The sequence below is a fragment of the Rhodamnia argentea genome, chromosome 4 (assembly GCF_020921035.1).
Source record: "Rhodamnia argentea isolate NSW1041297 chromosome 4, ASM2092103v1, whole genome shotgun sequence".
NCBI classification, from domain to species: domain Eukaryota; kingdom Viridiplantae; phylum Streptophyta; class Magnoliopsida; order Myrtales; family Myrtaceae; genus Rhodamnia; species Rhodamnia argentea.
The window spans coordinates 23,111,949-23,228,951 of NC_063153.1; the positions used below are offsets into that span (position 1 = coordinate 23,111,949).

The 117,003-nt window shown below is 39.3% G+C and overlaps 7 protein-coding genes across 14 annotated transcripts; 2 read left to right on the forward strand and 5 right to left on the reverse strand.

Moving 5' to 3' along the window:
- Window positions 1-9,210: 9,210 nt before the first annotated feature.
- On the reverse strand, window positions 9,211-10,035 carry LOC115740746. The gene has a single exon (XM_030674327.2). It carries the CDS (start codon window positions 9,932-9,934, stop codon window positions 9,284-9,286), a length of 651 nt encoding a protein of 216 aa, XP_030530187.1. The 5' UTR covers window positions 9,935-10,035; the 3' UTR covers window positions 9,211-9,283.
- An 8,297-nt stretch (window positions 10,036-18,332) lies between these two features.
- LOC115740648 (cell division cycle protein 27 homolog B-like) lies at window positions 18,333-28,271 on the reverse strand. 2 transcript variants are annotated; one of them, XM_030674180.2, is made up of 16 exons: window positions 28,100-28,271; window positions 27,408-27,480; window positions 27,155-27,264; window positions 26,908-26,954; window positions 25,054-25,151; window positions 24,078-24,388; window positions 23,071-23,226; window positions 22,320-22,536; window positions 20,947-21,170; window positions 20,790-20,855; window positions 20,323-20,442; window positions 20,047-20,123; window positions 19,668-19,787; window positions 19,315-19,534; window positions 18,930-19,211; window positions 18,333-18,735 (listed from the first exon to the last, which is right to left on the reverse strand). In XM_030674180.2, the coding sequence occupies exons 1-16, from the start codon at window positions 28,202-28,204 to the stop codon at window positions 18,685-18,687; spliced, it is 2,277 nt and encodes a 758-aa protein (XP_030530040.1). In that variant the 5' UTR covers window positions 28,205-28,271; the 3' UTR covers window positions 18,333-18,684. The 2 variants fall into 2 exon arrangements, with proteins under 2 accessions (XP_030530040.1, XP_048133836.1); XM_048277879.1 differs by having other exon boundaries at window positions 27,155-27,214; window positions 28,100-28,167.
- A 2,602-nt stretch (window positions 28,272-30,873) lies between these two features.
- On the reverse strand, window positions 30,874-34,282 carry LOC115740650 (50S ribosomal protein L24). Of its 2 annotated transcripts, none has more exons than XM_030674183.2 (6): window positions 33,975-34,282; window positions 32,746-32,858; window positions 32,557-32,652; window positions 31,724-31,827; window positions 31,490-31,626; window positions 30,874-31,206 (listed from the first exon to the last, which is right to left on the reverse strand). In XM_030674183.2, exons 2-6 carry the CDS (start codon window positions 32,803-32,805, stop codon window positions 31,124-31,126), a joined length of 480 nt encoding a protein of 159 aa, XP_030530043.1. In that variant the 5' UTR covers window positions 32,806-32,858; window positions 33,975-34,282; the 3' UTR covers window positions 30,874-31,123. The 2 variants fall into 2 exon arrangements, with proteins under 2 accessions (XP_030530043.1, XP_030530042.1); XM_030674182.2 differs by having other exon boundaries at window positions 33,952-34,282.
- Window positions 34,283-42,048: 7,766 nt separating this feature from the next.
- Window positions 42,049-51,456, forward strand: LOC115740644 (dolichyl-diphosphooligosaccharide--protein glycosyltransferase subunit STT3A). Its single transcript, XM_030674175.2, has 23 exons — window positions 42,049-42,301; window positions 42,624-42,686; window positions 42,895-42,950; window positions 43,051-43,122; window positions 43,623-43,728; window positions 43,825-43,875; window positions 45,026-45,121; window positions 45,353-45,412; window positions 45,495-45,608; window positions 46,226-46,312; window positions 46,715-46,818; window positions 47,022-47,117; window positions 47,407-47,527; window positions 47,620-47,700; window positions 47,780-47,914; window positions 48,003-48,233; window positions 48,665-48,808; window positions 49,284-49,470; window positions 49,542-49,639; window positions 49,842-49,921; window positions 50,015-50,102; window positions 51,027-51,116; window positions 51,211-51,456. The coding sequence occupies exons 1-23, from the start codon at window positions 42,185-42,187 to the stop codon at window positions 51,271-51,273; spliced, it is 2,340 nt and encodes a 779-aa protein (XP_030530035.1). The 5' UTR covers window positions 42,049-42,184; the 3' UTR covers window positions 51,274-51,456.
- Window positions 51,457-52,222: 766 nt separating this feature from the next.
- LOC115740735 (pentatricopeptide repeat-containing protein At4g21065-like) lies at window positions 52,223-58,048 on the forward strand. Of its 4 annotated transcripts, none has more exons than XM_048277222.1 (3): window positions 52,223-55,279; window positions 55,352-55,489; window positions 57,574-58,048. In XM_048277222.1, exon 1 carries the CDS (start codon window positions 52,442-52,444, stop codon window positions 54,572-54,574), a length of 2,133 nt encoding a protein of 710 aa, XP_048133179.1. In that variant the 5' UTR covers window positions 52,223-52,441; the 3' UTR covers window positions 54,575-55,279; window positions 55,352-55,489; window positions 57,574-58,048. The 4 variants fall into 4 exon arrangements, with proteins under 4 accessions (XP_048133179.1, XP_030530174.1, XP_048133177.1 ...); XM_030674314.2 differs by having other exon boundaries at window positions 52,223-55,269; XM_048277220.1 differs by having other exon boundaries at window positions 52,223-55,489.
- A 15,318-nt stretch (window positions 58,049-73,366) lies between these two features.
- On the reverse strand, window positions 73,367-89,726 carry LOC115740655 (ethylene-responsive transcription factor TINY-like). 2 transcript variants are annotated; one of them, XR_007198119.1, is made up of 2 exons: window positions 88,780-89,726; window positions 73,367-73,378 (listed from the first exon to the last, which is right to left on the reverse strand). XR_007198119.1 is itself a non-coding variant. In XM_048277568.1 (1 exon), the coding sequence occupies exon 1, from the start codon at window positions 89,596-89,598 to the stop codon at window positions 88,837-88,839; it is 762 nt and encodes a 253-aa protein (XP_048133525.1). In that variant the 5' UTR covers window positions 89,599-89,726; the 3' UTR covers window positions 88,610-88,836. The 2 variants fall into 2 exon arrangements, 1 of the variants encoding a protein (XP_048133525.1); XM_048277568.1 differs by lacking the exon at window positions 73,367-73,378 and having other exon boundaries at window positions 88,610-89,726.
- A 19,962-nt stretch (window positions 89,727-109,688) lies between these two features.
- LOC115740633 lies at window positions 109,689-115,075 on the reverse strand. Of its 2 annotated transcripts, none has more exons than XM_030674157.2 (11): window positions 114,617-115,075; window positions 113,923-114,000; window positions 113,749-113,808; window positions 113,227-113,359; window positions 112,805-113,048; window positions 112,411-112,515; window positions 112,195-112,323; window positions 111,821-111,870; window positions 111,630-111,727; window positions 111,158-111,442; window positions 109,689-110,346 (listed from the first exon to the last, which is right to left on the reverse strand). In XM_030674157.2, exons 1-11 carry the CDS (start codon window positions 114,776-114,778, stop codon window positions 109,837-109,839), a joined length of 1,854 nt encoding a protein of 617 aa, XP_030530017.1. In that variant the 5' UTR covers window positions 114,779-115,075; the 3' UTR covers window positions 109,689-109,836. The 2 variants fall into 2 exon arrangements, with proteins under 2 accessions (XP_030530017.1, XP_030530018.1); XM_030674158.2 differs by having other exon boundaries at window positions 113,923-113,996; window positions 114,617-114,750.
- Window positions 115,076-117,003: the final 1,928 nt, after the last annotated feature.

Consider the following 117,003-nt stretch of genomic DNA (forward strand, 5'->3'; position numbering starts at 1 on the left):
CAATTGCCAAGGGAAATACGGTTTACCATGGATAATTGATTAGTCAGAAATGCAATTAAGATATAGCGGGAGGTGAACAAGCAGTAATATCCAAATTGAACACTAAGTTGACATTTCACATTGCATCTTACTAGAAAAGTGAACTAGTGGCGATAGAGAAGACATTTTCGTCAATTGTTTGGCACAAAAACATCGTCAACTATTTCGTATTTGCAGATTTAATGAACAATAGAGTTATTGTGCTTGAACATCTTGCCAAATTACTTTCAAATGAACTCAGAGATAACTCTCGTTTCTCCCGCAAAGTGGGTGTAACCATATTTGTGTTTATCTATTGTCACACACATGTTTTTTTGTCCTTTGCTGTAGATTATTAGTATCTATCATTTTCAAATTTGGAAGATCAAATAAATTCTTCCAAACTTCAAATGGAAAACTGGATATATGATCCTAGTCCTCTTCTAACAGCTACTTAAATTCTGAAATTCTTATTTTTTTTTTCTTGGAAAGAACATCCGGAAGATCTCAAATTGTACTGATTATGTAAAATAGCCGAATAATATCAGGGGAAAGTTGTAGAACCAGTCTAGAGAAATATTTTGTCAACCCACAAGTCAAAAATTTCAAATCATCTAATTGGACAAAATGTCGAAAAATGATATTAATGGGCTTAAGTATACTACAAGTGCTAAAATTTTTGTACGGCGCTCAATTGAGTTCCAAAACTTTTAAAACAATTACTTAAGTATCAATTTTTTTTGAAAAACTATCACTTCATTGCCAAAACTTTCAAAACGATCACTTTAGTACCAAATTTTTTGAAAACGCTCACTCCAATGTCAATTCCGGTGAGCCACGTCAACTCAAATTTTAATAAAAATAAGCCACGTCGGATTTCCAACGAGCCACGTCGGCTTAAATCGGAGTTGGAAACAAATGGTTGTCGATAATAAAAATATTTTTTATTGACTAATTATTTCAAGCAATATATGCGATCTTTTTCATCAAAATATTTTCCACATCACTCAAATGAAGCCAAAGTGGATCAAAAGGGGTTAACAGAAAACCAATACCTAATAAATGAGTCATAAAAGTATAACTAAATGACCCACTTATGTACTGCCACTACGGTATTAAAGGCACGTTCGATTTCTAAGCCCCATGGGCCGTGGGTGTCCTACTGACAGGCTTTAATTGCAGTTTTAGTTTAAAAAAAATAAGAGTTTGAATGCCACTTGTATTTGATCAAAAAAAAAATACCACTTGTAAATAATCCATTGAACATGACATGTATAGGAACCACTAAAGATACTAAAGAAACAAAAATAACAATGACTAATTCATCGGCTAATATATTTCCAAAAAATCGAAAACTAAGTGATAAAGATTGTGTGAAATTCTGGAATGCATTTGATGATTCTCTATCGCGTTTTCTTCGCTTTCCCCCACCTGTTGTTCCAAATCGTTGATTAATTTGTATGACCATGAAGGAACTTTTGCATTGAAGATGAACGGGTCCGAGGCAATTTTTTTTTTTTTTTTGGGCCCGAGGCATTTTCTCTACCCCTTCTTGACTGTTCCTCCAAAGGCATCAAATATCATTCAACATGTTCCTACTTTTTCAGTCGTAATTTTTTTTTCCCTTTTACGGTAAAAGCTCAGAAATTTTTTTCTCTATTTTAGAAAATAAAAAGTAGACGTTTGTGGAGCGTTATTTGACGAGTGAGATGCATAAAATAGGATATTATCCGAAGAAGAATAACAAATGAGTACTTGAAGTGATTTTTTATTTCTCTTTCTTTTAATTTTCGCTAGCTTTGCATGAATACCGGACACCTCAGATCTTTCATGTATGTATGTATGTATGTATGTATGTATGTATGTATAGACACACACAACAGTACATAAGTTCAACTTTAATCTTATAACATTATTATACAATTTTCAGAACATTTGAATCTTTGAAATTTAAAAATGAAGGCAAAAGCATTCTAATGGAACGGAAAAAATGAAAAACGAATAGAAAATAAAAAAATTATTCGTCAATCATTAGTGACAACCTAGTAAATGCAAATGTACCAAGTTGCCATTGTAATAAAAAAGAAAAAGAAAAAGAAAGGCCATTTAATTTCGACAAAAGACCCACACCCAAATTCCATAGCCTTGGGTATGTTAATTTAAGATAAAATTCTGGCCACCTAACATGACATGAAAACCTTAAAGTAGATTGAATGGATGGGTATGAATTTTCATAGGAATGGATGGGTATGATTAATATGGATGTATTTTGGAAATATACATCAATTGAGTATGAGTTGGGACCAGTACGGGCCGCAAAAATTATATTGGATATAAATAGATCGATATAGGTTGAATGGGTCAATTTGGGTCAAACCATTTCCGACCCGATCCGCCCATTTAACGGGCATAGCGTGTGTAAGGATAATGTAGGTATTCTTCTTGTAAGACCCTAGCATCCTGGATCTGTTTAACCCTAATAAATGTAGAAATGAGAACCTACAACAGCCCAATTAGCCAATTGGGCTTTACGGGGCCTTGACATTGGAGATAACTTGAGCCATAAATCTGCATAATGCTCATGCCGAAACTCTACATACATACCTCGCTTGGGCCTGATGTTTCATTCACAGGCTTCTTCTGTTTCAGCTTAGAGAGGAAATCCCTTCTCAAAGGAACATAATCAAAATGACTTTAATGTTTCATTTGTTTCGCGAAAAATGAATGATTTGAAAAATATTTCTCTAAAAATAATTTTTTTATATCGTATAAGATAATTAGCCAATAACAAATATTTTACCGACAGTAATTTATCCCTGAACATTTTCATGCACGGTGATTTTTTTTTTCGTCCATCCATTCATGTAAGCAACATTGAGGATCATTTTTAGGAAAATATTTTTCAAATTATTCATTTTCCATGAAACAAATGGAGCCTAAGATTTCAACAACATGAAGAAGGAAAGTTGCAAAAAAGAACGTATTTTTTCTACAAAAGCTTTCATAGAACTTGGAAATTCATAAAATTTACCTAATCTCATCTACTTCTCCTAGGTAGAATCACAATTGTCATGGTTATTGATTCAATGCTCGTTTAGCACGACTATGGCCGAATTATGGTTGTAGCGTCATAGCTATGTCATGAAGCGATATGATTAGTGTGCTCGACGATACATATTTTATAAACGGAACACTTTAAGATCGAATATGATCCGCTTTCTAAGAATTATTGTAAGCACTCGATCAAACAACTTACAAAAGTGATAGCACCTCTCGTCACGGTAATAGTCTATATCAAACTATCTCTAAGAACATCCTTACTATTGAAACCATGGTCGTCCAGTGTCTTCCGACAAATATCGAAAGGAACTCTCGAGACACAAGTTTAACAATGTGCTCAAGCTCTTAAAGACACACCCTTTTTCTCCCACTTCATGCAAAGCAACAACAATATTATCCAACCCTAGGAAAACAATTTCCTCAGGAACAAAACTCCATGATTATGTCTGTCAATGCTCCAAAGAACCATGGCTTTTCCTGGGCACCACGTCACATCCACCCTTGACTTTTGAAGCCACCAGACCATCGATTTTCGCTTCAATTGCGGGTCTACTACACCACAACCCCACAACGAAAAGCATGTTCACCACTTTGCCTTTCTTTTTTTCCCCTCTTGTTACTCCTTTATTCTTGTCGGAATACTATTTTAACCATGAAACCCGACACCCATTTGTCTTAAAGCTTCACGCTTTTTGGAATCTCGGGCAGCAGCATTACGTGACTTTGATTTATTCAAAAGCGAAAGCAAGCGAGACGTATCTCCCCATAGCTTGCTAGCTTTTTTTTTTTTGCTCTTATTGTGTTTCTGCGTGTCTATCACCCTGTGGAAAGACGAAACCATGGCCTTATCCAATAGTGATTGCGATTTCTTAACCAAGTGAATGAGTATCGTTTAGATCTAATCACACTTTGCTTCGTGTAATTTACGCGCTATTGTATATAGTCTCCGATCCGTCCCGTTCGGCGTTGTTATCGGGGGACAAATAAAAGTCGAAAATCGATGTTCTTATGCTTGTTGGAAGCAAACTATTCCATAAGCAATTGAGAACTTTTTTTTTTCTCCGTGGGATAAAGTAATCATGAACCCTTCACCAATATATCTTCTAGCCCGTACTGTTTGTTTCTTAGCTACCAATTAACATGTTCAAGTGTCCATAATGTTAAAGCGCAATGACCGCAGGTGTGACCCTTTAGTTAGATTAATATAAGAAAGCAATACTGATCATCAGTAATGAAGGAAAGAATGCAAGCGACCCACACGTTTATCTCGCGATGCAAATTGCAAAGTACGCGTAATTAAACCGATACCAAGGAGCTGCGAAGTGCGACTCTCCATCATTATCGACGCATCAACTTGGTCGCTAATAATGGCCCGTGCTAGATCTAGGGTTATGAAGCGTTTGCGTCGAGAAGACCGACTCGATCGAGCATTGCCAACCCGAAAATGTCGTCTCTAGAAGCGAGACGTCACTTCATCAAAATCGGCTCAGAACAATCTTAGGAATTGTCCGTAACAAAAGAGAGGACAGAAATTTCCCAACAGGGATCGTATTCAAGAGGGGATCAATTCAATGGAGTCACGGAAGCATGAATACTCGGTTAAGTACACATCATTCGAGCTCGACCTACGCGAACGAGTCAAACGCCGGATATAGCCGATTGATGATGGCAGATTGTAAACTCCATTTCACAACTAGGGGTGAGTCCACTAGAAATTTCATGATAAAAGAAAATATTTTTCATGAAAATCATTTTCAAAGACAATGAGTCATTTTTATTTGTTTGGTGATATAGGAAAAATAATTTTCTTCTTGTCAAAAATGGAAGTTATTTTCTCTAAATTTAAGCTTGTTGTTGTCAGTCCATGAAAAACGCAATTCTGTAATTAATTAGTTTTCGATCGTTCAAATACCAGCGAAGTCTAAAAAAATAATTTTGAGAAAACAGTTTTCGTTCAATCAAACGACCCTAAAATATCTTAACCGCCCAATTATCAGACTCAAGAAAACATGATTGAATTTCGACCAATAAGAGGAGTAGCTAGGTTGAAAGAAGAGATCGAAAACCTCAATGATTGAGGTCGTGCCAGACATGAGACACGCCCCCACGGTCGGAATCAGACGGTCGGTATCGTGAGATACGCATGACACGTGTCTCTTTTGCCTGTTCTAACATTTTTTTTTTATCTTTTTTTTCTCCCTTTTTCCGTTAATTTTTCCATAGCCACAAAAATGTGGAAAAGGCGAATGTAAAATGTCAAGATAAGCATTAGCTCAAAGCTTCAATTTGCTTTAGGTAAGGGACCAGGTCGCCTTAAGTGCTTGAGAGAGACGAGACCAATCATGGAGCAACCCCATCACATCACGAGTTTTCAAACCTTTCACCTACTCTTGATTTTGAGGTCCTTTTTCTCCAAAACTCACTCATTCCTATCTCTACTCTTTCTTTTCCTTTTGATTTTTTTTTTTAAAGTTTACTCTCCATTACGAAAGAATTAGATCTAAGTGCATTTATATTGAGGTTTGGTTCATTCTCCCCGTCGACAGGAATGTACGAGGGTCTCGTCCCAACAGGGTTGTAAGGGAAGAGTACTCTTGAAACGCTGGAGAACCTTTTTTATAGTTTGAGCATGTCTTTTAATTGGGAGTTCGGGCTTGGGTCCGTTGACAACTATTGTTATATATAACCTCTTTTTGCTTTAATTGAGAGTTGTAACAGAGATATATAAAGTGTTAATTATAGTAAAATCATTTGCTAGATGTAACCCTAGTCTAAGGATGAACCAAAATGAACTTTGCATCTCGATTTATCTTTTTCATATTTACTCTCTATTTCATTATGTTTTTACGCGTGATATTAACAATTCAAACCTTTAACTTTTTGTTCTACTAAATATCCATGTTATTCATGAAGAAGTATTACAATACTAAAGCGGTATGATAAAATGGACAAAATCATATTTCATTAAAGATGATTTAACGACCCTTTCATCTAATATCTTAAGTTTCTTTGTTTTTAGAATAGTTGGCTATAATATTGCGAAATTTTACATGGTATGCCAGCAGAAGATCCTAAATGCAAATCTTTCTAACCCCTATTATCATACTATATATACCGACAATTCAACTTAGGCAAAAAGTCCAATTTACGTGCAAGGCGGAAATCATAGAATAACTAAACGTTAAACTATGCATTCATACTACAAAATAACCCGCACACTTTGACAAGAAAAAAAAAAACCCCCCCGCATTTTTTTTTTTATAAATGTGAATACACGTGAATGTGTTTTCGCACGTGTGCCAATATGGGACACGACCCGTATACGATGTGATCCTACAAAACTTTGTCTAAGCGGTTTTAAGAAGCGTCCGATGCCAACTATCATGATTCGCAATGATTGAGTTTGAGTTGTTAATGCTTGATTATTAAAAAAAAATGATTTGGTCGTGCAATTAATGTCCAAAGCAACACGATAAGCTCTCGACAGGTTTTTAAATAAATGAGACATACTTAAACACGCTTCATTATATAAATTTTTTCTTTGTTTTGTTTCGATCGGGTGGCACGGTGGTTAAGTGAGACGTACCACTTAAACGAGCAGCCTTGTTGGAGTAACAAATGACCCATGACCATGGTTACCCCACAGAACGTTCTACAATAATTTTCAAAACCTAATTTGTCTTCTAACATCATAATTTTGAGCAAAAAAAAAAAATGAAGATATGTCGCTTCATAATTGATGAGGTTAACACCACGAAAAATCCCCAATTGATACACATGTGACAAATCTAATCCCGAACTAATTTTTTTACCATCGAAAACTCCAAACGGATACACCTGTGATAAATTTACCGTCCGCCGCCTTTCGTTAAGTTTTACTATTAAATTGCTGAGTTAGATTACACGTGATAGTTGATAGGTGTACTAGTTTATGATTTTTATCCTCCGTTTATCACGAGTGTACCGATTTAAAATTTTTCTTGGTATTAATCCAATTTAACAAAAAATTAACGGATGGTAAATTTGTCGTAGACGTACTACTTTGGGATTTTTAGTGATGAAAAAATTAATTTTTGGCAAATTTGTCACACGCGCATTGATTTGAAATTTTTTATGATTAAAAAAACTAATATAGGATAAATTATTAAATGTGTATCAGTTTGGAATTTCCCGTGATATTATGTTATACATAGGGTTTGGCGAGAGTGGGAAGTACTTTTAGAATTTCAGTCGGGACCAGTCGAAAATTCTCAAAGCTTTGAGCGCGAGCTGTCTAGCGGTTCATGCTCAGAAGCCTTGTCGGATTAGTTAGCACAACTACCGCCATGTGCACGTGGTTCATTTCACCCAACACTTAACATAATTTCATTGGGATGGTATTGCCTGGATTTCAATGTGACAGGCCACCATAAATATATAAAATAAAATAAAAAAAGCAAAATAAATGTTGGGTTTCTCTTAAGAATACAGAATCCACATAGTTATATGATGGGAGAATTACCTAAAAAGTTATCAATCCGACTAATTGTAATTATTCGAATTCAATCATAAACCTCTTCTTCTTTATCAATTGAGTCTTAGAATTTTTTCGTTCGTGTCAATTTAGTCTATCATAATAATTTTGATTAGAAACTCGCGACAAGGTAGCCAAGAATCTTATGTGGCGCGATCGGCACCGACATACATAATTCATAATAATATTTTAATATTTTTTATTTTTTTATTTTTCTTTTCGTTTTTTCCTCCCTTTTTTATTCTTTCTTTAGCCGATCGCCAAGGCCAGAGGGGAGGACCGGCGAGGTCAACTTCTTCGGTAATTTTCCCATTATATAATGCACGATCAATTCCTTCAGCAGCAATGTCGCAAGTTCATCTAATGTGAACTCTGTACTTCCAACATCAGAGTATCGCCGCAGCCATCGAGATTGTCCATAACTATATCAAGGAAACACTTTCATTATGTAAGTACCGATATTATTTCGACCGAAAAGAATAAAAAAAGTGCCGCTATTCTCATTTGAATTCGCTTTTGTGCTTGCTCTCGAAATGCTGGTAAGACCCGGCATATTTTATTCCCCTTTACCTAATTAAACTCCTAGTTAATTTCTCATGCAAAACTCATTATTAAGAAAAAGAAAAAAAGAAAACCCCATACCCAAAAAGCAAAAAGGTCCCTTGCACGAAATAGATGTACAGAGCACAGAGCATCTTTCCCTGCAAACTCTGATCGAAACATTGTTCGGACCAGACCAAGATTCTCTGCTTCCTGAATTCATCCCTGGAAGTGCGGAAAACTCGTAGGATTCGGCCCGCCGGCGAACGTCGTCGTGTCGCGAGCGGCCCTCTCGCTCGTCATTAATTTTCAGTACCGCTTCGAAGTGACCTTCCAACTAGGCAGCCAAATTTCGACCGCTAGAGTTATGCACCCACTTCCCTTTCTCACCAACCGCTACATAGGCTGTGCCACATTCATAGATGTCGCGGTACCATGCTTGTCCCGTCGCTGTTCGGTGCCGAATTGTAATCGAGCTTTGTCGAATAAGTATGATACGTGGAATTTCGTTTCGCATGATCATGCCCATTTTGCCGATTGATTTTATAGGTCGAACCCGATATTTCCAGCATCGGTAGAAGGAAATAAGACTAAAATTTGAGAGGGAGAAATCCATATCTCTTTCGTTCCTTTCCTCTTTCCTTATCAACGGTAGCCATCAAGAGAGGAATTACCATAAAAAAGACGGGAAAAGACAAATCCTAGAAAGAAAAAACCAACTCCTCCTAACTTGCTGCAATTAGAGAGTTGCTAGCAGGCTCCATTTCATAGCCCAAGTATTTCATATAGGCAAGTCAGTCTTGCCACTGTCCGAAAGTATTTTTCGAGCCGATTAACGCTAAAAGTATAAAGATTGATTTACCAAACGGGTTTACGAAGAGACCGTGCGAACCGTAAGTGGACATCCAAACTGAGTCGTTTTCGACGCCCGGTAAGATCCGATCGCGTTTTCCCCTCGTAAAACCGATTTGGTAATCCGATCCCTACATGTTCTAGCATTTGTCACGTTAGGGCTTGTGAAATGCATCTGAATCATGCTCATGACCCCCGTCAACGGAAACCCGTATCGAAGGCAATTCCTCCAGATTCACGACCGCCAGGAAGAAAAAGCCCGCCATGTCGGAAAACGTCGTCGCATCCCATCATCATCGCTCAACCCCACACGCCATAATGATACGGGGACTCCACCGGGGCCATGGTTTTCTGCAGCTTCAGGTCCGTGTAGAACTTCCGGATGAACTCCTCGGCCGCCACGTCGACCTTGCCGTCGTCTCCGTCGTCGTCCTTCAGCGGGAACGGCGAGTCCGTGATCCTCAGCTGCCTCACCGCGGGGCTCTTCCCGAACCCCGGCAGCAGCATGGGCGACGCCTCCACGACGTCGGCGCTGTTTAGCATCTCGAGCACCTTCTGGACGGCGCTGATGGCCCCCGCGTCGTTGTAGCGCCCGAGGTGGCGGCGGTGGCCGTGGGTGTGGTGGTGGTGGCGGCGGTGGTGCTTGCCGCGCTTGTGGAAGAAGGAGTTGTTGGCGGGGGTGTTGCTGCAGCTGAACTCGTACTCGCGGGAAGCCAAGGAGGCGGAGACGCAGGCGACGTCGTCGTCGGAGCGGCAGGTGAAGGCCGAGTAGTGTTGGAGCATGAGGTTGCCTATGGCCTTGCCGGCGAGCTTGCCGCGCTTGAGCATGACGTGGAGGTCCATCATCAGCTTGCTCTTGGAGAACAAGCCCTTCCTCATCATGAACACCACCGCCCGTACGACGCTCCACAGCTTCTTCGCCACCTCCGGCGTCCTCGGCTCCATCTCCATTATGAGAGAGAGAGAGAGAGAGAGAGAGAGAGAGAGAGAGAGAGAGGGGTTTTTTCGTCTTTTTCTGTTTTTGTTTTTGGGGTTTAGGTTGAGGAGGAGGGAGATAGGGGAGAGCTATATAAAGGGAGAGGAAAATTATTAATCTTTTGAAATTAAATGAAATTAATACCTTATCACGCTCCACCGTGGCGCGTTGTCTTCACTCTAAAGTGAAGATAAAAGCTTCGAGATGGTGCCCTGGATTTCTCTCTTTTGGCCATGACTTGGATTTTTTTTTTTTTTTTTGGGTCGGGTCGAAGACTTGGAACTTCAAGTGTGTGTATTTTGATGCCCCTAGAAAATAATAACTTCTACGTGCAAATTTTTTTATTTATTTTTGTCGGCACTCGAAACAACTCGCCCCTCGAAGCGCATGCTAACACGCATGAAAGATCAATACATGTGCGGAGCACGTGAAGGATCAACACACATGCAAAGCACGTGAGGGGTCGGACACTCGAGCAGAACACATGAAGAGTCAACACACATGCAAAGCACGTGAGGGGTCAGACACTTGAGCAGAACACGTGAAGAGTCAACATGGGTGAGAAAGGCACGTCGAGATAGAATAAAGGAGGTTCGTGCAGAACACGTGGTGATACTGATAGGTATCATTTGAAGAAATCATTAAACCCGTTAGCAAATTGAGAGCCAACAAGAAGTAGTCCTGCCGGATTTAAGGTCTTTTCAAGGAGCGCCAAAGTATATAAAAGTTATTTCCTTGAATTCCATAGCGGGAAAGTAGTTTCAAGACGAATAAGGTTCGAACAGTCTCTAAGGACAAGTCAAGGAGTCTGTAGAATATGGAGGACATGGGCATATCCCTTACAATCGAAAGAGAGCTGGTAAGTGTCCTATCGACGATCACTGGATTTTCAAACTTACAAGCCCCAAGATGCGCAAAATATGGGTCTGATTGACACAAATGGAAATTAAAGAAAGACGCCAACATCACCAGTTATGTGGAGTCAACTAACCGCTTCCAACTAATCGCTTGAAGACTACGTCAAAAAGAATTCAAAAACACCGAGGAATGCGGCAACTATTGGCACACAAGGATTACAGCATTTACCATTCCAACCATTATAAATACCTCCAGGCATCCACAGAGAAAGCCCCCCAAACAAATCAATAAATTTCTCTCATCTTTACTCATCTTATTGCATTTACTTTCCTAACTTATAACTTTCGGATTCTCGTCGTCGAGTTAAACTCCGGTATTTATCTTTATCGCAAATACCGTGCTATTGAGTCAAACTCTTGTGCATTATCGAAATGTATTCAAGGCATTGTCGTCAAGGCAAACTCTGATAGCGTGCATTGGTTCGTTATTATTGAACGGAAATGTGCTTACCGTGCCATACCATCTACTCAAACTCTGGTTCGGTTCATGTTTGTGCACTTCCTTTCAATTTCATCTATATCGATTCCTTTGGATTTGTACTTGTAGACTCTCACCATCAAGTTAAACTTTGGTCGAGACAATATTTGTGTAATGCAATTGGATTTTGTACAAATTTCGTGCATTGATTTTTTCCGACTATCCGGAACTCTCCTGTCCAAAATCATAAGAGAACCCTCTTATCACATTTAAAAATCAAAGCGCGATTTTCGATGAAAAATATTTTGCCATGGAACAATTCCGGCGAAACAATTCTGAAATATTTTCTATGGTTCAAGGACACAGGCGCATACATATGGCATGTGGAGGCTCATGGAGTACTCCGCGTGCCCATGACCTATTAAGCCTTTGTTTATCCTATTGAGGTGATTATCCGATTCACGAGAAAAGGTATCTGGCCACTTGTTCGACTTTACTAATTACTTTGTGTAGTTAGTAACTTTTCGAGATTTACATATATTGATACCTGCATTCCTTAAATTTTTCGTTGTGTTTACTTCTTTGTTGTGCCGGGGATCACATTTTGCATTAGAAGTTTTTAACCCACATCAAATCAAGAGTTTATCCTTTTGGTTAGTAATCTTAGATATTGAAAGCAAATTATTATGAAAGTAACTCTTTCGATGCGATAAATAAGTGTTTAAACTAGAAAAAGCATCTCGTCAACGCATGTAGTTTCTTTTATAACATGACAGTAACCAGTGTGTAAAGCTACTTCATAATTGCCTTGATAAGCTTTGTATGTTATAAGTACATGTAATTAACTCAGTTCAAAGACATACATTGTTTTAATTAAAGCTGATGGCTCATATTGCACTTGCATAAATATTTATTTTCGAGCTCAATTGCGGCTTGGAATCCACTGCACATGTCAATTTGCTACTCAATCTTGTTGAAGGCCCCATAAAATAGTAACCTCCCATGCATTATGTCTAAAGCTAATTGCTACCTAATTGTCTCACTATCTCTCTGAGTTTTAACTTGCTCGAACTTTCTTAAGATGCTCGATAAACTATCTAAATTAGGTCCGAGTGAGACTCATGATACTTGCGCAATAGCACAAGGATGCTCATATACTGTCGATATTACGTCTCCTTTTCGCAAAAGCTAGGGTTCAGGATTGAATTAGCGACCGAGGCGGCACCGAGAATTTTCCGGATTCATTAATAAAAGAACGAACCCGCGGTTCTTGGGCTCTTCCAATAGAGGTCTACACATTGGATACTTATGAAGATGATTATGAAAAAAGAGAAATTGTTCTGGAGAATAGTGGAAGGCCCCTCTTTGGAAGCAATTATTACTTAAAGGGACACGGGACTGATTGAATGAGAGGTTGCTCTCACTTCGTCCTCAATGTCAAAACAAATAAATTGCCGTGCTGTAGAGGCTAGTAAAAGCAATTTGATTGGTGGGACATGACGAGGAATGGAGTTGAGTCCATGCAAGTAAAGCATCACTTTGACTAACTTTGATCTTGGAACAAGTGCTCGATAGTTAGGGGCCAAATGGTTTTGACTTAGGAAAGGTAAATTTTTTTTTTTTTTTGTAAGTGCTCCATTTGTTTCGCAAAAAATATAATTCTCATTCTTTCGGCATTTGATTCTCTTATGAAAATGAGTTAAAAGGAACAGATTTTTCTAGTCAACAAAAACTTATGCTTAAATCAAGAGAATGATTTTCGCTTTAGAAAATAAAAAATCATTTTACAAAATATGACTAATTATCAACACGTGGACTCGAAACTTTACGCTTATGTACGGAAATCCCAACGTTGTTCCCAAGTCGTGGGCATTTAGGATCGGGTCTCTAACGCTCAGGCTCGGGTTCCATCGAGGTCGAGCTCGGGACCACAAAGGCTATGCCCAAGTCCATCGAGACCGGGCCCGAGATCCCAATGCTCGCGAAGTCCGTCGAGGAGGCACCTAGGACCCAGGTGCCCTTGCCCCGATCCCTAGCACCCGAGTCGAGGTCCATGGAGGCCAGACTCAAGACTCTAGTTCCCCTACCCGATTCCGCAGCTACCAATGCGTAAGTTACCGACGCCCGAATAGTGTATGTCTATTGAGAAAAATCAAATCAGGTTTTCCATACTAAATTATAGAAAATATTTTCCAGTTCAATTTCGGGTTCCAGCTAAACATCAAAAAGAAATTATCATTATCCTAGAAAACATTTTATAGAAATGTCGTATTTACTACGAAACAAACGGAGGCAATTTCCTTTAAATTCGTCGAAGTGAGAGAAGTGCATTTTTGTTGCGAAAAATTCATTAAGACTGCAAACAATTCTATACGACAGTTTTTCGTGTATTTTAGAAGGTTTTGGATTTTCAACATTGAAATAAAGAACTTCATAAATGTTAAATGAAAAGTTAAAAAAAAAAAACAAAAAGCAAGCCGGCGGAAACCCTAATCTGGTCGTCGTTTTTCACCTCCGATCTGATTTCGGATTGGTGGCCCTTGGTGTTATCGTGTACGACCATGTGAATTGACAGAGGGTCGAAATAGGCCGAACGTCCACGATCAACCTCGAGGTGCAGATCGAAGATGGCGACACGACCTCACGAGTTCGACTCCCGTCACGACGTCAAGATGAACTCACATCCATGCACAAAACACAGCCCATGCGATCATTTGCAGCACCAAACGCTGCTCTCCCCACTCGCAAATTTGACGGCGACGATGAATCGATGCCAGCCATTTTGCGCAGGTGGTTGCGTATTAATTCAACTACCGCGCCTCCACACGTGGCCTGTAATCAGAAGATGGAAAAGTCAAGAAAGTGAACGTGTGTGGCTGCACGGGGCTTTGCCTATGTAGCGCAACACCGGTTTGCTCAAAGTTAAAACCTCGCCTGTGCCCCGTGATCTTCCGCCGTCTGGCCGCGGCCGCTGCCGCCACCGTAGCCAGCACAGCCGTCTAGATCTCTAAAAAAAAGTTAAGCTTAAGAAATTTGGAATTAACATTTTGAGTACTCTCGATTTTGACAGATTTGCTTAGCAACTCGTCCATGGTTTGTTCTAGAAATTTCACGGTTCTAAAATCCTGAAATTTTGGCAATAAAACGGATTTTGCCACGTGTCACTTTTTAAAGACATGGCAGGTCACCATTCTACGTGTAAGAAAGGAAGGGAATGTCGATGCCACAATAAATAAATAAATAAATAATAGTGAATTTACAAGCTACCCAACTTTTGCAAAGCAAGCACATAAATGATCTCAATCCCTCCAAGCTAACCAAGAGCTTTCTTCTTCAACTCACTATTGATTGAAAATGACGTGTCCATGGCTGTCGATACTATTTTTCTCCAAAATAATTCCATAGCTAGCCAACAAAATTAAAATAAAAATAAAAAAAAAAAAAGGGGGAAAGAAGAAAAGAAAATAATGGAAAAGTTGCTGAATTGCTTGTAGAATCCACCTCAAGGAACTCATCTTGAGGGGTGGATGATCCACCATTACCCTTAGCTTCCCTCTTTTCCAATACTTTTGATTTCCTCTCTCTCTCTCTCTCTCTCTCTCTCTCTCTCTTGTTTTCTCCTCAATTTTGGTGGGTCGACACTTGTGTACTAGGCTAAGTGAAAGGAGGATCCAATGTCTTGGAGCAACCCCACACCTGTCACGAGACTACTGGCCGACGATTCGGAGTCGGATAGAGTCGACCCATGGATCGTGCTTTGAGAAAAAAAAAAAGGGCAAATTCAAAATGTAAGAGACGAATTCGTAATAGTTTCTCAATTTCAATCCCAACATTTATAAGATTGATAAATCCATATTCTTAGGCGAGACTTTAGGTTATCGGCATATTATTTCCTTTAACCCCAAGTTTCTCTGGCGTCCTCTTTTGATTCTTTGTACATTCTTCGTGCTGCCCTATTTTCCATTGTACCACACGAAATGAAAAGCTGTGGTCTTATTGAATTGAGGGCTGTTTGCCTTCCTAAGGAAGGAAAATAGAAAGAAGAAGGAGGAAAAAAATCAACTGAAGTAGAATCAGTTTCATATTGAATGGCAAGAGGCTAAGATACATTATTTGAGTTGATTCAATTGATAGATCCGCTTTGCTTGGGTTTCCTTAGCAAAGCTGTCCGACATAAGAAAAGCAGACCCATCATTATTGGTAGGGGCACCACCCATGTTTGTTTTGCTTCTTTTAATGAAAAAAACAAAAACAAAAACGTGTCTAAGAAGAGGCTTGCTTTTTGGTGTTTACTTTGACAAGTTTGTGTGTGTGCGCGTGTGACATTGTTGGATGGAATCCATTGGACTTTATGCACGGTCGACCCAGCAAGGGATGCTTTCAGGATTTAGGTACGAAAAAAAAAGGGTAAGGAGAATTAGAAATACTCACTAATGAAGTAAGCGTTGATTCACAAAACATCAGATTATAACTAGGCGTTTAAGTATGATATATCTTCTCAAGTATACATCATGCATTTTGTCGTATTATTTCATTCATCGATTTCGGGGAATCGGTCTTCATATCTTGAGCATCATTCGAATAGAAATCCCAAATACTACTCCCTATTAAATTACGTATTCGTCTAATAATTTAAAATTTCAAGAACGGTCGATAAAGATCTAACTAAAATCCTGTAAAATCGATTACATTGTTATAGACTTGATTGATGAGAAAAAAAAAAGTTAGTTACTTTGTTTAGCGAAAGCTAATCCAAGACACTTTCCAACAACCCTTCGCCATTAAGAAAGACATTAATAATGTTTTTTTTTTTTTTTTACCATTTCCCCCAAACTGTAATCAAACGGATGGATCAATCATGAGGGAGAAGAAGACAGTGGTTGAACATCTCCGGAGCTTCTCCCACAAGGAAAGTGGGGAGGGGCTGAAGTCAAAGGCCACTGTAGCTTTCGTCGCCACGGAAGATATTCTTGCTTTGGAAAGTTCATCGACGAGGTAAACTAGAGGTCCTACTTCTTCTTCTTCTTCTTCGTTTTTCCAAGAGCAATGGCAAGGAAAAGTGCATTGAAAAATCTAAACGTTGTCACGAAAGCGTAATTGAATCCTAAAACTTGTCACAAAGGTACATTCGAATCTTAAAACTTTCAAAAAGTACAATCGAGTCCTAAAACTTGTTATATTAGTCCAATCAAGTCCTTGAATTTGTTTCACTTTTGAAAATTTTAAGATTTGATTGCATTTTCGTGATAAGTTTTAGGACTTCATTGCACTTTTTAAGAGTTGCATAACTTGAATGCACATTTGTAACAAGTTTTAGGACTTGATTAAACTTTTTGAAAGTTTTAGAACTCATTTACCCTTTCATGACAAGTTTTATGATCTTCAATGTACTTATCCCTACTTTGTAATATCAAGTATTTTTACTCTGATTTATGACAAATGTACTTAATAATACAGCGAAGCATGAATAAGGCATTTGACAAGTAAGTCGTATTCGGCGTCCGCTCGCAATTTTTCTGATCTTTTCTTTTGAGGATAGGATTATGTCCACAGATTTTATGAATAAAACATGCATTTTTTAGAGAACTGATCCAATGACTCTCGATAACTGAATTTGGTTCGATATTACCCTTTTCGTTAACATAGAAGTTTTTTTTTTTTTTTTGCTAGTAAAATATCTATTTGAGGGAAAGGTCAACTCCAGGAATTATTGCGCGGGACAAGCCTTCGGGAATTATTCGTGTATCAACTGCAAGATAGATCTATAGCTGCAGAAATTTCAAGAGCCAAAACGTATATTCCGCTTCAATTTGGAAATTTTCCTCTGATTATTAAGAGTTTCCCATTCAAATTAAAATGGAAATGTGGAAGAATTCCCTTAAGCACTTGTAAGGGTGATTGTATCTGCGGTTTGGGAACACATTATTATGCTAAAAGCTTTGCACTTTCTAATTTTGAAGGCCACCACCTAAATCCACTGGCAAAATTGGCCTTTCCATCGAGTTTTCAAGTTACCATCAGACGGCTTCAATGTTTACGCAAAGATCATTTCAACTCGGGAGCTTCTCATCGTTGCCACGACTCAATCGAAAACGACCCCAACGACAGCGAAGATCCAATGCATCGCTTCTCGTAATCTCGTGAACATCGATCATTCGGTTAGCTTGCCAAAATAATTTCTCGGGAGATGGACCATCAAACAATCAATGTAGATTGATATTTCCCGCCGATAATTGAGTCTTGAGACTTGCAGGCCACCAGAAACTAAAGGGAGGGAGCCCTACACATGGGATTGACCAAACGGAAGTAAATTGAGTAAATGGTAGGCGAGGGTATGAAAGGCTTAATTTCGATAGCTACTTGATAGGGCAGCTTGCAACGCTTGAAAAAGACTGAAGAAGGAGCCAATATCACTTAATCAATAGACTTTCCCATTGCTTGCAAGGCCGTGTAGTGGTAGAAACCCACCGCAACGAGCCACCAATTCGATCTTCTCAACCACCCTTTGAGGATCCTTCTTGGTGTCTTTAAAATGCCAATGAAATTATTTAACCCCTGTTTTTTTTTTTTCCCTTTTTTTTGGGGGCGATTTTCTGTTTGTAATTTATTGGTGGTCCGGCCACAGACAAGAGACGTACTCATAGACCTGTTCATTTCAAGTCATTTTTCTTGTCTCCGGAAGTCTAAAACTCTAACCTAATAATCGCCAATCGACCCCATCTTTCTTCTTGTTGTTACGTTGTGGTTTCAATTGATGCAACTCGTGCAAGCAATCAAAGATGTTTGGTGGTTCGATCGATATGTCATGTGCACAATGTGAATTCTTCTTGCGTCAAAAAAGCTACAATCAAGCCCATGATTTCAGTGCGATATTTCATTGGCTCGATTAGCCTACGCGGGGCTCTTCGTCTTCACCCAAAAAAAAAAAAAAAAAACCCTCAAATGATAGACCGGGTCAAAGCAAATACTTGCCCCCAAACATATACCACTAGCTAGTGGCCGACAGTGGCGAGAATTGACGGAGGTGCCTCCTTTAGATTTTGTATAAGGCATCGCGTCTTAAAATGAGCAGTAAAAATGGCTAGAAAAGGGTTAAAAGAGGATGAACGTAGCATCTGTTACATTATAACATGGTACAAGATGTGCATACGTGTGAGTCAGTATTACCTTTGTTTAGCCGATTCACCCCGTCAGTGATCCAGTAACCTACAAAACTGAGGTTAAGGAAGCTGCCCACCAGAAGGGGCACTCTTTGTTGATTGGATCAAGGACTAAATCAATTATGTCCGCCATCCCTTGAAATCGCAGGCAGGCCACTATCAAGGCCAAGCAATCAGAGCCGGATAATGTACATCATGCTCTCACCTGAACTTTCCAGCTTTACTTAAAACTACAAGAAATCTTCTATTTCATCTGGGATATGCAACTTTTCCATCTCAGCCTGTCAAAGGATTATAAAGATAAAGAGGGAGAAACAGAGCTGATGGTTTAGCAGGAAGAGGCAATCGCGAAAGTTATCTCAGCTAAAGGAGAAGCAAACAAAAAAGAGGCAGATGCATATCCTCATATAACAGCCAAGAATTGTAGATTATATAGCTGATTCAGCAAACAACGGAATGCAGAAAAGTTGATTACCTTAATGGTGGCAACATCAGTTGCTGATGGTTTTAAATCCAGAGCAAGGCCAAAATGTAGCATGGCCTGCGCATGCATGTTCTGTGACTTGTAAATCTTGCCCATCAGAGCATATACGCTGCTTTCCCGAGGGGCATATTCTTTGAGCTCCTCAAGGACTTCTAAGGCTTCGTCAAGCATTTCCAGGCTCATAAGTATATTAGCCTTCTGATACATGGGAAGAGGGTTCTTTCTATCAGCTAAAATAGCTCTCTCCATCATCATCAAAGCTTCCTCACTTCTCTGTCAGATGAAGGAAATGAATATTCAGACAGACGCAACTAGACAGTAGTTAATTCCTCTTCAATCCAATTAAGAAATGATTCAATGCAACTAGCGATCCGACCTTCAAGGCATGCAAAGCTATTCCAAGGTATGACATTATAACTGAAGAACATGGATTTATCTCAAAAGCCATGTGGAAGTGATGCTCCGAGAACTCAAACTTCTCTTGGCGAAGATAAACCATTCCAAGCCCATACCAGGCATTATAGTGTCTAGCATCGACTCTAAGAGCAGTCTGATAACATCTGATCCCATTTTCATAATCCTCCAAAGAAACATACCTGCAGATGCCATGCAGAGTAAACTTAAGACAACACAATCAAAATCTGAAACTTAAGCAGCAATTTTTAGAAGATTTTATCCTACATATTTAACAGATGATAAGTAAAGGGACAAGAAAAGCAAACAACATACTCATGACCACAAAGAGTATGGGCATATGCAAATTTTGAATCCTGCTGCACCGCTCGCTGGAAATTCTTCAGAGCAGTTTCATGGTCCTTCTGCAAGCTATAGCAATTACCCATGGCACACCTGCATTTTATTGAACAAATGCAGAAGTATAAGGAACAAAAGGTGCTTGTTATCGACAACCCACTCCAACCAGAAACCCAAGGAGGACTTAAAGCGTTATCCCATACAAGGCATAGGTTTAACTTACATTGTACCTGACAATTAATCAACAAAGTGAATATTAACCAGTTACAGCAACCAGCAGATCTAAGTAGTCCAGTTACAGATGCTCAAGCACAAGATTAGGTTCTGAACTAATTATTAATTAGGGCAAAGGTACCATGATTGAGGTGCAAGACGGTCCGTTGCGATCAGCTCTTGAGCTAGGTAACTTAACTTCATATCTTCCTTTAAATGCTGCAAAGAATGGAGAAACAAAATTAGCAAAGGATAAGAAAACTCAAACAGGCAAACAGCTCAATCCACCGGCATCTTAAGAAATGGAGAGTTGCAGATAGAAACCAGACTACTGTTACTTGAACTTGCAAAAGCTGGGAGACACATTTACATCTCAATCTGACATTAGACAAGAGCATCTGAACAATGGAGATCTTACATAAAGAACAGTCGAGTAAATATCCATTCCTTCTAAACTATAGGGAGATGTGCGGCGAGCGAGATTAAAGGCTTGATCAGCTTCCATATAATCGACCAACTCAAAGTATGCTTTGCCAACCTGCAATTTTGACATGCTCATTCACATAAGGTATAGTTACTGCACGTACACTAGCATTACCTAATAAAATAGACAAACATATCATGAACTTTTCCGGTTCTTTCAACAAAAGTAGCTTTAATCTTCTTTTCAAACCACTGAGCCAGCACAGACAATGGAGTGTAAATGCATTTTGAAGATCCCACCGCAATCTATAAGATTGCAGCAGAAAAGAAAGACAACAAAAATTTCTTGTTTTAGATTAACATCCTATAGTTTGTTTATTTGTCTAATTGATAGTTACATACCAAACCAATATGCTCAAAGAGACGATAACATATCAGAACGAGAATGTTCAGCAACATTACCTGCGAAAGCACCCAGCCTGTGTTGTAATGCCTGTGTGGAAGTCTAGAGTAAATATCTAGCGCATCCTGTGCAAAGGCAAACATAATCAGAAAAAGAAACATCGTAAAGAAGACGATAAGGCAGGCTTTTGCTATTACAAAGGAAATTCTGAAGTACCTGACATCTGTACATGCAGGAAAGCCTATAGGCTTCCCCAAATAATCTTAGCAGACCTAATACTTCCGCCGTGCCAGTTAAAACCTTTGCACTGGTCAGTACAGGCCCAGCAACAGGCATACTTGCTCCATCTTGATCAAAGGTTCTATTGTCCCCCGAAGGACAAGAACAATTTGCCAATGTAGGATTGAAACGAGAATCATCAGTAACCTCATTCCGTACTCCTAGAGGATGTGAATAAAGACAATTTCTAGTCATTGAGATTATTAGAACAGAACAAATGAGGACTGCCAGTAAAGTAAAAGCAGCACGATTTTGAGGTTGCATGAACCCAGGACACGTCTACCGTGGAATTGGCAACACAACCCAAAAGAGAGAGCTCTCTGCCAGACTGAAATAGGAGCAAGAACAGGAGAAAATTATACTTGTGCGCATTTATGCAAATTTTGAACAGAGAACGATATATTTCAATGCATCTTCCTTCATGCACAAAAACAACTTTAAAACAATAACACTGTACAAACACTTCATTTTGAACCACAGGCCTTGGGGCTAAATGACTGCAACACAAATAGCCAAAAGGCAGATGACTGGTGCTCGCTTCCATAAACATTTCCAAGTTGTCCAATATAAAATATAACGTTTAAATCCCCTATTAGTTCACTATGGCCTCCACAATATTAACAAAGCTAAGCAAACAAGTACTTCTACAAGTTTCCAACTCAAGGAAATGCATTTCCAAATTATAATTCTCTATGCATGTTGAGAGGCAACCATGGAATCATAGGGGCTGGATCATGTTCTGATTCTTAACTGGGTGCTTATTCATCTGTTTTCTTCACATTCAGGATGCTGCCATTAAGGGATTGGGTCGTGATCCACACTACTTCAAGTGTGACATCCAAATTTAACAACCACTATTCCATACTTCTTGACAACTTATTATAACAGTTTGAGAATATCTGTTCACAGCCCTTAAGTTGCAACTGATTCGCATAATACAAAATTTTGATACGCCTAATAAAAGAAATTCATATTGCTCTTGTTCAGATACCCTGCAAAACAAGGATCCAATAGGATTAACACTGACTTATTTCGGTTCTAACGAATTCCAAGGCTGCACAGATGAGTATGCTTCATGCTCACCATAAAAACCTTCTAAATTCAAAACAATCTTTAGACCCATGAACATGTGGACCTTCCAAGATCGTAATCGTTTACTTGATAAAACTCGAAGCAAAACCATGCCCATTCTCTTACCATCAGAGTGATAGAGCATGCCTTCTCTTATACAAAAATGATGCAGTAAGATTCTTCTAACTCATCAATTTAAGTAAAATCAGAAAATCATTACTTGATCTGAAATGTCACACCTTCATCAGAGTTCTCACTGGCCCATGAATGTCCTTTTCGGATACTCACAGCACGAAGTGCCACAGAACTCGGTTTTGAACTTCCAAGATACTTAGAGGAGTTGCTAGCACCATTTCCAGCAACTGATGTTGCAATTGTAGTTGCATTTGTCGCTGCCTCTCCAGCAAGTCTTGTACTTCGTCGTAGACCAGAATCAGAAAATAATCTTCCCGATATCTGAAACAGACGTGAATTATGAGAATAATTTTTAATTGGTCTTTGTTAGTCCGGCCAGATATATTGAGCTCAATATCGAGAGTGAAAGGGGCATGAATGCCCTGTAACAACAAAAAACCATCAACTCGCTATTTTATCAGCGTAATGAATTCATGCAAATAACTCAAAAGCAAAATTGACACTAGAGAACAGACTAAAACCCTCCCAAACACAATAACATTAGTCTTCTAGATGCCTTCAACTAAGAAAAGTGGTTGCTGAATAAGTGAGAACCCTCTTTATCAGCCTACTTCTTTTCTTTTGTGGGTGGGAAAATTCTCAGCCTATTTATTCTGCCAACGACTCCAGAACATCTAAGGCCCACCTCACATGCCTAGATTTTCCTGTTAAGCCCAAGAACTGATCGTGTAGGCACTCAAGCTAATATAACATCTAACAACTGTTTGAACTTGGGTTATGACTCCCAGATAAAAACTGACACTGCAATTTTCATATTGACCAGCCATTTAATTAGAAAGAATAAAAATTTATAACCTTTCGCAATTTTCCTTCATCTACAAACTTTCTTCGAGGAGCTTGAATTGTTGAGTTTACGGTTGACCTTGGGGAGCTGTCAGCACCAAGTGTGCTCAAGTTTGGTCCATTTGGCTGCAAATTCCTACATGGTGGTGGGGGTGCAGCACCTGACAACTGCAGAGATTTTAAAAACAGAAACATCCAGATGTTCTCTAATTTAAAAAATATAATATGTTAAAAGCCAAAAATTGGATGAGACATAGTTATATAAGCTTACATTTATTCCAATAAGGCACTCAACATGAGAAAAGAAGATGCTGTTCCAGTCTTAAAAAAATGGAGAGAAACATGGTTAACAATTTAGGCTGATTAGTCATCACATTCTTTCAACAGCTTCTAACAGAAGGGCATGCAATACACCATAGCCTCTTGTTGGTCGGAGGGAGGATGGTGAAGCAAAGCAAGAATTGTAATCTCATTAAGTTTAAAAAGTTCCAAAAAATTACTTCGACTTTCTATAGTCAAATGTACCCAACTTTTTTCCCAATTTAAAAATGACTCCCGCGTGTAGAGAAATAACTTCCAAAAGCAAGGATGACACAAGGAGGGTTTGTGGCTCCTATATGTGGAACACAAATGGGAATCTCATAAATATTGCAGTACGATGGGGGTAGGCTTCCTTTGCTCATTTAATTGCAAAAAACGTCATTTCTTTTCTTCCACCAAAATTGATATCAACAATGCGATATGATTGAGTCATAGTTAACACAATAAGTAACATGGCTGAAACAAAGTATCAATTAAATATATTTTCTAACAGAAAATATTAGCAATTAGAGATATAACGTGAAAGTATCATATAGTTTGCATTGAAACACAATAAGTAACATGGCTCAAAATATTTGTCTCATGTTGAACTCGTATTCTCCAGTCATTTAAAAAATTCCCACCCCTAGCCATGGCAGATAACAAAGAATATGGAAGTATTAATGTCACCCATTCGGACCAAATTAAACAGTACTTACCTGTGTAGCAACTGGGGAAGGAGTATTATACAGAGACAACTGAGATGATCCACCATTTAGAGGCTGACCAGAACCTCGGGAAGAAGCAGTAGTTCCATGGTAGCTTCCAGCAACATCTCTCGCATTATTGCCTAGCATTTGTTTCAGTTGCCTTGGGCTCACATCATCCATTGACCTCCTGGCAGAATTTAAGTTCTGATCCTCACTTGACATGTCTGAATTTTGAGGGGAAAACCCATTGGGCAGGTATTGCTTATGAATACAAACAGCAGCTGCCTCACCGAAAACTGCAGCTGCTTCTTCAGCAGAACCTAAAAAAAGTCATAGAAAGATGATGAATGGGACTCCTATGTGGAGGAAATCTTGTACATGACCACCCAATGACAAGGTCAATATTCATGAAGCAGTGGGAACCCAATGTGGCGACATTTCTGTAAGATTCAAGTAGCATTTATTAGATAAATGCCACTGTGGAAGAAACGCAATAACCTCAAACTATGTAGACAAATACTTCAAGAAACTCAATCCCACTTTAAGCATCACAAATTAGGAGAAAAAAAAAATTAGGCACTTCTTTGCATAAACATTTCAATATGTGTTTAAAATTGTAACATAATTAACACAGAATTTCAAATGTATGCTTGTCATTGCATCATACTACAATTGCAGTGGAAAAAAAAAATGAAAAACCTCAGAAGCTGGGAATAGTCAGAAAAAAGTTACTGCTCTGCGCACGGAACATTCCATATTTTATTCACTGGACAGCACTCAGATGACATTTGCTGAATAAGTCGACTTGTGCTTGAGAAGCGTAGAGCAGGTCAATTTAATTCAAATCGTTTTCTACTACTTCCAAGTCCATCTACTAAGCACTTCAAATAAATAACATCAAACAAGTAAATTAATTGAAATATGCCCAATTATCATCACCGATCTCAGAGTCATACAAGAGAATAAGGATATCTTGAATACACACCTAAAGCACAGAGCTCCTCATATGCAGCCCACAATAATGGATCTGCCGACAAAGCTTGCTTGAAGTGATGGATGGCACCTCTCTTTCTATCTGTATATCTATGAGAAGCAAACATAGAAAAGTAAGGAACTTCATGCTTATGCAAAAACAGATTAACTGGCAAGAAAACCATATTCTTTCATGATACTTTAGTCAGGCAAAGATTACGCCTCATCTAGACTTGTAAAGCCAAGAATGAAAAATTTAATCTTGAACCACTTCCATGCTAATGAAACATGGTTAACCTGGAAAAAAGCACCAGATCTATACTTGGTGTCACAGAAAAAAATTCTAACAGAAACATGAAATAAGGGAAAGAGAGCTTTCATGACCTTAATGGATGGCCAAACTCAGGTGGATATCACTCAAAACTAATCCGCAATCACATTGCGAAGCAGCTATCCATCAAAGAATACAACGATGACTAGTATAAGCTCAATGACAACGCAACTAGCATGGCCTATCTCTGCTTGGACATGGGGTCAATGATTTAGCACTCCAATTTGCTAGTGTACTATGAACCAAGACGTGCTTCAGATCGTGAGAAAACTAGTGCATTATGTTTCATCTAATTGCACAGACCATAGATCATGTAACTGACCCAGCATTCGCTAATTGATTATGCTGACCACAGATCATGTAACAAACTAGCAATAGCTAAGACTTATAGCCCCCTATCATGAAACTATGTAAGCTACATCTAGACATACAGAAGTTGGGCTTTGCCATGCTACAAGAAGTGTGAAGAATTAAGAGATTGCAGCATAAATGGTGAATGGAAGAGATAAAACATCAGGCTAGATTGTTCAGGGGTAAAGCTTTTCCTTCCACCACTAGCTTATTTGCGATAGTACTTTCACATTTCTAGTTAAAAATGTGCATGCCTACTTCCTTTTTGTTTTGAATGAGAGAGTATATCCTCCTACCTTTTCTTCCTTACAGCAAAGCTCTAGTTACTATCTCACTTTCTTCCTAAACAGATGCCTACAGCTTACTGCCCTCTGTTTTGGCCAAATACATTTTACTGCCCTTGAAAAGGCAAAGTTTTGATGCAGTTCTTTTTTCCCTCCTCCTTTCAAAAGAAAATGAAAAATACCATATGAAAATAATGATGAAAGAATAGCAGCCTAGCCTTATACTAAAACCTTGCTTCATCCTAAAAAAAAGCCTACAACTATGAGTAACAAAAGGGAGAGTTATTCACAACTTTCAAGAATGAAGAAGACCGTGTGAATCATTTATTGTCGCATGTAATTGAACCAGACTGATCTAGACTGTAGTTTTTCAATCTTTTAAGGGGGAGAGAGAGGACGATGGGGTTGCAACGTGAAATTTGTGCTTGGAGAGGTGCCATTAATTCTCCTGTCGGAAGGAAGGAAGTTACTAAGATGACTCCTCTACTTGTCTGTTCGCACATTGGAAAAAAAGAAACGCGATGATATTTCAAGGAGTTAAACTTTTATGGTTTTCTTTTAAGAACAATTAGTTATATAATTGTCATCTTTAGTATATTGTGGAAGTTTGATTTCACGCTTCTAGTTTGTTGAAAATGTTAAAAACAAACTTTGGATCATAACATTTGAATTTGGGTGGCTCCCCCTCTAAAGTCGTTCCGTTGGTACCTCTTTAATAGAGTTTTCTTTTATCTCTTTCTCAAACTATTTTTCCTTCTTTCACCTCTGTCCACATTTATGATGTGACATAGCATCTATATCACCAACTACAAGAAAGAGCAAACATTTTAATTACTCCCGATATATAATACATACAAGAAGGATGCTATCAGGATGATTCTGCACGAAGTGCAATAACAACCTGTAGATAAGGCCAAGAAGGTAGTGACCAGCAGCACCGTTTGGAACCTGCTCGCAGCACAGAACAGCAATTAGCAAATGACCTCTACCATCTAAGCAAGCCATAAGCAAAACGAGTTCTGTCAAACAACATGAGGTTAGAGTGATATAAACCACTAGCAATGAAATTTAAAGCATTTCACCCTGTGTTTTACTACTATAAAATAAATTGAGACCACTGGCTTCATTTGCATAGGCAGATCACATACCTCTGCCCCGGGCTCATTAGCAGAGCATAATGCTGACTCAGCCTCTTTGAGCAGATCCATCTGAAAACACGATATTGCAAACAAGTAGCGTGATTGAGGCATTTGTGTCCCTTCACGTAAAGAATACTCCGATCAATCAGGGAAACGAAGATCCAAGGAAGGGGGGGGGTGTGTGTGTGACCCCAGGACAATGAGTAATCCAGCAAAAGACAAATTATCAGTGAAACATGAAGACACAGGAGACCGTCCCTACCCTTTAGAACATGGTAAGCACAGTAAGCTTGATTGTTGTGCAGGTAGCAACCAGCTAACAATTGCAGATTTACCTGAAAGCAGCAGAGCGACCCAGAACTCAGCCTCAACATAAAAAAAAAGTGGGAGCAATATCAGATCAAAAGAAATCAGCAACCAATGCAATGCCATCTTCTAACGACAAGAGTAGGACAAAAGGAAACATGGCAAAACAGAAATTCATCATCTGAAGCTTCACAAACTGATATCTCCGACCCAAACGGCTGCTAAAGTGGAAAACCACAGAAAACAAAAGCACGAGTGAAGCGTCAAATCACCAGCGTGTCAAAAGAGAAGCTAGCTGTGCAATCGCGCCATTCACGACAGGAAAGTTCACTCCATTTGAAGCAGAAGCTCGACATCGAATTCGGAAAAAGCACAGGGGAGTCTAGGGGGTGAAATTGCACGCTGAAACTTAAAAAAATAATATAATATATGGAGCTAAAAGAAATCGCACCTAAAATCTACCTGAACAGAAAGATGAAAAGGACAACAGAATCCTCAGCGCACATTAAGCCACAGAAATCAACGCAAGATACGAAAATCGATTCGATGTTCGAGCTTTTCAGCAAACAATACAGACCGACGCGAATAGGAAGAAGAAGAAGAAGAAGAAGAAGAAGAAGAATCTGTGAAAACAAAATTCGGAAGTACCTCGGAGGGAAACTCGGCGCACAAGCGCTCGCACATGAAAATGGCGTTTCGATACATGAAGTGCCGCAGGCTGTTCTGCACAGAGTCCACCAGTATTGCTTCCATGGCTGCCTCGGTTCCCTAGAGAGAGAGAGAGAGAGAGAGAGAACGCGAGCGATGACGTTGGGGCTCCTTGTTCTAGCAGGTTCAAAATTTGCGCCGCACGTGCCATCCCCCATTTCAAACCGATTGCAGTCACGTGACATGAGATTGGTTTGGGGGGGGCCCAAACAAAGGCCCGGCATTTTTTTATCTCGGTCCGGTTCGGGCAGGCCCGAAATAGGAAGCGATTTGAAAACGAAACTGCGGAGCAATAATAGAACTCGTCTGGAACCCAAACGGTAAACATTCAATCGAACCGTTACCTGTCGCACCATGCGACAACCAACGTTGTCGGAAATTCCAACTCCGATGTAGTTGTCGCCGTAGACGCTCCCCAAGAGAAAGACAACCCTGGGAAAGCTAAGAGGGTCTAGTTCGAAGGGCATCATATCCTCCTTTGAGGAAAGGCTCCCCAAGGTGTGTTATTGGCCATAGGCAACATTCCTAGAAGCGTGAAATGGATCGACGAGGTGGAAGACATGCTCCAAGATGAGTTCTCAAGTTCCATGAATCAAGTCACGGCCGCCCTGAAGCGGCGGCCAAAGCATTACAAGTTGGAGGCGCAAGAACTCGAGACCGAGCTAATCTTGTGCAAGTGGCACTTAAGGTGGATGTGTCGAGGTCCGATGAGTTTAAAGGCGATCGGTTTGCTACGGAGGTGGACAGCTTTATTTGGAGCGTGGAGGAATACTTTGACGCCATTAACATGCAAGACGAGATAGCAAAGATAAGAAACCCCTACTTTGTTCCTAACCGATATTGCGACGCTATGGTGGCGTAGTAGGGCTAATGCGATAAAGCGAGATGCCAACCCCATCTACACTTGGTTTGAGGCATCGATAAGCTTTGCCGGCTCACACAAAAAGGAACGGTTCGGGAGTATGTCAAGGAGTTCATTGGACTTAGACTCAATGTACAGCCAAGGAGTTCATTGGACTTAGACTCAATGTACAGCTCCATATTTCCTTCCATTTGTCTTGTAAAAGGATATACTCATCATTTGTGATAAACTGTCGACTTACATTAATGTTAATATACTCTGCGCCGTTAACAGTTTCTTAAAAATGATCACTTGTGAGAACCAATTGAAATTCTAAACCCAAGGAAAAGCCTCCACAAATATCAATTCAAGTTTTAAGGGCAAGAAGTTATTCATGAAAAAAAAAAAACCGATTCTTCACATAGATTTGACTTGTTTTTCCCTCAAATCATAAGTACACATAATCTAATTTTTGATAGCACTGTCCATCTTTTCAAGAAGATTCTATTTTTCATTTCCAACTATTAAACTGATAACAATTTCATTGACTGAAAAAATGCCTATTGAATTTAGTTTTACAAAACTTCACGGGAAACGCAGTTGGATGGGTTTAGTGGAAGTGTATGAGTTTTAATGAGTTCGGTTGTTTGTGGATAAATATACATATAAAGATTAATACCATGAAAAATCATAAACTGGTATATTTGTGATAAATTTATCCTAAATTATTTTTTTAATCACCAAAAACCCTAAAATAGTACTTTTGTGACAAATTTACCCTAAACTAATTTTTTTGACGAAGAAAAACCATAAACTGGTATACTTGTAACAAATTTACCTTCCGTTAAATTGGATTAAAACCACAAAAAATCTCAAATTGATAATCTTGTGACAAACATAGGATAAAAATCTCAAACCGGTACACCCGTTAACTGTCACATGTGATCCAACTTAGCAATTTAACGGTTAGATTTAAGGAAAACTAACATATAACAAATTTGTCATAGATGTACTAGTTTGATGTAAATTTATCACAAGTATATCAATTTGAGATTTTTAGTGGTCAAAAAATAATTTAATGTAAATTTATCACGGGTATATCGGTTTGGAATTTTCCGTTGTATTAATCCTAAATATAAATGGGTCTAGGGTCTATGTGGGTTAAAACAAATCGACCCATTTGCATTCCTACCCATCCCGTTTGAAATGTAGTTTCTAAGGAGATGCGTCCAATTGGGCACGACTATTAGCAGTTCGACGGGTCGAATTAGAACAGTGCAAAACTGAGTCTTGCAATTGCCTTCAAAAGTGACCGAAGGAGAAATGTCATCTCTGGTCTAAAAGAAAGAAAGAATTACAAGAAGTTAAGAGATAAACAGAATCGTATGGTAAGGATGAACACAACGAGAGAAATGAAACCATGATTGAAAAAACGAAGAACATATATCTGACATTTCCTCGAGTGTTCATCCTCCGACCATGCCAACGTAATATGGAAATTTTATCACATTCTTGACAGTGTGTCCCATCTGATGAAACAGCCGTCAAGTGTCAAATATATGAAATGAATTAACACAGAGACATAGACTTCATCTAGAACTATGCTGAAAGCCATGGCCAGGCATAACAAGAACCTTGGCGTGCTATTTACCCTTACGTTTGAAGGGCAAGAACAAATCCATGTTGGCGCATCATATGGGTGGATTCAGACTTTAATCAATTGTGACAGCAACTCCATACAAGATTGGTCGAGGCTGAGTGCCAGATCTACTAAGGGTGGGTAACATGGTAATGGAAATTTCAGATGAACAAACAAATGAGTGCTACAAAATGAAGCTGTAGGTCAGGAATGAAGCAAATTTGGATCAGCCTATTAGGAAGAACACTGAATTAAGTATGAAACAAATGGTGTTGTTACAAGAGCACTGACATTTAGGTGCAAATAATCTGTCTGCCCAATACACTTTATTGCATCTAAAGCCAACAACACCATGTAAAAAAGAGAGTTCTAGCTTCTACCCGGCGATCTTGGCAAGCACACATGGCTACGAAGATGTGCCACAATCCCTCCGGACACATCTCAGTCCACTGCCAACCATAGACCTGAGCAAGAAACTGTCATCTTAAAGCTCTGGCATCCCCTTTCCTGTTTTGGCATCATAAGTCCTCTCCAGCACATGTTCCATCGGAGTGTCTTTTGGCCCAGCTGAAAAAAGAAGCATATATTACTGATTTGACGAAGGAAGAAACATCCAAGAAGAACAAGTTCAATAGCAAGTCATCAAAGAAATAAAGGATCCTATGAATAATTGCATTTTCACTAAGATTACTGACTTCATATCCAAGTCTCTCACTGACACATGTGGTCCAAGATCACTCACGCACTTCCATGCACAAGAACAGACAAATATGCACGCGTATAGTACATGCATTTTAAAAAAAATAGACATTGATAATAAATAGCATCTTAGTTAGCTCTAGGTAGCTACCAACAGTAGGTCTTGGCGTAGTCCGTATCTTCAAAATCTCTGGCCGAGGAATTATATTACCAGATGCACCTTGACCTCTTGACACTCTCACTTTTGTGCCATCTTCTAGATATTTAATTCCAACTTTACATGGACTCCTGTCAAAGTAAACAGCAATAAAGAGTATATTCAGTAAGTAAAGAAAATACCAGAAAACAGTGCTGACGCATCCAAAAAACCAGAAAGTATGTATACCCTGTGACTGGGTCAACAATCTGAACATTCGAGACATGAAGAGGGGCTTCCACAGTAAATATCCCACCTTCATGACCTTGGCCTTGCTTAACATGTTTTTTGACCTGCTCAAGATTTGTTAATCCTTGGACAAATAAATAATGGATGTAGATATAATAGTGCGGCTATTGATATGAGGTTTGGTTTTACAAGATAAACACTACATGTTGTGTGGATCTGCACGTCTCATAGCACCGGTATGTGTTATGCATGCTTAATATGTTTTTTTACCATAAAGAATGGATATAGATATAAAAGTGCAGCTATTGCTACAAGGTTTGGTTTTACAGGATAAATGCTACATGTTGTGTGGACCTGCACGACTCATAGCACCAGTACGTATTATGCACCCACTGACGCTAACCTATATGATCGTGGTAAAGCAATACGGACTATCATGCCGAACCACATGGACATTCCATATCGCAGACTTTGCTTCCAATGCCTTTCATGTTTTCTTCAAATCACAACCCTAAAGCATCTGTAGGTATTCATACTCCTATTAAATATAAGAAGATAACTTGGATAAGCATGGGAAGAGGATACATCCACAAAGACCCATATAGGAACCACACTTCTATTAGACCTGTAGTTTTTGCAATCAGTTAACATTTTCTTACTAAATGCCAGGATACACTGAACAAAGGTAACAACATAGTGCTTAATTGCGGCTCGCCACAATTGAAGAAGTCAAATTTATCCCATATTCACTGTCCACAGATAAGTTCAAACCATAAAAGTTAAGGAGAAGGTGGCACATATGAAAAGGAAGAACAAGGTTCGATAGCTCTCACCAGGTTCTTTCCCTCGACAATCACACGATTTTGAGAGCGGATGACACGCTTAATGACACCCTTCTCACCCTTATCCTTCCCTCTAATAATCATTACCTGCAAACAATCAGGACAAGGAAAAAAATGAGTAATTCCCACTCAAAAGTTTTAAAGGAAGAGTAAAAGTTTAACTCTTTTATTGAAGCACACATTATCTCCTCTGAGGATCTTCCAGTTGTGGATGAGCTTCTGAGCTGATTTCCAAACCATTAAGGACGAAAGAAAGTACACGAGACAATCAAATTGCCAACAAGCAAGTATCCCTGCCAACCATCATCAAGAAAAGTCATTGCGAGAAATAATAGGCAACACTGCAATTCCAACAAGGATCCACTCAAATAAATCGATCATGTACTCCATATCCTCAAAGATTCAATGGTTAGGTTCGACAATCTATAAAACATCAAATCTGCATCCTAAAGTGAATATTGTGCATGCAAAATTGGTCGGGTTCGGATTTGACTCGGATTTACCAATTTCATTTTTTACCCGAAAGCGAGGATAAGTTATTTTCTTTTTCTCTCACCTCTGTGACAGAAAGCAAAAGTTTCTATGCCCTCATTTAAGTACCTTGCTCGAGCAACACATCCACGTACAGAACAAATTACAAAATCTGGAAGCAAAGCTCATGATAAATTCCTTCAGTTGAGAGACTTGAGCTGCAATTTTTGAAGCAAATTTGAATTTTAAAGTCTGAGGTCACTAAATTCCTCTACTTAAAAGAAATTTCCAACACTTTGATCATGCTTATGGGGGAGAGAATTTCAAAAGCAGAATCATCCAGAGATGAATGACACAGAGTCACGGCCAGTCAATGGAATTTACAATCCAGAAGGTAAAAGTTCAATCATGGCACTGTTTTGAAGGAAATATTAATCAATGACACATACTAGTAAAATTGATCAAACCAATTAAAATACATCACGTATGGCGAGGAGATCAACAAAGATTAGCTAAGATCAAGACTGTCTCATGCATAGGAGCCTTCGAGCAGCAAGTGTAAATCAGATACTAGCAAACCTCGATTTCTGAGAAGGTCGATTACAAATTACACATACTCAGAATCAGTAAACATACAATCGAGATCAATCCTCATACCAGACTATAGAGGAATTCAGCAATGATAGAAGAATTAACAAGCATATTGACGTGGTTGAGGCAAATAGACAAACACGTTGGAGGCACTCGGTTGAGAAATCCAATGCAAAGATATTGAACAGATTCTTAGCCAAATCATCACAAAAGTATTGCAGCTGCCTTAGAATCATTAATACAGCGTCGGCCACGAACGATTTTCACATCAGCGATGACGAGAATTCTCAGTCTCTGGCTTCATACAGATAGCATTGACGATACCTCGAAGAAGAGTGGCAACTGACCGCGAATGGGGAGGTCGTCGGATACAATAACTTCGTGGAATGGAACGACGAAGTAAGAGAAAACGGAGCCTGTTCTGTGGCGGCAGAACCGGCAAGGGCGGAGGTTGGTGGCCGCTCAGAATGGTTACAGACCAGAACTAAACTCTCGTCCCTCTCTCTGCTTTCTTCGTATCTGCTCTCCTCAGTAGCTCTATATTCTGTGCGTATGAACCTGTGGTGGCCGACGATGGAGGATCGGCGGTGGCTACCGGTGGACTGGAGGCGACGGAGAGAGAGAGAAAATATTAGAGAAATTGCCGAGCTCTGCGCGAGTGTCGTCCCACTGGGCGTCCAGCCCTAAACCCTCGCTCGAAAATGAACGTCCGCGAGAGAGAGAGAGAGAGAGGGTGTTCACGCTTCGTGGACTGGGCTTTGTGGGTCTGGATCTGATGGGCTTCATTGTCTGGTTGGGCCGCCCTTAATGAGTTGGGACTTATGGGTATGGTGGGCCGTAGCTTAATGGGCCTGACGGAATGTACCGGAGCGATGTGGTCGGACCGGGCTGGAGAGTGTAGAGGCCGAACTTAATGGATGGGCTGGATTTATTTCTTAATATATATATATTTTTTATTTGCATGCAAATACAGGCTGAGGTTTTTTCTCTCTCTATAAGCAAATAATATCTCCATCTGGAGGATCCCAGACCAGCACAACTTATACAAATCCATGACTGCTTCAAGCACGACAAATCCTCCTTCATATGAAAGTAAACCTAATTTGTTTTACGTCCCACTTTGACAGGAATTTTTATTAAAAAGTATGTTCATGTGCCATGAGAATTTTTGTTGTCTCCCCCTTTTAGTACTCGAAGCATAGGTGGGATTGCCCGTTCTCATGGCGCCTTCTTTCTTACCATTTTACCTTCTTCTACGGGTATTTAAAAGCAAGAGTTGGAGGTTTACCCCCGCACTCGCGTGTTAGGTGTGTTGCTTCTCAATCTCTATGTCCGGTGAAAAAAGACACGATGGGTCGATTGAAACATCAACCATCTAAAGTTGGAAAAATATTTCGTCGGCAGTTATTAGAGAAAGAAACGAGTTAGGGCTTTGTTTGACGGTGACTTTTAAGAGAACGAGCGGTCCGGCGGGGGGATGTGATGGGTCTTGGACGACGATACATTGGGTTTAATCGACAAATCTATCCGGAGGTGTTATGGGTGCGGAGGAGGAAGAGTGAAATAAGATGAAGTAGAAGAAAATGAAAATGAAAATATGTAAGATGGAAAACAAGAAACGAGGTGGCAGTTCATATCAGTATGTCTACGCATTTGCTGCTTAAGTAACACACATCGTTAGCTAAAAAGCCCATGACAAGTTGCTCAATTTAGTGGAAGGATCGTATTGAGATGATTTTTGGAAGGTTCGGGGAGTAAATTGAACAAAAAAAAATCAGAACCACTAGGACAATGAGAAAACGTTCAAGAACCTCAAATACATTTTCTTTTTTTTGTCTTATTAAGGCGGCAGATGAATTTTTTGTGTTTCATGTCCGCAATTCCGATAAATAATTTGTATCTATTTGTTGCGGATTGTCTTATCGAACCATGGTTTATAATATATTAGTTCTTTATCACGTTGTCAAGGTCCATTAACAGCAAAATTTTCTATGAATTTTCAAGTCATTTTTTGCAAATCAACAAAACACTCCCCCAATCCTCTCAATTAAAGAGTCTTTCCTATTATTCTCGTGCAAAACAACCCAAAACCCCCGAGAAAATATTAGGTGCGACCGGCGGGCCGACGCATCTCCGAGTTGCACCATTCGGCGGGCGCCAAGTGGCGGCTCGGGCCCCACACGCAGAAAATTTTCAAACGCTCAAAATCTTGCTGTCTCCGTTGCTCCTATTAACACCCAACTACTCCCCCCCTTTTTTCTCTATCTCTGTCTCTTCTCTTCCCGATGATCGCTTTGTGCGCCCATCCCATTCGCGAAGTAAAATTTGCTCTTCACACTTGTCTCTCTCAAAGTCCAACCAAAGGGTACCAAGGGCGGATGAACGCCATTTTTGCCCCAATATTTTCTCCCTCTCAAGGTCCAACCACAACCCACGCACTGAGTAGATGAACACCATTGTTGCCGATGTTCGCGACGAAGCTCTTGCGATGTTGACAATGGACGAAGAGCCGACGCCGACAGCGAAGTGGAGTGGCAACGACACGGTGTGGGTTGTGGCTTCGGACCATCTCCCGAGTTCGAGTTTGCGGCGGCAATAACAACACGATTTTTGCCAACGTTCGTGAGGAAGTTCTTGCAGTGCTTTCGGCGACGAACAAAGAGCCGATGGTGAAGTGGAGCGCAATGATATGGTATGGGTTGTGGCTTCGAACTAGCTCCCAAGTTCGAGTTTGCGGCGACGATAGGGTGGCCGAGATGAAGCTTCACGGGTAGAAAGAGCAACAAGAAATAAGCTCCCAAATCCCTCATTCGTTTCGCGAAGCTTGTTACAGGTGTGGGTTGTGGCTTCGGACCAGGTTGAGCCACCAAATTCCAAGCTTTGGTGCTCACTTCCCTAATTGGGACAATACTGTTATTATATCAATAGATAACAAGGGAACCGATATCCGCCCCGATAAGGTGCACAGGTACTTGCGTCATGTAACGACATGATTTTGCTCTCTGTATATCGTCGGATTGTGGTCCTTTGACAATAAATTTATGTTGTTCTTTTTGTGCAATTTAATATACAGAGGATATTGGTCGAAATCTTGGAGGAAGCTAAGGCTACCCTTTGGAAACTTATCGATAAGGGTAAAGTGTCATACTTGCCGAAATAGATGATAGGGTTGATGTCAACACAATCTTTGATTTTTGAGGTCTTTGTTCACCAAAGTGGTGATTAGAAGTGAGTGATGAATGACAAAGCTACCGAGCCAAATCATTGCATCACTTTTCAATTTTGCTGTACTTGAATATGTTTACATAAATTAGGACATGAGAGTAAAGTAATTAGGAACTTTCGCTACTTCAAATACATAGCGAGTTCTCAACTTCTTGGCGATCGGTTGATTTTCGACAAATTAACGTCAAATCGGAGGATTGACCAATATCCCGCTCTTACCCACCCGTGTATCATACTCTCTTTGTAGTGACCCTTTGGTGGATACCAGTTTTGATATATTATGTGTTGGAACTCGAAAGGATCATCGCGAATTTTTGAGTTCCCTAGTAAGACTTTATGATGTAATACTATCTTAATTATTTAAAAGAATGATTTGTTACTTCTGTTTTGTGATTGAGAACTAAATTGTCTGTATAGCGCTCATAAGCACCAAATAGAGATGAAAAGTCACATATGAAATCTGACACACCGACAAGGCCAAAACTGTGAGTCAATTCATGCATTTCTATGTTTCTATTAGATCAAACTCATCATATGTTAGTTTGAATTTAGTAATAGGGAAACAAAAATTATTGAAGTCAATTGTTGAGCTGCTTTTAGTATTCATAGTGTCGATTTCACATAGAAGAAGAGTACTTTAGCCATTGCGGGACTTGTTGTCAAAGTGAAAAACTTCAATTTCATAATCTTATTTCTGTCTATAATTGGTTCCCTCCTTACTTAAATATGTTTCCCTCTGGACATGAAGGTTCTGAAATTTGACCAAGGAAACCGTGAGAGCATCCATTCATTGTGATTTTTGCTGCATTGAACCTAGTTTTATTGAGATTGTTGCTTTTTTTTAAAATCGTTGCAACAATTACTTTGCACATGCAAAGTTATCCAATGGCTAAATCAAAGGTAATTCATCACTCATACTATGAGAGACATATTTTTCTCTCTTAAGTAACGGATGAGATATTATTTTACTTGTAAAAGCACTATGTTAAATACTTTTCGTTCATTTCATTGCAAAATGAAACTTCCCATCTTGCACATGTAATGCGTGATTTGGAGAAAAGTTTTGAACCTGCGATAGGTATGATTTTTTCAAATGAAGTTGAAGCATATAATGATTATGTGGCTTATGCAATTGGCAAATGATTTGGAGTGAGGAAGGATAAGGTGGTTAGAAATGTTAAAGGAGAAATAATCCGACGGACGTTTATGTGTAACTATGAAGGGCGTTACGCCATCGTATCCGACAAAGAAAGGAAATATGATAGGTTTGAAGTTAGATGCGTCTGTCTTGCTCATATCAAAGTTAAGGTGGACGATGATGTGTATGAAGTTATAGAATATGTTTTTGAGCATAATCATGCACTTATACCCAAAGGGCAAAAACATCTAATAAGATGTGGAAGAATGATACTTGATAGCGATAAGGCTGTCCCGACCGATGTGGCAAAATCTGACATTAGGGGGATTTCCTCATTTAAGTTATCAACAAAGAGAGCGGGAGAAAATCAAAACTTGCGTTACATCTTGCATGATGCTCAAAATCTCTTACGCACGTAAAGATCCGATGTTATAAGTAGGGGGATCGTCAAAGTCTACTAAATCATTTTCATTGCATGCAAATGCAAAACTGGATGTTTTTCTACGCTGTTCAAGTAGATCGGGAAGGTAGGTTGACAAATATATTTTGAAGAGATAGCTTGTCAAAATTTGATTACGATTGTTTTGGTGATGTGCTGGTGTTTGATACTACGTATCGTACCAACAAATATAACATGATATATGCACATTTTATTGGGGTTAATCACCATTGAAAGAATACTCTGTTCGGCTATGCATTTTTTGTTGGATGAGATTGTTGATTCATTTATTTGGTTGTTTGAGGTATTTTTGGAGTTTATGGGTAATAAGGCTCCAAAAATCATCTTCTTCGACCAAGACCAAGCAATGGCAAAAGCTATTAGAATGGTGTTTTCGAATACGCAACACCGTTTATGCAATTGGCACATTGGAAAAAATGCCAATCAAAACATTCCACAGTTTTACCACAAGCCGGAGTTTAAGGATAGATATTTCTTTTCGCTTATGTAGAGATGCAAATCGGAGGATGAATTTGAATCTACTTAGAGTGAAATGGAAGAGAAGTGGAAAATTGAGAACAACACTTTGCTTTGGAGATTATACAATTTTAGACATAAATGGAGTTCGGGTTTTGGTCGTAATATTTTTACATGTGGTATAAGATTAAGTTAAAGGAGCAAGAGCACCAATAATGTCTTCCAACGAATGTCGACCAACACATTTACCCTTGTAGAATTTATCCACCACTATGAAGAACAATTGAAGCACATGCGAGAAATTGAAAGTCAAGATTATTATAGTTCTCGTGGGAAGCCCAATATGCATATTTTGAACAATGAAATTTTGACACATGCTGCCTCTTTGTACACTCGTACCGTATTCAAAAGGTTTAAGGAAGAAATGTTACAAAGTATCTCCGAGCAGATTTCAAGTACTACACTCGATGGTTCGGTTGAGATATATACTCTGCGATGTAAGGGGATTCAACGCGAACATGTTGTCCGATTTGATACTGCAAACTTTTTAGTTTATTGTAAATGCAAATTATTTGAATCAAATGAGTGGTTGTGTCGCCATACCTTGCGTGTGTTGATTGGAAACATATCGGTTACGGGCATTCCATCTTTCTATATTTTGAAAAGATGGACTAAGGATACCAAACAAGGGAATGTGACTAATGACTCATCTCAAATGTCAATGGGTCCATCTAAGTTGAATCAATTTTCCACGTTAATGCAAAAATCTTTTGAACCGATGAGTTTAGGAGCCTAAGATGGAAATACTATGAGCATAGTGAGGAAAGCCTTACAAAAAGGGAAGGCTGATATTTCATTATACAAGTTAAGTTTGGTTGCGACCGAGGATGCTAGTAATGATGATAACGAAGCTTCTTTGTGTGACATTACGGTATTTGACCCCCTTCAAAGGAAAGGAAAGGGAATTATTTACGGAAGGCTTAAAAGCTTAAGTGAAAAAAAAGAAAAAGAAAAAATCTAAGAAAGGAACGCCCTTAATGGGAATAGAAAGTCGAGGTGAGTGACTTATTGTTCAAGTTAATATGAGTAGTTAAAATTTTCCCTTATGCTTCTTGATATCAAATAACATATTTAATATTTTATAATGTAGAGCTAGTTGACCAAGCAACACATGATCAAACTTATTTATCTCATTATTCAACGCATTCAAATTAGATTTGCAGTGCCTTTTATCCTAGCAACATTGGTCGTCCTACAATAGATCCAAATTTTCATAATCGGGTGCGTTGCTCTTAGTCTTCCATTTGTATTTACATTTGGCTAGTTTGGTTTTTTTTTTTTTTTTTATATAGATGCAACTAACATACATGATGCCGCTGGGGATTGTGAATGGATTTTCTCCATTCACTAGTCGAGTATGTATTAGTTGAAAGCAACATAATGGATCCATAGAAGCATTTAGTTACATTCTACAAATGGAGTAATTTATTTTATGTAGATGCAATCACTATGCATCATGCCGCTAGGGATTATGAATGGATTTTTCCCATTCACTAGTCAAGTGTAATTATAAAAAACAATTTACATCCCAAAGGATGCTAGTAATTTTTTTATATTGTGTTATTTATTGGAAATAGTTTGTCGTTGATAGATGTTGGAGTAACATAACATCATCACCGATAAAAGGGACACAATTAAAAGAAGCACATACGCATGAAATTGACACCATCATTAAAAATCCACGAGCTTAGGTGAAAAATCTCATCCAAACAGAGAAACCCGGAGAGAGAGAGAGAGAGAGAGAGAGAGAGAGAGAGAGAGAGAGAGAGAGAGAGACTCGGTGAGGCGGATTTTGGGTAGAGTCTATGGTTTGTGGAAGCGTTCCCGATTTGGGTTTTTTCCTTGATCTTTCTCTCCGTCTGTGTAATTTTAACAAAGGAAATTTCACGTAACTCCAAAAACACTCCCTTCTATCTTGCCGCTCCTACAAGGAACTACACGAAAGAATCAACCTGGGATAAAAAACAAGCACAACCGGGAGATACCAACACTGTATTGCTTGTAAAAGAGAATTATCGCTAACGACCACAAAGAGGAACAAGCAAATAGTTGGGAAAATGACCATTGGAGCTACAAAACCTCGAGTACAGCTGCGGCCACAAACGAGCTCCCACGAGCTAGCTCTGATCTCGATGTGGGAAGAACAACAAATCGCGCAAACGCAAAGATCGCTCGAAATTGGCACCACAAAGCGCCTTCGGAGCCGGATCGCCGAAGATCTAAGCATCCACACACGTAATACAGAGAGAGAGGGAAAGAGAGAAGAGTAGACCTTATCGGAGTTGAGAAGAGTCTTTCTCTCTTAATGTCACTCCTTGTCGCTCCACTTCGCCGTCGGCATCGGCTCTTCATCCGTTGCTAGCAACACTACAAGAGCTTCGTCGCGAACGTTGGCAATAATGGTGTTCGTCTGCTCTGCGCGTGGGTTGTGGTTAGACCTTGAGAGGGAGAAAATATTGAGGCAAAAATGGCGTTCATTTGCCCTTGGTACCCTTTGGTTGGACTTTGAGAGAGAGAGAGAGTGAAAAGCAGATTTTACTTCGTGGATGGATGGACGGACACACAGAGCAGTCGTCGAGGAAGAGAAGAGATAGAGAAAGAGAAAAAGGGGGAAAGCAGTTGGGCATTAACGGGAGTAACGGAGACGGCAAGATTTTGAGGGTTGGAAAATTTTCTGCGCGCGGGACCCAGGCTACCATTTGGCAGCTGTTGAATGGTGCGACTCAGATATGCGTTGGCACTCAATATTTTCTCAAAACCCTAACCAATCCCCACCCAAAAAAAAAAAACCGCGAACGGCTTGACACTTTTGCCCCCCGTGCTCCTTCATTAGCCACTCGCAGCGCGCCAAGTGGCAAAGCCACGCAACGCGAGGCCAATCAGGCGCTCCTGTGGAGGGCGAAAGCTCTCGCCAACTCACCAACTTCTAGGGTTAGTTTCGTCACCGCAAGAGGAAAACTGTACAAAACGGTCAACAAATTCTGACGTGGCTAAAAGGTCAAACGAACAAAATGCAAAGTACAAATAAAGCGAAAAAAGAAAAAAAAAAATCTTTAACAGGCTACTCTCGGTCTCGGTACCTCCTTAGCGCTAGGCAGCTTTAACACAACACACAACAACTCGTCGCGAGTCGCGACCTACGAAGTCTTCTCTCTCTCTCTCTCTCTCTCTCCATAACCCTTGCAGTGCATCAGAGCTCAGCTTCCTCTAGGCCGTCAATGGCGGCCTCGGAGGCATCGACAGCGACGAGCTTCCGACACGCCTTCGGTGGCGTTCTCTCCTTCTTCATTCTCATCCTGATCGGCGTCCTCGCGTTCTCGATCCGTCTGTTCTCTGTAAGTCGCGGAGTCGTAGATCGGTTACGAGCGAATGCATTGTCGCGTTTTTCGGCTTCCATCTGTGTTTCTTGCGAAAATGACTTCGGAGCATTTATCAAGCAGTCGCCTTTCCGGTGGCCTCTGAATCGGTCGGGTTGGATGTTTTATGTCGTTGCGCTTCTTAATAGGCTGGGAGGAAGTGTTTTGTGGTTTTTCTCTCTTTTGCGTCTGCCACTGATATGACCGACGGTCGTGTAAATTTGGTCCATTTGAGATTGAGTTGGAATTGCACTTTTTGATTACTGCCGGCGGAATGATCTTTCCGACGATTGAATTGCAGGTCATCAAGTACGAGAGTGTCATTCACGAGTTTGATCCCTACTTCAACTACAGAGTTACTCAGGTGCAGTGTTGATTTAACAAGCAACGTGAATTTTCTATTAAATATGCCTTTTGCAGTCAGATATTGCAATCTCATGGGTTTGCTGGTTGACTACTTGGGAGTGCCAAACTTCAATCAAGGCTCCATCTTGTTCGCTCTTGGATTTCATTTGATAATTTGAATTACCTTGGAGAAGTGTCGAGGGTGATGGCATGTTTGTTGGTTTCAGTTTCTCACAAAAAATGGGATATATGACTTTTGGAACTGGTTTGACGACCGGACATGGTAACCTTTTACTCAAGTAGAAAACCTGCAATGCATCTTTCGCATTTCTTTTAATTTAATCTAAAAGTTGAATACTTGTGTTTCATTTCACATGATAAAGGTACCCGCTAGGACGTGTGATTGGTGGAACTGTGTACCCTGGACTAACGTTGACAGCAGGCACTCTATGGTGGTAGGTATTTGAGAATCACTGATGTATAAAGGCTTGCAGAGGACTACTGCTACTCAATTTAGTTTGTTGTTTTCATATGATTTCAAGATCTACTGATACATAGGAATACAAGATTAAATAGTCCATAATTATCTAGATCAAAGATAAAGAACAAGGCGCATAAATTCACTTCAACTCGTAGCAGGCTTTGCTTTGCTTAGTTTTGCTTCTTTCTTTGTTGTAGTTCTTCCTGAATGCATTTATTTTCTATTCTTTCACTGTTTTTCCTTTATCTATTGAAAGAAGTTCGAGAATACTGAAGGGTAAATCTTCATTTTTTATGGAAAAACTGGTACATAGAGAAAGGTTTTCTTTTAGCCTAGATATCACAGACCACAAGAGTGATTTTTGTCTTGTGATCTAGTCTTATACGTGGATATAGGATAAAGAGGAGTGTGTATGTTAAATTTAAGGTAGTCGTTGTCTTCTTCTTCTTCTAATCAAGTACTTTCTCATTTCAGGATCCTGAACTCTTTGAATATTCCTCTATCCGTGGAGACTGTGTGCGTGTTTACTGCGCCTATATTCTCTGCCTTTGCTTCATGGGCAACCTACCTTTTGACCAAGGTTTGTCTTCTAGTCTACTCCTGGTTTATTTTCGCTTTAAGTTCTTTAAAGCTAAAGTCTCCGGGACATTGATGTTGTTGCCTGTATCATCTTCAGGAAGTTAAGGGTGCTGGTGCTGGATTGACAGCTGCAGTCCTTTTAGCAATGGTAAGACAGTAGCCGAGTACTGAAAGTAATTGCTTTTTCATTACGGAACTGAACTGAAAGATAGTAAAAGAAAACTGTTAATCATGGTATAGCCTCTTCTTTGTGCAGATTTGTTGTCTCATTTCTATAAAGGGGAACTGCAGATATTGTAACTTAAAACTTTTAAAATGAGGTAACAAGTTGCTGTATTAGGGAGAATGTAAACAATATATAGGACGTCCTGACCCTTTTAGCTTTGATGCGCACTTAGAAGTTGTCACTCTGCTCAATGTGATGAATGGAGAAATCAACTCGAATTGAAGTTCATATGGTTACTACTCTCATAATTAGCACATGCCATCTACAAGCAGGAGGAGAGCTTGAGTAGTTTTACCATTCTGGGTTAGAATTTAAAGAAATTTGAGGTTTTTGGGATGAGTAGTGATAAGATTCTCTTGAACATCCTACTATAATTGATGATTATCAATCGTTGCATTTCCTCTTTCCTTTGATGGATAGGATGGGATCTTCTTTGTTTTTGAGTTTATATGTGGGACCTACCTCAACATCATTTTTTTTTAGCTTGATTAGTTCTAAAAGCTGGGTTGATGAATTGACATTTTCCTAATGGTTCTTGTTGACGGATGATGGGGAGTCTATGAAAATGATATGGAAAGGTGGATGCTTCTATTGTAATTGAGATATTGCAGCTTAAACAGAATCCCATTGAAAAAGATAGAGGAAAGATTTTGCCATTTCAGAGGACGTCTCTGCATTGGTGATTGCTAAGTGGGTCAGGGAAGCTCATAAATACAATTGTTGCTCTATTCTTGGTTCGACAATGCGCTATTTCCTTGAATTACTTTTTTCGGGTTTCTTAGTGACACTAATGAGTTTTCATTGAATGCCCATGACTTAAATCATATGTATTGCAAGCCAGTGCAATACTAACTTCAAAACCATTCAAAAGTTGGGCTGTTTAAGTACTATGGAATTGGTCCTTTGAATTGCAACAAAATCCTCAGTTACAGCTATTTGAGTACTCAGTGGGTCAGTTAAATGAATTACTTGTGCGCTACCTAGTACTGCTTCCTTCCAGGGATGATTTATTTTTTGAAATTTTCAGTTACCGTTGGATAATTGCATCAGTTGTCTGGTGTGTATATTTCAGGTTCCATCATATATTTCTCGATCTGTGGCTGGCAGCTATGACAATGAAGCAGTGGCTATATTTGCGTTAATCTTCACATTCTTTCTCTACATAAAGGTTAGATGTTGCTTCACTTATCACATTGTTGCTTCACTTATCGCATAATTATTTAGATAAGTAAATCAAGGTTAGATGTTGCTCCAGGAGCACATCCAACAATATATAACATGGTTTTAATTGTAAATCTGAAAGGAATTTCAGTGTTTTCACTTGTGGCTTAAACTTTGTTCTTTTTGTAATTAGTAGTTACTTGTTCGATTTTCTTATGCCATGTTTCTATGTTAACAGACACTTAACACTGGATCACTCTTTTATGCCACTTTGAATGCCCTCTCGTACTTCTACATGGTAGGTATTTTTTGTTTGCCACTTTCTTTTATTTGAGTTTATGTTTTCCATTTTAGGCCTCCGTAGTTGACTTTGGTTCCAGGTTTGCTCATGGGGAGGATACACCTTCATCATCAATCTCATTCCGATGCATGCGTTGCTTTGCATTGTAACTGGTCGCTATTCCTCTCGGCTGTACATTGCTTATGCTCCCCTTGTAAGTGTATACATGACTGACAGATCATATTTTACAAAATCTGCGAATAGGAATTGGGAAGTGCTAGGTTTGGAGAAAATGAGAGAGAACTCAGAGAAGCCCCAAATAGTAAATTTGTCCTTTTACCTTGAGCATGTCAGCATGCAGATGAGGAGCATCGGGATAAAGTGGCATTGGTAACTATGAACAGGGATTTAAGTTTTTGGCTCTTATGTGCGGCTTGCTTGACATTTTTCTCTTTGGAAAATGGCCAAGAACTCATTTTCTTACCAATTTGTGCTTCTTCCCCAGCAACAATCTTGTTCACTTGCCATATTGTCAATTTCACATCATATCTTCATTTTCATTTATATCAAGTTAAATAAAATATATCGCGCCCTTACTTATTTGAGCGAGTTAAAAAAATTTGAGCTGCTGATAATTTTAAATGCCTTGTGTCCAACGAGTCTACACTCTGCTGCCCCAATCTGCTTAGTGTCTTTGAAAGTTTATACAGAGGAGTTAATTGGTCAAATTTGTCATCTTGATTTGTGGCCAACTACTTTCAAGCAGTCCAGTAACATTTATCCACGATGTGACTTGACTTTTAAACTAAGCTCTTTGACTATCAAATGCAGGTTGTCTTGGGAACATTATTGGCTGCATTGGTGCCTGTTGTTGGATTTAATGCAGTCATGACATCAGAACATTTTGCATCATTTTTGGTGAGTCTTTGCCTGTACTTTTCGGTGCCTTTAGTTATGTTTATTAACCTTGTGAGTTTTGAGTCGCTGAGATTCCACTTTGATAGTGTTATGTACTTAAAACAGATAGTTTTCTAACCTGTGTAATGTATCTAATCTGAACAGTCACTATACCACACAGTTGTCCGAGTTTTGCATCATTATCTTTGGTAATATTTAAGGGTGAAGTTAACGTTCTAGCACTATAACAAGGACAAATTGTTCTCTAGATGGAATATCACGCTCATACAGAATGTTTGTGTATAAACTGGATGCAGCTAAGATTGGCTTGTGATTACCTCGACAATATTAATATGATCTGTGTACTTGTTTGGTGCTTATGCCGTTGATACAATCATCTCGTTAACAAAAGGTGATTGGCAGGTCTTTATCATCATTCATGTGGTTGCTCTTGTCTATTACATCAAAGGGATTCTCTCCCCGAAGATGTTTAAAGTTGCTGTTACCCTGGTTCTCTCTGCAGGCTTGTAAGTTCCTCTGTATTATCTGGCTGATGCTCAATTGAACAAATGTTTGATGTTACATCAAATTACTAAGGTCAAAGCTTTGATATTTCATGCCAGTTCGGTTATCATTTAGTACTGTAATTTCCTTTGATTGTATGCATTCTCCTTGAAGCCATACCATACAGAAGTTGATCTCCCTACCTTCTCTTTAACTTAATGAGCAGGATAGTGTGCTTCGCCGTGGTAGCAATACTCGTAGCACTGGTTGCTTCTAGCCCAACAAAGGGATGGAGTGGAAGAAGTCTGAGTCTACTTGATCCGTAAGTATTTAGTCTAACTACTCACGAGGTATTGGGTTCATCATTAAGATCCTTAAGGTTTTGGATTCTCTGTCTTCATTAACCTCCCTCTCTACTTGCCTGTCAAACAACTGCTACACATATATGTTTTAGTGTAAGAATTTGTGAGTTGTGGCTTAAGTTTGTATCTTTACAAACTCTTATATCATGAAAAGATGGACATGAAAAAGAGAGAGGAATAGCATTTCTGTTAGTTGCATCTTGTTCTGAAAGTTAATTTTCTCCCCGTTTGTGGCTTTCTCCTTGACAGAACTTATGCAAGCAAGTACATACCAATTATAGCCAGTGTCAGTGAACATCAGCCTCCTACATGGCCATCATATTTTATGGACATTAATGTCTTGGCTTTCTTGGTTCCAGCTGGCATTATTGTGAGCTATATTGTTCAGAGCAATTTTTCCATTGCCAGCTACATATTTTTTTCTGTAGATTGTAATTTTGTGCTTGATGCTTTTGTTTGCAGGCTTGTTTTCTGCCATTATCCGATGCAAGTTCCTTTGTTGTTCTCTATATTGTGACATCAGTATATTTTTCAGGAGTCATGGTAAGGGGAATGCTCGCAACACTTTGTGTCTTTTCTGCTGTGGTAGTTCCAGTAGTAATTCTTTTGTTTAACATCACAGGTGCGGTTAATGCTGGTCCTTGCTCCAGCAGCTTGTATCATGTCTGGGATTGCTCTCTCTGAAGCTTTTGATACTCTTACACGGTCAATCAAGTTTCAATTACCTGGAAACTCTGGTGGAAACTCTGAAGCTAACGTAAGAACTTACCTACTTCTGTATGTTTAGACACCTATGACATTTATATCGGATTATGAAAGGCTCATAATATCTCTTTGCCAATAAGGCAGGGGATGCTAGTTCTGCTAGTGCCGGTGCACTGAATGATGTAATCAAGGCTGATAAAGCTGAAGAAACTGCCAAGGAGAGACCATCAAGGAAGAGCAAGAAGAAGGAAAGGGAGCCAGTGGAAAAGCCTCAAAGAAATCCTCGAAATGAGAGAAAGCTTTTGGTTTTACCTTTTGAAGCGTCTATTGTTGGTATCATTCTACTTGTCATGCTGGGCGCCTTCTATGTGGTAATTAGACTTTCGTCTCTCATCTTTATTTTGGCCTTTTTGTTGAATCACCACCAGCTTTCAGCTTTGAAGGATGTCTATCCTTTGTCGTATGTTGTATGGAAGACATTTATTATATTCTGAGCAATTGATGTTATAAGATGTCATGTGGAAGGAGAAGGAAAATGTGTTATTACTTCAAGGAAGGTATACTCGCTGAGAAAGTCATACTATTTGAAGTCCGTCTACAAGCCATAGCCACTGCTGAGGCTGCTTCTGTGGATAGTGTGAGAGCTGTGTGAGGCGTGTGTAATAGTATTCAAGTTACAAACACAGAAGACTCGTTATCTTTTGTCATACAAATAGATCTGGTCCTTATTTCTCCTGCCTTTTCCTGTTCTCTTTCTCTGGCTTTGTAAAGGCCCTCAAGATACATGATTTTGTCATTGTAGGTCCATTGCGTCTGGGCAGCAGCTGAAGCTTATTCAGCCCCTTCAATTGTTCTGACATCTCATTCTCATGATGGATTGCATGTTTTTGATGATTTTAGAGAAGCTTATGCATGGCTAAGTCACAATACGGAGGTGGATGATAAAGTGAGTTTTTTCCTTCATACTTCATAAATTTTAGTAGTGGACACGAGGTTGTACGTTGTTCCTCTCATTTGATCTGGTGATTGTGGCCTCTCTACACCATTTTCCATGTGTTGCAGTTGCCAGAAGCTCCATTGCTCAAATTTTTTTCCTTTATTTTTACAGTCAGACAATTAGTTCTCAGAAGTATAGGATGTTCAAAGCTCTTTAAGGGGAACTGACAATTCCGTGTACAGTTGGACAAGTGACTGTTTGTTTGTTCACATATCGAATGCAATGATGAGGGTGGTTAGGACTTTGTCAGTGGAACTAGATGTTACATGAATTAGAGAAATAGCTAGTAGAATTCATAGCTTAAAACCCCCCTATCTAGGTAGAATGATAAACTCTGATGTCTAGTTCAGACTGTTGAGTAAGTGTAATATTCCCGATGTACCGATGCAGTACTTTTTAACCCAAAAGAATTTTCCTTTTGTAGGTTGCATCATGGTGGGACTACGGTTACCAAACAACTGCAATGGCAAATCGCACTGTCATAGTTGACAACAACACCTGGAATAACACGCATATCGCGACAGTTGGTACTGCCATGTCTTCTCCTGAAAAGGCAGCTTGGGAGATTTTCAACTCTTTGGACGTCAAATATGTTCTTGTTGTCTTTGGAGGTTTGTGTCCTTCTCAAATGCTTCTATTTTATCCAGAAGGGACTGTTCTGACATGGGCTCGTTCAAGTCAGGTCTTGTGGGCTATCCTAGTGATGATATCAATAAGTTCTTGTGGATGGTACGGATAGGAGGTGGCGTGTTTCCTCATATTAAAGAACCTGATTACCTAGTAAGTTTTTCCTTTTTCAGTGGAATGAGGACTCCTGGTTTCTTGCTTCTTAAAGCTCATGGAGTTTCACTACAATCCCTGGAATGGAGATTTCTCGCTGTGATGAATATTCATTGTGGCTTTCTGAACTTTCTGAACTTATCAATGTGTCATGGCATGATTTTGGGACTGATTGTATTATGGCTTCTGTTTCTGTTTAAAGAGAGATGGCCAATATCGGATCGACTCTCAGGCCACGTCAACTATGTTAAACTGTCTAATGTACAAGCTCTCATATTACAGGTCTGTTTCGGCTTTTAGACAGGATCCTTTTCAATTTTTTATTCTAAAATTGCTGTCTGAATGTTCAGTGTCTTCTCCATGTTCATACTTCAGGTTTGTTGAGACCGATGGTAAAGCTTTTGATCGAGTTAGGCGGACAGAGATTGGAAAGAAAAACTTCAAGCTCACCCATTTCGAAGAGGTTTGATTTCTTTTTCTGAGGCAGCACATAAATTTGCTAGATAATAACCCGTGCCTACAACATAACAGTAAATCTTTATATATCTGGCACTATTTAAGCAGGTCACTGAAAAGTACTGCAATGAGTAGAAAATGATGTACAGGGTTCTTGGTCAATAAATTATTTTAGAACAGACAAGCATCGTTAAGTTTGCTACTTTTTCATTGGAAAGCCTTTGATTTGAGCACCCAGGCTTTTATGTTCTATATTGCTAACTTTGCCCCAGACTTCCAATCCTTAGTTGTATGTCTGGATGGATGTAAGAAGTCATAAAGTTTTTATAATTGAGGCAATGTTTATAGCTTCCAAGTATTAACTGTAAATTCCAAGTATGGACACTTTTATCTTCAAACTAGAAGGGCAAAATGGTTTGAGAGTGGAATTTCAAGGTTTTCTTTTTAATTCTTTAAGCTGTTTACCATTGTTTGAATCTACATATTGATCATTGATTGGTTCTGGGGATGCTATTACGAAAGATTCAACTCTCTGGATGAGCATCAATCTTTCTGTTTGTCATGAGATCTGTAATATGGATGAGTTGTTTGATTGTGGTTATTCTCTGACTTCATCTTATTTTCATTTAAATCTGGGAAAAATTTCTTAATGGAGAAGAAAAATAAGAGGATTTGAATTAGTTCCTGCAATTATTGCAAGTCGAAGTCCCCAACATATTTGGGCCTCTCAAGGGGCTTCACGTCATACGTCATACCATAATTGCTCTCTCTGATGTATTCCTTTCTGTCACTATTAGTAATGTCTTAACGTGCGTGTGCTTTGTGTGTGTGTAGATGACATTCTCCCAGTAGTAAGTTTAGAGCAGTATGAGGGGTCCCAATTCCAAAAGATAAGTAGAACTATGAACTTTTGTTTGGGTCTTGGTGACAGGTGTTTACAACTCATCATTGGATGGTTCGCATATACAAACTGAAGCCTCCAAAGAACAGGCTTCGTGGTAAAGCGAAAAAATCGAAGTCGGTATGTATCACTCTTGGACCTTCCAATTAATACAAGGTATTATGCAGATATATCCCCCTAATGAGGCCTTATTCATCAACTTTGTTCTTGGCAGAAAACAAGCTCTGCGTCAAGCTCAAAGAGAAGTGGGAAAAGAACAAGAAATCCTTGGCAATAGAGGTTTTTGAGATTTTACAGGCTATGTGTTCAGGAGCTACGTGTACTTCATTGTATAATTATAGGCGAGACACCTCCAAGATAGTTATTGAGTGATTAGGTGGTCATTAACCTTGCAGAGATGCTAGTTCTCAAAGATTTTGCAGTTTTGCCTGTGAATCGATATTGAAAATGTTTGTGCTTACTGCTTCTGGCCGAGGGTATTCCGATAACTATTTGCTTCTGTTGTGTCCTGCTAAGGGCAAGAGCTTGCTCAATCTGATAGATCAGGAGTTAGCTCGATCTCGTGCCTCTTTCACAATGGAGTACCATATTGCTAACTTTTAAAACATTTCCGCGACTTATTTTGTAGCCGTTCTTCTTCAGAATGGAAGGGATCCAACTGATACTCTTCTATCACTTCCGGACTTGCTTACGCAAGTTGGACCATCAGCTGCGGTATCTTCTAGTTCAGTTCAAATGAATCACTCTGACTGACCGTTTGGTACATATACCACGAGTAAAAGGGCTGTAAGAGCTCGCTATATGTGAAACTAACTTCTACTGTCTCATAGATTGTTCTTTTGTACCTTGGGATAACTCGGTATTTAATCCTGTCGAGATAGTGTTTTCACTAGTGTTTTCACCAGTACTTTCAATTGGATAAATTGTATCTCGGTCATAGTGAATTGATGTGTCTAGTCACCGGGCGTGCGATCCCCGTTTTCCGGCTTAAACTCTAGAGGGCTTCAAGTCGGTGACATTGGTGACTCCGATGTGAGGATGTCAAAGGCGACAATACAGACCGGTTCGATTCTTATGCTCCCTAGTGCAAGTTGTGATCAAGATGATCCTAAATTTGTAGTGGCCGAGGTCTTGTGACGATGGCGATCGATGCGGCAAGGACGAATTGCAATAACAGGAACTAATTACACTCCATTTAACCACATACAACTCATGAATCAAGGTTGATATCTAGAGCAACTTTATTCGTCCCTCGTGTTGTTTTAGCGTTTCGGTTCCACAAATCTCGACTTGTCCAAAGCCCGTTTCATTATTTGCCTCGTCACGAAGTTTTGCATTCTCTTGGAACCAGGACCCAAACTGTTTATTGGAGGATTGGCTGAGAGAGATTGCTCACCATCGGTCCCGTGAAGAGCGCTCGTGTGTTAATGTCGTGATGGGCTCAGATGCATCCATACGGTAGAAAATCCCAAACCGAACCCCACCAAATGAGAGCGGCGAGACACCGGCTTCGCCAAGCCGTAGACTCGCTGTACTCTCGGGGGCATTCGACCCCTGAGCACTACACTCGTCTGGTACTCGAATGCGTTCGCGCCAACGATGTCGACCAAGCCAGGCGATTGCAATCTCATATGGAACTCCACTTCTTTCGACCTGATGACACTTACGTACACAACCGCCTCCTCCACTTGTATGCAAGGTCCGGTAATCTCGACGAGGCCCAGAAACTGTTCGACAGAATGCCCATGAGAGACGTTTTCTCGTGGAATGCTATGCTTTCGCTGCACGCTAAATGTGGGTCTGTTGGGGACATGTGGACGACCTTTGATAAGATGCCTGTTCGCGATGGTGTTTCCTATAACACGGTTATTGCGGGTTTCGCTGGAAATGGGCAGCCTCAAAAGGCTTTGCAAGTGTTTGTGAATATGCACGAAAATGGGTTTGTGCCGACTGAATATACTCACGTGAGCGCACTAAATGCATGTTCACAGTTGCAGGGTTCGAGGCTGGGAAAGCAGATTCATGGCAGGATAGTTGCTAGTAATTTCAGGGGCGGCGCGTTTGTTTGGAATGCGTTGACTGATGTGTATGCTAGATGTGGTGAAATTCATTGGGCCAGGTGGTTGTTCGATCACATGGTTGATAAGAATGTGGTTTCATGGAACACAATGATTTCTGGCTATGTGATAACTGGGATTCCGGATAAATGTGTTGATTTGTTCCATGAGATGCAGTTGACTGGTTGTAAGCCTGACCAGATTACAGTCTCCAATGTCCTCAGAGCCTACTTTCAATGTGGGCATGTCGTTGAAGCAAGGAAATTGTTCGATGAGATCAGAGAGAGGGATAGAATTTGTTGGACGACAATGATTGTTGGCTACTCCCAAAATGCCAGAGAAGAGGATGCATTGCTGCTGTTTTGTCATATGCTGTCGACAAATATGCAGCCCGATGGTTTTACCATGTCTAGTGTGGTGAGTTCCTGTGCCAAGTTAGCATTTTTATGTCTTGGTCAGGCTGTGCATGCGAAAGCTATTCTTGTGGGAGTTGATGATGATCTGCTTGTTTCCAGTGCTCTCGTTGACATGTACAGCAGCTGTGGGGTCATTGTCGATGCTCGGTTCATTTTTGATACGATGACTTCTAGGAATGTTGTCTCTTGGAATGCCATGATTGGTGGTTATGCACAAAACGGTCAAGATCTGGAGGCCTTGAGACTATATGAGGAGATGCTGCAAGGGAACATGAAACCCGATATTATCACTTTTATAGCTGTTCTTTCATCCTGTGTTCATTCCAATCTGATCGAACAGGGACAGAAGTATTTTGATTCAATCAGCAAAGTACATGGAATTACGCCAACTTTGGATCATTATGCAGGCATGGTCAGCCTCCTTGTTAGGTCAGGCCAAGGAGATAAAGCACTGAGTCTCATCGAGCAAATGCCCCATCAACCAAACAGCATGATTTGGTCCTCTATTTTGTCTTCATGTGCAACAATTGGTGATATTAAGCTTGGAAAGATAGCAGCAAGCCATTTATTTGATCTTGATCCATGCAATGCTGGACCATATATTACACTATCTAACATGTATGCAGCTAATGCCAGATGGAAAGATGTTGCATCTGTGAGATCTCTGATGAAGAACAGAAATGTCAGGAAAGTCGCAGCTTACAGCTGGATTGAGTTCGATAGTAAGGTCCACAGATTTGTGTCAGAAGATCGTTCTCATCCGGAGACAGATGAAATTTATGAAGAACTGCACAGATTGATAAAGAAACTGCAAGTGGCTGGCTTTATTCCTAATACAAAATCAGTATTCCATGATGTAGCGGACAATGAGAAGCTTGCATCTATAAGCTACCACAGTGAGAAACTTGCTCTTGCATTTGTCCTGCTCAAAAACCCTGATAGTGCAATTCCTATACGAATAATAAAGAATATTCGTGTATGCGGTGACTGCCACATGTTTATGAAATATGCATCTGAACTTACCGGCCGCCATGTAATCTTGAGAGATTATAACAGATATCATCATTTTATTGGAGGAAAGTGCTCATGCAATGATTACTGGTAGTAAGAATTGCTGATTTTCAATTTTCTCAGACTGACGTCAGATGGTAAGTTGCAGCTTTAGGTGGATGGTCTTGTTGCAGCAAGAGCCCTTCGACTTGTTGAGATGAACTGTGCCAAGAGCTAGATGCAAGATCCTTTTCATTGGGCTACCAACAATTGATCATGGGCTACCAACAATTGATCAACTCGTTGAAGGTTCAATTGATCATTTCTTTTCTCTTGGAAGCTAAAACGAGGTGTTGGGGCTCTTCAAGCAGCCAACTGATCTTCACTTGATGAGTCCATACCCACATTAATGCGTGCAAACTGATTTCAACCACACAAGGCTGCTTATGGGAATGATATGAACAGAATGTGCTAACTTCATAATTCAAAACCAAATCTTGAGCAAGAATGACAAACAAGCTTATCAATTGGGGAACCCCAAGCAATTCTTTGTTAGTTTATCACATGGTATATTTGTAGTGAGGTGATAACATCGCTTGTAGCTTTTGAGACACAAATGCAGGCACTGCTAGCTGAAGCAGCTATTTTATGTCATGGGATGGAGAGTGAGGTCACTGGCTAGGTCAACATTTCTTCACTCGGTGATTCTAGATTGTTCATGAGTTACGCTTGATGCTCATAAGCTGGGATCTCTGGATAGCATACAATCTTTCGTTGAACAATGCAGATCACGAGGAGCTAGTGACACAGGTTTGTTCTGGTAGGCAATCGAGTGTAGACTGAAAAAGGGTTACTCCTTCTCTTTCGTTGTGATGGTTTATTCCTGTCTCAGGTCCATTTCAAGCATTTAAATGATGGGGCGAGGTCCATCTTAGATGGTAGACTGGTTGGAAGAGTTGGTCTGCTGCTTAAGTGGCGTGAAGGCTGATGTGCCAGAGACCCTTGTACTGCATTATAATTCTTGGATTAGGTAAACATCCAATGAGATCAACTTCCCTGTTGGGTACATTACTATTTGCTCATCTGGGTCTGAAGTAGCTTTCTTCAAGTTCCACACTTTTTCCTATAATGGCAGGGTTCTACGTTGGAAAAAGCGTGAAATCCCGAATTCTATCGTACTTATTTTCTATCATCTTAGTTTTGAGTTTACCATTCACAGTTAATGTCATAGAAACACATTGTTCTGTGGTACTAACTAGAGTTGCTTAGAGGGCCGGGTCTGGCTGGGTTGGGCTTTGACCTAACTTAGATACCTAAGTCACCCGTTCACCATAAAGTTCAAGTGTGTTCAAAGTTCTAATTTATATAAATGAGTGCAGTGTCCTTCCTTTGATATTTCATTCCTGCAAATCTTATTGGGCAAATTCAATAATAAAGAGCTGCTCGAGATATTTTTCTTTCCATTATGAAGAAGGACCTACATATGGTGCTTATTGATTTCGAGAAGGCGTATGATAGGGTTCCAAGGAAGATTCTGTGGTGGGTTCTTGAGAAGAAAAAAGTACCTTCAAAGTATGTAGAGGCAATCAAGGATATGTATGATGGTGTTGCTACATATGTGAAGGCTTGTAATGGCACATCAAGTTATTTTCCAATTACAGTAAGCTTACACCAAGGTTTTACTTTCAGTCATTATCTTTTTGCCCTAGTTATGGATGAGCTAACAAAAGATATCCAAGATGAGGTGCCGTGGTATAAGCTATTTGCAGATGATATTGTGCTTATTGATGAGACTAGGGCCGGGATTGACGCTAAATTAGAATTATGGAGAAGCACGTTGGAGTCTAATGAATTTACATTAAGTCAAAGTAAGACCGAATACATGAAGTGTGAGTTCGACACGGCAAGAGGAGGAGATCAAGAATCCGTGAATATGCTTGTATAGGAGGTACCCAAGAAAGATGAGGTGCCGTGGTGTATGCTTGTTTAGAAGTGTGAGTTCGACACGGCAAGCTATAGAATCAGAGCAGGTTGGATGAAATGGCACGGTGCATCGGGGTTTTTGTGTGATCGTAAAATCCCTCTTGGGCTAAAAGAAATTTTTTATAGAACAGCAATAAGGCTTGCAATGCTATACGGAGCTGAATGTTGGTAAGCACAGAGACAACATGAGCATAAAATGAGAGTAGCGGAAATGAGGATGTTAACGTGGATATGTGGTCATATAAGGATGGATAAGATAAGAAATGAAGATATTCGACAAAAAGTTAGAGTAGTACCGGTGGCGGGAAAAATGAGAGAACATAGATTGAAATGATTTGGGCATATTCTTCGAAGATCCCTAGATACTCCGGTAAGAACATAAATTTGTTACCGAGAGCATGACATGAGGAAAGGAAGAGGTCGGTCGAAACTTATCTTGGAGAAAGTAGTAAAATAAGATTTAATGAAGTGGGAAATAGATTGGCGTATGGTTTGTCTTGGGACAGAGTGGAGGAAGGTTATTAGCATTGTGGAGGGGCAGAATTCCTATATTCCAGACTGTTTTTTTTAATCATTTTTTTCTATATATATTTGTATATTTTTATTTTTATATATTTATTTTTATTTTTATATGATTATTTTTTTCCCTCAATCGGTCTTGCTTTTATTTTATTTATTTTTGGGTTCATCGACCACCGATCCCAACTAGTTTGGGATAAAAGGTGATGTTGATGTTGATTTGTCTTGGAGGAGGGAAGCTAAAAGACTTACTGTGGCTGCTCAAAGTAGATATGTACATTCATAGTGGCAGTGGCAGAAGCATAATATGATGCATGTAATGCAATTCAAGCAGTTGTAATTGTGTTGTTGACTGGGCCAGGCCAATTTGAAGTCTCATTACTTGGCTATGATATCTCCGTGCCTGTACTGCATCATGAACTAGTCTCCAGCATAATGTCTTGTCGCACTAGTCAGGATATCAAGCTTGCTCTTTACTTGGGCGCAAAATTTTCTTCTCACATTGTGGGATAAGAATTTAGATTTCAACCCGTTCTTTGATGGATGTGTTAAAGTGAATCAAGTTTGCTCCAGCTCAGCTGAAACTTACACATTATGCTATTGCTTGGACAGGCTATGATGATAACTCATTTCAGTTAAGGAGGTCGGTGCAAGGACAGGGAAGAAGCAACATCATGTGGGAAGCTGATGTTGATTACAGTTCACAGCTCAAAATTTCTCGCGGTGGTTTGATATGACCCTCTCCGCTGTCTACTATTCGGACATCAGTGACAGTCTCCTAGTGAGTGTGTGATCTTGATGGAATTGCCAGTCAAATCCGAATCTCATCAAAAGCTTTGTTTTTGGCTTTCCGTGATCTGCCAGATACTTTTGCCTGTCCATAACTAGCCATGTCAATAATGTAGTTGCTTGCCTTCGCTATTGTTCTAGTTTTCTTCTCTAGTTAGTCGAGGAAAAGTTCTGAGTAATTTTCGAGATAGCCCTCCTTTTTGAGATTCCAATCCTTTCAATATCGCTATGGCTGTTGGATTAAACTTTAGTACGGGACTCCTATTTTCCTACACAAGCCATCTCCATCACCGTTGATGTGGCCTGCTATTTCTTTAGGATTCAACTCAACGATCTAAACAATGACGATAAAAAAGCGACATGTATAAAATATAAACTGCACGGCCGGTGTACCATATAGAACTCCATGGTTATTTCGTTACTTTGGATTTTGGGCTTTCGGAATCCCGAATTGGTAGGAACTTTCTCCTCTTGTTTGCAATTGGACTAAATCTAATTTCAAAATTTCCAAGCGACATCGATCCTTGTTTTGGCGGGCTTGGGTCTCAACTTATCGTGGTTTTCTTGGAAGAGTGGTGCTTTGGTAGTGTTTATTTTTCGAAAAATGAGTGATTTGGAAATCATTTTCTTAAAAATGATTGATTGATTTTTTGTTCATTCCCCGAAATGTCTAGACATAATTTGTTGTTAAACAAGAATATTTTCTGCTGACTAAATTTTTTTCAAGTGATATAATCAATAATTTGTGAAAAAATAATCTTAAATCATTCATTTTTCGTGAATAAACGGGCCTAATATCCTTATGAGTGATAAAAGAATGGCTCTAGCGTCAATCAAGCTAAATGGGCCTAGTGAAGATGGGTAACATACTAGGATTTGTAATTTGGGCTTCTTCAACAAGAATGAAATGTGATTGTTCGGTTAGAAATTAGTAGATAATCTCAATCGATTAAACTTAAACCCCAGTTCATCGATTTAGCAAGCTCGTTCTAATTTGGAAAAGGGATAATCCTAATTTCGTTTGGTTTAATTTATGTCGTTTTGGGCTTTCTACATATTTCGAAAGTTGTGTAATGTTGGAAGAAGATATGTTTTTTTTGTTGTTGCCAAATTAAGACATTTCATGTGCAACATCTCGATAGACAATCCAAAACCTTTTCTCAGTTATACTTTGCACCTTTCAATATCAAGATTTAAATTTCGAGCCCACGCTATATCTTATATTGGCTCTGAGTCTTGACGTATAAATTTTTCGAAACCTCAGGATGCAAAGAGGATGTAAGTTATATCTACTATACCATAAGGAAAAACTTTTGGAAATTCAAAGGAGCTTACAGAATAGATTGCCTCTAGGCATTCATAAGGTTTACATCTTCTAGGCTATTGATTTTTTTTTTTTTTTTGAGAAATATGCACTCAATACTTTGCTAACTTAATATTCTGTTATCAAACATTCTGGATAGGTGTTCTTGAGACATATGTTAACATAGATTGCAGAACGCAATGAAATGATCCGTATATCGAGCTAAGCCTTATCATGCAAGGCTTAGTAGGCCCATCGGTTTACGCCATTTTGATCTTTTCTAATTCGAATACTCTAACATAAGGTAAAACTTCGAATAACTCCCCAAGGGATTCAGTCAGGGATACTTGGATTTTCCGTCATCATAAGCAGAAGGTCTCGTTTTATTTTATGCCTTGAGGCTAATCCCGATCCTACATTTGCGCAGTGATGTCGATTGTCCGGTTTCGTTGGGGGTGAGGAAATCGTTTACACTTGTCGGGGGGGGACTCCCGAATTGCCAAACCGATGCCGGACATCGCTGACACCATCGAGGGAACAAGTTGATGCTTCCAATTTCGTGCCAATTTAGGCTTTAGACTTTTCCTCTTCGAAAGTGTGGAAAATTAAAGGACTAAACAAATAAAAGACGAAATAAAAATTCTGTCTTTCGGGGTCGGGCTTATGAACTCGCACGTGCGGTGGCCGCCCAAAAATGTCGGGGAAGATATTGGGCAGCAAGCGATAAGAGAGGAGCCGCAAATCCTGACGAGATCTCCTGCTCCGCACCCCACCATGTGACCGCATCACCGCCCCACTTTTCGCTGCCACCTGTGCTGTCCCTCTCCAGTCAAACTTTGACCCGCCTCAGCCTCGAGGAAAAGGAGGTCTCAACCACTGTTGTCGCCCCCTTTCGCCGATGGGACCTTGGGAGATCGGACGGTTCTCGCCCCGTGGTTGGGATCGGACGGCCCATGCTGCTTCCGCATCGAGTCGGCACTGTCGGGGAGAGGCGCATCGTGGGGCCCAGGGTTCAAAAGTATGGTATTGGAAGTCCATTTCGTATCCAGGAGGCGAATCTCCAGCCTTTTTTTTTGTTTTTTTTCCTGTTCATGTCGACCAAGGAGCAAAAACATGAAAAGAGCATTATTGTTGTTATTAGTTATATGATGAGATCTTCTAATAATTAAAAGTTAAAATCGATTATCAGAACGTGGAGGACAACGTTACATGTTAGCTAAGACAAGAAAAAAGAATTGCCGAAGACGATTGAATAATTTGTGGATTTTATTAGATGGCTGTCGATGTAGCTTGTCAATCGAAGATATGCAAAACTACTTGAGATATGTAAAATCGAGAAAAATATCCTGAATCTCCCTTCGAGGTGATATGGAAGAAGTCGAGATTGGAAAAACGCCTGGGTGGATTGCTGAAGGTATGCTGAACGGAGGAGGTGGCTTTTGTGTGTTGCCGTGGCTGCTAAGCATGCTCCACGGCAGGAGGCTATCGTTTCCGATGTGTGGTGGCCATCGGAGGAGACGGGCAATGTTGGAAGTCGGCATGAAAAAGAATTGTAGATAGGGGTGCACTCGGTGCGCTTAAAAGTTCTGCTACCAATTAAAGAAAGAAAATGCAGAAGAGAGAATTGAGTAATTTCTTCACATTCAAATATGATCATGAGCATATTTACGGGTTTTATTAGACGATCATCTAAGTAACATAGCAATTAAGGATATGCACGGTTAAAGGGAGATATAGAGATTCTTTTTAGATATTTGCACCATCGTGAAAGATATGTAAAATCAATAAAATATTATAAATATCTCCGACAACAAAATCAAGAGATTGGTTAACGGTCATTCGAAAATGGGTGGACAAATCTATAAAATTATCACCTTTCAGTCAACTGTAATTAAAAAAATGTAAAATATTTGAAATAATGTCATCCACATTCGTGGAATCTTCTTCTACTTGGTTATGATTTATGTCGGAACTTATGGATGTCATTGATCCTTTTGACAACGAAAATTTTGAAACTACACACGACAAATTATTAGTTAGATTGTGGAAAGTAATCCTACTGTGGCAGGATTTGGTGTATTCTACTTGTGAAGCACATTTACGAATTGGCATCAGGAAACCAGACAAAAAATGTTGAGAAATGATTGTGATTGTCGAGTTTAATAGCCTGTTTTGGACCATAAAAAAATAATTAAAAATCATTATGGGATCTACTCTTTTAAGAATTTGTGGTCCACGATGTGCTAACAAAGCCCAAAGAATGTTAGGGAGTATCAAAGCAATAGCGATCTTACTCTCGATCGCTATCAATCCATCGAGTTTCTGCTTATCAAAACGTTCTCAGAAAGTGCTTAACAATCGAATCGGTGTCGGTAATAGGAGTCTATGTTTTGAATCGGAGATGTCCAAATCAGGAGTAGGTGCGGTCCACCAATTACACAAGAAATTTTCTCTAGTTAAAACGAACCACACTTTTTGTCGGCCAAAAAGGGTTAATGATGCTACCTCTGTCTCGCTTCTTTATCATCTTGCCTGAGGAAAAAGGCTTTTAAATCATATTTAACACGAGCAACATTATATTATCCTTGTTCATCACAAGCTTATGTTAGAATAATTCACGTCGGAGGGAGAATTCTGGCGAAACACATACGAGGCAAGAAATCCTTTGACTACGGCCCTGATACAACTTAGCTCCTCCCGTCGACCTGTGATTAACTCCAGTGAAGTCAATATCGAAAAATCAAGTCACACAGAGGAAAAAGAGATACAAAACAAAAAAGTAAAGAAGAACATTCGATGAGGAAACTTATAGATAGCATGGTGCAAGAGCTACGTACCTGCCTTATGTCGGTACAGGAGCCATACAGCATTCACATGAATTTTTTGGTTGTTAGTATTGCTTTGTTGACTACATGATCCTCATGCTGAACCACCATCAGATCGTATTGCATCCTTGACCGTGAAATATCGATTGCATGTTGAAACCCGTGAATGTCGTGAAAGTATGATATTTTGGATTCGAGAGATCCAAGAGTTTTATAAAATGTTTTTGGTGGAAAAAAGTGTGAATGGAAGATCTCATGAAACTCAATTTCGCCAAACATACTCATTTTCGGCCGAAATTCAAGGGATAGCTGCCCAAGATCCTATCATGAAACTTCGGTGGTATTGTACATATGTGTATATTCTTCCTTTTAATGGCGAAGCACGTGCAAAGCAGCGGTCAATCACAAACAAATCCATGATGAAACGTTTCGCATCATTGTTCTATCATCTTCTTAGCTTTGTGCTTTTCCCATGTGTTGTCTCCCGTTCAATCCCCATCACACTATGTAGCGACGTTCAAAATGTTATCATGGTAATCGACGACTTGGTTTGCATTAGTTGATACATGCACGTCGACATTCTTTTTTCTTGGTGAATTTGTTTGTTTTCTGTTCGTGGTATGGGGGTCAACAGTGATCGATCGACACTCCCCTTTTCAGGTCGGGCAAAGCATCTTTCGCCATCGGCCAAATCGAAAGTTGGAAACATTTTATTCTCGAGATATGACTTTGATGCGTGTCGGGTGGAAAGGACGGCGGCTTTTCCTTTATTCGCCTCTTCATCTTTTTCAACGTAATTGAAGAACTTTTCATCGGCAATAATGAGTAAACCTAGAAATCTTCTAGATTTACATACGAATTCACTATTGAAAGTAGGGATGGAAATGCTTCCAGGATAGAATCTGGAATCGAATTTATGGGGAACCAATTCAGTTCTAGATTCCAAGGTATGTATGGTAGGTTCCAGGTTTCAAAAATTGGGAAACCTATTCTGACGGGTAGTTTTTGGGTAGGTGGAACCTGGACCTATAAGTTGAAACAATTTTTGTTTTTGTTTTGTTTTTGTACATGTCTTTGCATGATTTTGCGGTATTCCATGGCTTTCAATAATGATTGTATAATATGGAAACCCTAGTTCGAGCTTCCATTTCTAGCAATATTTATCACTGAAATTTTTACCTTGTTAATATTTCATTTTTATTCATGTGTCTAAATATGAGTTGTAGTCGGTGAATTGTAGCAATAAATTGTGATAATTAAATGTGACGATTTAATTGTTCAATTAAAAATATAGGTGGAACTTGGATAGACCCTGAAATTTATCTCGGAACCCGCAACGGGGTAGGTTCCAGATACAAGTTTGAAAAAATGAGAAACCTTTGTGGGCAAGTAGGTTCTAGATAGAACCCGAAACCGCCCACCCCTACTTGAAATATTTTTCTCTTGAGAGCATTTTGTCATCTTGTTGAGCTGAATTGCATACTTAATATTTTTACAGGGAAAAGTACCATAAAAGTCTTCAATCTATTGCATTTGTGTCAATTCAGCCATAAACATTTTCATCTTTTGTTAATTTATTCATAAATATTGTCACATTTTGCTAATTGAGTTCATATGACCAATTTTGGCAGGAACTTATTGATGTGGATGTTGACCGTTTTATACGGCACGACTGTCACCGATGTGCTCTTTTTTTTTTTTTTTTTTAAGTTTTCTTGTCTTCTTTACCTATTGTTTTTGCTTGTGGCCGACCCTAATGGGCACTCGCCCTCGTTGGCCATGGCCTGTGGCTGGTGGCTAGCGATTGGCAATTGGCACAAAAAGAAGGAAAGGAAAAACAAAGAAGAATTTGTAGCGAGGGGTGTTCATCGCCAAGGCGGGGCCGGTGGCTAGCTCTGGCCATTAGCAAAATGAGAAAGGAAAGAAAAAAAAACGGGACAGAAAAAAACTCGAAAAATTATTAAAAAATTATAAACTAATTTCAACGTCATTGCCAACCGTGCCACATAGAATCGCTGGCATGCACGTTAATGATTTACGTCCTAAATTGATTAGATAGACTTGATTGGCAAAATAAGAAAATGTTTCGGATTGAATTGGCAAAGTCAAAAGGTTTATGATTGAATTGGTACAAATACAAAACTTTTCCCGATTTTTAGAGTGCCGAAACCATAGTATCGCAATCACTATTTTCTCGGACTAATGGTGTATCAAGTAGGGATCCGTAGATACATATATGAGCAAGAAAACTATACCCTAACCTAATAGAGCATCTTTTGGCGATCGATTTGCCCACAAAAGCCTGTGCGGGTGACTTTTACTTTACTGCTTTTGATTTTCTGTCAAAATGAAAAACTTTCAAAAGCAAGGAGTTTCCGAGGTTAAGAGTAAAGTCATCCAGACAACTACCCAGAATGCAATATTAGATCCTGTCGGGAGTGTCCCACTTCCATATCAATATATATGCTTTTTTTTTGTCAGACCATAGTCAATATTTGAGGACTCTTGTTTTGTAGATTCTCTTTGTGGGCATGATCACAAGGAATCAAAGTTAGGTAAATGAAATAATTTTCATTTATTCATTTTGAAAGCGATACAAGCAATCATTTATCGAGAAATGTTTTTCAAATCTCGAGTTTTCCGTAAAACAAGCGTACTCTAAATGGCTATAACACATCCCGGCATTATTGAGTAAATAAACCTTGTCAATTTGTACGCAAAAAGAGCAGTTAAGGAAATTTGGAAAGTCACGAGATTGATTGGTCCGCGTTAAAGGTATTTTTTTTTTTTTGACTTTTCATGAAGGTCGATACCTTTGGTAGGGAGATTATCAAGATAGAATTCAAGTTCGAGCCCGTCAATACATCTAGTTGGATCCACGTTCACTTAAAAATTTAAATTCAATGAATTATAGGTCCAATTTGATATATTAACTGCTCAACACCACATCAATTCACCGATATGGAACTTCTCTATATCTTAACAAATAGCGTGAAACATTAACAATATATAGACAAAGTGCGAGTGTGAATATATCTACTAAGCATGTAAACTCATGTGGGGATCCAAATCTGCATCTCATATCATTTCGCGTGATGTCTAAAATTGGAGCACACTTGTAAATGCTAAAGATTACGGCATAGAAATCGTATAAGAACATGATCACTATAAGCCGAACTTGCTGAGTATGTCGTCATGTCTTGCCGAATAGCAATCTTACATTAACAGGGTTAAGTCATGTTGTCGCGTCGCACCACGAGGGCGTCAAGCTCGCGTCGTGTTGTGTACTGCCACTTTTATCGTTCTGTCAATTATCTGCTGCTTTTTTCGTACGATGACATAAGCAAATGACAAGGAACGGGGGGAGAAAAAGGAAAATAAATGGAGCTTTACATATGTTGGCCCTACACTCGACATTCGAAGAAATATTGAACAACGTTACTTTGGTTTTTTTGGCCGAAAACAACGTTGTACTGTATTTGTATTGGGACACTTGTAAGGTTGGAGTAGGTAATATTTAGGGAAAAAGGAAAAAGTATCAAAAAAGTCCTAAATCAATTATATTTTTATCAATTTAGTCCTAAATCTTTTTTATTGATGCCAATTGAGCTCACCTGACCAATTTGAACCGAAAATAATCGATATGATCTAGGCAAGGGCCTTCATGGTGTTGCTAGCGGCCGGTGAGGCCATTGCGGCTTTACCGGCCATGGGCAAGGTGGCTCTCGCCCAAATTTAGGATCAATACTGTAGGTTTATGATTGAATTAACACAAATGTAATAGGCTTAGAACTTTTATGATGCTTTTCTAAAAAGTTTTAAACCTTTCAATTGGACCAATTTAGTATATTCTGTTAATTTAGATTGAAAATTATTGACGGGAACGCCAACCGTCCCACATGGCATGGATGGCGTTGACGTGGATAATTTTTATATCTTTTTAAATACTTTTTCAGACTTTTTATTAATTTTATCTTTTTTTTATTTATTCTTTTCTTTTTCCATTGTGGCGGGCGAGCTCTGACGTCCCTCGTCCGGTGGCTAGTGAGCTCGCCAGAGCTCGGTGGAAAAAGAGAAGAAAAAAGAAAAAAAATTAATAAATGTTAAAATTTTGGAGAAAATTATAAAAAAAAATATTCACATTAAAGCCAACCATGCCTTTTTTATCGGATGTCTTCGAAGAGACATAAACTTATATGAAAAAACACCAGCCATGCCACGTAAGATGATTGTCATACACATCAGCGATTTTCGGCCTAAACCGGCCGGATGACACAATTGGCACCAACGTAAAAAGATTTATGACTAAATTGTTCCGATTGAAAGATTTATGATTTTTTAAAATGAATGTGAAGAAGCTCATAGAGGAAAGATGAGGAAAATTGATTTTATCTATTCAAATAAAGGAGATTAATTTTCCCATTTTTACAGGTTTTTTTTTCATTATTGAAAAATATTTTCTTTGATTATTTTATTTTTTGTGAACTAAATGCAAAAAAATCCGAAAAACTCTTTTTTGAAAGTTGTTTTGGATGAAACAAACGGAGCTTAAGTATGTCATGAGTCTACATCAGTCTTCTTTTGGGGCTATTACGGGGGTTGTTATAGAGGTTTGGTGTAGGAAAAGACTTTTAATTATGTTTTAATGCACCTAGCTCATCTCTAGATTTCTTCGAAATTGAATGATTAGATGTCTAGGGTTAGTGGATGATCTCGGGCACAGTCAACCGCTACTCTAGCGTGCTATGTATATAAATATATATACCAAACCCTAATGGTGCTTTGGAGGTGCGATTTAATTTAGTGTTGCAGTAGCCTAGCCATTGTTTATTTATACAGCGTTCTATTCTAGCACAAAAAGGTGGGAAAACAAAGAAGGAAATTAAGAGAATTCGGCTCACGTGCCCCTTTTCACAACTGCACATGCATCCTTTTACAAGAATATTATCCAAAAAGTCATAAATCTATTGTACGATAACTACTTTAGTCCTAAATTTTTTAATTTTGTCAATTTAATCCTGAACATTTTGACAGCTCGCCAATTTATCATAAATCTTTTAATTGTGCTCATTTAGTCCCAAATTTTTTAATGATTTATCAATTTAGTTCTTTCGGTCAATTTTGACCGAAAATCATTAACGTGGTGGTCTAGTCGATGTTGGTCCTAACATGGACAATTTTTTTAAAAGTTTTTTGTTAACTTTTTAGAATAATTTTTATAATTTTTTCTTTTTTTCTTTCATTTTTCCTCTAGTCGGTTGTCGGCCCTCAACAATCGCTGGCGACCAGCAAAAGGTGAGGGTAGGCGAGGTCAATGGTGGGCGAGGGTTGCCTAGCCACTAGCCTTATCCTCTAGCCGGTCCTCGGCGACTGGCCAGAGGCAGAAGAAAGGAAAAAATAAAAATAAAATTGAGTAATTGACAAACTCGTTTATCTGCGACTTTGGTGTATATCCTGGTGGTGCATTTATTCTAAACTTGATAGTAACAATAGTGGGGAAAAATAATATCTTGAGGATAGCAGTCAGCTTTGCGCATCAAAGCATCAATAACTACTGCTCTATCTTCATTTCCAATCAAGTTTCCCCAACAACTCAAACCTTATAAGGTCTGGTAAATGGATTCCAAAATCCATCTCAAAACATAAAATCCACAAATCCTACTAGAGTTGGAACGGCTCTGTAGCGTCCCAGTCCGCCACACTTTAATTATGGCTTGCTTACTAACCACGCTTTCTTCACTACTCCCAACTAACTAGCATCACCGGCATGCTCCATTGACATCACTAACAATTCATGACCGTAGCCAGGTCTTACAAGCACGTTAACCAAAGCATTACACCGACTTCATCCTTACTAGCTTGCTCATTTGAAAAAAGGTTAATCAACGGGGGTGAGCTGAAGCTCCTGCAAGTATGATCACTAGGCCGAACGACTAAACCTCCTATATAATCATAAGATTGGAGGAAAAGTCTAACATCGTCAAATTCAATCAATCAAGACATAAAGTCTCGGAATCATACCAGATTTGCAATCAACCACAGTCAAGATCGATCGGAGCTTAACACTCACAATGACGAACCATAGCAAATCCAATAGTAAGGACCAGAGATCCACTTGCCTTAGTTCCTAATTCGAAGAAAACGGAAGTAGAAACGACGAACAAATGATCTTAGGATCGCCTTGGCTACTGTGGATTGGCGCCACAAACCCTTAAGTTGACCTTTAATCCTCAAGAATCCGGCGTAATGAGGGATCGGCCGAGTAACGGCGTGTCGAGGGATTTTTAGAGAAGAATACAGGGTTATTTTGACGAATGAATGACAGAATGAACTTACGTAAGAGGTTTATATAGGGGAAACAGGAGAAACGGCGAGTCAGCACTTGAAGAGCCACGTGGTGACATGTGTTTGACGCGTATCACGTGCCAACGACACGTGGCACGGCCTTGCCACGTGTCTTGTGGTGGTGACACGTGGTCCTACATGCAACCACGTGGTGACCCGTGGCTTCCCACGTGTCCATGAGCGGCCACGTGTTGCTTCCCGCCTTCGGTTGTCCCAATTTCGCGCATATTTGATCCGATAGGATCCTAATTAAATACTTAGTATCCCTAAAAATATTATCGGGCCAATAATTACCCCTCTTAACTTGTCTAATAATCGAAACCCATTAATACTAATTCACCTTTTACTTAAGCAGGTGAAAGTTTGGGTGGGATCGAATCTTGATTAATCTCTAGGCGCTCGCATATCGTTTCTCTGCTAACATGAAAGGGTCCTTCACATCATAGTTGATATGGTTTTGTCCCTGAAGCGAATGCTTCTTTTATTGCAATTTATTGTGAGAAAATTTAACTGGCTCTCGCTATTTCCACCCTCTTGTTGGCTCCTCTCAGCCCCTATCATATTGATTTGACGATATTATCTCTTGCGGGTCCCACTCTTGATTTAAGATCATTTCTTTCCTCTTTTTTTTTTCGCTTTCTTTTGTTTCAATTTACTACACGATAAGAGTACCTGTATTCCTCTCAAACAACATTTGTTAAGGTTAAATGTGGGGCCTATTTAAAATTATTTCTCACCTTATTTTCTTCTTTTTTTGATTTTTTCCTTTTCTTCTCGATTTGGAACAAAATTGGTGTTCCCGTCTTCCAATAGAAATAGTTTATTTAGTATATAGCTAACGTACTATTATGTTAATGAGTTGATATTTCTCTTTTTTTCTTGTACTAGAAAACTATTATTAAAAAAATAACCTAACCATAAGTAAGGGGGAAAAGAAGCATTTACCAGTTTTTGTACGCATCAATTACAACATTTGTATGTGTCATTACATTGTAGTCAATGTATTTTAACTACTCAACTTTCATTTTATATGGGGAATGCATTAGTCCTGTAGCTATTATTCTTCATGTCATCATTGCAGGATGTTTTACAAGATACTTTCATCAACAAATTAAAGCTATGAAAAAATTAAGCACATAAAAAATGTAAACATCCATTATCAGACAAATCCATAAGAAAATGCTCCCTAAATGTTATTATATAGAATATTATCTTTGCCTTGATTATAGGTATAATTAGCCGTTGATAAGAAATTATGGCAATTGTAGTCACATTATAAGACAATACATTCAAACCATTTGCAAACACATACTTTTTGTCAATTCTAAATGCATGAGACTTTCATCGAACCATGCGTGAAAAGAAAATTATCCTCAAAGTACAAATGTACTGCAATAATAAGTTGCGCATGCAACTTAATAAAAGATATTGTCTATTTAGCTGCCTGGCTCCCTTAGAAAAGGCTGCTCTCTTGAAATAATATTGCACCTGATGAATCAGACAAAAAAAAATCAATTACATTAATGAGAAGTAACAAATATGTATCAAGGAATAATTTTGGGCAATTTTGTGTTTGAGTAAATTGAAACAAAAAAAAGAGAAAAAAACATAAGAAATAATCATAAATCAACAGTGGGACTCATGAGGGATAATGTAGTCATATCAATGCGATATGGGGGTGTCGGGAGCCAATAAAATGGTGGAAGTAGCGTGAGCCAACGAAAGTATACTTCACAGTCACAGTTGATGATAGTGTCATTAAGTGAAGACCTTAGTATGATATGTTCGTGTCCCTGAAGTGAATGCTTCTTTCGCCCCAACTTATTGTGAGGAAATTTAACTCTCATATCGTACTATACCCAGCTATAACTTCCAAATCAATGGTAATCGGACCGCTTGGACTTTCGTATGGTCATATTGTCCGTGCAAGGGCATTAAAGTGGTCATGAGTGCACAAACTTCCGATCATTTTGCAATCACTTGTGTGAAGCAATCATAAATACCTTGCGGACGACGATGATCACGAATAATGGTAGATGACTAACTAATTGCTTTTGGTTGCATGCTCTAACACAATAAAGAAAAAAAATAAAACATGTTTAGTACACTTAACTGGCAATCTGACCATAACCCAAGTGACACAATCCATTAATGAACTTGAAGTCTCTCTACACCCCGCCTCATTATTCGACCATTTCATGAATGGCCACCCTATTAAAAAGCTCTTGGCTAGGTTCAAGTGGAAATCGTCGGACGATGGGTATTTTCGCCACCAGGAATGTTTACAAGTCAAAATCAATCGGAAATCGACCCGAGCAAGTTAAAGTTTTAATTGAGACAGAGAACCACCCAATGAAGTTCGTCCTCAGGAACTGGGGAAAGGAAGTATTGTTACATCGAATTCAATGTGATTCCGGACCACAACATAGAACGGGGCCATGGAATCCAAGGTATCAATCTCGTAATAGGGACTACATGCGAAGCCTGTCACTAGCTGATGAGGCCCCCCTCTCTCTAATGAAATGGTTTTCGGAACAGCTGAAAGATTGAAACCATAGCGTTGACAAGTGACCCAACTGTAGAGTGCCGAGTGTGCGCACATTCATTTGTGGGACGCGAATGGGACTGGTGACCTTATGGTGGGTGTCTTTGTCTTCGATGTGTCACGATATGTACGTTGCCGGTTCCACGAGCATCGATCAAGTTAAGCACGTGCTTTACGCGAGTTTAGCGTTTCCAATTCCCCGACTCGATGTTCGCGAGTTGTGCAAGGGTTTGGGGATGTCCTTTTCGTCGTAAATGAAAAAAAGTACCAAAAAGCCCTAAACATATTGCATTGATGCCGATTTAGTCATATCGGACCAATTTTATCATAAAATTTTTGCATTTGTACCAATTGAGATCATCTGGCCAATTTTAGCGGGAAATCATTGACGTTGATGTCGATGTCGGCCGTTCTATGTAATGCAATTGGTGGTGATGTGGGCATTTTTTATAATTTTTTTTAAGAAACTAAATTTGTTGTTGTCTCTTTCTTACTTTTCTTTTTTCCTTTCATTTTGGCCGGCAATGGTCACTGGCAACAACTCTCATTGGCCACCGGCGAGAGCCGCCTTGCCTAGAGCCAACCGGGGCCACGAAGTCCTTGGGTGAGGGCCTTCGTAGCCTTGCTCGCTACGGGCAATGTTGCCCTCGCCCGGATTTGACGAAGGACTTTGCGGCCTCGCCTAGGGCCCTTGTGGCCCCACCGGCCAAAATGAAAGATAAAAAAAAGAAAGAAGGGAACAATTTAATATTCAAAATTTTTGAAAATTTTTGAAATAATGTCCATGTTAGCGCTAGCCACGCCACATAGGACGGCTAGCGTTCACGTAAGAAATTTTAGGCTAAAATTAGCCGGATAGACTCAATAAGCACAAATGTAAAATATTTAGGACTAAATTGGTCCAATTCCTCCTATTTTTTCGCTCCCCTAGGGTTTTCCTCCTTCCCAATCCGCCGCCAAGCCCCTCTTGCAGCAAATTTATAAGGGAGAGAGAGGGATCATTGTCTCTTATTGCCTCACCCTTGTCCTCTTCCTTTCCCTTTTGTTTTCCTATTTCTCCTGTCCTCAACTTCTTCTTGAAGATTTTTTCGATGATTTCGGATGATCTCTTCGACTTCTTTCTCGTGAAGAGTTTTTTCCTGCGAACTCGGAAGTTCGAAGGGTAAGCGTCTTGAAAGAATCAGATATTCTGGATTTGCTTACTCGCCTTGGCTCTGGTACTTGCTCCATATAGTCGAGTGCGGCTCCTCTCTACTGCTTCAACAGTCGAATTATCTAAAAGTGATTTTATGATCACCTGGTATCTTTTTTGCAGGTTCTCTCCCAATCGAGAGTTATATTAAAATTTAAGTGCTCTTCTATTCTAATCTAAAAATAAATCTAAAATTTACAAGGCAATTTCTGTACTCTTTCAACCTATTGGTGTTGTTATTATCTCTTTTTCAGTGATAATGTTGGGGACACCAAACCTATGTACGCACCGCCTTTTAGCAAAGTCGTATGTGGATAAGGATATCTCGGTATGTACTCACATTGGTGCGAGATTCAGTGATCGATTGCCACTTGAGCTTTGATGCTATGACAAACTTGTCTTTGTAGTGAAATGAACGAGTGTCTAGAAGTACCAAGTTGATTTATCTTTCAGATTTACTTGTTTTGTTTGATTTTCATCTTTATCTTGGAGTAATGTACCTCTCTTTCAAGTTAAATAAAAATATTGCTTCCGAAAAAAAAAATTATTCAATTGATACGTTTAGGACTGAATTGGCACTAATATAAAAGGTTTAAGATTTTTTTTTTATACTTTCCCCATTTTAAATGCATCATTGGAATAATGTTCTCATGTGGCACTACAAAATTATAGTTATAGTCGAATAGGTAAAACTAAGTTCCAATCTTCAGGCGCTGTGAATGATTAGGCCGACTGATAATTAAGATGTCTAAGACCTCGGTTGCGGATGCTCTCAGTCGAAAATTGGCACTGACAATAGCTAATATGATGGTAAAAGAATGGGTTCTAATCGAAGAGATTTCAAATTTGGAATTAAGACTCGAGGTGACCAATGTCACTAATGTACTGGCTGCTCTTAAAATTGAGCCTAAAATCATACAAAGGATTAAGACACTGCAACCATTGGACCCTGAGATTACGAAAATTCGAGACAAAACTTTAGAAGGAAAAGCATAGGATTTTCAAGTGTCTGGAGATGGGATTATAAAATTTCAAGGATGCCTTTGTGTACCCAATAACAATGAATTAAGAGAAGAGATCCTGTTTGGGGCTCATCATAGCAATTACAATATCCACCCCGGAAGAACAAAAATGTATTGGAACCTGCGATAATATTTTGGGTGGAACGGAATGAAGACCAATATCGCCAAATATGTCGCTAAATGTTTGACATGTCAGCAAGTGAAAGCGAAACATCGTAAACCTACGGGATTATTAATGTTAGCGGTCTGCCCTAGGAACTAATCAAGGTTGATACTCTAACATTAGTTGTGGATTAGGTTGTGCTAAAAAAAGACATTCACTATATTTAGGTAGTCATAATGTGTTGTTAGAGACCACTTATGACTTGTAGGTCAAAAAGGATTTTGAGCACACTGCTAATGTTATGAGATAACGATTAAACGCACGATTGGAGATAGACGGTTTGGTGGGCCCGAATTGCCCGGCCCCGCTTCTTTTGTTTCGCGTAAGTATTGAGGCAATAAATAGCCAATTATTAAGAAAAAAAAACTCCTTTAGACAGTGAATACCCTAGAGACGCCTCATAGTATTAAGAAAGTCTTATTCCGAAGGATAAAAATACAGAGAATCGTTCTCTGTTATTAGATCCGTAAGCTAGTACTTGGATCATTGGAGATTTCAGTTCATATGTATGGATACCGGTAAAGACGCAACACTTAGGGCGCTAATCCGGACACAATCGATTGTCAATTTATCTTCGATCCACAAAAGGTACGTCTTGAACTTCTATTGATTTCAATATATGCATGGATCCTATCTAGGCTTTTGGTTTATAAATATATTCTGCTGCGTTTTAACAATCCTGGGGAAAAGTACACTAGAAGTGCCATAACTTTTGTACAGCGTTCACTTGAGTGCCATAATTTTCAAAACGTTCACTTAAGTGCTATAACTTTTAAAAATTGTGCACTTGAGTGCCATGTTGACGTGGCAGCCGGAAAAGTTACTGTAGACACCGGAAAAGTTACTGTAGTACGTCAGAAAAATTACTGTAGACACCGGAAAGATGACGTGGCACACCGGAAAGCTGACGTGGCATGCCGGAAAAGTTACTGTAGCACTCAAGTGAACGATTTTGCTCCGACGTAGCACTCAAGTGAACGATTTTTGAAAGTTATGGCACTTAAGTGAACGTTTTGAAAGTTATGGCACTCAAGTGAACGCCGTACACAAGTTATGGCACTTCTAGTGTACTTTTCCGAACAATCCTGAAACCCCTCAATTAAAACCATTGGAAATTTCGGAATGAAAATGGGAGCATATGACAATAGACTTTGTGCAAGGGTTGCCAAGGACATTCAGGAGTCATAATTCTATTTGGGTAATAGGGGATTGTTTGACTAAATCTCCGCATTTATTGGCCATATGGGTAGACTATCCATTGGAGAAGTACGTGGACTTATATGTGAAGGAGATTGTGCGACTACATGAAGTGCTTGTTACAATTACGTCTGATCGTGACTCGAGGTTTACGGCAAATTTTTGGAAAAGTCTACAGTTCGCCTTAGGAACTAAACTGCAGTATAGTACTACTTTTCACCCACAGACTGATGTACTATCGGAAAAAGTTATCCAAATATTGGAAGACATGTTGAGGGCGTGCATAATTGACTTTAAAGGCAATTGAGATGAGAAATTGCATCTAGTAGAGTTCGCATATAACAACAGCTACCAATAAAGTATTGACATGGCTCCATTTAAAACGTTGTATGGACGGATTTGTAGAATTCATAGCTACAAGGACGAGGTTGGAGAACGGAGTTTGAAGGGACCAAAGCAGGTCCAAATTACGTCAGAAGCTGTCAAGTTGATTTGAGATTGACTCAAGACCGCCCAAAGTTGGCAGAAGAGTTATGCTGACAGACGACGGAGACCTTTGGAATTCAACGTGGGGGATCACGTATTTCTGAAAGAATCGCCAGTGAAAGGCGTATTGAGAATCAAAAAACGAGGAAAGCTAACCCCAAGATTTGTGGGACCGTTTGAAATTCTTGAAAGAATCGGAGAATTGGCGTACCGAATTGCCTTATCGCCAAAATTGTCCAGCATCCATAACTTCTTCCATGTATCTATGCTGAGGAAGTATGAACCTAACCTGAAGCATATCTTGAACTTTGAGCTGATTGAAGTGGATGAAAGGATGGAATACGGGGAGGAGCCTGTACAAATCCTTGATCGAAGGGAGCATATTTTGAGGAACAAAATAATCCATTTAGTCAAAGTTCTATGGCGTTATCACGACATTGAAGAGGCGACGTGGGAAAGCGAAGACGACATGAAGCGTCGATACCCACATCTATTTGGAGGTTGTGAGGGACAGGTAATACTCTAAATTTTGAGGATGAAATATTTTGAGGGAGAGAGTTGTGACATCCCCATTTTCTCGCCTAATTAATTAAAGAATATAAACATATTAGAATTAAATTACTTGACTTATAATTGACTAATGTCAAGTAATTTTTGAAAATTGGCAATACGTGCTCAATTTCTCGGATAAAAAATTATAGGTAAGCACCGGACGAAGGGGACGCCCTAAAAACGTTATGTAGCTAATCAAGTATGGTTATGATATAAATTATATGTTGAATTTTTCTTTTACTAAATCTATTATATGAAGAAAATCAATTAAAAGGATTATAGTATAATACTTTAACTTTTAAGAAAAATTATCAAGAGCATAATATATGATATTAGAATCAATTGAGTATTCTAATAATTAGAGCACGTCTTATGACTAATTAATTGATAATAAATTTGATAATATAATGCTAATAGAAATGCTTATTAATTATAGAGAAAGTTACAGTCTAAACTAAGGGCTAATATACATAATGTACATAATTAAGCTTATGGGGGGAAAATGGACATTTCACTCCCTAAATCATGGCCGGTCACCTAGGAGAATTGTACCAAAAATCATTCAAGTCAATTTCATGATTTTTACCCCAAGGAATAATCATTTCACCACGCATGAGGACCAATGGGAATTCATGAACATTGGTAACTTATACTCAAACTTTCTTTCTCACTCTTTTCACCTCTTGGCCAAATCCCCCTCCCTCTCATTCACTCTGGTTTTTCAAATTTTCACTCTCTCAAAGTGCTCTCGAGAAGAATTGCAAGAAAGATCAAGAGTATTTGTAGTTAAGATGTTGGCCAAATCCCCCTCCCTCTCATTCACTCTGGTTGTTTGCATTTTTAAGGCAAGTTTAACATCTTCTTATTACACTTTATGATTCAATGTTGCTAGAAATGATTTATATAAAGCATGTTAAGCCAATGGATGTGTGTATGGTAGATTTCGTGCCTATGTGGAAGGAAAATGACTAAGTGAGTGAATCTTGTAAGCTGCCTTGGTTTTGAGACTACTCTGGCCCTTGTTCTTTGCTATTTTCATACCACTTTTTGTGGACCCCAAATGTTCGAGGCCAAAACATAAAAGATGAAGCCAACATCTTAACTATAACATATATTATTTTGAAAATTTTTGGATTTTAAATGTTCGGTCAAAAGCCCCTATTTGTTCACAGTTCAAAATATGTGTCTGATTTAATTCTATTTTGAACTACTGTATTCACTATTTTTATACCACGTTTTGTGGACCCCAAATAACTTACGTCAAAACATAAAATCACTCACAACATCTTGACCTATGACATATGTTAAATGAAGAATTTTTGGAGTACTTGAGGCCTGGCTTTTTATTTTACATTCTCAGGGGCTTGCATGTACTATTCTGAGTCTGATTTGACTCTTGAAGCTAACCATGTTTGTATCTTCTTCTGTGGACACCTACGGCTTTAGCACAAAACATGAAAGTTGGAGTAACATCCCAAACTAAAACATATATTAATTAGAAAATTTTTGGAATACTTTAAGTTGGGGTCATGATCAATATTTTAGCCGACTATATTCTGTTTCTGGGTCTGAAATTTGGTGTCACTCCCACGAATTTTCATAAATTATACAAAAAGATCTAATCTGAGCTCTGGTCACAAAAGTTGTAGAACTGAGTTCCAACTACAACATACTAAAATTTGACAATTTTTGGAATTGATTTACTTGGGTAAAAGTGTAAAATTTGGTTAGTGTGTAAATTTGTCTCTGGATGTGTAATTCACGAAAATTAGGCAAAACCCCCTAATCTGTGGGTCTAATGCCTAAGAGCTTCAATGAAAATTGATCCTCACTAAAGGTACTAGCATTCTGTGAATTTTTGAAATTTTAGGATTTTAATTAGTAAATTAATCATGGTAATTAATCGGGTCTAAATCTGCCCCGGTTTCAGTGTTGGGATGAATCAAATTGTTATGGGAGAAAATATTCCTGTGAATGCTGGCTAGTGGTAAATTTGAGTGGATTGCATATGGCATAATCAGGTAGCATATCATATAAACACATGTGTGCATTGATCATGGAGTAAATAGTTGCAAAGAAATTCCCATCGGACAGCATACCAATGTAGCCTCAGGTGCTTGGGAAGCCCCTTCTGTGTGATCGGGGAAGCCTTCGGAGTTGGAGATGTCCAAGCGCTTGGTAGTGTCATGCGCCAATGTCGGGGAGGAATCTGTGGATTCTTGGTAGGAAAGACTAGCAAATGTGAACTAGAATATGGTTAAAGATGAAATAAAAGCATATATGCATATTCGTGAATGCATGGCATGTTCATATGTGTGAATTTCATTCCCACTATGACTGCCTGTTTGATTGCATGTAATGTTACGCATCGGGGTAATAAATAAAAAGAAAAGGGGGCTATTTAACACCGCCAACGCCGTAGCATACTATGGGAATGAAAAAGATCCGAAGATGACCGGGGTTCCAACCCCGGAAGACATTGTTGTAATGTTAATAAATAAAAACTTTTTAGGCAGTTTGAAAGAGTATTGTGCTAACCACTAATTGCTTTTCTTCCGATATGACCAGCTAAAATGTATGTCCTTGGATAAATTGGCGTCGTGTGATATTTAAATCATGTTTTGTAATATTTAGATGTTTTATTCATTGAGCGATAGCTCATTCTGAATAAAATTTTCAAACCATTAGCTATGGACCTTCCGCCACATTATCATTATGGTGTTCTTGTCGGTTTTGAGTCATGGACTAAGGACGTTGCGTTTCATTGGTCCGAGTAGTATTCGTGAAGCAGACTTCGGTAGTGTGAGTTAATGCGGGGTGGGTGATCTTAGTCCCTTTTAGATTTATCGTTTGGTACATTAGGCAAGGTGGTTGTGTGCTAGGTCCTTTACGCATACTGGATGATTGGGGTAATGGTGGTGATGGTGGTGGAGTTGATGCGGGCCATGATTGCAGCGAACCTGAGGAGGAGAGCGACTTGGATGTAGTAGAGGACTAGGCTGCGGTTGCAATCGTAGCTATCTATGTGTGCTTATCTGTTTAGCATCTATTTGTGATTGTGTTTCATTGTCTGTTGTAAGGTGTTCGTATGTGACAGCCTTGTATGAATTTGTGATGTGTCGTTTAATTTTAATGAATGAATACTATGTTTAATATGAGTTATTCTTCCGCTTGCGCTAATTATATATAAAAAAAAAGGGTCGGGTCGTCACACATTAGATGGTTTTTCCAACCTTGAATCGTACATGTGTCGGAATTATAACATAAAATTTGCATGTGAATGGAATGATTGACTTGCACACCACGTGCCCGATAAAATGACAAAACCAGATTCCCTTAAGTTTGTCACTAATTTTGGGTTTACTTTGAGTGTGATTCTATGTGTCTTATGAGAGTTCACTTTTTTGGCATGTACTTGGAACTCAAAAATATCAAGTACCTTGTTTGTCGAACTTGATCTTGTCATCTCATATGTCGAACTTGATCATCTCATTTTTGCTAGTTATATGTGAGAGGTTTTTACAAACAAATTGGTATGTTTGTTGTTTTTTTGTAGATGTCTAACGAATTTATAATTGGTTTAATACCTAGAAAGAAAAAAATTTCATTTATCGATGATACAGAGACGATGTTAAAGAAATTTGAAAAATAAGCTCGATTGTATATCACAACTGGGCCCTATTTGGGAGCATTGACAAATGGTAAATGTATCATTTGTGTACCCGTTTAAGATTTTTGGATACCCAAAAAATTAGTCTAGGTTAAATTTGTCACAAATGCACTAGCTTGAGGTTTTTTGTGGTATTAACCTTATGAATTTTCATGTGGACTTGCAATGTCATCATACCACGTCACCATGTGTCACCCACATCAATAAATTTAATGATGAAATTTGATAGAAGTTAACGGAGGATAAATTTGTCATATATATATATGTATATTAGTATGTGATTTTTGGTGATAAAAAAATTAGTTTCGAGTAAATTTATCACAAGTGCACCAATTTGAGGTATTTCGTAGTATTAACCCTAATATCTAACATGACGAAAGAAGTCAATCATTTGTTAAAGGAATAAGTGCATAAAAAATTCTGCAAGTTATTGCGAAAGTATAATTGATCCTCCTAAAACTTTCAAAAGGTACAATGAAAATTGTCAAATTGATGTGATAATTCTCTTCTTTTATCCGCCCAATTTAGTTAAGGAATAATGCTGACATGTCTTTATTTACTACTTAACGTTTCTCTCAAATAGTAGATACCTCGGTTTTCAAGAAAGTAGGGTGAAGCAGAGGACAATGATGTGCAGGAAATCCTTGTTTAGATCGAAAACCAACATGACAGTTCCAATATTATCAATCTCTTGGATCACAGTTTTGAGTTTCAGCAAGCTTGCGATCTGGAGTAGCAAATATTGCTGGAGTTAATTTCAGTTTCTCTAATATTGGCACGAATTTTGAGCAAAGAAGAGATTTGAGCTGAGTTTTAGATTGTTGCTTTTTCTCACCTCCTCTTCGGCTTCTTCATCGTCGCTCTCTTCCTCCTCATCATCATCGTCACCCTCATAGTCGCCATCGCATTTTGCCGTCCTCATCGACATCGTCATCGTCCACGAAATAAGTTAGCAGAGGCCAGGGAGACAACTGTAGAATCTTCTCCCCATCATCGTCATCATCATTCTCACTGTCATCGTCCTTGTCGTTCTCACCGTTGTCGTCTTCCCCGCTTCATCGCCATTCTCTTCCTCCTAGCTCTGCACTCCATCTTCCTCCTCCTCATTAACATCTTTGTCATCGTCGTTCTCCTTCAACACAACAATCAACGGGCTTGTTGGACCTATTATCCACGATCTCCTGCACATCGTCGTCCTCGTCACCATCATCTTGCTGAGGAGAGGAAGATCTAATGCGCCTAGCACTTGCCATTTCTCTTAATTCCGATACCCAATTCTAATTTGTCATCTAAGCGTGCAAGAAAATTATTTTCGGGAAATTATTTTCCAACTTTTCGGTGTTTGGACTGTAAAAAACAAATCGATCTACGGAAAAATATTTTCCATAGACTGAAAACAACAAGTTTAGATTAGGAGAAAACGTCTTCCCCCATCTTGAAAGAAGGAAATTATTTTCTCTAAACCACCAAACAAACGAAAAGTGACTACTTTCCTTGAAAATGATTTATATGAAAAATATTTTCTTTTATCTTGAACTTTTCGGTGAAATAAAATGCACTGCTCTTTGTCCCTTGGGAGGACTTGGGCCCACCCAACCCCCCCTGGTTCCATATCTAAGTTTCCATTTGACCCTAAGTGTTCCTACTTATTTAGGGTCATGCCGGAAGAAGATCTCCCAACTCTTACGGTGCTTCCGCTCGTGTCTCGATAAATCCTAATCATTAATCAAGACCTTATTTTCAGAAATCAATCCTCGAGATCTGTCGAGACACCAAAAGGACACCGTCCGGAACAAAAGATCCACACCCGGTCATATTCCCACGTAAAAGTCCAATTGATCTATCAAATGGCAATCTCTCCCAAGCAATAAGACATCAACAAAGGCAGTCAATGAAAGTCTCCACCTTAGTAAAACGTCCAGCTCACTCGAGCCCCCACCAAGGCGAATGATTGTAAGGACAGCGTCATGCATAAGGATGTTGTTCTCAGCCTGGAATACGATCATGAAGTGAGATCCCAGCAACTATTGAGTCAAGGGTAGGCTTCACCAGTTGTTTTCAGTAGGTATGTGTCTGGGGTTGTGTTATTGCAGAGAATTTGACCAAGTGTGGGGAACCAAAGGTGAAATTTGGGCAGCACCAAACGTGGTACTCTGTCGTTGTATACCGCAAAGAGGGCCCAATGATCTGATCTGTGTAATATCTCGGATGCAAAGGCACCCAGTCCACAAGTCCAAGCAATGGGGGCATGTTAGAAGAAGACGTGTGGGGGAAAAGCCAAGGTTGCTGAGCCAGACAAGGTATTAATAATAATACCCCTAGTTAAGCAGAAGAAGATGCGGTTGGTTGCCCTATTTCTCTAGAGTCTCCAAGAAGCCTCCCCCAAATAAAAATCCCAACCACCATTGGAGATGAAATAAAATAAATTTTTTAAAAAAAAAATTCTATTTTTATGTTGTGTACATTTTAAATGTTCAGTGGCAGTAGAACAAGTAGCACTTGCGAAGTACATAACTTTAAGGGATCAGAGGAGTTTGCAAGAACGATCAAAACTTTGCACTCTAGAAAAAAGCGCGAGGTGTCTGCTTCAGCTTTCATTTCGGATAATCTCTTAGGCTCTATTCATTTTGCGAACAATGAGGCATCCCAGAAAGTCATTTTCTAGGAAGATAACAATATTTTTCAGTATTTAGCTAAAACCTATTTCGCCTTTCGTTATGAAAAATCAGATTTCATGTTTTTTCCATGCACTCTTTTTATTTATTATTTAAATTCTAATTTTTATTTTTTTCTCACTTTTTTTAAATTTTTCTCCGAAGAAGAGAAAGTCATTTTCTCTACGTTTGAAGGTATTTTTTTATAAGTAAAAAAATATTTTCTTTGACTCATTTATTTTTTGTGAATCGAACGCAGTAAAATCAAGAAAATATTTTTTTGAAAGTTGTTTTTCGCGAAACAAACGAAACCTTAGCTGACTCTAGATTTAGAGATAGCAACACCTCTCAATTCTCGTATCTCAACATTGATGATCTTCGACGAAACGAGGATGCGATTCTCTCATCATGGGTTAAGATAATATAGAATTAGGGTTTGTGCTAGCTTTGCACTGGTAGTTTGCTTTTTCGATTCAGGATTCCATCAAGTCTCCCCGCGCAGCCTATAATTTATCAAACTCACAACATACGGCGTAACAAAAATCAAATCAAATCAAATTGCCAAGATACCCAATATTGAGATGGAAATGGTAAGGACCCTTGACTCCTAGTTTAATGAGTGTACGAACATTAACTCGCTTAATCAAGCTTTACGCTGTGATTTGCAGCAGCGAAGCACGTGCCCCCGGCCCTAGCCCATCAAATCGATTAAATAATGTTAATTATTCTGGTCAAAGCTTGATTGAACGTGAATCGCGACAAAAGCCACGAAGTTTATGTCCGAATCAGATCTAGTTTAAGTACGATGAAGGAATAAAATATTCGAGGCAAGAATGATTAGTTGATTGAACTGGTGATTAGAGGTGGGTTTAGCTTAAATTAATGCGTCGTTGCCTGTAAGTCAGTGCCAAAGGAATTTGAATTTAGCATTAACAAATGATTCATACACGGACCATGCGGCTTTCAAGGGTGGAATCTGCCTAATAAATAAAACGACGACGTAAAATGCAGGCTTTGCCTCCAAGAACTGCCCAGCTAATTAACTGTCGATTGCTTAAATGGTCCGCCAATATATATAAGCTCAAACCCCAAAATAAACTCAAGAAGTCAATCCTGCAATTCCCCTGGAGAAAATTATTTATTTCTTAGTCTATAAGTTATGAAAATCTAAGTCAATGTAGACTTCTTTTTACGTGCCACAAGGGTCAATGATCTTTCCCATCCGTAGAGCAGCACCTATCAACCACCAATGAAAAGGAAGGTGAAAAAAAAAAAAAACAAATCTCTAAGGATGGGGCAGCGTATGGTTGAGGCGGCGAAAGATTTTTATTCAGCAACCAAAAAATTATTTGTCCTAACTGCATGCAAACTGTTTCGGATCAGGGCCACTTGCATAGACCAAAAGTTTAAAATCAACTGGTTGTTAAGCTCGCATCCATGTCTCAGGAAAAATCATCATAAGTCCAAGACATTACGACTTCTGAGTATGACCGCTCAAGATTCACATAAGAGCTTAACCGGTGCCACAATTTTCTTGCTTATTTCGCCATATACTTTGCATAGAAAACACTAGGAAAATATTCCAGACGAAACAGATTTCTATATCGAGGGATTGACACCCATTCTTCGAGTGCAAGGTGGTGGTGATGATGATGACTGGACGAAGAAGGGTCCATGAATTTTCCTCCTGCTCCCAACTTCCTACTAATAAACACAAACTTTCTAAGAATTATTCTTCGATTTTCACGTTCAGGAGTGATGGAACCAGCTGTTTCAGCTGCAACAACAGCCTGAACTACAACGCACAGAGAGAGAGAGAGAGAGAGAGAGAGAGAGAGAGAGAGAGAGAGAATCCCGAAAGATGTTTATGTTGTCGCAATTCCAAGTTAATTTTGCTTGGGAATTAGCTAAGTGTCAACTTTGAGAAATTAAAGTGTGCACGTGAGAGGCTGTCCTTATAACCCGAAATTATTGGCGCAGCAATATCAATTTTCGCATCTCCCGCCCTTTATTTCCCACTGCCTCTCGTCCCACAAGTCCCAAAAAAAAAGATGGTTCAGCAAGAAAAAACAAAATAAAAACATAAAAAAATATAGTGATTTAAGGCAAAGAAAACAAAGTGAAGGAGTGTAGTCGAAATGACCCGAGTCCGTATAGCTTTAGTCATTTGCACCCTTGAAAAGAAAGCTATCGAATTCGAGGCGGAATCTAATGAATTTTAGCTAGAAAAGGGTAACATCCAATCGATTGTTATGCCTACACGGGGCATTTGGAATCTAGCTTGCTCGACCCCAAAAAAAATCCAGCTATGTCATTCTTATCTCTCGATTATCCAAAAAAAAAAAAAAAAAACATTTGCCTAGATTCAAAACCCTCCTCCATTTTGCCCGCTCTCTATAATTGAATTGATCTTACTCTTACATACATAATAAGTAATAATCTCTTTCTTGCATAATCCAGCATCTATCACGATTGATTGAGACACGTGGCAGTCCCTAACCGATGCTATATGAAATATCCTTTATGATTTGGTGTACGAACGAACCCCCATTTTATTAGCAGTTGCACTTTACGATATCTCTCCTTATCATTATTTTTATGTTTAAAAATTTTCAATTTCCTTTAGCTAATATTCTGAGGCAAATGGCCCTCCTGGATCCTTTCCATACATGGACACTCCTAATGGAATCTTCATAATGCCATTGCCCGCCCGAATATTTATATATCTTAGCCTACGTTATTTTAATAATTCAGTATTTTACAGTTCTGCTCAAATTTTATTTTTTGTTTAAATTAATTATAGTTCTCTGAAGCTTCAAGACACTATGTGAAGCACGGGTAAATGACGCAGGAATCGAAGCTTTGATGATTTAACGTAGGCGCGGGACGCTACTATATGATCCTATCCTACCATAGCCATCCGAAGATGACATAGAGTCTACCTTCCCCACCATCACCTTCCAAAGTTGAAAGAAAATATTTTTCATCCCTTTATCCCAAGGAATACCCTCGAATTTAACGTTCCAGAGTTCATACAAAGTAGTTTAAGGACTTTACTCAGGTCCAACTCTAATTCTTTAAAGGCAATGCTCGAAGAACCTAGTAAAGGGTTTGCTTGCACACCAAATGCTCACACTTTCTTCAAAATCAAATGGTAAAATTACAAATAAGGCCTAAAGTGTCCTAATTTTCTCAAATAAGGCCCGAAGTGCTAACGAGGGTGGGTCTCCGTGATTTTGGCTCAGCATGTCAAGGTTCGATCAAAAAGGCCGCCCCAAGCCAGGCTCATGTCTCCCCAAGTAGGAATCTTTGTTGTCCACTTGGGCCAAGCACACCGACTTCCGGCCGAAGTTATCCGGCCGCACCAATGCCGGTGACTTCGGCCATATATTGATGCCTCTTGGCCCTGGTGAATAGGATGCGGGCACGGTTGTCGAGCCCTCACCGGCCCCAACAGGGGAAAAAAAAATAGCAAAAATGAAAAGAACAATTAAAAAAGGAAAAAATTAGAAAATGTAAAATGACGAAAATACCCTTGGTCGGGCCTTTATTTGAAACAATGAGGGCATTTTAGGCTCCTTTTTGAAATAAATTTTATTTTAGGTCATTATTGGAGAAAATGAGGATATTTCGGGCCTTTATTTGAAATTTTCTCAAAATCAAACTACCCAAGAAAAAAAAAGATAAGATAATAATAATAGTGTCACTGCTAGAATTGAGGCCAGCCAATTTTCAAGCCCAATAAAAAAAAGTCTTGAATAATCAAATGAATAAATCTTAATATGCAGACATAGTGGAAAAGGAGGGGGGGGGAGGGGGAGGGGAGTAGTAGCGAGGACAAGAGAAATGTTTTCCTAACAGTATTATCAAGGATAATATAATATCAATCGTAGATCTATATTTTATCACTGCGTGTTTTGCATAAAACACTCATGAATTGAAAGATTGTATGGTCAAAAATAATTGACAATACTATTAGATAATCAGGCTAGTAGCTTCTAGAATAAAATATTCTTACAAGACAATTTGTTTATTCACTATGGCCATTGAAAAACTGTTATGCAAGCAAAGTCCATGAGCAATGTTTTCCTAACAGTATTATCAAGAATAATATAATATCAATTGTAGATCTATATTTTATCACTGCGTGTTTTGCATAAAACACTCATGAATTGAAAGATTGTATGGTCAGAAATAATTGACAATACTATTAGATTATCGGGCTAGTAGCTTCTAGAATAAAATATTCTTACAAGACAATTTGTTTATTCACTATGGCCATTGAAAAACTGTTATGCAAGCAAAGTCTGTGAGCAATAGAGACGAAAAACTATTTTTATAATTAGTTAATTTAGGAAGGCAAAAGGATTTTCTTTGTTAGCTCTTGCTTGGTCCAAGTCCACTCTCCACCCAAATATTCCAAGCAACCCTTTTCCATAATTTTCTATTCTATTTTGTCATCTCTTTGATTTTTGTCAAGATTAGAGGTGCTATGCTTTTTATATCTTGTGCAAGTGGAAAATAAAAATACTAAAAGAGTGTAATTCTACTGGTCTTTAATCAAATATTGTTTTTTCACAAAGATCTTGACTTAGAGTCTTGTTATGAATTGAATCTTTTGGTTAACTATCTTCATTGCCCTAACTTTGGGACTTGGGAAATTATTTAAATCATGGTTAGACTTGCCACTAGGGCAAATGATGGTAGCCTTTGAGTTGTATCTTGTCAGAGCAAGTTGAACCATGTTGGCCTTCATAAATGTTGCTCTTCCTACTTCATTATAATAAGGTGGGCTGGAATTTAATATGCTCAAATCGAATAATAAGCACGACCTTGATTAGATCATGAAGATTTGTAGGACCAAAGTTATCATTCACTTTGTATATACCCCACAGACTCTTAGCAATATGCTTGTACACACATACATTCACCTCCAATTGGGCTATGACAAATAGAAACATAAACGAATTTTTATTGCCTAAAGAAAAAGGGGAGAAAAGAGAAGTTATATGCACAAATTTCAATCACGGAGTCCACGGTTTTCTTCGATGTACAAGCGAAAATAAACCGAGGTAGAACCTACTCTAGAAACAACCCCCCCCCAAACCAAAATACACACATATTTATATACATAAAGAGAATATAAATTCATACTCAGGCGATGTGAGATATTTCAATATCGCAGTAATTTGACATTAATTAATGAAGCTTGTGTTTTTTCCCCCTATATAGTCTCACCATACCGATCCATTGTTTCTTTACTAATTTGATTATCGTCTAACTCTCCGATAATTTTGCCAAAAAAGTGTCAGTTATACATATTCTTGGCTCAAAATTAGACGGGGTCGTATATAATGATGACTTCAATACACGCCATTTGTGTTCGTCGCCCGTCTGTATAATTAATTTTTTATGTGACAGCAGGCTAAAAGTATATATAAATGTACTAATAGAAAATTATCCCCCACATGTTTTTTTTCTTAATATATATTTAGCACTGCTTTTACGCATGCACACAAATTATTTGTAGCAAGTCCGGGAAAGTTGCACGTAAATGGTGGTTGAAATGCCATTGTCAAAGACTCCCATCTTGTAAACATGAAAAAGACTCATACAACCAAAAACAATACGTGCGTATAAAATTAATATTTCGACGATGAATATAATTTTATTTTTGGTTTTTTGTGGAGGACAAATGTCGTTGAAATTCGAAAGTCCATCCAACTTCGCGGCTTAATAATAAATTCTGGGATTCTCTCGACCATTTCATTCGCAATTAAGCTTGAAGATAACTAGTATATTCTGGATTAAATTGACAAGAAATGTGTATGCCTGTCCGAAAACTGACAAAAAAAATCATGAGTATTTGGACTCTTATCTAGCAATAATTCGCGTGCTTGCAAGTCTATGAAGCTGTCGGAGGGAGACGAATAATTGGTGCATATTTGGACTAACCGTAACATGCACCAATTGCGATTAGATCGCGCGCGTAATTCCAATTAAATCGATTTTGTTTTCCATACTCTTTGCATTGCATTGATCTTCTCGAGACGGTTAGGGTGCGGGTCAAAATCAATTTGCTCCGAAACGTAAAGACACCCTCGATGTCCTTTTATTTCCTAATTTGGCAACTTCTTCCGTAACACAGATCTCTTTCACGTGACGGTATCGCAATTCCAGGTTCTACTTCTACGCCGCGCCCGACTGATACGTGAATAAGCACATCAATAAGTACTTTGCCGCGTAAGTGGCGCACCAGCCGGAAAAAAACACTAAATTGGAGGTCAAAGATGGCTCTTGGAAAACAAACTATTTTCGCCCCTTCTTCCCGACCAAACTTGCCGAGTTCACAAGTGACCCAATTGATCATATCGTAAGTGCAACTTAAGCTTGGATTAATAACCACAAATACCCATTAATCAACACCATTTTGATAGGGGGCATTTAGAGAAATTTGAGCGAAAGAAAAGTTAGGGAAAAACAAAAAAAAAAAAGAAACAAGAAGAATATGAGAAAGAAAGAGAAAGGGACAGATATTGTCTTTAATATGTAACATGTCCAAAGAGCCTGTGTTCCTAATCTCTGAGCCAACCAACTTTATCATTTCCATCATGTTCACTTCCCGAAAAGGTGAAATAGACCCTCTCTAGTCTCTACTGACTATTCATGAGGAACAAGTGATTGCAATTATCTTTCCATCTCCCTCTCAGTCACAGACATGCAGAGAACGACTTTTGAAGGGCCTTCTTTGTAATTTTTCAATTGTTGTGGCTCCTAAATGCAAAAATTAAAAGATAGAACTCCAAGAAAAAGGGCAAAAGGGAAGAAGAAAAAATCGCGACAACTTGAGGAGAAAGGAAGGTATTTAGAACCCCCATTAAAAGAGGTAGGAAATTAGAAGAAACTAATAAGAGAGCCCAGCTCACATTTGATTTTTTCCCTTCCTTTACCAAGAAGGAGGACTTTGAAAGTAAAAGTATTCCAAAGGAGGGGCAAAAGTGAAAGGATAAAAAAGAAAAGGGGTAAAAAAAGAAGAAAGAAAGAAACAAGACAAAGGGGCCGAGCGAGCGAGCACAACGCAAACACAAATGACAAACCCCCCATTTCTTCTTGCTTTCTACACTATTAGCCATTAATATTGCCACAACGAAGCCTCAAAACTGCCGCTAATACCACTCTCCGTCGCTGTCGTCCGGCCGAAGTAGTCGTACTCCTGGCCGTACGGTTCCGGAGGGTACGGCCACGCGTCCACCAGGTCCGCGTAGACGAAGTCGTTCAGCACGCTCGAGTCGTTCATCATTGGCTCGAAGCCGAAGCTGGCCCCCAGCCGAGGCAGCTCCACTATCTCCCCCAGCTCTTCCGGCGCCGCGGATACGTCATCCGTGTAGCTCGACGAGGACGACAGCGACGAGGAGGAGGAGGAAGAGGAGGACGTCGTGGGCGCGGAGCTGGGCAGCGACAATGAGTCCGGAGGGGGCTGCGCGGCGGCGGGGGGGCCGGAGACGGCGGCCATGGAGGCGGCCTTGGCGGCTGCCGCCTGGACGTCGCGTGGGGAGGAGGAGGCGGGGCGGGGGAGGGAGGGGGCGAGGTCCGGGAAGTTGAGGATGGCGGAGCTGCCCTTGATGGCGAGGGCGGCGACGTCGTGGGCGCGCGCCGCCATCTCGGCGGTGGAGAAGGTGCCGAGCCAGATCCGGCTCTTCTTCCTGGGCTCGCGGATCTCGGACACCCACTTCCCCCACGTCCGCATCCGCACGCCTCTGTACACCGGGTGCTTGCTGCTGTCCCGCCCCCTCTTGGCGGGCCGCTGCTGGGGGCTGGGCGACGACGACCCCGACTGCCACGGGGGCGAGCTCGTGCTGGAGGACTCCGGCTCCGAGCTTGGCGGCTCAGCCATTCTCCCCGTTGTTCGGCAGAAAGTGGTGATCCGAGTGCTGCTTTTCTTTTTCTTTTTTTTTGGTGGGTTCTTCAATGACTTGTGGCTTTAGTTGCTCTCTGGTTGGGACTCGAGGCTAGAGAGAGAGAGCGCAACGAGAGACTGCAAAGGAGAGATAGGGGGCTTTAGTAGTGACAGAGAGAGAGAGAGAGAGAGAGAGAGAGAGAGAAAGAAAGGACAACGTGGAGGTTCTAATGCGACTCCACACTCGACCGACCTCTAAAGTTTAACCCATCATAGTCTTTAATGACCCGGCATTTAATAATAATAATAATCCAGCAGGGCATAAACAATTCGTATGAGGATGTGCTTCTTTTATGGCTCCATCCATCCATATGGACTCTTCTTGCATTCACTGTGGCTCAGTCCATGCTCTTCTTCTTAACTTCTCAAGCTTTAGGCTCTCTCTTTCTCTCTCTCTTTTATTCCTTGTTTCTTGCTAACCCTAAGCATTCGGACTTTATATGGATGGCTCCGCTCATTGGGGACTCGGATAACCTTTGGCTACAGTTTGCTCGCGTCCGCCTAAATCGGGTAAGAGAGGATATTCGTCGAACCCACGCATCACGACACTTCGCGGCACCATTACAAATCTATCATCCTGATGTGGATTGAAGCGCTCTCTTATTTGCCAGGCTATTTAGTTGAACCTTGTGGTTCAAACCAATGAAGCGTGCTCTTAGACTGTTTAATCACCTCCAGAGGTGCGGCTAGGGGGTGCCAAATGGACCCGTGGGCCCGGAACCGGCCCGTTGACCGGGCCCACGGTTCCAACCCGGAACCGGAACCGGCCCTCAAGGGCCGGTTCCGGTTCATAAATTGTTGGAACCGGCCCGGAACTGCGGTTCCGGGCCGGTTCCAACCCGGTTTAAAAAAAAAAAAAAAAGAGGAGTAGGTTTGATAAAAAGAGTAATTGGGCTTTGGAACCGGCGGTTCCGAACCGGAACCGGAACCGGCGGTTCCAAACCCGGAACCGGAACCGGCTCTTCAAGGGCCGGTTCCGGTTCCACCTTTTTTTGGAACCGGAACCGGCGGTTCCGTTGAACCGGCCCCCTCTAGGTGCGGCCACCGAGGAAGAGTCAACCCGAGGAGCGGAGCTCGGACGAATCATTGGAGCTTGGACCATGAGCTTAGATGGACTTAGGAAACGATCATTTGCTTCCCGTCGACTTATATGCTAGTATCTTTGTTATTTGTAAAGGTTCTTTACTTGAGTGTTGGAATATATCGTGATCAACTCTTTTTCCTTGTGGAGAAAAGTGCCATTTAAGTTCTAAACCTTTGGCATTGGTGCCAATTCAGTCATAAATCTTTTATTGATGTCAATTCAGTAACAAACCTTTTGAATTAAGTCAATCCGGCCAATTTTGGTCGAAAATTCGCCGACGTGAACGCCGGTTGTCCTAAGTGACACAGCGGCGCTAACGTATACATTTTTTTTTATTATTTGAATATTTTTTATAATTTTTAATGTTTGAGAGAAAATAAAAATAAAAAATAATTAAAATTTTTTTAATTATATTAAAAAATACTTAAAAAATATCAACGTTAGTGCCAGCCATGTCACGTAGGAAATCGACGTCCACATCGGCGAATTTTTGGCCAAAATTGGCTGGATTCACTCGATTGAACAAATGAAAAAGGTTTAGGACTGAATTGATATCAATAAAGAGGTATTTGACTGAATTGGTCAAATGCAAAAGATTTAGGATTAAATTAGCACCAATACAATAGGTTTATAACTTTTTTGACACTTTTCCCTTCCCTTGTGATATCCACTAACATGGGTCCGTTCATGAATTTCGGGTAGAGAGGTCAAAATATGATACCAAAAGGAGTCGTAAATCTTCCGTGTATATCTCAATTTAATGTCTTTAGAAATTGTCTCGCCTGTTTTATTTTGAAATTTACTCGAAAAGTATTGCCGACTAACTTTTTTATTTTTCAAGTGACCAAGTGCGTCAAGCTTGTCTTGGTCCAAAATAGAAATTGCCCTCGATATAAGCTCACCCCTTTTTAGCCGACACTTGATGTCGATTAATTTGACAATATTAAAAAACTCGAAGAATATGTATGGACATCATATTATTCAGTATTGTCTTCTTTTAAACTTGGACATATGCTTATGGAAAGTCCATTATATACACGCAAACTTCCATGGCGAGCTCAGTTAATAGTGAAATTGTCAGATCAATGTTGAATGAGAATTCGTACAATAAAAAATATCCAACATTTTTATCCATTGATCCTATTGACCGCGTATTATATTACTGGTGTATCGCTTTCTTAGTGAAAATTTCTTGTTCTTAGTAGCCATTATCATGTTAATGCAGTAAATGATCTAAAGTTATGATTAAAAAGTATCTCGTTGTTGGCGCCCTACCGGGAAGGGTTGTAACACCCTTACTAGCGGTGGGTAAAGGCCTTGCAACCCTTGCCTTAAAAAAACGAGGTTCTTGGAGAGGGTTGTTCGCTCTCTTCCATCAATAGGTGAGGTTCAAAAACCCTTCTTAGAGATGATGGGCAAGCAGTCGGGCTGTTATGATGCACGTGTGAGTTGTATTAGAGAGGTCGGACATCGGATAATTGATGTGATGTAAAGCAATTAATATATTCAAATTAGCCTATAACTAATTACCCCAAGCTTTTGAGTTAAGTTTGATCCAATTGGATATATGAATGGGTTCCAACTTGAGCTCCCTCTTGGCGATCTCTCCGGTGAAGGTATCGGATTTCTGCTACGCACTCCTAACAAATGATATAAGAGCTTATGGTTGATCGGTGACCAACACGGTTTCTAGGCTGGTGGGCATTGTGGTATAGTAATGCGGGTTTGATGAGCGTTGATAGAGATTCAAGTTGAGATTTGTTTGTGCAAAAGGATACTTGAATTAAGGGGGAGCATATCTAACACTGGAGCTCATACATGAGGAGGAGATTATAGGATGTACGTGTGAGTTGTGTTAGAGATGTACGTGTGGGTTGTGTTAGAGAAGTCACACATCGGATAATTGATGTGGTGTGAAGTAGTTAATATATCCAAGTGGACCCATAACTCATTGAATTTTCAGTGAATGTGGGTCTAACTGGATATATTGACGGGCTTGAACTTGAGCTTCCTATTGGCGATCTCTCCAATGAAGGTATCGGACTTCTGATGCGTACTCCCAACAAATGGTATCAAAATTGATGGTTGATTGGTAGCCCACTCCCAATATGTATCGATTTTTAGTGAATATCTCAAGAAAGGATCTAGTGACCAACACGGTTTCCAAGCCGGTGGGTGATGTGGTGTAGCAATGCGGGCCCGATGAGCGTTGATGGAGATTCAAGTTGAGATTTGTTGGTACAAAAGGATACTCAAATTAAGAGAGAGCGGACCTAACATTAGAGCTCACATGTAAGGAGGAGATTGTTAGGATGTACGTGTGAGTTGTGTTAGAGAAGTCACATATTGAATAATTGATGTGGTGTAGAATAGTTAATATATCCAAGTTGATGCATAACTCATTAGTTTAAGTTTTAAGTAAATGTAGATCCAACTGGATATATTGACGGGTCGAACTTGGGCTCCCTCTTGGCGATCTCTCCGGTAAAGGTATCTAAATTCTGCTATGCGCTCTAACACGGGCGATGACAAATCCATTGCGCTCTCTCTCTCTCTCTCTCTCTCTCGCAATAACTTTCGGTTAACTCACTCGAGATATTGTCTATTTTATTTTAGTTAACTCACTCGAGATATTGTCTATTTTAACTCGTCTCACATTTAACCATATTATTTTGCCCTTTAGCGGTCATATAGGCACTTTCCCTTAAGTTTACCCATCTTAATAGGGTACCTCCCTATTCGGTGTGCAATTCAGTTGACTCCTGCCCCCTCCATCACTTGGAAGCCGTCCTTTATCTGAGTCTTCTCGCTCCAATGATCACTCCCCACCCTTGTTGGACCAGTCGTTGCAACTCTTATGCTAAGAGTAATCCAATATCACCAATTTTACTTTTTGGTCGAACAATATCACCAATAATCATTAGTAGTTCTCTTCATAAAAGATTTGGTATTGAAATATTACTCAAAATCGGAATATTTATCCCGAATAATTATCTCGTCATCCTCATCGGAATCATCTTCCTCGGACATGTGGTTTAGTATCATCTTCGAAGATGTGACTAATCTTGCTCGGGTACCTCAACTTTGTCGTCACACCCTAAGCCCGGCCGCCTTAAGACCTTTCCTTCTAAATATGGAGGAATAAGTAAGGTTTATCACAAACCTATGTATTCTACCTACAACGAGTGCGGGTTCCACTTGATGTTTGTAGTTGTTCACTCATATTGAAGATCAATCGCGGCAAGAAATAAGATTTAACATGAAAAATAAAAATTTAGGGTACGACGATATTCAATTCACAATGAATGAGTCGATGCCGTGATACGGGAGAAATGAAAGAGGAAAGAATTTACGGCCAGGGGCGTCCGAGGGGTACGAGAATTGTCGTCCTTAAACTTAACAAAGAGCTCGCGACAGAATCATAGCCTGGCGCTGGCGGACCAGGAGGCGCCTGCAAAAGAATCGTGCGTTCCTTTCTTCTTCTCGTATTTCCTGTCCATCTGTAATTTGTTTCCTTCCATTTTCGACCTGCCTCTGTCTCTGCTCATTGCATCGGCGAATTCAATTACAACCCTCCGTATCCTCCTCCATAATTTTTTTCCACCCACCTAATCGAATCGTCTGGTTCAATGTTCTGTTCCCTTTTTGTTCTCCTGGAATTTTATTTTATTTTCTTTTATGGAAGATGGATGCACTTGTGTTCATGTCCTAAGCACCGTGCCGTGTGATTTGTTGCATCGATCGATGAGGGGTTAAGAGGGGTCGTGCTCAGATTAGGGTTTCCATTTCGAGGGCTGGGTGTGGTGGATAGACCGTTTGCCGGTCTCCAGCCACAACGGCGGCCATAAGCAAGGGACAAGCTTGCCCAAGGCTGGCGAGGCTCCACCTCGCCTGTAGCCGGCACGGCTCAAGCTTGCCGGATCTGGTGATGTGGAGCCTCGCAGAGAGGAAATAAATTCCCTCACATTTGAAGGTGTTTTTTTTTTTTCCATTAATCGAAAATATTTTCCTTGATTAGTTTATTTTCTGTGAACTAAACACCAGAAAATCCAGAAATTTTTTTCCAAGAAGTTATTTTCCGTGAAACACACGGAGCCTAAGGGTCCGTATGGTAACGTTCCCGAAAAAGTGTTTCTATTCCTAAAGTGTTCCCGGAACACTTTGGAAACAGAAATGTGTATGGTAAAAAAATGTTTCCAAAGTGTTCCGGGAACACTTTTGAGAAACGGAAACACTTTTGGAGCAGAAACAAGAAACAAGAAAAACTTGTTTTTGTGTTCTTGGAACACTTTTTAGAAATACATTTGAAACATTTTTTAGAAACAATTGGGAACAATTTTGTTTTTGAACACACTTTTCTCTCTTTTGTTCTTGCATGATGTTGATACTTGATTTTTGATCATTTTATTTTAAAAGATTAATTAAAAATATGAAAAAATTCATAAAATTACAAAATCAACCTTGGAAGCTTTGGCCTAGCCTTAGCAACCAATTTTGAACAAAAAATATTTTTTTGTAATATTTGACATTTTGCAGATTTATTTTAATTATAAAAATAGCCGAAAATAAGGAAAAATAGTATTTGTGGTCAGAAAAATGTGCAAAAATAGTCCATATTCTTATTTTAATTCCCTTTTCATTTTGGTCTCTTAAATTTTAAAAAATTCAGTTTGGGACCACATGCCTCTTCATTGAACATAATCCTAAATTGACTAAAAAATTTCATTTTAAATCATTTTAGCCAAAATTTTTACTTTTAGAGTCATGACATGAGATTTTGATACCTTGCATTTCATTTCAGTCCTCATGTTTGGAAAAATTGCACAATTGGACTAAAATGACCTAAATGTACAAATATTTTTCATTTTAGTCCTCGATTTCACTCAAAATGCAATTAATATTTTTCTAGGGTCCCCGTTTAAAGGTAATCGTATTTTTAACTACTTGGGAACATTTACATGTAATTCATAATTGTAATTCTTCATATCTATAGAAAACATATTTGATGTTCTCGTTGTCTAATTCCAATTTGTCTTCTCTTTCAGCTTTTTTTTTTTTTTTTATAGTTGATCTCGTCCATATCATCATTTGATAAATCATGCATAAATTACTTATACAAATATTGGTCCAATTTGATTTAGTAAATTGAACAAATGCGATTTAATTTGATTTAGTAAGTTAAAAAGATAAATACATTTTAATTTTAATATATATAGTCCCGTTAATTAAATGAAAAAAATTAGGAACAATTTTTTTGCAGTTACCAAACGCATTTCTTTTCTTCTTCTTTTTTGTTCCAGAACAGAAATTTTATACATTTACCAAACGTGTTTCTGTTCTTTTTTTATTCCGGGAACATATTTTTTTTGCAATTACCAAACGCGTTTTTATTCCCAAAAATTGTTGCTAGGAACAGAAACAGAAAAAAAAATATTTCTGTTCTAAAAGTTGTTTCGGGAACAGAAACGTTACCATGCGCAACCTAAGATTCCAACTCCAATCATTCCAAAGTTTAGCTCAAAATTTTTCCGTCGCCATATGATTGCTAGATGCCTCCTTGCCGCCTCCTCCCTCGTGTATAACGATGAATTTCCCGATCTATCCAAAACGAAGAATCGGCCTACATGCATTGTATCCATCCCGCTCTACCGTGCGAAAAAAGTTTGGCGGCCAATCCCCGGTGAAAGTTCGATTCTCGTTGAACGATCCGGTTCACATCTTTCATCTTGCTAGAACGAACGCGAAAACGGGTCATGCGAACGAATTGAGCGGAGAAACTCACGACTTGCGGGGCATGAGCTGAATGGTCTTCGACAAGATCGCTCTAATCGCAACATTATCCATGAAATAATAGACAAAAATAGCTGTTCATCTTCGTTTCCATGCTATCCTTGTTCACTATGCCATTTATGATGCTTCCGTTGCCAAATGTAGACTCCGGTGGATCGGGCTGTGTGCCAACCCATTTTTGGGCTCCGGTTCTTCAATTAATTGGAGAGGTTGGAGGCGTTAAAAATTAGGGTTTCTGGGGTAAGTACCACCATGCTTTCATAAATCACGGGTCGAGGTCTTCAATGACTCGGCCCCAGCAGGCGTGAGCAGAGAGAAGAGCACAGGTAAACACTGGGGATTTCATTCAATTTAATGGTCCAATCCCAAGGATAACGTACTTTAGTCATGCCCGCGAAAGGGGCTCTCCAGGTTCTCCTCACCAGCTCCTGAATTTCTATGTCATGTCCCAGATTTTTAACTCGGTTATCGATCATTCCACCCCCCCTCCAAAAAAAAAAAAAACCTCGGTTATTGATCTGGATCTAGGGAGCCTCTTCAATCTATTTTTGGTGTATCTATACAGTGATTGTATTGAAGATGCTGAACCTAGATGCGCAAACAAACCGTAGTTAACGGAGAAAAAGATCATAGTGTGTGTCGTTTACTAATGATGATGCGAGATTCAGTAATTAGCCGAAGATAAACGCACAAACAAGCCGTATTTAACGGAGAAAAAGATCACAATTTGTGTCGTTTGCTGATGACGATGTGAGATTCATGAATCGGCTGCCGTTCATTTTGTTTTGATACTATTACAGATTCGTTGTTTCGGAATGAGAGTATGTTCATTGCAGCAGTTTGTCCTTAGGAAAATCACCAAAAAAGTTTTAAATTTATTCCAATTGTGTCAATTCATTTCTAAACTTTTTGCATTTTCGCCAATTGAGTTCGTCTGGCTAATTTTTGTCGGAAATCACTGACGTGAATGCCGACAGTCCTACATGGTACGGCCGGCATTGACGTGGACGTTTTTAACAATATTTTAATTTTTTTAAAATATTTTGTCTTTTCTTTCCTTTTTTTCCTGACTTACGGTAGGCAAAGGCGTCCCGACCCTCATCTGTCCTAAGCCAGGGGAAAAAATGAAAACAAAAGAATCATTGAAAAAATTTTAAATATTATTATAATAATATTCAAAATTGTCCACGTTAACGCCGGTTGTGCCATGTAGGACGAACAACCGTCCATGTTAGCGATTTTCGACCAAAATTGGCCGGGTGGACTCAATTGGCAAAACACGAAACAATTTAGGACTGGCTTGGCAAAAAAAAAAAAAAGTTTATGAGTGAATTGGCACAATTACAATATGTTTAGGATTTTTTTGGTAATTTTTTCTTTATCCTTTATTGTTATACTTTGCTGTTTGGGATTTACTTAGTTTTGATTTTCTAATATATAATGTTGAGATATGAATGAAATATTTATTTTCGACAAAAAAAATAGTCACTTATTGTATTTTATTTTTTAAAGAAAAATTATTAAGAACTAATATGCTCTTTTTTCAAAAATTCTGTGGAGCACTTTGCTGAAGACAATTACTTACCATTGAAGGAATGCATTTTCCCAAATTGCCACATTATTGGAGCTCATGGGTCTAGCTAGTGGGCAATAAGATGAACGAACTCCCGAATCTGTTTCATGAATCCTACTTTTAACTTTTGATTTTTACGAAATCTTGTCGTGTATATACTTTGATTTTATTTAATGCAAGACACCTGAATATTTCCCAAGAGCAATATTTTCAGATTCGCATTGCTCATTATTTCCAAAACTTGAATTATATCAAAAGTTTTGACAGGAAAGTAAACAAGTAAATTTTTGCTTATTATTAATTACAACAAGCAGGATGGGGGCCGTTTGACTTGTTTTACTTTAAGCAAAAGTTAATTGGCAACCGTTTGACTCGTTTTACTTTAAGCAAAAGTTAATTGGCAACTCTTTCCAAGACCCCACCCCACCCCCCCAAAAAAAAAGAAAAGGAAGAAGGAAATATTGTCTGAGTTGGAAGGATTATGAAATATTGCAATGGAGTAGAATTTCTGCTCTATAAATGCTTTTAGAGCAGAAATCCGTTTGGTAACGTAATTTCTAGGTCAAAAATCCGTTTAGTTACCCAACTTCATTTTTCTACTTATGGATCATTTTTTTGCTCTAGAATTAATTTTGGAACTATTTGAAGAAATAAAAGAATTACTTTTCTCCGGAAGTTAAAATCAGGAAGAGACAATCAATACCTAGTTTCTTGAAATTAATCTCTCCCTCAATCTACTTTTGCTTAGAAATCTACTTTTTGAGTAGAACTGTTGCCATGGGCGCCCTAAAAGCCCCAGGTATGATTTTAACGATTCAGGGAGTTCAACATTGACTAAAAGTTAAATCTCCTATATTTAGAAATCAAATTTTAAGAGAAATGACTACTGAAGCTAGCACGAGAAGAGGTACTTATACATGAAGTATCTTTTGCGAGAGGTCAGAATAAAAACATTTCATGTGAAACCATTTAATAAGAAACCTATCCGAGTGAACGGATAATAAAATATTTGACGTTAAATCCCGTACTTTTATATTGTCAAACGAAGGGATTCAACCTAAAAAAGCTACATAAATAAGGTCAAGAGAATAATCCCGTAATCAAGTAATATGAATTATCTGACAACGAAAGTGGAGGATTTAACTCCGAAGATCGACAAGTACGTCCTCAGGATCGAGCTAAAAACGTGAAAAGCGTCGATAAATGAATTTCTACTTTTTCACATGGAATGGACAAGAAAATATTGTCTCATCAGCACAATTCTAAGGGGATAATTACTTAAAAAGTAGTAAATCTATTGTATGGCGGCCAATTAAGCTCTAAACTTTTCAATTAGATCAATTTAGTTCTAAACTTTTTAACGATTTGCCAATGTAGTCATTTTAGTCAAATGTGGCCAGAAATCGCTAACGTGAATGTTAGCTGTCTTATGTAGCACGACCGGTGCTAATGTGAATGATTGTCTCCTTTTTTTTCTTTCCCTGTTCTTTTTTTTCCTATTTTTCTCCTCCAGTCCTCAAAAGCCATGGGCGAGGGCGGCCCTCGCTGAACGAGATTGGTATCCAGAGCAAACGGGTTCAACAGTCGGAGGAGGAGTTGCTCACTCTCTGCCATAGTGAGTTTCAGTTCCGAGTCAATGGAGGCTAATTCGAGGATTTTGAAGGGTGGGCAACCTACGATTCTGATTTTCCCCATTTGATCACCGCGAGAATCAAATCCAAGCTGCCGGAATCACTCTTCATGACCGTGTTGGTGAAGCTCTCGTAGTTTTCAAGCCTGCCCAACACCATTCCCAAAACCCTAACCACGATGTAGAGCTCACTCACTCTCCTCTCGGATTCGTCTACATTAAAGTTGAGCATCCTCAATAGCGCGGAGGGGTGATTGGTTCCTAGGTTGGCCGGTTCCACCCTTGAACCAGGAATCGGATCGTACTAGTTAGTCTCAGTTCGGTTCGCAAGTTGGTCTGGTTCCTAGGTTGGATTAGTCTGATTTTGTGCTTTGGCAATTTCCTTTTCTTTACTCTTTAAAAAAAAGGAAAAATAACAAATAACTTATCTATTTGGTATGGTCGATTAGACAGTTTGGTTATGTACTTGGAATTGGGAACTAGAACTATTATTCTCGGGTCCTGCAAAAATTGCCTAGCATTCGCTTGCTCGGTCTGGTCCGGTCTGGTTCCTATGCACACTTGTAGTAGCATGCTTAGGAAACCTTTGATCAACGTGTTCTCATCTGACTCGCTTGTGAAGCACGGGATCCTCAGTAGCGATCTCGCACATTCACCGGGGCCACCTTCCATGATGCTCTCACTTGTGGCTGGCGAGAGTGTCCCGACCCTTGCCTTTGGCCAGCGATCTCCGCCGGCCATCGCCCAGTTTGGTGGAGGAAAATAGGAAAAAAAAGGAATATTTAGAAAATATTCAAAAAAAAAAAAAAACGTCCACATCAGACTTGGTTATACCCCGTAGGATAACCAATATCCACTTAAGCAATTTCTTGCCAAGTTTATCTGAAGGACTATATTGAAAATCTTCAAAACGTTTAGAACTAAATTGGTCAAATTGAAAAGTTTAAGACTAAATTGACCGTTGTACAATAGGTTTAAGATATTTTGGATAATAAAGTTGAGGACTTTTTGGCAAAGTGTGAACCGTCAATCACACCTCCCAAATTATTCAAAATTCCAATCCATAGAGTCAAATGACTTTGACAAAATTTGGAGTTAATAAGGAGAAAAGTTCATTAAAAGTTTCAAATCTGGTGTACAGAATGTAGTAAAATCCCAAACATCTCAACTGGTGCAAGTAAATCACAACCCTATGCAGGAATTGCTCGTGAAACAGCAAAAAATCATCCATGCCGCAGCCTTAGATGTCGCCATGTAAGAAAAATTAGAGAAGTAACTACAAGAAAGGTTTGATTGCACTTGCTTTTGTATAATATTGATGAACTTTGGACCTGAGTAAAGTCTTTAAACCGCTTCGTCTGAACTCTAGGACATAAAATTCGAGGATATTCCCTGAAATGAAGGGAAGAAAAATAATCTCTGAAACCGTATCTATCCGGAAGAGGGTCATCTAAAGTGCTAATGATCATGCCAAAGAAAAGTATTATCGCCATTGCCAATGATCTTTTGTATAGTGGCATCCCGCTCTTGGGATGACTCATCGGAGCTTCAGCTCCTACATTGTCGACCTGTGCTTTGCACAGATCTTTAAATCGATTTGTCGATGACGTATCCCTGGTTCAAAGACATTGTGCGCTTCGTTGCACCGAATGGAACGTTAATTACTTGATTGCACGTCCAAAAAATAATTAGGACTTCTAATGCAAGTGGAGCCCACAAAGATAGTGTTCTTTTTTTTAATTTTGTTTTATTTATGCTTCTCCTACTTTTTTTTAATTTGCCAAACTTTAATAGGACGGACAAGATGCACCCCATGTCTATTCAATTAGCCCTCCGCTTTCATTTTCCACATCGAGACCAGGCCACAAACCGAACGAGGACAAGTGCAAATTGATGAAATTAAACTCGTACGTGCAATTCAAGAAGGGTCCAAAACACTTTGGTTTTTTCCTTGCAAAAGAATGTACGGGGTCTATGACTCAATGGGAACGGACGATTGACATGTACCAAACTTATGATAGCGGTCATGACTTTTTTGCTTTTGTTTCCTTTTTCTTACTTTAATCAATCTCATAAGTCCAATTTTTTTCTTGTGTATAACGTGATTCGCTGCACGAGAAAAAGATGAAACAGTCATATACCCATAAAATTAGGAAGTCCTAATCTTTATCGATAGAATTATCCATCTTTGTCGAGAAGAATTGAGCATGAAGCAGAGGTGATGGTTGGAGCTTCCTAAAAGATTATGATTTGTCTTTCCATTATAATACAAGCAAGGCATACGTAATAGAAAATGCCTTAAGTCGTGAGTCTTCTGGAATGATAACTTTGGTCACTAAATGAAAGTCTATGTGAAAGTCGTGGAGCACATGAAGTTATTGAATTTATTCAAAGAGATGGAGGAGCGAAAGGTTCTGCTACCGTGGCAGCATATCATAAGATTATAGAGGTGATTTGTAAAGCTTGTCCGCTTTCGATTGAATCAAATTTCTAACGCAATCGCTCACTCTAGTGTATAGGAAAGTAATTTCTTGCGCATCCCTTAATCCCGACTTAAATCACCATTTTGCCTGATTCGAGAAAAGGTCGACTTAATCTGGCGAGGGAAGATCGATTTGTAATCACTTGACAGTAAAACTGTCACGTCATTGATCTTTGTAACAATATTGACACTTTTTACCAACAATCGGAAGTTAGTTCAAGCTTCGATTTTGCCCCCTTTTTAGCTCTAATTTAAGATTGTATGAGTCAATGGGGACAAGGCCATTAGTGATCCTCCAACTTATGTGGATTGTGTAGATGGGTCCCTAAATTTATAAAATTTTGTTATCTCCTTGAATTTCATGATTTATGCAATCAAATTCTTCCTTTAATCACGCCTGGTTGACTGGTGTCATCATAACTTCTTATATGAAAATAATAGAAAATAATTGTAAAACTTGCTTCAATAAGACAGAAAAAAAAAATTAAGAAAGAAAGGTGCAAATTAAATGATGTGAAGCGCAACTAAAGAAAAGAGAGGGACTACGACAATTGACTGTCGGTTACCATGGTTGGGACCTTCACTATGTCCGCCACCAATACCGACGACTCACCCCAGTGCCATGGCATCAATATCAACCCTCGAGTCAATTAACCACCACCTTCACCACTACAGTTAGCTAAAGCCACATTGACATCTTACTCGGCCTTTGTCGCCGTTGCCGCTGCCGCACCTCTCTCTCTCTCCATGTCTCTCCCACCTGCATGCGTGAATGTGTCAGATTTAATTGACAACAAAGCTTGAGGATACATCCATACTTCAACGGAACCGAATATATACAAATTATGCCGGAATTTAATAGACGACAAAGTCTAAGAACGTAAAAAGGAAATTTAATTGACGACGAGGCATTCAGGAACAGCAAAGATACACACCGGAATTTAATTAAAGACAAGAATCTAGAAACTACAGCTAAGAAATAAGTTTGAATTTAATCGACGACACGGGTATGAAAATTATAGACTATAATGTAAGAATTGAAAGATAACATGTTTGTTTATGCGCGGTATTCAATAGACGAACACTGGTGTTTATAATGTTTATGACACAACCGTTTCAGAGTGGTTCTCCTGCAATTATAACCATGCCTTCACGTCTCCGAGGGTCCTTGTCCCACATCGTCACGACTCCATGATCTCATTTTCAAGAGGTTGCTCCCTTAAAATCTCGTTTTGATACTTCTTGTCCATATGCGTTGCCTCATCCATTCCTACTCCGCAATTTACCGGTCTTCGTAGCTTCACTCACTAGTGATTTCAAATTCGAGATTTTATAACTGCATTCTGACGCCCTATAGGTATCTGGTCTTCTCTTGGTCTTTTCAATTGGTGGTCTGTCAACCATTTCAACCGACCTATTCCGACAATCGTAAGCTGTCGGATATCGAGAGCTGATTAATGCCCATCGATGTACATTACTATCGATAAATTTCTTATGGTTGCCAACATTGGTTCATGTGTTTAATAACAACTTGTCTTCTGGTCACGTGCCTATCCATAGGGACGGCTTGGTCAGATTTTGGCTAAAGTACACTACAAGTGCCAAAAACTTATATATGACGCTCACTTTAATACCAAAACTTTCAAAACGATCACTTAAGTGCCAACTTTTTTTTTTTAAATAATCACTTAAGTGCCAACTCCGATTTGGGCTGGCGTGGCTCGTCGGAAATCCGACGAGATTTTTTTTTAATTAATATTTGAGCTAACGTGACTCAGTCTGAAACTTTTTTTTTTTTTTTGTATTATAAAAAATCACATACTTTTACTTTTATCCTAATTCTACTACTGTCAGCCTTTCATCCGTAATCACCGTTATTTAATTATGCGTGACTCAAATTTTCTCGTCGAACTTACCAATGAATTTGCGAAATTTAGAAACAATAGGTTTTAAGGACAACGGGATTTTAGATCGTTCATCCAAATATCTCCATGTCTAGCCGTTTTTTGGGATGTTGAGTGTCGAAAAGAATACGGAACACGCCGTCTTGAGTGACTCTGTATGTCCCAGCAATATGTAGGGAAGCAAGTAATAGAAGAGAAATTCAAGGGTTTTTTCATATGAGCTTTACTGGGGTATGATTCATTAACGATGTGAAAATATCATGTATCATTAACTAATAGTGATTATGGATGGAATGCTGTTGATGGTAAATTGAGATAAAAGTAAAAGTTGAAATTTTTTATGAGATAATTTTTTTTTAGATATAATTGTCATAAACACTTAAAATTTAAAGTTTTTTTTGGGTATTGGCCCCTCAAAGGAACCTTGAATTTCGTGCTTATCCTGTCCACCTATGCTTCTATGCAGTAGGGTTCAGATTAACAGGAGTCACAATGTACTTCTCGTACAGAGAGGGTCATGCCTTTGCCAAAGGAGTGGAAAGGTGTACCGGAAGCACATGAAAGCAGTGGCCATGAAGAAGGAATAGAACAGAAGGGTACGCCGGTCGAACGTAATGCTTTTTCGCCTACAAACGATCCTTCCTTCACGTGCCCCTCCTCCCCCCACGTTCATCCATACCTTTCCTCGTTGTCCACAGTAAGTGCACTGCATTCAGCCTCTGCACGTACATGTCACCCCCAATCAATTACATCAACGCCACATCCAAAAATCTGTTTGTAAAAGTAATAATCACACACACGGTCGCTGATCTCTCCCTCGATATGAAATATAGTCAATGAACTTTAAATTTACACGATACGATTTCTAAATTTTAACACAATATATAACGTCGGCCATAAACTTTTAATTTATGTAATATAGTCCCTGATTTAATTCATAAATTGTATGAAAATGTTTAATATTGTCCTTCCACATGAATTAAGGTAATAGATATTGAATATTTTTATACAGTCCAATGATTAATATAGCAAGAGGCGAACTGGTGGCGTTTTTCCTCCCCTTGGGTTTCCACCCGGCCGCCCACATCCTCCCCCAAGGGTTTTCTTTTTCTTTGCTGCTTTGTTGCCGAGGGAGAGAGGGGGTCCTCTCCCTCCCTCCTCCTCTCCCTTCCCTCCCTATTCTTTTAGATCTCCCCATCCCTCTGTTTGTTAATTTTGTGAACGAGCGATCGACATCGTCTACAAAAGTAAGCTCTAAAGATCAAAGTGCAAGTGTCTCGGAAGGATCTGCATACTCTGTATTTGCTCGCTCGCTCCAGTTCCGGGTGCTTGCTCTATATTGTTGAGCACTTCGCAAGTTTTCAAAGTTTTTTTTTCTGTAAATCGGATTCTCCGAAAATGATTTTGTGATAAATGGGTATCTTTTTACACTTATTCTCTTCGATCTAAAATGAAGATCTTTCTTTAAATAAAAACATATATAGTTCAAGGATAAAATTGAACATGTACCAAAAGTCTAGGAACCACATTAAACAAATTAAAAATTTAAGGACGATATTGGATAACATTTCAAGGATTGCATTGAACAAATCTAAAGTTGAGAGACCACATTGCACATTGAGTGAAAGTTTAGAGACCATTTTTGTCATTTACCCCTTACAAAATCATAAATCGATGCCAATCGATAGGTGGATAGAGAATGCAAGCATATAAGGAGCATCATATATTAACGAGCAAATGCACGAGCGAAATGAACCGGGCAATACCCGACTCCGGCACCGTGTTAGAATGTCCGACTCGAAAGCTTAAATTGATAGGTAAAGACATGTCACATTTACATCAAGAGCATATAAACCCCACTATCAAGCGATATGAGATGTTTTCGGTAATATAATAATAATAGAGTAAGTGAAGATTTAAGTAAGAAGATTACGTTCCGAGTGCGTGAGATTTCGAATTTCTCGTTTTGTGTGTTTGTTATCTTGGGTTCTTCCTATTCTCTTTTGCTTGATTAATTAACGGTAATGTTCAAGCAAAGTCAACATTACAATGATCAAACCTGCCGATTTTCTAATGATGGAGCTGGAATCGAATGATGGGGATCCATGGGTACGTGGAACCAACATTCTCCGTTTTTGTTTGTGATCATTATTATCATCATTACGTCGGCTAAATCTTTACATAAAGCCTCTTTATTTTGTTTGTTCATTTCATGCTTCTTATGGTAAATTCCCATATTCAAGAGTCCCGAATGAAGGCTTCCCGTTAGTGAAATTAATTTCATTTTACTCGTGGCTGTGAACTAGGGTTTATTGTTATTATTATTTTTTGGGGTGTGTGTTTTTGGTCCACCATAATGCTTCTCATTGGACTAAGGAAAAAGGGAATTCTTTACACGTGAAAATCATGTTAGGATGACTCCGTTTGGGGGAAATTATCAAAAAAATTCTAAACCTATTATAATTGTGCCAATTCAATCTTAATTTTTTTTTTTACCGATTCAATCCTAAACCTTTTGCAATTGTGTCATTTCGGTCTATCCGGCGAATTTTAACTAGCCGGCGCCGACGTGAATGCCAACCGGCCAGGGATCGAATATTTTAATTTTTTAATTTTTTTTATAATTTTTATATTTTTATATTCTTTTTCTTTTTCTTTTTCCCTTTTTTTTTTTTTTTCTACCCCCTCTCCTCTAGCCGATTGCCATAGTCAAACGACCGGTCAGAGGTGCTATCGGAGAGGCCGAGCCTCGTTGATGTAGAACAGTGGGCGCACAATTTACTTGAAAAATGCAATCACCAGAAATTAGGGCGATCCCACCTCCGATTCGAGTGCGCCCACTATTCTACATCACTCACCCGGCCATGGCCATCGCTGTCACCAAGCGAGGCAGCGACGGTTAGAATCTGGGCCGGCGAGGTCAAGCCTCGCCTGGCCATGGCAAGGCTCGACCTCGCTCGCCCATGGCCAAGCGGCGACGTCGAGGTCGAGCCTCGTTGTGGCCTAGCGAGGCTTGACCTCGTCGTCGCCGCCTTGCTCGAAGATGGTGAGGTCGACCCCCGCCATGGTCGGGTGAGGCTTGACTTCGTTGGTCGCACCTCTGGCCGCTCGCCGGACTATGGCAACCGACCGGAGGTGGGGAGGGGAAGGGGTAGAAAAAAAAAAGAAAAAAGGAACAAGAAAAAACATAAAAAATTTTAAAAAAATATTAAAATATTCTATCGCCGGCCAACCAAAATTTGCCGGATGGAATGAAATGACACAATTACAAAATGTTTAGGACTGAATCGGCAAAAAAAAAAAAAAGGTTTATGATTGAATTGCTACAATTGCAATAGGTTTAGGACTTTTTTAGTAATTTTCCCCACAATTTGTGTTGCAAAAAATGAATGGGTTTAAAAATATTTTCCTAAAAACAATCACTTGCATTGCTCGTACACGAAAGTATTTAGACACAAACGGTTGTCGATAATGACAATAATTTTCATTGGCTACTTATTTTAAGCAACGCATTTGATTGTTTTTAAAGAAAATAAATTTCAAGCCACTCATTCATTTTCCGTTAAATGAACGGAGCCCTATAGTGGGTTTCAATCTCGAATGTCTTATGAGCCTGTGACGGGAATTGGTGGACTTGGAGCAGAGGGTAATAAAACGCTCTATTGCTAATATATTGATAGCTCTGTTTGATAGAACTATAGCTTTATTGTGCTGTAACTCCGAGACATAACCTAAAGTCGTAGCGTCTCAAAGTTGGATCAGATAGCTTCTCAAAAGCTCATGTAAGCTGTTGTAATTCTTGATTCGTTTGTCGATCATCGCTAAAAAAAAAAAAATGCAGCACTCTTTTTTCACAGTTGAAACGACTGCAATAAGATCATACCAAACAATCACTTAGATGGATATGCATAGTCATATAATCAAATCGCCACTTGCCGTCAAATCATGCAAATGGAAAGTTAGAAAGTTACTTAAAATTTGCAAATCACCATCATCGTTTTGAGTAACTTGCTAGATGACATGTCTCTCGAGTCTCAAGAGTAACCATCTATTGTTTTTTCCGGGCTTCTTGGGCCTTAACGCTTGACTGATCCTCTTAATCTCCATCTAAATTGGAGATGATCTTCCTGGGCCCGGCAACCTGTGTCCAAGGACAGCTCTGTAGTTGGCAACAAGTACCCCAGACTTTCCTCTACTCTAAATGCTCTAACATGGTCCTCCAAAGAGACAAGCTACTTCCATGTAAGCAAACATTTGCAATTTTCAGGGCATCAATGAATGGGCGGAGGCACTTGCAGGCCCACAAAATATCGTACCGGCGATTTGATGGGTCTTCGCAATGAACAATTACCGTCGGGCCCGACTGATGCCACCGGGCATTGTCCCCGTCTTACCTGATTTGGGGAGCTCAAAAGAACCAAGCCAGACTGGTGTTCTGCTCAGAAACAAAGGGTTTAAGAGTTTGGTTCTTGTTGGCTCTCTTATCTCCTACATGGGTACACGTCCATGAGGCAATAACAGCACATGGCTCATTGAAAGAAGGGCCAGATGCAATTGATGCCTCAAGCTGGGGCCCCAAAATTTACCACTCTGTCTCGTTACGGCTTCTGAATCTGATTCATCAAGGAAGCTTCATGGCGTTGTGCCTAGCAAAACCCTCCAGCATAAAGGGTCCAAAAGGTGGGCCTTCACAGCCCATTACTCACGTCCAGGGGGAGGAAAACAATCAAGTGGGTAGAGGAGAAAATGTGAAAGGCATGGACAAGATCCCTTCTAGGCCTTTTACCAATTTGGGAAATGACAATACTTTTGATCGTACAATGCCCCTCCAGTTCACATTCTAACATAATCAGCATATGAAAGTAACTTCCCAATAGAACACGACTTCCGGAACAACGGTGCAGTTATCTATACGTTAAAATTCATTTTGGCTTCAATAGCGCGCAAAAAAGAGCTCTTTCGTTCATTTTCCCTTGCCCAATCAACAATGCCTTCATCTTCAGTCCACTTCAACTGGCAAAGCGTATATCTTTCAGTATCTACATCTTTGTATGGTTACCTCATTTTGGACCTAAATAACACAGAAACACCTTGACGGGATCGTACCTGTGCAGTAGGCCTCTGAAGTTTCCCGAGCCATTCCAGGGCATTATTGTCCTGCACACGGAAGCAATCTTAGTCCCGGGGGGCAGGGGGGGAAGGAGGGGAAGGGAATCAACCATGGTAAGAGTAGCACAACACACGGAGAAACACCCATCTGAGTGAGCTCGGAATCAAGAAATGAAAGAATGCACCTAAACCTTCCAATAGCTACCTTCCATAGCATGCTTGTCTTTCCCTGTTCTCGTTCCGCATATCAGCTAAGTACCTTGAATGATATCATGATAACCGGACTCCTAACACCACCAGACCACAGTGCAATTATCAGGTATAGTTTATCATGCCATGACCAATCTTTTCCAATTGGTCCCTATTTGTTTGCTCGCACGAAATTGTCTGTTCCAGAAATTGCCTTTCTTGAAATCAGATGATCAAATCTCTGAATTTTGAATCAAACACACAGATAACAGACAGAGATAAGCAAAAACTCGTAAACCAGACACGAATAATGCATGCATTTCTACTTTGCCAATTGTATTACAATGGGGGGAAAACAGTCATCAATCACGAGGGAAATGAATTAATGAATGGAGGTCTTCATGATTAAGCTACTCAATCACTCTTTTCCCTATTGTTACGCTCCGCTCCAATTTCCACAAGAAGAGTCAAGATGGCCTCGCACATCTCACTAGCATCAGGCTCGCTCGGGTTCCTCTTCCTTGAAGAGTATACCATCCATGCGTGGTCGAGTTTCCGGTCGGGTCTAATCACGTATGATCCAGGAACTTCGGCGTCACGGCACGTCACCACCCCATCACTTTTCTCGCCATACCTTAATTGGAGATGGAGAGCACAAATAGCCATAGCAGCAGAAAGAGGAATGGCAACAGGAACCTGACCTCCTGGCAATACGAGATCATCCGAGTTCTCACTGCCGAAATTCAGAAGAGGAAGCCATGGAAGCTCTGCATGGGCTATGTGCGTCATTGACGCAAGTACGCCCGGAGCTATACTTGCTTCAGAATGGAAAGAAATAAGAGGGATTTCATCTGGAAGCTTGTTTTTCAGGATAAACTCCTTCCTCTTTTCATACGTGAGGTCCTCCAATGCCCGTATATCACCCTAAAACAGTTAACCAATAGATTTATCAAGTCAACAAAACAGAACAAGAACAGGCCAGGAAGGTTATCCTTGATGCAACATGGATTTCATCATTTAAGGAGCTGAAACAGAGAATAGAAAAGCGAAAATGGATAAAAGAGGTGAGCACGAAAAACTCCTCAATTAAACTTCCTGAAACTTTATTGGTTACAGAAAAGGCTTGCAAATTGTCAAGGAAAAAGTTTTGATGTAAGGTGAAATGCATATCCTAACGCTCATCACTGATCACATTTGTATTTCTGCAAATTGTTTAGAAAGCATTCCCAAACTTGCTGGACCAATGATGTAATGAATCTAAATGAGTCATGTTCATAACCAGAATCAAATTAAAAGGCTTTAAACCAAATAAAGTACTAAATGACTCCTTGGCAGTTCTATGTCCTGTGCAGTCAACTTGTCCTTCCAAATTTCACTTAGTCCAGCTTTATGATGGCAAATGCCCAGCGTAATCTTATCTAGCTTAATAAAAGTTCAAGAATAAAAGTTCAAGAATGAATGAAGTTAAAGTCATCTTTCACAAGAATGCCACAGCTCAAAGAATGATCGTCCAAGTTGGAAGGTTGGATTAGGATGTGATTGGAAGGTATTGCATTGCAGAGAGCATTCTGTGATCAATAAATTCTTTTAGGATATTTGATGGAATGTCTTGATTAATCTCTAGGCTTTCCATTATTTTTGCTGCTGAATCGTTTCACATGTAATGAAATGGAAATAGATGAGTTGCCATTTCATACAAGATTATCCGAAGCAATTCTTTCAGTGAATAGAGCACCTTAATTAGCTTGCAAATTATGAGCTCCATTATCCTCCTGGTTTCTTTGGCAGCAATCTGGCCTTCGCGAAGTATATCAGAAGCTACAGGAGTGCCGCCATATGGGCTCTGAACCAGTGCCAATCCAGCAACTTTTCCTTTCAAGTCATCCCAGAACATTGACAAGGCGGCTGCAGCATCCACCCCGCCTTTGCTGTGCCCCAATAACATCACACGCTTACCCGACCCCCAGTAGAGTTCCTCGATATATTGCTTTAGTTCCCACGCATTGTGCTCCACAGACGCCTTTGTAGAATAAGATTCAAAAGAGCCACAAATGATTGTCCAACACCATAAGCTATGCCAGAAGATAACAGAATTTGATGAAAAGAGCATATATGCATAAAAACCTATATAATTTGATGAGTGGTGAAGGAAAAAAGTGTTCATGGTTTTTGCAGTGAAAAATTTTGTAACCTCAAAACTTAATCACCTCACTATGGATTTTCGCTATGTGACATGTCAAGCCCATTTTTGAGAAGAACCTCTTGGTGCCAACAAAGTATAAGGGACCATGATTGCTAAAGAGACCTGTAATAAAGTTCAATTTTTTAGTGCCAACTTAAGGGAGTTAAACGAGAATGACTGTTTAAATTGCACGAAAAACAAAGAACCCTAATGAACCTGGTATGAGTAGATAAAGGAATGAGTTGGGCAGTCTGTGCTCCCCATTCCTGAAGAAGTTGAGAAAGTTAAGACCAGGGTAGTCATCAAAACCATGTACAAATAAAAATAGATTAAAAGCAACACAATCTAACACCGAAAAAAACAAAGCAGCAAAATCATCTGGCAAAGATGTTCTAAACGGGTTGAAGATAGCCAAGCCAAATCAGGTTCTGGAGGACATCAAACACTATAAAGGGATGTAAAATTACTTATTCAAGTACTAATTAAGAAACAAAGACATTCAAGTGGAAATGGCCATGATGTCTATTGCGAAGAAACCACAATTTCATGCTTGAAGTAAGAATGAGATGAATATTGTCAATATCGGATACCTTATAGCTTCAAGAATTTCTAAAAATTTTGAAGTGCCATCCTCAACTGGAGCCATATCAGGATTATATTGCAACCATCCGATATCATCAGAGGAACCATGCAACGTCCTTTGAACTCGCGAGATAACACTGAAATGCAAAAGTAAACGTGCAGAATGAGATGCTCTAGTGCACACATCTTAGTATTTTACTCATTCAAATGCAAACACTTATTACCTACTAAGTTGAAGTTGCGTGCATCTGACATAAGAGAGAGAGAGCCTCCAACAAGCCACAGCAAACTTAAAGGCAAGTTTCAGACAAAGTAAAGGGAGCATCAACCTAGACACAGGCAAATAAAAATAAGGATAAACAAGGAATAATACAGAACACAGGAAGACAAACTGACAGGATAATTCCGTTTGCCAACAAGAGAGAATCAGGTCATAGGAAAAACTAGCATGACTGATCAAAATGATTGAGAATATGTAGTGCATCAGTTCTTCAAAGTTACTAAGGTAAAATAGATTCTCAACAGTGCAATGAACCATAAAGCACAACATAGATTACAAAATGGGAGACGAGATGCCTATCTTTTTTGGAAGTAGTATGAAAGATGTTAGAGCCATACCCCTGAAAAATGAAGGTGACACCCCTAAAATTGTCATAGAATTCTGCAACTTCAGATCTCGCATTCCCAAGAAAATCTTCCTCGACAACCATGGATCTTTTTTCATGGATTCCAGGACTTGAAGATGATGGACCATCCTCAAAAGCAGATTTATATGTACAGTCAATTGAAGATCTTGGGTGGCAACCAGAAAAGGCAACCAAGTCTTCTGAGTATCTATTAACATCTCTTACGACAAGATTTTCTGGATCATTGAAAACGAAAAGGAAAGCATGAACAGAATTTCTTCCACAGATATGAGAGAAATTAAAAGGAGGGATGAAAACTCCAGACGCTGAACAATGAGAATTCATGTTGTAACAACAATTATATAACTGACAGAATTCGCACAACATACAAGGGAGCCAGAAAATGAAACTTACCAATAAAGAAAAGAAATTGCTGAGTAATATGAGAGCTCAATGCCAGAATATGAGAGAAAATACCATTCACTGATGAGCAGAGCCCCAGGTTATCAAGTGGACATAGGATATTTCTCAAGGCATGGCAAGGGGCCTGATAAAAAGGCCAAAAATTAGACCTGGAAAAGAAATTTCAAACTTGGAAACGAAATCATTTGAAGTCCACAAAACAAGATGTGAACACCACTTAAACTGGCTGGGATCTAGGCTATTCAACAGATCACTGTAAGATGGCAACTGAACATCTTCCAGTGACGTCTTCGAACAAAGGGGTATAATAACAAACTAACTGGAAACCCGCGCCAAGCTACTCGATAATCCTATCACAATCGATGTTTTAAGATGAACACTTCCAAATATCATGAACTCAGGTACATGGAGAATCCAAGAATTTCTAGCATTCTCATATACTCGCTATAAGAATAGCTCGTATGGATACACTGCACATCTGGAAGCAAAATCTGATCTAAAAACATGTCTCACTGTATTCGCTAGCTGATACCCACGTCCATCAAGAATGCAAGAATTTGGCACATTTCCAACCTGATATGATCCAGTAGAAAGAGAAGAAAACAAATGTAAGCTTATGAAATTCAACTAAAAGAGCTTAGTCCACACACCGAGTTCTATATGATCAGGAAGATTTCTGATACTCACGGTGGTATAAGTTTCAGATGTCTCATCGTTGTTGTAATAATCGCCCATCAACACATTAGCTCCGGGAAGTGTGCCTTTGTGCATGGAAACATAAACATAGTTTCAGAAGCGTAAAGATGATATAGTAAAAAGAGCTACACGCAAAAGAAATGTCTTATGAACAACATGACACGAAGGTAAAGGCCAGCAAGTTATTTCAGGGCTCATGTCTTTTGGACCTATAAAAAGATAAACCAGAGAATATTCAGGAGTCCCATATTCATCTAACCTCTCTGATCTAGTACATCTACACATTTAACTTCACGCCGAGGAGGTGAATGGAATCCGGAAGCAAGAATCCCGGCATTGGTTTGCCGATATTGAAGTTCCATATTCTACAATTGGTCATAATCACAACCTTACTACACAAACATTACCCTCGTGCACAGTGCACTCCACAGCACATTCCACGGTCAACAACAAAAAACCAAGAAGCGAACTTTAATTGCTACACAGCCTGTCCGAAATACACCAGAAAAACCACGATTCCAGATGAGATGGCACAGCTCAAAAGGCACCGGACAGAAAACATAGGGCAAACACAGAGCAAATGCGAATCAGATAGTAAAAAAGAAGAAGGGGCAAATCGACTCTCAGACATTGCAGACAAGAAGAGAAGGAAAGAAACCCGGCAAAGAAAAGGGTGGAAACTTACACAAACGAAGCTCCAAAACGCAAGGAGGCGGCTCAAATCTGACCAAGCCACACACAGAACGTGGTCACATAAATAGTCGCAAAAAAACCGTGGCTTTTCCCAGAAATCTTGGGATGCAATGATAAAGAAAGAGAGGGACGAGCCGGACGAGAAGAGGGTCATGGAAACGGAGTGGGAGCGATTGAATAATTGCTGGTCTTTATCCACTTTGCTTCTTTTCCTTCAATTCCAAGCGTCCCCACCACCTTGAGGTCACCTTTTAGCATTACCCACGGAAAAGAATCAATTAAAAATGTTTCCTTTTTCTTCTGGTTGCGAAGAATCGAAGCAACCGATGACAGAGAGCACTACACGTGAATCGGATAACAAAGCAGCGAGTCCGCGTCGGCTCGAGAACACTGACCAATTCTTTGGCCTTTTGTTCGTAACCGAAAACGAGAATTGGGACTACCCAACCAGATATGGAGCGGGTCGAAAGCAGTGACTGCGCTTTGGGTTGCTTCGGCGACAAATGGCGGGGAAAGATTGGACACGTGGCGCGCTCGGGACTATCGAAGTATCAATGACCATGCCCCATTGCATCGACGTCGGACCCACTTTTCCTTCGTAAGGACGACATAAATAAGGGACCATTTCAAATTTCGCTCGATGCTAACCCCAGACATTGGTTTGTATATGTTGTAACCTCGTCATTTAGCTTTTTCTTGTTCAACAAAAGTTAGTATTAATATCAGCGAAAGGCCTCCTCACCGGCTAACATGAGCTTTTTCGTTATTTATTTATTTATTTATTTCCTTTTTCTATTTTTTTAATTGAAAAATAAAATAAATATATTGGCGGGAGGGTAGGCTACCTTCTTGCCTATGGCTGTCGCTCCACCACCCAATGGGGTGTCGGCAATGGCCAACGGGATCAGCGACCCTCGGCTAGATATGGGAGGGGGCTAGCGGGCCCTCGCCTCTAGTTGGCGGAGTTGCCGGCCATCGCCGACACCACACCAGCGGTGGGGACGATGGAGGCACAAGTGAGAAGGTAGCTCTCTCACTTGTGTTTTCTTTTTTTCTTTTTACTTTTTTAAATTTTTAACTTAATTTAACTAAAAATTAGATTAAAATTGTGTTTTGAGAAAAATGTCTTTGACTAGTTGGAATATTTAGCCGATCGGTGGGTGAGGTTTGGCCCTTATTTGCAATAATCATGACCACTTTAAGTCATTATTTGAGGCGATTTGGCCATTTCAAGGGCTTTTTAAAAAAATGATAGCACTTTAGATTTTTATTTGAAAATTTCCCTTAATATCATGAAAAATACAAATCGGTAAACCGACACATATACCTAAACTTAATTTTGGTCTAAAAAAAAATCAAATTGGTATTCACGTAACGTGGTTAAATCAAATTAATAGGCCAATCCAAAGACATCCTCTGCTAATATTCCGTCCTATATCCCGTCAAAATGTAACCGTGCCAATGCACGAGGCATATGACTGCAAGATACATTTGACATGAAAAATCACAGATTGGACATGAAAAATCTATGTTCATTGACACGTATGCATTTCAATGAATGGTATACTTGCATCAAAGGAAAATACTTTGGGATTTATTGCGAGATGAGAATAAAATTTGAGGTGAATGTTTCATGAGGCACCACATTGGGTTTTTTTTTTTTTTTATAGTATTAATACTAATGCATTTCGACATGCGGACCTGTTCTCGTAAGATGAAATAAAAGGTCGAAGCGCATTATGGATTCTATGAAATTCGGTTAGGTTAATCCTCATCTTCCTTTTTCGAGCTGGTTTTGAACTTGTCCTTAGCGCTTTGGTCAGGTAGCTCTCTAAAGCAAAATCATTAGTTGCCGCAGAAAAAGCTTTAAGATCGAAGATGCCAGCTAGAATACTCCCTCTGAATATTTTGATTCTGGTAAAACTATCCTTCCTTAAATAGAATCCAGTTAATGGCTATAAACATTTTATTGAACATATGAATAAAAAGTTTATGTTGTTCCAAACTTGACGTTCGGACTCTAGGCGGGGTCGTCACATATTTACCTCCGAGATAGTCGAGTCCTATTATTCATATGGATGATATGTTGCCTATGAAAATTTAATCTTGAGAAGACTTATGTGACACGTTGGCAAATACTTTATTAAAGCTCAAAGTCACTATTCTAATCTGTTTAGATTAAAAGAGTTTCTTCTACTTCTGGAGACCGCTTTCGAATTATGTTCAGATTCTCTACAATATCTTTCGACCAGATTTTGAAGACTCACATTTGGCGGGTTTTCGATTTGGTGGTGTTATTTATGGAAGTCTGCAATATTTGATTGACATGAATATTACCTTAGTATTTAGTTGTGTGAACGATCGGATCTGAAGGTTTCA

Bases quoted from the DNA above. Each gene is read 5' to 3' on its own strand.
- LOC115740650 (XM_030674183.2), bottom strand. From the start codon at position 32,805: ATGGTTTGGAAATCAGCTCAGAAGCTCATCCACAACTGGAAGATCCTC. The intron at 31,627-31,723 runs GTATACATACTT...TTACTTTGACAG, and splicing joins ATTGTTGACCCAGTCACAGG to GAGTCCATGTAAAGTTGGAA. The intron at 31,207-31,489 runs GTAGCTACCTAG...TTCTTTTTTCAG, and splicing joins TACGCCAAGACCTACTGTTG to CTGGGCCAAAAGACACTCCG.
- LOC115740644 (XM_030674175.2), top strand. From the start codon at position 42,185: ATGGCGGCCTCGGAGGCATCGACAGCGACGAGCTTCCGACACGCCTTC. The intron at 42,302-42,623 runs GTAAGTCGCGGA...ATTGAATTGCAG, and splicing joins TCTCGATCCGTCTGTTCTCT to GTCATCAAGTACGAGAGTGT. The intron at 47,915-48,002 runs GTAAGAACTTAC...TTTGCCAATAAG, and splicing joins GTGGAAACTCTGAAGCTAAC to GCAGGGGATGCTAGTTCTGC.
- LOC115740655 (XM_048277568.1), bottom strand. From the start codon at position 89,598: ATGGCTGAGCCGCCAAGCTCGGAGCCGGAGTCCTCCAGCACGAGCTCG.
- LOC115740648 (XM_030674180.2), bottom strand. From the start codon at position 28,204: ATGGAAGCAATACTGGTGGACTCTGTGCAGAACAGCCTGCGGCACTTC. The intron at 27,265-27,407 runs GTAGGGACGGTC...CTTTACGTGAAG, and splicing joins TGCTTACCATGTTCTAAAGG to GGACACAAATGCCTCAATCA. The intron at 18,736-18,929 runs GTAATCAACTTT...ATCCTTTGACAG, and splicing joins CTGATGTTGCCACCATTAAG to GCTGAGATGGAAAAGTTGCA.
- LOC115740633 (XM_030674157.2), bottom strand. From the start codon at position 114,778: ATGACCCTCTTCTCGTCCGGCTCGTCCCTCTCTTTCTTTATCATTGCA. The intron at 113,049-113,226 runs GTAAGTTTCATT...TCAATGATCCAG, and splicing joins GCAATTTCTTTTCTTTATTG to AAAATCTTGTCGTAAGAGAT. The intron at 111,728-111,820 runs GTTCATTAGGGT...ACTTTATTACAG, and splicing joins CCTTTATCTACTCATACCAG to GTCTCTTTAGCAATCATGGT.
- LOC115740735 (XM_048277220.1), top strand. From the start codon at position 52,442: ATGCATCCATACGGTAGAAAATCCCAAACCGAACCCCACCAAATGAGA.
- LOC115740746 (XM_030674327.2), bottom strand. From the start codon at position 9,934: ATGGAGATGGAGCCGAGGACGCCGGAGGTGGCGAAGAAGCTGTGGAGC.